This window comes from Rhipicephalus sanguineus, chromosome 3 (assembly GCF_013339695.2).
Source record: "Rhipicephalus sanguineus isolate Rsan-2018 chromosome 3, BIME_Rsan_1.4, whole genome shotgun sequence".
Lineage (NCBI taxonomy): Eukaryota > Metazoa > Arthropoda > Arachnida > Ixodida > Ixodidae > Rhipicephalus > Rhipicephalus sanguineus.
In genome coordinates this window covers 45,339,620-45,483,798 of record NC_051178.1, presented here as the reverse complement: position 1 = coordinate 45,483,798, position 144,179 = coordinate 45,339,620, and the positions used below count along the sequence as shown (strand labels likewise).

At 47.7% G+C, this 144,179-nt stretch overlaps 2 protein-coding genes across 3 annotated transcripts in view; one reads left to right on the top strand and one right to left on the bottom strand.

Annotated features, from left to right (window-relative positions):
- LOC119386604 (small ubiquitin-related modifier-like) overlaps window positions 1-10,002 on the bottom strand; it is a 16,559-nt gene extending 6,557 nt beyond the window's left edge. The window contains exons 1-2 of the mRNA XM_037653888.2: window positions 9,777-10,002; window positions 9,640-9,696 (exon numbers count right to left, since the gene is read on the bottom strand). Coding sequence (XP_037509816.1) covers window positions 9,640-9,696; window positions 9,777-9,794 — 75 coding nt within the window. The 5' untranslated portion in view covers window positions 9,795-10,002. The remainder of the gene's footprint in view (window positions 1-9,639; window positions 9,697-9,776) is intronic.
- Window positions 10,003-43,373: 33,371 nt separating this feature from the next.
- On the top strand, window positions 43,374-141,772 carry LOC119386601 (transcriptional regulatory protein AlgP). 2 transcript variants are annotated; one of them, XM_037653886.2, is made up of 6 exons: window positions 43,374-43,939; window positions 111,437-111,927; window positions 123,759-123,883; window positions 131,254-131,309; window positions 140,216-140,283; window positions 141,634-141,772. In XM_037653886.2, exons 1-6 carry the CDS (start codon window positions 43,544-43,546, stop codon window positions 141,755-141,757), a joined length of 1,260 nt encoding a protein of 419 aa, XP_037509814.2. In that variant the 5' UTR covers window positions 43,374-43,543; the 3' UTR covers window positions 141,758-141,772. The 2 variants fall into 2 exon arrangements, with proteins under 2 accessions (XP_037509814.2, XP_037509815.2); XM_037653887.2 differs by lacking the exon at window positions 43,374-43,939 and adding an exon at window positions 111,013-111,224.
- Window positions 141,773-144,179: the final 2,407 nt, after the last annotated feature.

The following is a 144,179-nucleotide window of genomic DNA, read 5'->3' as shown; positions in this document are numbered from 1 at the left end:
CGGACAACGCAGGGCTGGACGGTCTCCTGAAGCTCCTTTCGGTCGAACTGGAGAGTTTGGAAAAAAGCGACTATAAGGATAGCAGCGGACGAGACAGCGGGGCTCAACATGTGGCGACCCAGCCAGCCCGTAGTCGGCCTTGGAAGCAGCCTACGTCATCTGTTGTCCATACGAAATCGACTCGTGATTATCAGCACTACAACGAGATGTGTGCGTTCTGTTCATCCAAGCAGCACTCCACGGAAGCGTGTCCTACCGACATGTCCCTGACGCAAAAGAAGCAAGTGCTGTCGAGTGACAAAAGGTGCTTCCGATGTACCATGAAAGGCCACAGGGCACGCGACTGCAAGCGGAGGATCTCGTGTTCGAAGTGCAAAGGCCGACATGCCTCGAGTATGTGTGACCCAAACAGGATTCCACAGGACTCGCACCAAGCCGCCCGGAATGACGGTGCAAGTGCAACAGTTTGCTCATCACTAGGGAGACAACGGCGAATCAGCGATGGATACAATGCGTGCGTCTTCCTCCAAACGTTCCGAGCCTGGGCGGGAAGCGATCACAACTGCCGCTACGTGCGAGGTGTATTCGACGGTGGCAGTCAGCGTACCTTTGTCACCGAGGAGTTGTCACGACACTTGGGCTTAAAATGCCTCGGATCCATAAACATGGCTCTCAACACCTTCGCCAGTGCCTCAAACCAAGCGGCTGAAAATCGACGAATAGTGGAGCTTCGCTTACGAAGTCAGTTTTCTGACATGGAGGTTTAGCTAAGTGCCATTGAGATTCCGCACATCTGCCAAGACATCGACGAAACAAGAATGGAAGTCTCATTCGTCGCTTCTTTTAAGAAATTGGGAAGGGACGTAGCCGATGAACTCGCACACGCATCAGTGATCACACAAAGTGGAATCAGCGTGCTGATAGCCTCCGATCAAATGTGGAGAGTTCTGACCAGTGAAGTCCTACGGTGTGAGGACAATGATTCACTGATTGCCATGAACTCCAAGCTTGGTTGGACGTTTCAAAGACGCACTACCTTCTTGACATCACAGTGTGCCACAGTGAGAATGATGGTTTGCGCCTTGAAGACTCAAGTAGTCTAGTCAGATGAGTTTCTACGGACGTTCTGGGAACTGGAACACCTTGGCATATCCGACTCAGTTGAAAGACCTAATGAAGTCAGCAAGGTCATGCAACAGTTCGAAAGCGCCATAACATACTGCGACGGAAGGTATGAAGTGGCGCTACCTTGGAAGGAGGGATGCGAGCTTTCCGACAACAAGCAAGTTGCTGTGACAAGGCTCCATAAGCTGCTTACTCGTCTAGCGAAGCAAAAGGGATTATTACTGACATACGACGACACCATACGCGAGTACGTGCGAGCGGGACACGCCGAAATTGTTGATGACGTTCCTCCGGAGCCAGACAAGTTGTACTACATGCCACACAAGGAAGTCATCAGAGAGCAGGCGTTGACTACAAAAGTACGGGTGGTTTTCGACGCATCATCTCATGACAAGGGATGCAAGTCTCTCAATGAGTGCCTTGAAAAGGGAGACAACCTCTACCAAGACCTTGGGAAGATACTTCTGCGTTTCAGGACACATCCTATAGCGGTAATCGCTGACATAGAGAAAGCATTCCTACAAATATCCATACGGAAAGAAGACAGACGCTTTTCAGTTCCTGTGGTTTGCCGAAGGTGACTTAATGGGTAGTCAGCTCCAAGAATGGAGGATGACTCGTGTACCCTTTGGAGCTACATGCAGCCCATTCCTCCTCATGGCGACCATCCTTCACCATGTGAGGAGAACGCAAGGTGTCAAAGAGAAAACGTCAACAAGACTGGCCGAGTCCTTTTACGTAGATGACCTGGTTACGGGCGCCGACACGGAAGACGAAGCTGAAGAATTTTGTCGTGCAGCGCAACAAATCATGAAAGCAGCGGGAATGGTCCTACGCAAATGGACCACAAACTCACCTAACCTAATGGTTGCACTGGAACGACAGAAGGAGTCTGCCAGTCAAGAACTGGTAGTGCTTCATGAGCAATCTGTTAAAGTTCTTGGCGTTGCTTGGAATCTCGTTAAAGGGACCGACAACTGATTTTTCTCGACCCAGTTTCTTACGGCGCGACAGGAAGCTTACCCTTCGTAGCGTTTGTAGCTGCAGTGGTTTATGCTAAAAGCACGTAGTTATTTTATAAGCAGTATTTTTCTATCTGAAAGGCTCCAAACACGCATGAAGGCTTGCTCCAGCAACGCTGAGAATTGATAGCGATGCCGCTAGCCCTTGTGAAAACTGTCGTTGTTCTGCTTTCGCAGGAGTTACTGTAACTATGCTTAACCACCTTTATTTCGAGCTTGGAAACCATTTTTGAAAATAGCAAGCTGTTACAATCAGATAATGTGGCTTTATACACCTTCTCGGTATTTGTACAGCGTTATGTGCGCCTGCGCCCAAGGTTGCCTGCGCCTGTGACATAGATGGCTTGTCCCGGCATGTGATCATTACGCCAAGCGAAGGCAGCGCCACTTTGCTGCATACAACTAACGCAGGCTTATATGTACATTTTTATGGAGTAATACCTTTTAATATAAAGAAATGAACAATATTTCAGTACTAACAGAAAAGTCATCGAACGCATACACCAACCAATGGTCACGTGACCGCCTTCATCGGACCGTTTATTATTTTGCCGACAGAGGCGCCAAAGGTCACTTTTCGCGACCTTCTATGAAGAAATAAAAATACAAATCCACCTCTCACGAGATAAACAGGGTTGGTTTGAGTCAATGCGACGGACAATCTTTCCATCAGTGCAGTCATCTCATTTCGTGTTCTGGGCAGTTGTCGGTCCCTTTAAGGACGAGTTCAGTTTCTCGGTCGACCGACTGCTAGACTTTATGAAAGAGAAACTTGACACTAAACGGTTCGTCTTACAGGCGACGTCGAGAATATTTGACCCACTCGGAATGGTTGGACCGTACACCATTGCCATACAGATACTATTCCAAAAACTGTGGACTCGTGGAATAAGCTGGGATGACCAACTACCTGATGACCTGCGAGACGAATGGCAAAACCTAGTACGACAGCTTCCACAACTGCAGGAAATATCGATTCCTCGCTATCTGGGCGGAAGGAGGAAGTTTCCAAGTGAAATGCATCTGCATGTCTTCTGCGACGTCAGCCCAGCAGCGTACGGAGCCGTAATATACGCCGTTACTACCATGACCGAATGACCCATCTTGCTGATCTCCAAGGCACGTGTGGCTCCCATTAAGAAAACGACGCTACCATTAAGAAACGGTGCACTGGTTGGCGTGGCTCCCATTAAGTGCAAACGTGGCTCCCATTAAGAAACGGTGCACTGGTTGGCGCTAGACTGCTGACATACGTGAGCAGTGCACTAAATGACATTCATATTGAGTACACTATGTGGACCGACTCCACGATTGTACTGTCATGGATACGAAGAGACTGCACGAGGTGGAAGCAATTCGTTGCTAATCGTATCACGGACATCAAGTACAGAACAGAACCATCCCGATGGAGATATTGCCCAGGATTGGAGAATCCGTCTGATTTACTAACGAGAGGTGTGACGTTAGACAAAGTTAGATCCAGCTCAGTGTGGTGGCATGGTCCTGACTGGCTGCACGGTTCAGTGGAGAAGTGGCCTCTCCAACCTATCATTTCACCGGACATGGATGAAGCTGCCAGAAGCGAGATAGCAGCTGTTCAAGTAGTGACGGCAACGGAGAGACTTATTCCAATTATAAATATAAACATTGAGCGTTTCAGCAAGCTTCAGCACTTGCTGCGAATCACAGCTTGGGTGTTTCGATTTACAGACCGCTGCCGACACAAAACAGAAGAAACTAGCCACCTGACTGCGACAGAAGTCCTGCGGGCCGAGCACTACTGGGTTAAACACGTCCAAAACCAAGAATTTCATGCAGAAGTGAACTGCCTAACACGCGGTCGGACACTGGAACACACGTCCTGCATTGCTAACCTTCGCCCGTTTATAGATGCTGACAAATTCTCAGAATCGGTGGACGCTTGTCGCTCCTGAAGTCACCGCTAACAGTCAAGCATCCAATACTTCTGCCAGCAAAGCATCATTACTCCGGTCTGGTTGTCATCAGAGCACATCAGCAAGTCCTACACAATGGTGTACGAGAGACGCTCACCCAGCTCAGAGAGCACTACTGGATTTGTCGCGGATGTGTCTTGGCGAAAAAAGTTATACGCAGTTGCAACGTGTGCAAACGACTCGCCGCCAGACCAGGAAGTGCTCCAACAGCGCCTTTGCCAAGTCACCGGATAGAGCCAACAAACCCTTTCGAGGTTGTTGGTGTAGACTTCGCAGGCCCGCTCTTAGCACGCACGCAAGACGGCGACGCAAAGTGCTACGTAGCACTTTTCACCTGTGCTGTTTCGCGAGCAATTCACCTTGAGCTCGTCTCTAACATGACAGCTGAAACATTCATATTATGCTTGCGACGGTTTGTCAGCTGGAGGGGACTGCCCCGCGTTATCTATTCGGACAACGCGAGGACCTTTCAAAAGACGTCAGCGGATTTAAAGCGCCTATGCCACATCTTCAAAGAAGAGGACGTCGCAAACCATCTCACCGTCAACGGCATTCTCTGGAAGTTTATAGTGCCCAATGCACCATGGTGGGGTGGATGGTGGGAGCGACTGATAAGATCGGTGAAGACTTCGCTGCGTAAGATTCTCGGCAGAGCCTGTCTCAACTTTGAAGAAATTATGACAGTGCTGACAGAAGTCGAAGCAGTAATCAACTCTAGGCCTCTAACCTTTGTCGAGACAGATGAAGCGGAACCGTGCACTTTGGCTCCAGCCAATCTACTGCTTGGACGTCGACTAACTGCTATGCCATATGACGCGGTCAACGTTGACGCCAACTCGAGACGATCGGATGTCATTTGTCGACATGCCTACAGAAGGCTTCTAACCGAGCATTTTTGGAAGCGATGGCGGAAAGAATATTTGCTGCAGCTCAGGTCTGCACATTTCGCAGGCAATCAACGAGCCACGGACTTAAAAGGAAGGTGACATCGTTATCGTACATTCCGAGGCGTCACCTAGACAACTATGGAAACTTGCAAGAATCCTTCAGGTTTTTAGAAGTTCAGATGGGCATGTCCGTTCGTGCAAGGTTAAACAGCAAGGAGGTCTGATTGTGACAAGGCCCATACAAAAGCTATACCCGCTGGAACTCTGTAATTAACTTCATTTGCACGGCCGGGAATGTTTCCATCGCACCAACCAGCGAGCCGACAGAACAGGACAAAGAAGTACCAGTGAGCACGAGAGAAAACGGGGACATAGAACTACTAGCAGGGTCTTAATGGCCTCACTCAGTGTCAAATAAAGCCCTCTATCGAGTTTCTTCAACGGCTTCTTGACGCCATATCCCAAACAGACACGGCCAACAGGTGGGGAAAGCCTTGCTCTGCTAATGAGTGCACACCAATGATGCAGTGGGTGATGTGTGGCAAAGTCACGACGACTCTGCTCTGCGACGAGAGAAGGAAGGGGAAGCCGAGCGAAAAACCAAATGTTTGTTCTATTTTCTGCAGCTTTATTATTACAATCAACCTATTCGCAAGAATTCTTGGGGCAGGATGCCCCACACCCTACAAGTATGCAGTTATCTCTTCATCACAAATTTTGTGCCTCGAGGTGTTTAAGGGGCCTTTAAAATTGTACCTAACAGAGGGGTGTTCAAAGAGTTGCACAAGCAGCCGGTAACATATACAAGGCCTCTGGCCACTTCATCATAGTCTACTTCGTCCTACTGGCTCCGATCCCTCCACAGTCTTGTGACATTACTCCACAGTAAGTGTGCGGCCTTGTCTCAGATCTAGTGCGGTAGCAGTGGTGGTCGGTCACTGACAACTAGTTCAATTTCAGGGAGGGAAAGAATTCTGAAAAATTTGAGATCACCACAGTCAGATGGTGGGAATTTCCAGTGGCGCACTTGTAATTCTGGAAAACTTGTTTCCTCGCTTAATAGACCTCCACGCATTCTCTGAACAAGAGCCAACACTTTTTCAGCCAGGTTACAGATGACAACACATGAGCCTTGAACAAAGGCAGGTCTGCTTACTCATTCATTCACTTTCCACAAGTTTGAGGCTACATAACTGAGAGGAACAGTATTGGCTACAGCAATGAAATTCTAGGAACTGACATGCATGAAAGCAGCATTGTAATAGAAGAGGAAATCTATTGAAATTGCCAGTTACTGACAAGAAATCAAAGCATAGATTGGCACAATACTTGATATGGATTTAGACAATAATGACATTATGGGGAAGAAATACCTCGATCAACGAGAAAATTAACCATAATTTTGAGCCTGTGCACTGCGCCACTAGTGGCATTCACAGGCTGTCACACGAGAAAGTTTACCGACACTTGCTGCAGAGTCAAAGTGCCTCAGTAGCCTAAAATGTAAATGAAGTGAAAAGTAGAGCAACTGCTAACTTTAAATCATTTCTTTTATTTTATTGAGAACGTTATGTAATGCACTATTATGTGCTGCACTTCAGATTCAAATTCATATACTAAATGAAACACGGAGTACAAGACGCACATAAAAGGAAAAAAAAGACTGAGCATGGGGCATTGCGGAATGTGAAACACAGTGCTACGCAAGTTAAACGTATATAAGCTGCACCTAATGCCATGCACGTACATAGTATGTGTACCACTAACAGCAACAATGGCAGCAAAAGCAAAGTGAACGATTATTACGCTACGCATGTAATTCCTGTTCAGGGGCATTCTGAAGCCCATGCACTCGGCTAGGCAAGAGCCAGCAATTACGGGGACAAATAAAGTTGTTCATCCATTCACCCAAGAGGCCGAGCAAAAGTGCCAATGTCGCCAAGACGCTAAGTTCATTTTAAAAGACCGTTTGCGGAGAAGTTCAACAGCTTTGCTGGCCAATTGTGACGGCTGGGAGGAGTGCCAATCAATTCTTTCTTTAGCAAAGGTTGCCTAAAATATGAGGTAACCGCCAATCCCGAACACAGATCTGGTAAAAGTACTCTCGGTGGTATTGATACCAGTAATACCAATTGCAGTTCCAATGAAAAATGGCAGTTCTAAGTAACAGTTCCCATAACAGCATGCACAAGATGCTGCCATTTAAATGCTGTTCTAAAATACGTGCGATTTATACACCCTTGTGTCACCCCAAACTGGCTCAGAAAGGCATTGTCCTTCTTTCAAATTCACAAGACTTGTTGCTTTCTTGCCCTGCTTTATTTCCACTCTGAATGAACCGTGACGAGAAGATGCCGAGAAGATGCATTGCATGTTTAATTACTTTGCAAGTTTTTCTTTCGCATTACACCTATCCAGCGAGATTGATGGACCAGGTTGGCGGTCTTGGAAACGGGGAGGTCTATCCTCTCATGCCTCGAGCTCTCTGCACTGCTCAACCACGCAACACATTCGACTCTAAGCCTACCGCATGTCATCCTGAGCAACATCGCTGTACTTTCTCTACCCTGAAACATGCACCCAGTGCACCACAAGCAGCCAAGGGAGGCCTACGAGATACAGCGTCTCACCGGATGAGTAGCCACGACAGCCACTGTAATTGTCAATAACAAACATTAAAATAGCATATCGATCTTGCAAAACAATCCCCTAGAAGCCGAGGAAGCTGCTGCAGCCTCACTCAAACCGAGGTGAAAGCCATTATTACTTACTCTCAACAGGCCTGCGCAGCTTCGCTAGCGGCAGAATCCATACCAACAAACTGAACAATCACGCAAGAACCTCCAATGAGGCCGTGATCACCTGGGTGCCAGCATTCCTGGCAACGAGACCTCCAATCTCGTGGCTTATCCGACGCACCAAGCAGAGTCCATGAATCCTCTAGTCCCATACCACGACACTACACAGCATTATGCTTACCCGCCGAACATACCCTCCAGCACACAAGTCACTACCTAGAGAGCAGGAGAGATTACTCTGGGCTCTGCAAATCAACATATAGATGGCTTGCACTGACGTCACCGCAACAGCCACGTTGGAGCACCAACATGGTGGTACGCAAACTTTGTGATGCCACCTTAGTACATCGCATGCTGGCTCCTCCTTTATTCATGCACAGAGGCCCAATAATGTTCCAGCGACGTCGTTATCACACTGAAGCAGGTTAATCGCTGCGCGATTACACTGCGTTGACGCCATCTAAGCCGCAGTGTCCATGACATCACATGCAAGCTATCAATTCCCACACATAACCAGAAGTTACTCAATTTTCTCCACAATGCTGCCTCTGCAGAGAACCCGGGTCCCTCCAATGCATGGTAGGAGGCTGCCGTAAAACCCGCCAACCCTCACCACACCAGCGAGCTTTGGCCCGCTCCAACCTCAGCCAAGTCTGGTTGCAAGGGCCTAGGACACCTCTCCTTAACTACCATGTAATTCTCTCTCTCTGACATCACAGCAATATTAGATGCAGAACGAAATTCATGGCTGGGGATACTAACTATCCAGGGCTGCCATTAATAACAAATTTGCCCAACACTGAACTAGCACACGTGCCTACACTGCCTCCTGAAGAACCGGACAACATGCTGCAAGCAAACAATGTACTTCGGCAGTACACTCTAGGCGAGGTGCTCAAGGATGCCGATACTGCATGTTCACACAGCTGATCCTACATGACTGATGTCTCCTAAAGACAGCACATTGGGTTCATTATTAATACGCCTTAGGCAAATGTTTATAATATATGTAACATGTTCTGTTGCCCAAGGGGCAAACAATCCCATGACAGCACATCCCCCAGCATGACTTAGTTCTACCTTATTTACAGTCATGCGAATATCAGCTGTACCAGTACTTTATCAGTTTGTCACAATAAACGTACATTCCTATTTCCGCACTTTTTAAGTTTTGAGCTTTATTTATTCCTAAAGCTATTCATTAACGCATGCAACTGGCTTCCCGACGTTGCTGCATCATCCTCATAGATAAGTACATTCACACTACAACACCAGCACGAATTTATTAATCGAGCAGTTTGCCACGCCTGCACTTCGTTTTGCCGCATTGGTTTCTTAACGTCGTCATTCACTGAGGCGCTGTGCAGAGCTAACGACATTCGGGAATAATAAGACAGCGCATGCACCCTCTTGGATTCGAACTTTTCTCCCGCCCTTGCGCGATCACAGCCCTGTCAACGCCAAGCCGTTGGCCTGTTGGCGCCGAGACAGAAAGAGCATCGCGAAATCGGATTCAACCGCGCGACATCCGCGACGAACTATGCGAGTGGTCTTTCTTTTCTTTGGGGAGGCTAAAGGGCTTTCAACGCTTACGGTGGGGCAGAACTGATTAGAAAATCGAGAACGAATCAACGATGTGCCGTGGACTACCCGGGCAACGGCTACGTTCGAGGTTTTCAAAATAACTGCGCCGTCAGACGGCCGGCACACAAGTGTCCCACGGCCGCTTTTATGACTAACCAACCACGAGGCTCGACATCGAGCGCGGCTCGTTTTGCGCGCGGAGAGTCATTCAACGCGCAGTTAGGCTTACGGGTCAGCTTGCCCAGCACGAAGTTTTAAAGCTACTCACCTGGCCTACCACCTTCAATTTGATGTACTCGCAGTCGGCGCCCTCGGGCTTGGGGTCCTAGCAAATAGAAGTATGGCGGGCTTTAGAACCGCGACAACTTTCGCCACATTCGCAGCCGTGTTTTAATTCTATCTCACCTGATTGGCATCGGACATGGTGCTTAAAACTTGCAGCGCTGTTGCAGAGGTCCAAACAACGCAACTGTACGGCGAACCGTCGAGTTAAGCCAACCGGATACACTCCAAACGGCCGCCGCCGAGAACGCGCACAACACACACTGCGGATGCCGTCTTTGCCGCTGCCTCCCGCACGGTGCTGCCCCCGTGCTCGTGGTGGCGAATGGCGTGCAAGCTTCGGTGGCTTGGTGTGACGTCACAAAACTCTGGTCACGACACATTGACGTTCTCAAGTGCGCAACATTCGTTTCACGCCAGGAAACTGTACACTTCTTGGCTTTACTTTGAAGTCGCTTCGATGACACGCAATTTTATTCCTTCGTTTCCTGTATCACAAACACTCACATAGATCTGGGGAAGTGAAGAGGGGGAAGAGGGAGAGAGAGAGAAAGACGGAAGGAAGGAAGGAAGGTTGGAAGACAGAGAGAGAGAAAGAAAGATAGAGAAGAAAGAGAGAGAGAGAGCTTGCTAGCTCTCTGCTTCTTTCTCTCTAGCGAGAAAGAGAGAGAAAGCTTTCTTTCTTTCTTCCTTTCTTTCTCTCTAGAGAGAAAGAAGCAGAGAGAGAGAGAGAAAGGGTGGAAGGAAGAAAGGAGGGTTTCTTTCATTAAGAAAGAAAGAACGAAAGAAAGTCCCTCTTTCTCTCTCTCTCTCTTTAAGAAAGAAAGAAAGAAGGAAAGCAAGAAAGGAAGAAAGTTCTTTCTTTCTTTCTTGAGAAAAAGATGGGGGAGAGGAGAGGGGGAGGGGAGAGAGAAAAAAGAAAGAGAGAAAGAAACAGGAGAGACAAAAAAGAAGAAAGAAAGAAAAGAAAGAAAGACTTCGCTTCGCTTCCTTCTCTCTTCGCGTGCTATATATATATATATATATATCTATATATATATATATATATATATATATATATATATATATATATATATTAAAAGTGAAGGGAAATGTCTGCCTTGGTGGTACAATGGTTCGAACCGCGGCAGCAGGGCGGCGCCAGTGGGGGGTTTGGGGGGTCCAGCCCCCCCCCTGCCCCCCCCCCCCCCGGCTGTCAAAATACAATGCGAGCCTCTCTGCCCCCCTGAACCCAGTCGCGGGTGCCCCCCCAGTAAAAAAATCCTGGCGCCGCCCCTGCGCGGCAGGCGGGTCGCACTTTGATGGAAGCACGAAATGTTAGAGGCCCGTGTGCTGTGTCAGTGCGCGTTGAAGAGAACACCCGATGGTTGGAATTTCTCTGAACTCTTCACTACAGCGCGCCTCATGATTATGTCGTGGTTTTCGCACGTGAACCCCTAGTCATTACGGCAGACCTGTGGTGCGATCTTGTACGCGTTACAAAATAAACACGGAGGCGTGGCATTACATCCAGCCGCACGCGAATGGCCCATTTGAACCACGACAGACGTCACGGCTCTGCATTGACCAATCGCGTGCGGTCACGGGCGGTCACGTGCGGCTGGATGTACTGCCACGCCTTCGTGTTTATTTTGTAACGCGTACAAGATCGCACCACTGTTGTGCTCGAGGTTGGCCGTGTGTCGTAGGTAGATAATCATGAACCGGCACGCGCTCTCTATTCATCGCATTCCTCCTCTTGCTCATCTGCTTCACTCCCAGAACACGTGCGCCGATTTGTCCGGCGTGGGATGCAATAACTCTGATGGACGAGAGAACGCGCAAAAAAGTGTGGGTGGCGACGCCACCTTGGAGTTTTCGCACTATTCACCATGACGTCACATGTTTTGACGGCGCCTACTAGGGACTACGTAGTTCCTAATAGGTAAAAATGACGCACATTGTCATCTGAGGGGACCATGGACTTAACGCACCAAGTTTGGGGTAATTTTGTTCAACAAATGGCGCCAAAAAACGATAAAAGACTTTGAAATTCGTGACGTCACGAGAGGAGATTTCGGCGCGAAATTTAAAAACGAAACTTTGAACTTGATTTTCTCCTGTATTAATAAACCTATGATGGCGAAATTAACGATATTAGAATTCTCAGAGCACAATTTATCGATCTAAACCAATTCATTGTTTCTCTTTAGTGTCCCCTTAAGGCTTCTTGTAATAGACGCAAGCATACTTTACGAGGTTGCTGCCGGTGATGGAGGTGCGCTCCTTTCGATTGATGATTGTCAGTTTAGAAAATGCCTTCTGAACGTTGAAAATGCCTTTTTAAAGTCGGAGCTTATCGGATAAATCCGAATTGTCAGAAATTTTACCGGCGAGTGTTTATCGGATTGTTTCGGATTTATCCGAAAACACGGGGCCATAGTAAGGGGGTGAGAAAGGGATGTGAGGCGGAGGGGAAATCGAGTGCAGTGAGAGAGAGAGAGAAGTACATAGAAAGAAATGGGGAAAGAGGGAAAACGAGAGAGAGAGAGAGTGAAGGAAACACAGCGAAATAAATAGACAGAAATAGATGGAAAGGAACAGACACAAAAACATAGAAAAAAAATAAAGCAAGCATACCTAAGGATATAGACTATCACAGTACAGTAGGAAGGGGTGGGAAATGGAGAGCGAGCCCTGCTGTGATACAGCCTTGCCCGGTTTAGTGCAAGCTGCGCTAATTTTATTACATCATATCGGGAAAGTTCAGTGGGCAACGGAAAAGCGGGTACACGTACAAGAAAGCAATGTAATAATAATTGTTGGGATTTTACGTCCCAAATCTACGATATCATTATAAGCGACGCCGTTGTGAGAAAGCAGCGCCGAAGGCAAGACTATAGGTGGAGCGACGGTGCGCGGAAGTTGCAGGAATATTTGATGCTCCTTGAGGCGCCTGCCTTGGTAATAAAGTTAGTTCGTATGTATTCGAGTGCCTTAATTGCGTTTCGGGCGGATGGCAGAGCGCTACCTCTACTATGGCCCATATACCGGTTACTGATATTACTGCTTTTTAAAGGCGAAGCACCCTATATAGGTCTCGGCGTGCATCGTCGTCTGCTCTCGCCACCGCCTCGGCGCTCGTCGTGTGGCGAGAGAGAGCGAATGGCGCGCGTTGACTATGAAAACGCTCTTTCTGCGATGAACGCTGAACATATAGTAACATATACTCTGTTCCAGAAGTTCCGTGCAGCACTGTGGAAGGGTCGTGTAGCCTTGGCTCTGCTGCACGGAACTTCTGGAACAGAGTCTGGAACAGAGTACTCTGTTCCAGAAGTTCCGTGCAGCATTGTGGAAGGATCGTGTAGAACTTCTGGAACAGAGTATAGTAGGGCTGAACTACCAGCTCGCAAGTAACGAGAATGCGCCCTCGCCCGCGAGAGGCAACGCCGACGCAGGCAGCGTCTGCTAGCGAGTTTCTTGATTGAAAAAAATAGACTGCTTGCGCTGCACAACCGTTCGCGGGTCACCCCGTATATATAGGCACAGGAACTTGACCTCCCTGTCTTTCCGTTTTTCTCCTCCTCCTCCTCCTCCTCCTCCTCCTCTTGACCTGCAATGTAGTGCCGGTGGGAGATTTCTCTTCTGCGTAGTTGAACGCTAAAAAGCAGTCTGCGGCTCTCTGTTTCTAATCTTTCTTCTTTCTCGGTGATTAGCGGTGATTCTGCTCTGGGAAACATCTTCGCACACTGCATGCTTCTCCCCTCCACATGTTTCACGTTAGCGGAGCTGTTCTTTAGGGCCCGGGCTGTCGTATGCTGTCGTCATCTCATGTAGCTTGGCGTAACGCTGGCAAAACCACGTATAGCGTAGCCATATCTGTAGCATATTGAGCACGCGCTCGCGCCAAGGAGAAGTCTTCTTCTTCTTGTTCTTCGAGCGCCTTGATGATAATGTCAAGTGCGGAGCACTTTAGGGGTTCGGGCTGTCGTATGCTGTCGACGTCGCTTGGCGTAACGCAGGCAAAAACACGTATAAAGATTAAAAAAAGGAAACAGGCGAGAAATAGAAAGATAGCGAAAGAAATGGGGAAAATGGGAAGGAAAATAAAAATAAATAGAAATAAAGAGAGGAAAAGGACAGAAAAAAAACTGAGAAAAAGAAAGAAAGAGGGGAGGAGAGAAAGAGAAAACCGAAGAGAAACAAAGGAGGCTGCCCAGCTCCGCACTTCCTACAGGCTTGGCACCACTGGTGCGAAGATGCCTTAATTTCTTTCTTTGTTCTCGCTCTTTCTGTCTCTGTTTCTTGCACCTGTTTTTTGTACGTGCTAATTTCTATTCCTTTCCATTTCTTCCTTTCTCTATCTGTCTATTTCTTTCTTTCTCCTTCTATCTTTATTTTTCTTTTTACCCTTTCTTCATCCTTCTGTCTGGCGCTCTGTTATTTATTCCATCTTTCTTTCGTGTCTGTTTCTCTCTCTCTCTCTTTGTTTCTCTTTATTTTTCTCTTTCTGTCCTGCTCTCTCTTTTTTTCGTACATGTTCCTTTCTCTCTTTTGCTATGTCTTTCTTTGTGTTTCTATCTTTTTATGTCTTTATTCCCTTTATTTCTCTCTATTTTTCTTTCTCTTCTTCTCTCTCCCTCTATTTTTCTCGTCTTTCTATATCATTCTCACTCTCTCTCTCTCTCACGCGTTTCTCGTGCTCCACTCCGCCGAGCAGAGTTTTCTTAACGCCTCGCACCTGCTGTGCTCGGTGGTGGGGCCTGCCCAATTCCCGTGGCGCGTGCCCACCTGTGGTCTTCTGCGGACGCCAAAGTTTTGACGGCCGGCTTCAACAGCTTCACTGCTAAAACAGCCAAATGTTTCGCGCACAGACGTTGCTTTCCTCGCGGAACGGTCCAAGTGTCCACCGAGAAGCGAAGCCAGGCTAGCCAATGAGAAGGCGATGCAAACGGGTCCCGATTACGCTTTCGTGTTCTATTCTTGAAGCCGAAGCTCAAGCGTCCTCGAAGTTTTTCATCAAATAATATCACATTTTCATCTACTTCAAGAAAGTTGTGCCTTAAGAAATAGCACGGTTATTTGAGTTTTTTTTTTATAAGCACTATGCGTAGACGTTTGCATTGGCGCAAATCGCGGGGGGGGGGGGGTCAGGGGGGTCCTTGCCCCCTTGTGTTTCGGCTGGAAGGGGCACCCCTTGCAAGTGTCCCCCCTTGAGATTTATCTTTCAAACATCATATATTTGAATTACTTGACGGTTAAGCATGGCGCATTCAACTTTTTTTAATGGCTGTATATCGTTTAGTGTGTAGCTGCGTTCAACACCCCTCAGCTGTGTGAGGATTTTGAAATCGCAACAGCCGCTCGACCGGTTAAAAGAAGACGGAATAGAACAATACAATTACGCGAGCTGGGACCCCACGCTCGTTTTTTTAAATTTTATTTCAAGGCAAGATTTTAATTCTAAGTAAAAGTACAAGCCATACTTATAAAAACGAAATGGCCGGCACGGCAAAGTGTGTGTTCCCCCTTGTGGTTTTTGTGGATTTACGCCACCGGACGTTTGGGGATATGTTAATTATTTGTGGCTCTATGGGCCCCACCATAGAGCACTGTTGATGTATATAGCGGAAACCGGCCTCTATCTGTATATTTAACTATGTATGCCGTTGGGCAAACTCTCGAAAGAAAAAAAAAATTGTAGTCAACGAGAAAGCCGTTATGCAGTAAAAGGGGTTGCTGTTGTTGTTTCGAATGCATGGGTGATATTTATGGACAAAAATACGTCGCCAGTTTTCATGAGCCCGTTTAACCCGACGTCGCTGGTTTCCTTGAAGTAACGACTCAACGAATAAAGAGCATTACGTATGTTTGCAGTAGCATATTAATGATGAAAAGCAGTAAACAAACTTTCTAGATGTTTGGTGGAGCGTCGCTTGCTCTCGCACACTACATAGTTCTCATGCAGAAGGCTGCGGCTCATTACACGTAATTTCAGCGCTATGACGAGGAAGCATTTCGGAGCTATGATGAGAAAAATTATCTTCACTGAAGACAAACCTGAGTGTCGACTTATGTCAGCTATAAGAGGTTCGCACCCACATTATGCATACACATTACTTAAAAAAAAAAAAATTCTTTAACAGGCCTCCGAACGAGGATTTCATTTTTTCCGCTGCATTTAGGACTGAGTCTGCGCGATGAAGACAGCGGTGATCTATACAGTTTCGATACACTCCAAAATTTTGATGAAACGCTCATAGAGGTCTCCGTCAAGCGTCCAGAGGCGACACATGATCTCTTTAGTTCTCGCGACAAAAAAAAAAACAAAAAAACTGTGATAACTTGGCTTCTTCGCTAACACAAAGCCAATCAACATCGACTTCGTCACCAAGGCCTCTCTAATTAGAATTAAAGTTTACTGATCCAGAAGGCTGTACAATTTCTTCATTAGAGGAAAAAAAAGAAAGCCGCCGTCAACGACCTTTCAATGAATGACACTTTTGTTTTGTGGGCTTGCAACGACAAAAGCACGTGAAATTCTGTTGGCGACCAACCCAAGGGGCAAAGCGGCGTCGGTATTTCTTTATGCGCATTCTGCAAAAGGCAGCAGCGCACGTCACAATAGCCGTCACAAAAGCCACCAGAGTAGTCTGGCCCAACGCCTGGCCTCCAGGGGCGTAGCCAAGGGGGGGGGGGGGGTTGGGGGGGTTCAAACCCCCCCCCCCGAAATTTTTCAGTTTTGCTTGCGTATATAGGCATGTACACATACAAAACGCAAGCACGAACACACAAAGTATGGTTGAACCCCCCCCCCCCCCCCCCCCCGAAAAAAATTTCTGGCTACGCCCCTGCTGGCCTCCCTCCGTTCGCCTCGTCCGTGTGAGCGGGGGACTTTCGTGGGGAATTCTCCCCGCCAGCTGACGTCACTAAGCTCCGCCTTTATTCCCTGTGGATTTGTCTAGAAGGTGTTGCAGGGACACGCGCACCCTGCACCCGCCGCGGTTACTCTGACGTCACGGCTCGCGCTGGCGTGCAGGGCTGCAGCCCGCCGTACGCTGACAGTCCTCGAAAAATACAGTGAACAGTTGAAAACTATCTGAAATAAGTTCTGTTTATCGGAACAGTCGCGCCTTCCATGTAGATTTTCGATGCAGTCGTCGCTTTTTCGAATTTTTATTCGGTAATCTAAATCTAAGCACACGGGGCCTCTAGCCTTTCGCCTCCATCAAAATGCGGCCGGTATTAGAGAAAGCAATTATATATTCTATAATATCTATATTTATATATATATAATATATATATATATATATATATATATATATATATGTATATTATATATATATATATATATATATATAATATATATATATATATATAACTCTATGTCCGACGGCACCCGGGCGTCGTCTACCTGCTACTGGTCGCTTGCGTTACATTGTCATGTGCCGCCCAAAAAGTTTTTTGCCGGTGTGGTTTGCCCTAAGGAATCAAAGCGCGTGTAGAGCATCCTAGTGCCAATCGTTCATATTATGTATATTTTGCATCAGACGCTTTTCAGACGACAATGAAAGGAAGAAACTGACACACTTCAAAAGCAGACGATCTGCAGTCGTAGCCAGGCTCGTGTCCGAAAATCACACATGGTCAGGGGCGTAGCCAAAGGGGGGGGTTGGGGGGGTTCAACCCCCCCCCCCCCGAAATTTTTTGAATTTTGCTTGCGTATATAGGCACACACATACAAACGCACGCACGAACATACATAAAGTATGGTTGCACCCCCCCCCGCCCCCGAAAAAAATTTCTGGCTACGCCCCTGCACATGGTGTAGCTTGGTGATCGATGCACAAGTTCTTCGATATAACAAAAGACGACATTCGTGCTAGCATATTAGTATGAGCCATTAAAAATTGCCGACCAATGCGATGCAGAAATACTGCGCGGGGAAAGAAAACGTACATTTCCGGAGCACGTTTGGGCAGACGTGAGCAGACGGAACAGCAGAACAACGTCTGCCGCTCGCTTCGAGCATTGAGGATCAATTCTTCGTAAGTAAGCCAGTTACTGTGCTGCTGCTCTACGATGTGAGCAGGGTGTCGGAACGAAATGTGTTTCGCTCCAGTTTTAGTTTCTCTCCATCGCAAAAAGTTCCATACCGTTTCTGGTCCGGAACGAAAACAAAACTATTCCGTAACGGTTCGTAACAGTTTCTTTTTTGTATGCAAAAATTAGACGTTAGGGTAATCATAAAAAACATTTGATTTGTGATATAGTTACTTGGCCTCCTCTTAAGAAAGTGGGTCAGCGCCGTGTGTGTCTCTTCATCCTTCGTCTTTTGTTTAAGTAAGTGCTGCTTTATATTTTTACCATGGAACCTCACCAACTCGCCCAACTTGCGTGTCATCTTCTGGGTAAAACACGTTCTTCCCCACATTCTCCAGAGGAGCGGAAGTAACTGTACCACGAATTCCTAACAACTAGCACAAACCAGTATACCCTTCAAAGTCATAGTATTTATTTTCTCAAATGTCAATTATGATTTTTTTTAGCGGGCTCAATGCTTTGTGTCAAGGGAGTGAGCATGATCTCAGAAGCAGCACGTCACTGAGTGCACTCTTTGATGTGCGAGACCGCTGTTAGAAAGAAAATCGCCATGCCTGAGCAGAACACGCAGCACAGTCACAGTGAAAGCTGGAAGAGCGGCCTTTCTAGAGCCCATTGTAGACTGTCTTGGGGCAACTAATACAAGTGCATACGCAAGGTACCCACTACGCCATAAATCACCATAATTTTTCTGAAGTAGCGAAGCAGCCACTATGCCATTTTTCTTCATTCTTCGGAGAATCGTGGTACCTGCTACATATCTGTAAGGCATTATGTGCACTTTGTGCTGTGATTGATGACGATGAATTATGGCTGAGTCCTTTGTAACGGGTTGGAAGCATTCAACGACCGACTCGTTGCTCAATTCGCATTGTGTGACGCCAGGTTGTTATTTTACTCTTCTGCCACACTATATTACATGTGTTAACAGGATTCCTTGCCTGCCATAAGCAAATATAAGGGCACACGATGGATGATGGATGAATAAACTTTATTTCGGTCCCTCGGAACGCGCCCTAGCACGTTGCGGGCCGCTCCCACGTCGGAACACGATAATGCGTAGAAAACATCAGTTGGGTGTGTCCAGATAAGATCGAACACGAGGTCCCGGTTACCATTCCCGATTTTGATGAAACTTGCTGTAGACCTAGGCATTACACCCAGAACAACGGTTTCGAAGTTAGTTTTGCGAAAAAAAATTTTGTTCGCCTGAAAAAAAAATATACAAATTTCGGCCACAAAAAACATTTTTCCGACAATTTCGCGATTTCTGAATTTTGAGCGCGCCTAGGGAAAAACGGTGCACTTCTCGATCACAATATTTATTTCCCTCAAAGAACAAGTTAAATACAATCTTATGAGTGTATTATTTTCCTTGCTTATCGAAGCACTTTTCAAGAAAAAAAATCACAAACTTGGCAAATCGCACAAAATACCTGTATTTGAGGAATTTATTGCTGCAAACAAGTTAACGTGAGGATAATAAAAATCAGTACATATTGACGCAACCTACATTCAAAGTACCCGCGCCGGACGTTTCCTACAACATTTCTAGTTGTCCACGGAAAGAGAAAGAGGATTACCGGTGGATGCCATGGGCTCTGACAACACAGGCGCGTGCGAACGGACGGGACTCGAGAAGAAGAAGAGGTGTGAGACTCTGGTAGAAAAACGGTGTTCTATATAGAGACATTCTCGTTGTAACTACTTGTTTGCAGGGCACAAGTTCGCCTGAATTAAAAGTGTTTTCTTAAACTGTGCGTGACAAATCTGGTGGAGGTGCTGGGTATGAACCCAAGCTCTTCTGAAGTTGGAGGAAGCAACCCGGAGCCAAGGAGACTCGGATCCATCGAGCTGACTCCTGTTCACCAGCGCAGCAGTCGTCGCCTACGTGGTGAGGACCCCGAGTTTTCTCCTTTGGATTCTACAAGAACAGCAGCAGCTGTTCACGGAGACGCTACCGAGATGGCTTCTCAGCCGATGCCAGCGCAGATTGTAGTGGATCCGCCGATGACGCCCGAACCTTTCCACGGTGACGCGTACGAAGACGCAGAGGACGCAGAGACGCAGAGGCGCGTCGCGAGGGTCAACGGCTGGGATGAGGAACGCAAGCTGCGACGTGTTTACTTCGCGTTGGAAGATTCCGCCAGAACGTGGTTCGAAAATCACGAGACAGCCATCTTGTCCTGGGATGACTTGCTACGTACCCAAGTACCCAAGCTGCTTGCTACGTACCCAAGTACAGATCGCAGGGAGAGAGCCGAAGCCGCTCTCCAAGCAAGAAACCAGCGGAATAATGAAAGTGTGGCCATGTATGTAGAGGACATGTCCCGTCTTTTCCACCGAGCAGATCCCAACATGAGCGAGGACAAAAAGCTTCGTCATCTGATGAGAGGCGTGAGTAAAGTTTTGGGTCCTTTACCCGCGATCGGATGATCGCGATTCAGCCAGAGGCTGATAACCAGGCTTGTGAAGGTTCGTCACCGAGGTGCCCCGTCAGCGACGGTCGTGGTGGCGATTTGCAGGCAGAGGCTCGGAGATGATGGAGAATTAAAGCAGTTTATATACAGATGGTTACAAAAACAACATATTTACAGCATATTTACAAAGTCAGAGCGTCTACGTTGGACATAGCCCACACCTCGGGAGACCCGAGTACTGCCTCGCAGTAACACCGCCTTGCTCAGACTGACCTACTTTCCCCGGTCGGCCTCTTTTCCTCCTTCTCAGCATGCCTTTCCTCAATGCGGCCACGTGGTCCCGCCAACTCTGGCGCGCCAGTTCCTAGAACCCATGCGGCCGCACCCGCAGAGGGAAAAGCGCTCCACCGAAGGGATGACGTTACACAGTGTTCCAAATGAGGTCACCTCCCGAGTTGTTTTCGCGGCTGCACGCACTCGGGGGAAGGGGGGGGGGGGTGCTTTCAAGAAACGACGCCGGCACGCCGCAACCAGCCACCGACTGCCTTCCCTCGGCGACAACTTGCTCCCGGTGACAGATGTCTGTAAACCCCACGCCGTCCCTCTGTTTGCGTGGGGCACGGTGCCGGCAAACTGGCGCCAACGGCCCTCCCCAAGCTCTCTGTTTTTTCCCGAACCTTACACGCCCCCCTTAAGCTTCACATAAGAGGCCGACGCGTCTTATGGGAACAACAATGAAACAAAAAAAAGGTTTGGGAAACCTTAAGTCCTCCGTACTCGGCTAAGGGTTAATGGCCCTTCGCAACGCTAAACATGTATGCACCACGACACTTGCGTCAACACGCTCTCGATTTCCCACAAGAAAAAAAAAGGAACACGGCAACAATATCTAACGTTGCGTTACGCGGCAATAAACACAGTGGGCCAGGGTCTCCAGTTACAGGGGAGACCCGGCGAAGGTAAACAAGAAAACAAATAACGTTCATGTACGTCCGTCCACTGCGCACACACACTTCCACCTCGCATGTTGTGGGTGACACGGTTTCAGAGGCGTGCAAAACGCGTGCACAAAATGTCAACCGCGGCACGGAGTTCACAGACTTAGTTCCGTAGTGCTGGTGCACAAAGGGGAGCATTCCCCCCTCCCGCCAACTGCCCGGCACTGTAACTCGGATACCGACACGCATTTGGCACGCGCAACACCGCACCCTCGTTGACATGGGCGCTGCCCTTTCTGTGATGTGCAGAACGTTCTAGCCCTGGAGCGCCAGCGACTACCGCGTTATCTTTGCCCCGTCGGCGTCGCCAACGGTGTCTGCCGCGGACCCTACCCGGTCCCTTCCGCTTAGGGAACATTTTTCCGGAGCACTGATCGTCGAACGCCAACACGGCCTCGCTCACTCGAACCCTCGACGGCTTCGCCCGCATATCAGGCTGCGGTGCGTGCGCGGTCTGTTGTCTAACTCTATCCGCCTCCTTGAGCAACTTCCACGCATCCTCGGACAACAAACAGTCAGTGCGTGCCCTTAGTTTGTCCGTCAGCGCGCACAACACCGGCACTGCTGCCTTACCGTCCGCGAAGATTACTGGGCCACGCGCGAGCGCCAGCGGCAGCATTGTCAGCCTTGCACGTACCTCTTCCCCGAACGCGGAGATCAGTGTAATTGACCCGTGCGGCTGCACAAGCTCCGGCGGGACTACGCTTTCCCGGACGACCGTGACGTCAGTGCCCGTGTCAAGAATGGCGCGAACCCCAACGTCTCCGCAACATAATCCGATGGGCTCGCGTTCATGCCCTCCTGCAACTATCGCCGTCGCCGATACGCGTGCGGACAAACCTATCCTCTCCTGAGAGCCAGACGCCGCGGCGTCGCGATTTTCCGCTCGCGGGCAATCCGCCTTCAAGTGTCCATGCTCACCGCATAGGAAGCAACCCCGCGCCTTTGTGGGCTCCCGCGCTAGTGGTTTCGCCCGATCCTTTGGGCCCGTGGTCATTGTATCAATGATTTTGCGTTCCGACCTTTCACACCACTGTTTTCGCCTTCCGCTTCCTCGAATGTTACGACTAACGCCGCAATTTCGTGGGCCTTGCGCCAGCTCCCTCCCTCTTGGAGCGTTACATATTTTAAGGCGGCCTCCGACAAGCTGTCTTTCATCTGGTCCGCGGTAAAAAGGTCGACGAGCTCCTCAAAGGTACTCACGCCTCTCGCCTCCACATAACAACGCAAGTAGCTCTGCAGCCTGGTCGCGAACGCGCGCCACCCTTCTGCCGCTCGCTTCCTCGCCCCATGGAACCGGCGGAGGTATTCTCCTGCGGAAAGCTTCATTTCCTCGAGTACCGCGCCTTTCAGTACCTCGTAGTCCCTATGCTGTGGTGGTGCCAAGCGCGTCGACAAAAATGGGATTTTTTCCGCGACCAATGGAAAAATAATCTGGCCCCACCAAGCTTTTGGTACTTCGTACCCTTCCAGCGCGCTCTCGGCAGCCTCAAACCATACCGGGACCTCGGCTTCCGTCGGGAACTTTGGCAGCACGCTGCTAATCAATTTTGAAAAATGTCGCATTTCACCGTGGTTCTCCTGCCCTCCGTTACCGCGCGGGGTCGGCCCGGAGCCACGTTGTTCTCTTGCAATTTCCAGTTCTAACTCTCTCAATCTGATTTTCATTTTGAGAACTTCTACTTCTGAATGGCTCTCTGGCTCCTCCTGACCGGTGGCCTCGTTTCCGACCTCCTCGTTGTCGCTAGCGTCGCCCATACCGCTGGTCGTGCGTCTGTCTGGATTTAGATAGGCGAACCGTGTTTCCATTTACACCCCTACCTAGCCTAATCCGAACACAGTGCACAGGCCCAGGCGGAAGAAGAAGAGCACTCACCCGTCGAGACGACCGCTGCGTAGCTCCTGTCCTCCCCTCCGCGCTGGTTTTGCTGTAGCCTTCCGCTTCGATCCGCCGGCGCCCAGTGGACGACTTGAAGAAGCAGGCCAGCCGACTCCCACGGCTGTCTCCTGGCGTCCTTAGGACCCTGGTCCTCGTGCTGCACTGCTTTGCTGAGGCCGCTGCTTTCTCTCCGCCCACGCCGAGTGCTCGACACGGAATCTTCACCCGCTGCCGAAGCGTTGCCTCCCCTTCACAGCCTGTTGAATCCCTTCGCCGTCTCGAGATGCTTGAAGAGATCCCACCGCTGCCACCAGTAAAGTTTTGGGTCCTTTACCCGCGATCGGATGATCGCGATTCAGCCAGAGGCTGATAACCAGGCTTGTGAAGGTTCGTCACCGAGGTGCCCCGTCAGCGACGGTCGTGGTGGCGATTTGCAGGCAGAGGCTCGGAGATGATGGAGAATTAAAGCAGTTTATATACAGATGGTTACAAAAACAACATATTTACAGCATATTTACAAAGTCAGAGCGTCTACGTTGGACATAGCCCACACCTCGGGAGACCCGAGTACTGCCTCGCAGTAACACCGCCTTGCTCAGACTGACCTACTTTCCCCGGTCGGCCTCTTTTCCTCCTTCTCAGCATGCCTTTCCTCAATGCGGCCACGTGGTCCCGCCAACTCTGGCGCGCCAGTTCCTAGAACCCATGCGGCCGCACCCGCAGAGGGAAAAGCGCTCCACCGAAGGGATGACGTTACACAGTGTTCCAAATGAGGTCACCTCCCGAGTTGTTTTCGCGGCTGCACGCACTCGGGGGAAGGGGGGGGGGGTGCTTTCAAGAAACGACGCCGGCACGCCGCAACCAGCCACCGACTGCCTTCCCTCGGCGACAACTTGCTCCCGGTGACAGATGTCTGTAAACCCCACGCCGTCCCTCTGTTTGCGTGGGGCACGGTGCCGGCAAACTGGCGCCAACGGCCCTCCCCAAGCTCTCTGTTTTTTCCCGAACCTTACAGGCGTGAAACAGGAACTCTTTGCCGGTTTGGTTCGGAGCCCACCGTCCACCGTTGCTGAGTTTCGTTCTGAGGCGGCCACAATGGAAAGAACACTTCAACAACGAGCGAGGATGTACAATCGGGATCTGAGCATTGCCTCCGTAGACGCAGTGCCGACTGTATTCGGAAACAGCGTGGAGTTCTTACGTGAACTGGTGCGATCTGTAGTGCGAGAGGAGCTCCAGAGGCAGCGGTTCGACCATCGCGCTCCAGCTGTATCGTCACTGGCCGACGTGGTGCGCGAGGAAGTCAGACTGGCGGTTCGAGATCCCCAGCCCATTCGGGAACCTCAGCACTATGCCCAGCCAGAAGCGCCACCACAGCGACCGCAGAGAGTCTCATACGCCGACGCACTACTGCAAGGACCTCCGGTGCGTATGGACGTCGCAGCCACTTCTGTGTACAGCACTACGCCTCCGAACACGCTCCCGCCACCCGATAGGAGACCAAGGAAGACTGATATATGGCGCACTCCTGACAGAGTACCTCTTTGCTACCACTGCGGAGAGGCGGGTCACCTCTATCGAATGTGCCAATATCGCCAAGCAGGGCTTCGTGGTTTCGCGGCAAATGCACCTCGTCCTCGGAACGGTGAGCGTCCCTTCGAAATAGAACAGTATTTGTCAACTCGTCAAAGCCAGCATGACCTTCAGCAACATCAGCCTCGTTCCACATTGCCTTTGAGATATCGGTCGCCGAGCCCCCGTCGGTCATCCGTCTCTCCCACTCCAAGGCGCCGTTCACAAAGCCCGCGTCGGGAAAACTAGAGTCAGCGACCTCTGGATGTAAGGCCGCTGCCGACGCTAAAACAGAAGAACCTCCATCGCTGACTCCGAACGACGACGACGGACTAAAAAGCCGCTACAGTAACTGTGATGTCGCTTCCGACTTGGGTGTATTTGTTGACGGCTACGAAGTGAATGCACTAGTGGATACAGGTGCAGATTACTCAGGTAATCAGTAGCGAGCTTGCCAGAACACTGAACAAGGTACTAACTCCTTGGAATAGACCGCAAGTTCGCACCGCAGGGGGACACCTCATCGACCCGAAGGGAATGTGCACTGCTAGAATCGGCATAAGAGGTTTCACATACGTCGCAAGTTTCATTGTACTTCCTGAATGCTCTAGAGACTTGATCATTGGTATGGACTTCCTGCAGGCTAACGGCGCTGTGATTAACTTGCCGGAAGCATGCGTCTCATTCTCAACAAGGCACGCCATCGCAACGTACAACACCGAAGAAAAAGTCAACGACCTCTGTATCGCGGAACGACGAACGTGGTGATACCTCCAAGGTCCAGCATAGCTGTCACAGTAAGGAGCAATGCGTTCAGTGACTATAAAGGGCTTGCAGACAGCAATGCCGGACTCATAGTCGAAAAAGGTATCTGCATGGCGAGAGGCCTTGTCGAGCTTAGTGGCGGATGTGCTAACGTTTTGCTCACCAACTTTGGGAATGAAGTACGACACCTTGCGAAAGGAACCGTCATTGCGAGCATCCATGACTACACCCACGTTACGGACCTCAGCACTTCCGAGGACTCAACACCTGGTTTCCAAGATGTGGATTCTGTCCTCGGATCCATTGACATCGAGCCAGGACTACTACCAAGCCAGAGGGAACAGATAGAGAAACTTGTAAGAGAATTCGCCGCATTGCTTTTCTATGTCATCTAAGGTCCGACGTACGCCTGTACCAAACCATCGTATCATTGTGGACGAATCAGTCAGGCCTATACACCAGCACCCTTACAGGGTGTCACAAAAAGAGAGAGAAGCCATCGGGAATCAAGTCAGGGAAATGCTCAGAGACGACGTAATTCAGCCATCGGCGAGTCCATGGGCGTCGCCTGTGGTGCTTGTAAAGAAAAAAAGACCAGTCCTTGCGCTTCTGTATAGATTACCGAAGGCTGAACTCCGTCACTAAGCGCGATGTTTATCCACTTCCGAGAATTGACGACACTTTGGATAGGCTACGAGATGCGAAGTTCTTTTCCTCCCTAGACCTAAAAAGTGGCTACTGGCAGATAGAAGTGGACGAACGAGATCGCGAGAAGACGGCATTCGTGACACCTGACGGGCTATATGAATTCAAGGTGCTTCCATTCGGCCTTTGTTCAGCTCCCGCAACGTTCCAGCGGATGATGGACAATGTGCTGTCCGGACTGAAGTGGCAGTCCTGTCTCGTTTATCTTGATGATGTTGTGGTTTTTTTCTGCTACGTTCGATCAGCATATGGAACGACTGCGAGCTGTGCTGAAAGCTATCAGTTCAGCAGATCTGACGATAAAGCCACAGAAATGTCATTTCGGCTTCCACGAGCTCCTTTTCCTCGGAACATGTCATTAGTGCTGAAGGCATTCGCCGGATCCTGAGAAGACAGCCGCAGTAGAAAAATTTCCAAAACCAACGGACAAAAAGGCAGTTAGACGGTTCCTGGGCCTCTGCGCTTATTACAGACGCTTTGTTCAAAATTTCTCGAAGATTGCGGAACCACTAACGCGGCTGACGAAGGAAGAAACCCCTTTCATTTGGCAGAAGGAACAAGAGGATGCCTTCCATGAACTGCGACAGCGTCTTCAGAGTCATCCAGTTCTTGCACATTTTGATGAGGAAGCTGAAACGGATATTCACACAGACGCAAGCAACTTGGGTCTCGGGGCCGTCCTCATTCAATGGCAGGAAGGAGTAGAACGGGTCATTGCATACGCTAGTCGCACACTATCGAAGGCTGAGATAAACTACTCGACGACAGAAAAAGAATGTCTAGCGGTAGTGTGGGCCATCAGTAAATTTCGGCCATACTTATATGGCAGACCTTTTCGAGCCATTAGCGACCACCATTCACTGTGTTGGCTGGCGAATCTCAAAGACCCGTCTGGACGTCTAGCCAGATGGAGCCTACGGCTGCAAGAGTATGATATCACGGTCGTATACAAGTCCGGGCACAAGCACAGTGATGCTGACTGTTTGTCGCGCGCACCGATTGAGTCTAGTGGCCCTACTTCCACGGAAAACGAACAAGACTTCCCTTTTTTGGGAGCTGTGACTTCGTCGCAGATGGCAAAACATCAGCAATCTGACCCTGAGTTAGTTATGCTAATGAAATACTTAGAGGGACAACCTGTTGATGTTCCACGTGTTTTTTCCCGTGGCTTGTCATCATTTGTCATCAGAAATGACGTCTTGTACAAACGAAACTTTGAGCACAATACAGAGACATTCCTGCTTGTCGTCCCTTCAGTGTTACGACCCGAGATCTTGGAAGCGTACCACGATGACCCATCAGCAGGACACTTAGGAGTGACCAGAACATTAGCACGCATTCGCACGAAATATTACTGGCCGAAATTGCTGAATTCTGTTGCAGCACTATGTAAGAACTTGCGGGATTGCCAAAGGCGTAAAACACCACCGCTGAAACCAGCTGGTCTCCTCCAACCTATAGAGCCACCTGAAGCCCCATTTGCACAAGTGGGAATGGACTTACTCGGCCCATTTCCTACGTCGACGTCAGGGAAGCGATGGATCATCGTCGCAACGGACTATTTAACTCGATATGCCGAGACAGCGTCTCTTGTGAGGGGAACTGCTGCTGAAGTAGCCGAATTCTTCGTGACGAACATCGTACTGCGGCATGGCGCTCCTACAGTGCTGATAACAGACCGAGGAACCGCATTCACGGCTGATTTGACAAACTCCATTATGAGATGGACGCACACCAGTCACAGAAAAACAACAGCGTATCATCCCCAAGCAAATGGACTGACCGAACGGCTCAACAGAACGTTGACTGATATGTTGTCGATGTACGTGGACATAGAGCATCGAACTTGGGATAAATATTACCGTATGCAACGTTTGCGTACAATACCGCTGTACAGGAGACGACTCGCATGACACCGTTTCAACTTGTTTTTGGCAGAACTGTTACCACGCCCCTAGATGCAATGCTGCCTGTTGATCAAATTCTGACAACGACCAAAATACCAGTGACTTCACGCAAAGAGCCGAAGAAGCAAGACAGCTTGCGCGACATCGCATCCAGCAGCAACAAGAAGCCGACGCCCGTCGTTATAATTTACGACGAAGAGACGTCAGTATGCTCCTGGAGACAAAGTATGGGTGTGGACTCCAGTACGTGTACGTGGGCTCTCCGAAAAACTACTCAGACGTTATTTTGGCCCCTATAAAGTACTTCGCCAGCTTGGTTCCTCTCAACTACGAAGTTGTCCCAGAAGAGCAAGTAGCATCATCGAGGCGGCGGCATCGCACCGAAATTGTGCATGTCGTCCGAATGAAGCCGTACTACGACAGACAGTGATCAATCAGACACCACTGCTGGACGATGTCTACTTTCGTCAACAGCATCATGAATGCTACCCTGGAAACTACCTCACAGCAAGCATCGGGACGATGCATTCTGAGAAAGGGGGTAATGACGCAACCTACATTCAAAGTACCCGCGCCGGACGTTTCCTACAACATTTCTAGTTGTCCACGGAAAGAGAAAGAGGATTACCGGTGGATGCCATGGGCTCTGACAACACAGGCACGTGCGAACGGACGGGACTCGAGAAGAAGAAGAGGTGTGAGACTCTGGTAGAAAAACGGTGTTCTATATAGAGACATTCTCGTTGTAACTACTTGTTTGCAGGGCACAAGTTCGGCTGAATTAAAAGTGTTTTCTTAAACTGTGCGTGACAATATTTACTTTGATACCTTAGCTCTCTTTTAAAATTATTTTCGTGGTTTTATCACGCTCTATTTTACTCGATAATTGGGCTGAAACATAAGTGATTTACCAAAAACGCCGAATTTTGAAAACAGTTTTCTCAAAAAGGCCATTTTTAATTTTTTTAAAAATCCCTCTGATTGAAGTCAAGGACGCCATCTATCATTGTGCATAAAAAAAATGTCGCATTATTTTGGTTGCTAACAAGTTATAATGCGTCAAATGTGACCAAGTCAGCCTAGCGGCCGCGTCGTTCGTTATGTGCTGAAACTCGGATATAAGTTGTTCAAATACTTGTACGTGACATAATCACAAATAAGTAGCTCCACACCAACAAATGCGCAGCCAGGTGTCATGGTTCAGCAAGCTTTGTCTTGCGATCAGCTGCTTGACAAACCCGCAGTAGCGGCCGCTCGATGCTGCGGGCGCTCACATTACATGAGTGCCGCTTCGACTGCGGATGAGCTCCTCTTGCGCGCCAAACTACGCTCAGAGGACGAAAGAGAGAAGGAATGCATCACTGTGAAATATAAAGGCTGTTAAGCGCCAACAAATGTCATAATATGCAACGAAAGCTCTGCCGGCAATTTCTTCTGATAAACATTACATCCTGAATTCTGTAAGTTAATTATCAGGTGTCTTAGTCTAGAAGCTGCCGTGTGAAAAGTCAGCTTTTGCTGTTTTTTTAAAATAAACTGAGGTAAGTCCCAGAGGTAATGGAATACAATTTCTCGTCCTGAATTTTGCACAGCGGCATTGGCACAAAAAGGCTTCGGGCCCACTCATTTCGCCAATTTAATTTAAGTAAACAACAACATTCCTTCTTGGCTACCTTCTTGAGCTCATCAAGATCACAATTATTAAAAAAATTCTCGCCTATAATTTATGCTGCTTACATTATATGCGCTTAGTACACCTCCTCGTCACGGGCAGCCGAAGTGGCGACGGAGACGTAAACCGCTCAGCCGCCAGCTGGTACTCATCTTTTCGAAGTGCTTCAGCTTGTATTGAGAGAAGCGTCTTAAAAGGTATATTGCTACGGTATAAGCCGGGTCATGGTGTGAGCCACGAGAGGGAGAAGAAGAGGTCAGCTGGTTCGACCTATGGACGACTGGAATAACTCTAAATGAAGCAGCGGACACATTGGCGGCAGCATCAATTCAGGGCCGGGTCCTGAAGGTTTTAAGGCCCTCCTCCTAAAATACTATCGCACGATTTCGATATTTTTGTATTCGAGAGGAACACACAAAATATTCTGTTCTAAACGGGGCAGACTTTCAGCACCTTAGGTTTCCGTGGCATAGCTCATGGTGTGGCACAAGGCAATTAGAAGTCACCTGAACTAAATTGCGATGCAGAATCCCCTCTTTAAATTTTTATTTACACAGGCTTGGTTTTGTTCCTTCCCTTCAATGTTGTTATTGTTCGCAAGCAGAAACCATAGAGCATTTTTTCACAGAATGTCGCAGATATCAACATCTAAGGCAAAGACTCCTCGAACCTCCTTTCCGACAACTTGGGCTTGAGCTTTCCGTAACGGCATTACTCTCCCTGGGGGCGTCGACGCTGGGTCGTTGCAACAGGGACCTATGTGAGGCGGTATTTAACTATATAAAAGAATAAAAAAGACTGCCATGCTAATATTTCTAGTACATACTTATTTTATTTATTTCATTTATCGATTATTTATTTAATTCTTTTATTTACCTCATTCTTTCTCTCCCTTTTTTTCTTTCTCTTTAGCATTCAATTCGGAAAATGTAAACACAAATAATATTTTCGCTTACCTACAGGTTATCTCTTTAGAGTTATCCTTCTTTTTTCTCCACTCACACATCCTACTGCCGCACGAGTCGTGGCCGATCCCCCGTGGTTGTGCCATTCCTCTATAGGAACAACCAACCAACCAACGCCATCACGACCTATCATTGCCTGACATCCTCTGCAAATAATTCATTCGCACCTTACACCGAATGCAGTAGCGGTTTTACTGGCCTAAAATGCGAATATGTGTGAAGCGAATACGCCTTGAGCTGCGACAAGTGCCAGCGTCACAAGCGGCCCACAAGCGCTCCACACGGCCTTCTTCATCCTGTAGCGCCGCCCACTACGCCTTTCGAGCAAGTCGGTATCGACCTGCTAGGACCGTTTCAGTAATCTTCGAACAACAACCGCTGGGTCATAGTGCGTGTGTCGATCCGCTGCGATACCATCCTCCACAGCAGAGTCCTTCGCTTCCTTCCTGTTACGCTCCGTTGTTCTTCGCCATGGACCGCCTCGTGTAATCATTAGTGACCGTGGTCGCCAATTCGTCGCCAACACTGCGGAAGAATTGCTTCGACTTTGTACATCGCAGTTCCGCCACTCAACGCCTTAAAATCCCCAGCAAAACGGGCTTGTCGAACGTACAAACCACACGCTTACTAATATGCTGGCTATGTATGTATCATCCAATCACAAGAACTGGGATGATATCTTGCCATTTAATAACCTATATGCTTATAATACAGCGAAGCAAGAAACCACAGACTTCACTCCTTTCTGCCTGATCTACGCTCGATCTCCGCGCAGCTGCCTCGATACAGTACTCTCATTTGAGCTTCATACGGACGACTCAGTTGCCCAAACATTGTGCCGTGACGAAGAAGCCCGCCAAATTGCTCGCCTGCGCACACTGGCATCGCAAGACCGATCCAAGCAGCGGTATGATCGACGCCGCGACGCCGTTTCATTCGACAAGGATGACTTGTGTGGTTGTGGACCCCCCAACGCAAACGTGATTTAGGCCAGAAATTTCTATCGCTGTATGCTGGCCCATTCGTTGTCGTAGATCGCTTGAGTGACTTGATCCTGCGTGGTGGCAAGCTTGACGTCTGCTGGTCGTCGGTCTAGTCGGACCCAGCTGGCGCATGTTGCTCGCCTCAAGCAGCTGGTTCCATCCCGCACTTCGCCAGTGATTCTGACTCGCCCGCCGGGCTTCGTCTGTGAACCGGGGAGTGTTACGGTATAAGACACGGGAGAAGGAAAGAAGAGGCCAGCTGGTTCGACCTATGGAGGCCATCACCACCTATCATTGCCTGACCTCAATCGAACAGTAACAATATGTTTGACAATATGTTCTACCAGAAGCCCCCTTTCGTCACGACTGTTTCTTAAGGGACATATTCTCATTTAATGCTTCAAGGGACCGGCTAAACAAGCGCGCGCCGTCATTCTAATGCGGCTGCAGCGAGCCAGTGGAGGCTTCAATGTGCCGTGCGCACCGCGCCGGCCAGGGGAGGGGAGCAATCCGAGGAGAACTGAGGAGGAAAACGCGCGCGTGGTGGAGAGTGTCGCCACTTTCAAGATATCAAGGGGTTTACGTGGATGGATGCCATGAGCGTCACCTTTATAACGGGGCGGTGACAAGTGTGCCACCAGGCTCGACAAAAAAAGAAGGAAAAATATTTTTTCTCTTTCCCTTCTTTTTTTTTAATGTTGACCTAATGTCTCTACTTCAATTAAATCTATCTGATTACAGAGAAAAAAGACGTAAATTCTCAGCCATATTACTGCCCATTACGGCAGAATGCCCTTATTTTTTCCAATATTTATTTTCTTCCTTTCTCCCTACTTTTCTGCCACCAATACTCTATCCGTCTCTTACTATTTCTATCGCAGATGTGTTCAGCTTTGCATTGTTGTCCCTAAAACCCAAGTCTCCATGCAGGCTCGTGCCCAAACGTACAACTGGGTGGATATCTTCACATTAAATCAGAACATGCTCCGCCGTTTCCTTATCTTCCCCGCAGCATGCGCATTGTTCTCCTTCTTTACTTAATCTCGCTTTATAACTACGCGTTCTAAGGCAACCCGACCTCGCTTCAAACAGTAATGCGCTTCCCTTCAAATTATCGTAAAATGCCTTCCTTCTTATTTCGTTTTTGCCCTTTCGGCGGTTACTCAGAACCGTTTTTTTTATCGCTGCCATCCAGTAAATCCTCTCCGCCTCTCTGACTTTTACTTACCGCTCTTTGTTAACATATTGCTTACACTAGCAGCCGTATATTTACTAGTGGGCCTGCTAAATCTTTTTCTCCACTGTGTGTCCACGCTCTTCCTATACAAATAACGGAACACCTTCTCTTGCCCATCTACTCTCCTTCATATTCCTTAGCCTTTCCTCGAACCTTATTTTGCTCTGAGCCTCCCTCGCCTCAAAACCTGCCCATCCCATATCGCCCTTTACAGCCTCATTTGTCGTCTTCCCGTGAGCACCCAACGCGAGGCGTCCCACAGTCTTTTGATTTATATCTATTCCCGATTGCACCTCCGCCCTCATTCACACCACTGAGTTCCCAAAAGTAAGCCCCGGAACCATCACACCTTTCCTCAGACCTCGAAGCACCTCGTACCTATTGTATCCCCACAACGCTCTGTGCTTCATTATTGCAGCATTCCTCTTTCCTTTTGCTGCCGAGGGTTTTTCCTGTGCTTCCATGTACCTGTCACCCTCATTTATCCATACTCCGAGGTACTTGTATTCGCTTACCCTCGGTATTTCTTGGCCCTGTATTGACACCGCCTGATCACAAGGATCATTGAATACCATCAATCCACATTTTGTTACACTAAATCCTAGTCCTAGAGCTTCCCCTTCCCTTCCGCATATATCCGCCAGCTGCTGTATATCCTCTCGACTGTCAGCAAGTAAGACAACATCGTCAGCATAAAATAATCCTGGAAGCTTCTGCTCAATCATCACGCCGCCCTGTTTGTGTGACAGATTAAAACCAATGTTCCAACCTTCTAGCGCTTTTTCCATACTCACCATGTACAGCATGAATAACAGCGGGGACAAAGGACATCCCTGTCTCAGCCCCTTGCTAATCTCAACGCTGTCCTTGCTACTTATTCCTTCCCATTCTATACAAACTGTATTTTCTCGGCATATTTCCCTCAAAAGCTGTATACGGTCGTCCCCTATGCCCACTTCTTTCAATATATCCCACCAGAAGCGTAGCCAGTAATTTTTTCGGGGGGGGGGGGGGGTTCACACCATTATTTTTGTATTTTCGTGTGTGCGTTTGTATGTGTGCGTGTATATATGCACATGCATCTACAATATGTCGTTGCATTGTGATAGACTTCCTACCTAGCGCCTTTATGTGGCTCCAGAATATCCTAGGCGCGGCCTCCTTTTTTTTCGTGAATCTCTGTCACCCAGCGTTCACTCTCACATTTAATTTTTGCCTCCACCAATTTCTATACAATGGATTTTTTCTCTAAATATATTTCCCATATTTTGTCAACTTCGCCCTGCGGCCCTTTCTTCTTTTTTGCCCTTCTATGCTCCCGTGATGCTTCACGTCGCTTCTCGATCGCTTCCAGAATTTCCTTGTCGCACCAACTTTATTGCTTCCTCTTTCCTTTCCCTATCTCTTTCGTCATTAGATGTAACAGCTCACTATACTCCCAGTCCTTGCCTTGCCTACTTTTCCCTCGATTCTTGCGGCTATATATATTATTTGTTTGCCAATTAAATACGAGGTGCCAGACTTTGATTCCACGCTCCTATTTCCAATTTCATATCCCATTCGTAATGTTATTCGTTTATGATCGCTACCCAAGTTTTTAATACCTTCCTCGTCTATTCTCATTTCTCTCAGTTTGTGATAAATTCCTTCAGTCATCAGACAATAATCAATACTTGACTGTTTGTTTCCGACTTCCCACGTGATCTGGCCGACACATTTAGGCCCCCTGTTAACTATCTCCAGACTATGTTGCTCGCAGAGATCTAGTACTAACTTCCCATTGGTGTCTGAATATCCGTCAAGGTCATGTATGCGGGCATTCATATCCTCTAAAATGATGATTTCCGCCCCATTACCAAATTCCTTAATATCCGCACTCGTGCAGTCCACACTCCCCTGATTCTTTTCTCTGCATTTATTCCCCGTTCACAAGTAGGCTACCCCTCGCCACGTTTTATTTCCACCTACTGTGCCCAAAACCCAGAGGTGCTCTGAACGTCTGTATCACTCTAACCCATTTGTCGCCGCGGTGAATTAGCATTCCTTCACCACCACCTTTCCTTTCTGATATGATCCTGTTGCACCCTTCCCAAACGTAATTGTCAATATGTGGTGGCTCTTCTAAGTCTCTAAGGTGTGTTTCTGTAACCGCATAAACGCCTATCTGTTTTTTGTTTAACTGCTCCTCAATGTCTAACCATTTTGCCTTTTTTCTGCCACCCTGCATGTTTACGTAACTAATTGCAACACGCGCCTTCTCCCTTTTTCTTTTACCTCTTTTCTGGTTTTTCGCAATTCTGTCAAAGAGCCCTCCTGGTTGTTTTCCCTGTTACTAGCTACCCCGGACTCCGAAGGGCCCGCGTGCCCCCCCCCCCCCCCCCCCAAAAAAAAAAAAAAAGATCTACTGCGTTTCCTGCCAGTCGCCAGCCCACGTCATGACCAAGCCTCTTATCGAAGTGAATTATGTCTCTTTGGAAACCACCCCACCTGTTCACCTCCCTGTTTTTATCCGCTATATCGAAACCCATCTGTCGACTAGTTCGCCATATCTCTTTGTTTGCGTTGACAACCGCCCTTTGCAAGTTGCCGTTGCGCACTGGTACTTCCGGTACTGTGCATACTACAATTTGCACCTGGGGGGACACGTCGCGCATGTCATCGACCCCTTTCACCAAGGTAGTCGTTAGTCCTGATGATAAGACGTCATTTAGACCTCCCGCAATTACCACGAGGGGGCGTCTATGAGCTTTAGCTGCAAGTTTTTCACTCGCTTGCCTCATGACTAACCCCAGCGTATGTCCTGGGAACGTCCCTATCGAAACTCTCTTATCGCCTTTCACCCTCTCCTTGATTGCCTCTGCGCATCGGACTAAATTTGAGTCACCGGCGATAATGACCTGCTCAGACATTCCTTCTGAAACCTGCACCTGGTTGCTGACTAGGTGACTAGCGTGAGTCGCGGCTGCCGCTTTGTCCCCTCCCTCCCTCAACACTACTTCCCGGAAGTTGGGCCCTATGACCACTGTATCTACCTTTGTCATGCCTGATGTTCCCTTCGCCTCTCCCCCATGGGGGGTCGTCGCCATAATGCTTCCGCCGTCACCTGCGTCTTCTTTGTTCACTTTGACGGCATTCGATAGGCCCTTTTTTAAGTGGTTCAAAGTAAAGTCCCTAGATTTTTCCCTGTTCTTTCTTAAGTACCGACAACCATTGAAGCGCCGTCGACGAATCTCATTGGCTAACGCTCGTTTTCGGTAGCCATGTTCTTCCTAACGCTTTTCCAGCACCTGGTGAAACGCGATCCCCCATTCACAAATGGCAGGGGGTTGACGGGAGGAGAAAGGCCGCCGCATTAGCATATTGTCCGCTGAAAGATGAGTGGCTAATGTACTTAGACGCGCATGCCTTTGTAAATCTTCAAAGTTAGGAAGAAAATGGCGTCGGACGCCAGCTGCGCGTGAGAGAGGGCCAGGAAAGGAGGCAGTTGTCGGTACTTAAGTAAAAAGGACAAATCTAGGGACTTTAGTTCAAAGGAAAGGAAAAAGGCACCTAATTTCTGCAGCCCAATAGGGAGCACGGCGCAGTGCCTATAGGAGGGGGGACGAGGGAAAAACAGAAAAAGAAAAGAGAAAAAAGAAGGGATAGAGTTAGGTGTAGCACACACCCGCACGACACGCAAGCGATGCAGTGAAGCCGCAGCAGTCCGTTGCTGCAGGCAATGTTTGCGAGAGTTCCAGGCGGGCGTCTCGAAGTAAGAGGGCGGTTAACCTGAGCCTTTCTCCCATGGCCTTCGTTTTCTCGCGCTCTGTCGCCAACGCATTCTCCAGCTCAGCGATTCTCGTTATGAGCCCACTCTGGACAGCCATCATGTTTTCCATTTGATTGCCTCTGCGAGGGATTCTTGGTCAGCTGCCAGCTCGCAAAAAGATCACGTGCTACGTGACGCCAAAAGGCAGAAAAAGAGTGTTCCACACTGGGCGCCATGGCTGCGATCGGCGCTGACTCCTAGGTTTAAATGCACATATATACTCCATAAAGCGGACGGGGGGATGACCGCCGCCGTAATTATCAGACGCGTTCGGACGTTTGACGTTTAGTCAAAAAGCCACTGAAGCGTTGACCAAGAACTTCGTTCCTGCAAAAGTAAACCTGAGCAGGGTAAAAACAAAAGCTGTTTCTTTGTGTAAAGAGCTGAAACTTTCAGGGTTGTGTAAGTCTATCATGGACAGTAAGCTTTTGTCATTGTCCGTATTTTTCAGTGTTAAAACGTGCCTTTTAGAAGTATAGCTGCTGAGCAGAGTACTTGGCAGCAGCAGCAAAGTCAGTTTTTGTTAAAAAACTTCAACGTTCTAGTTACTGATGATCCCTATATTGTAAAAAATTCCAAAGAAGTGACAACGTTTATGGCTTCTCTTGATTCCTGCAAGTCTGCCTTTTCGATAGACGGAGATGACTTGTTCTCCGTTTCCCACGATGCCCTTTTACCAGGGGCGTAGGCAGAAATTTTTTTCGGGGGGGGGGGGGGGGGGCACCTCCTTGATCTGTAGTGGGGACGAGCAGGCAGATGTCGTCGAGTGCCATTTTCTGCTCTGTATGCTATGGCAAAAAAAAATCTCGGGGGGGGGGGGGGGGCACGGGCCCAGGTGTGCCCTAACGTGGCTACGCCCCTGCCGTTTACCTGCCGTGCGCTGTTGTATAAAAAATAACGGAGACGTTGCTTTCCAGAATTCTACCGGTATCTCGGTCGATGGCTTTGTGATCTTACTAGAGTACTACCTATCTTCAACTTACGTTGCTTCTGACAACGAGATATCTATCCAGCGAAAGGGAATTTGTATTGGTTCGTGTGTTGCCCCAGAACTCTGCAATCTTTTTTTAGCTGCCAGTGACCGTGTCTTGAATTACCTATTGGACAGCGAAAAAGTTCTACGAGTTTTTAGATATGTAGACGGCTTTCTCATGATTTTAAACACTAATAGACGAATACTAGTGCTGTTGGGGATATTTTAAACCTGTTCAGACGATGTGGAAAGGGCTTACCCTTCACCCATGAACTTCCTAATAATGACACCTTGCAATTTTTAGATATTAATATTGTCACCTTAATACTAACAGTACAGAACCTCTGTCTATCGGAAAACCAAGGACGTCGAGCTGAACCGATCGCACGAAGCATGACTTTCTCGTCTTTTCCACTTCCTTGTCCTTTTGTCTGTTTCGCAGTGGCACATACAGAGGAATAGCGCAATCTCATCCCATGCACGTGGCATTACCCACCTTAAAAAAAAACATCGTCCCGATGCTCAATAGTGATTAGAACAGAAACTAGTCGCACACGCACACACACAAAATTGATGCAGCAGTGTCGAGGTGTCCCAACGGTCATCCAAGTAGAGTGGACGAATAGTCAACGGGGGTAGTGCGGCTTCATCCTCGATACATGCACAATGTCTGCCTGCTGTAAACGACGTGATCGCCGAGCCGTGCCTTCAGGCAGGACTTTGTAGTTGACGTCGTTGAGGCGACGTAGAACTCTATAGACCGAAGTAACGGTGAAGTAACTTTTCCGAGCGGCCTCTTTGGCGAATGGGAATCCACAGCCACACTTGATCACCGGGCTGGTAAATAACCTCGCGATGACGAGAGTTGTACCTCTGCGAGTCGATGCGTTGCTGGTTTTGGATTCGCTCGAGTGCAAGCTTGCGAGCTGCGTGTGCGAGTCGGATAAAGTCGTTCGCATCGGTGCTAATGCCACACCTGTCGGGTAAGAACATGGCATCCAGCGTCGTAATTGCGTCTCGGCCATGAAGCAACCGGAAAGGGGTGAATCCCGTAGTCTCTTGAACCGCAGTATTGTAAGCGAACGTAATGTATGGCAGAACGTCATACCAGTTTTTGTGGTCTTGGTCAACGTACATAGATAGCATGTCAGCGACCGTCTTGTTTAATCTCTCCTCAAGACCGTTTGTTTGCGGATGGTATGCGGTAGTTTTGCGATGAGCGGTTCCGCTAAGCCTCATGACGTCTTGCATCGTTTGAGCTGTAAAAGCTTCACGTAGAAAACAGCGCTACGAGACGGGACAAAGAAAGGGCACAAACACGGCGCTGACTATCAACCAAATGTGCTTTTATTCCCCAGTGCCCTTTCTTTGTCCCGTCTCGTAGCGCTGTTTTCTATACGTGAAGTCATGCACCAACCAGCCCAAATCCGTACCCTACTGCTGTAAAAGCTGTTCTACGGTCAGTGATGACAACTGCTGGCGCTCCATGCGGAGGACGATGTTGTTCATGAAAAATTACGCAATCTCATTGGCCGTGCCTCGTTGCTGGCCCGTATCCAGGGGGGAAGGGCTCCCCCCCCCCCCAAACAAACAAACAAAAAAAAATCCTGGCTACGAGCCTGCCTCGTTGTAGGGCTTTTGTTTCGCAGTATTTTTTCAAATAGTCAGTAGCGACTACAATCCAGCGGTTGCCGTCATGAGACTTCGGGAAGGGCCCGAGCAAGTCCATGCCGGTTTGTTGAAGCGCCTGTGCTATGGCGGTGCAACAGGCTTCAGGAAACCAGCTGGACGCATAGGTGGGGCTTTACGACGCTGGCAATCGTTACACGTTATTACGTAATGCTTGACATCCTGGGTGAGCTTTGGCCAATAGTAGTGTTGACGAATCCGGGCTAGGGTACGTGCAAATCCCAAGTGGCCGGACGAAGGCTCATCGTGGCAGGCAGATAAAATGTCGGCACGCAGCGCTGATGGAACGACGAGCAGGTGTTCAGTCGCATAAGGTTTTAAGTTCTTTTTGTAGAGGATGTTGTGACGGGAGACAGAATGACACTGAACGTGCGAAATCCCAGACAACACAATAACAACCTCAGGACATCCTCAGTATGCCACCTTGAGGACATTAAGATGCCCTCAGAACGTCCTGTTATAGTACTAGAATGGCACTAATCCAGTCCTGTTGTCCGTACTCATAACACCTGAGGGCGTTGTCAAAACAGCACTTCAGGACTTTTTTAGTATGTTTTCAGAACAACCATTGTGCAGCCGGTTCGGTACCGTAGGCTGTCATATTTTGTATTACTACATATGATTTACTTCTTTTCAAGGTATTTACATACGTTAAAGGAAAAACACCTCTGTGAGGTCTTGTGTATGTATTCTGCGTCAAGAAACAGAGAGGTGACGAGTGCTTGACTATGAAAAAAAAAAAAAAAACAAAGCTTGTTGACTGAAATTCATTTATTTAAACAGTAATTAGTCCCGACTGTTATGAGGACCGCTTTCTCAGGCATCCGAGTCCAAGTAGTCAGAGACAGTGTCTGAAAAAAAAAAAAGCAATAGTAAGGCATTCAGCACAAATTTGCAAAGATGTTTTCCTGTACCGGGCTACTCCTGCAAGAAAAAAGACGTCAAATAAAGGCAGTTACGATTTTAATGAACGGATTAATACATGCAAAAGGAACCAGATGCTGTCCCGTGTGGAACAATGCTACATTTCATGACAGTCTCATGTGATGTCACCGCAGCATGCGACGACTGCGACTCAATGGCCCATGTTTGTAAACTTCCTCGGAAGTCTGGCACAATGTCCTCGTCACCACGTGTATCGTGCACAGTGCACTCATTAGTGTTAGAGTCTCCGCTCTGACAGCCCACCAGTGTACTCGACACGGGCATCGAGTTAACTTGCCCGAGGTCGGGCCATGTGTCAGACGCAGACGTCGATTCCCCGTTATTCACGTTGGGACTCTCCGAAGCACAATTCACCGCGATTTGTTCGCCTGGTGCCGATCCATTCATGGGAGCATCAGTCAGAGCGTTGAGTAACGTGAAGCGCCCATCAACATGGCGATTTGACCTTCCGTCGACGTCTGCGATTTGCACTTTCAGACATCTCACGTTTGTTAACTGTACACTACACTGTACTGTACACACAAACAACAAAGATGCGGTTTGCAATCACCTTCATTGCAAGATCCCATCTTGACAGTCAGTTGACTTGGAATGGCTTGGCTGGTTTGGCTACTTGACTATCCAGAACGGCAACGCATGGTCAATGGTTGCCAGCTGCTAGTTCTTTTAAGAACATACTATTTTAAATGAACATTTCGCAATATCAGCTTCGATACCCAAGATGATTAATTACTTGTGTTTCAGAAAGCGAAACATGTAATTTGAAGCTTTTCAACCAAAAGAGAAGCTGTTGGTACGCGTGAGCGACGCAGAGACGAGGCGTGTTGTTGAGAGTCTCGGTACCAACTGGGTTTTTTTCTCGGCGAACTGGTTTTCCCTCTCTCCCTCTCCGCGCCTCCTTCGTGCCTTTGTTACGGCGCAGAGGGAGGAAAGGGAATGTCGTTCTCCCTCACGCTGGCAGCGCCACGGCTGCACCGCGGCGCATTTAGAGTTCACCACAGTACTCCCCCCCTAGTGAGAGCACGAGCGAAATGAAACGCGGCTACAGGTTGAGGCGATTTGGCGCACCTGTCCGTCTTCCACTGCGTGTGTGATATTTTTCAGTCACTGGGGCGTCCGTCGCTGGTGTGGGATGTGGCGCTGTTCGGAAGGATTCAGGTGGAAAGGCGGAGGTTGCTGTCGTGGCCTGGTTGGTCTCCATGTGTGCCGGCTTAACTCTGTCCAATGACACCACTTCCTGGCGGCCATGCCTTTCGATGGTCATCGTTTTTCTCCCGTGGCGGAGAACTCTGAAGGGTCACCAATTGTTGGTACGCGTGAGCGACGCAGAGACGAGGCGTGTTGTTGAGAGCCTCGGTACCAACTGGGTTTTTTTTCTCGGCGAACCGCGCCTCCTTCGTGCCTTTGTTACGGCGCAGAGGGAGGAAAGGGAATGTCGTTCTCCCTCACGCTGGCAGCGCCACGGCTGCACCGCGGCGCATTTAGAGTTCACCACAAAGCAACGAGGCAAAAATATGCAATGACTGTGTGAAACAAACGTGCTGAGAAAATTTTCACATATGATATGCACCTACTTAGTGTGTGAACGGACGCGAAGAATCATATGTATAAGCGCTCAGTGCATGCATTGCATTTGTCATCCCCAAAAGGTCCCTGGAAGAACCTTTTCAGGACAACTTGTTAGCGCGCTTTCGTATTGCTTTTGTCATTCCCAAAAGGTATCTGGAAGAACCTTTTCAGGACAACTTGTTGTCCTCAGAAAGCACTCGCAAAGACGTTTCCGGGTCAAACCAGCTCGTGTCGTACTCAATACGTACGAAGGACATCGAGAAATGTGCGAGGACGATTGTACCATTTGAGGACGACCTCGGGATGTCGAGTGTTGTCTGGGATGGCATTATACCAGGCTCGTGATCTAAAGGAATGGAAATTGACTGGTAACCTACTGAGACCACGGTGAACCTTCACTGATTCACGATGAGGTAGCTCGATGCTCAGGTGCCTCGTGAAACAGTATGTGCCAAGGAGCTTATTCGAACAGGGTGGTAATTATACCTGTGGTGTGCACTGTCTCGGGGAATTGCATTCAGCTCTACGACAATGCTTGCACTGACGTCACTGAAAGCGCCCTGTTGGAGCACCAGCATGGGTGGACGCGACGTTTGCGATGTCACATTAATGTTTTCAAAACATCACATGCATGTTCGTTCAATATTCACGCACAGAGACGTTGCTGCCGCGTCGTTTTCACATAGACGCAACTTATTTGTCATCAAAGCCGCCATCGTGGAGCAGGGGCGGGGCCAGTGGGGGTTTGGGGGGGCTCCAGCCCCCCCAAAATTTTCCGCTTGCCCCCCCTGTGCCCCCCAAGAGCAAGCATAGTCAAAATTACAATGCGTATGTTTCCCAGCCTCTCTGCTCCCCCTGAAGGAACCCACTTTCGTGGGTGCCCCCCCCCCAGTAAAAAAAATCCCTGGCGCACGCCCCTGTCGTGGAGTCCCAGTTCCTTTCAGACGCTGCATCATGACGCACGTGCAGGCCATATATATGTTTGTTGTGTTTTGCTGACGCCACCCAACCGAATCATCGCGATTAAACTTTGTTTAGAAAATTGCGGAGTCTAATATCGCTGCGCAATACTACTGGTAAAGAGATAAAGCTCAGCGCTTATGAAATGGGTGTGCTCAGAACTACATTGACATGCCCTAAGGGGGGGGGGTCTCCTTAAAAATGGAGAGAGCCCCCCCCCCCTCTCCTGACATAAGCACTGCTTGCCTGACGCAAGAAGCGTCCCGTGGTGCCTGGACAAATGGTTACAAGCGTCGATCTCGAACCAGAAACACATACGTTGGCATGCAACGTGCAAAAGCATGGCCTTCGAGAGCGGCGTAACTAAGGCAGAAGAGGATGTGGCGCAAACAGCAAACTTTCTTCTTTCTTGGTATTGCACATTCTCTTAATTACGAGCTTTATGCATTCACAACGATGACAAAACATTCAAAACGCTAGGTTTTTTTTTTTATTTCGTTTCGGTACCAGAGAGCCGCCGCACCGACGAGAGTACGGCTTTGGCTTTGGCTTCGGCACAAAAACAAACTGGCTCGCGCACCCTCCTCTTCCTCCTCACTACTGTCGCCCCCGCTTGGCAGGTTACGCTTCTCTTCTACTGCTGTGGCTTGACGCGCTGTGTGGTGATATGTGCTCGGCGACTTTCACTGTGACCGGTGAGTGATCACGGTGTGCGGCTGTAGTGACCAGTGATCCGAGCGAGTGTAAAGAACAGCCGACCGATGATAATAGATTTCCGTAACCGCTCAATGAAATCGGAGCCGCCTGGCAGCGGGCGCCAGCCGAGTGGTCCCATGCCAGGGGCCTGCGATATGTCCAAGAGTTTACGGAATGGCACAGACAGAGGCAATCCGCTGCTTCGACAAGTGAGTCTCGCCGCCGCCGCGGCATTCCACGACCACATCTCGTGCGCAAAGTCGGCCGCCGAACTGCTCGAGCCCATGCCGTGCGACACGGACCACTTGTACGCTCACTGTGGCGACGACGCTCCCGACGACAGCGAGCAAGACAGGCTGCGAGCCATCGTCGTGCTGCACACGGATTTAATACAGCACCAGGAAGAGGTGATCGCCGAACGCGAGAGGCAGATCGACGAGCTGCGCATTCAGCGAGACGAGGTGAGAGCTTTTCGTGTGTCGTCGCTCACGGCCACTACCACGTAGACTCCGTGCGTGCGTGCGATGCGTGCGCCTCGCAGCAACGGCCGTACACTTGCTCGTGGCGCACGTTTATTTTGACCGATAACCAGTGTTCGTGGTTTTCTGTCCCACCTGTACCCGGGTTCTCGGCTACGGGCTTTCGAGTCTGTTCGGGCCGCGGAAGCGACGGTTGTGTTTTTGTGTGGACGCTAGCGCCACCTGTCGAGGGCGGCCCGAGTCAGGCGTGACGCCTCGGATAACCTCCGCCCCGTAACTGCGCGACTGCGCGCATTTGGGCCAGCGGGCATTCTCAGCTGGTGCCTCGTAGGCCATTCTGCGAGATTGCTGCTAAATCACCAAAGCCGATCATCAGTCGGCCACGTTGTACCCAGCGCCTCGGAATCGGCGAGTAACGCGGCGACAACGGCTCGTCGCAACGTTGCACGCAGTCGTGCTTGCGTGCCCGTGTGCCCGTGTGCCCGTGTCGATTTTCCGAAGTAGTACCTTCGGTGTCGGAAAAGACACTTCGTTATGTCGATTCATTGTGCGCGATTTGCCGACCCGACAGGTGGACGGAAATATTACTTCGAACATGAATTTTCTGAACGGAATCCGCTACAATTACGTCGCGAGGCTGCGAACAGCTGAAGGAAAGCTCCCTCTGTGACGTTCTCCGCAGATCGTGGGGCTTCGGAAAAGCTGGTTCCAGCTGCTGCCCGCTTTCGTCTCGCGTCCCTCACGTAAGATCGCTGTGTCGACCGCACTCTTAAATACGAGATATGATTACGAGGTGCGCCATAGTGGGGACTCCTTATTAATTTAGATCACCCGGGGCTCTTTAACGTGAACCTAAATCGTTACTGTTTTTGCGTTGCGCTCCCACCGATGTCGAGCCGCCGAAGCCGGGAATCGAACCCGCGTCCTACAGCGAATTAGCGGCTCCCGTTTCGTTCTTTCGTGCGCATTAGTTGTCCCAACATTGCTCCGCATTTTATTATTAGATAATGAGGGAGAGCCAGCCAAAAGAAAAGCAATCTGGTCGGTATCCTGCTGCGACTTGCAGGTGTTTTAGCGTGCTTATAGAATTGGTCGTTCAATTTCTATTGTTTACGCTGTGCGCGGAATGAACAGTGCGGAAGGCTGCGTCGGCAGCTGAGAGATCTACTCCCGGTTACAAAAAGGAAAAAAAAAAGGCAATAAACGTAACAATAACTCTCGCCAGTCAAGCCGGCAGGTCAAACACCACAACGATTTCACCGACGACCAACCGTCGTGTGTTTGTTCCACAGCTGAGAAGCAGCGCGAGATGGATTCCGACTCGAAGCACAGTGCGTGAACTCCGGGCTATCAAGCCCTTCATTGCGTTGTCGTTTCGCTTCTTTGCGACATTTGAGGAACACTAAGGATAAAAAAGAATTTGAGCCATATTTGTAGTTGACCGTTAAAAAAAGAGCCGCCCGTAAACATGCCTTGAGCTCGGAATAGCAAGTGCCGTAATATGGGCGCGAAGTAGGAAGCCTTGGTGTTCATTTTCCTGCTTAACAGCGATCTCATCACCGGTGCAGTGACTCTCGGAGAATAGCTTGGGATTCTAAACTGACCCCGCTAATCAAGTGAACTTGCTGCGAAGCGATGCAGTCTCATAGAAGCTGAAAGAGTATGCTAGGAGCATGTGCGCTTCAACATTGCCCTAGAAGTTTGTGCGCGCAGCCCCACGTGGCACGCGAAAAGCCGTTCCTCCTCCATTTGAATGCCCGCGGGGGTGCGGCGAATAAGATAACTTAATGAGAAAACCATCGTGACTATGAGAAAGCTGGACCCTCTCTTTGAAAAAAAAAAAAAAAAAGAAAACCTGCTCGCGGGGGTGAAAACATATATAGAGGCAAAGCGCACCCGAGTTACTACATCATTGCGCGAAATACACCACCGAGTGTTGCTTTGTGCGCTATGCACCTTTCTGCCGCGATTGGGCGAATCCGAAGACGCGGTAGCTGCGCTAACTTCTCAGACAATTCTTTTGGTTTGTCCGCAGCGTTTACGCCTTGGCGGGTTACACGTTGGCGACGACACAGACACACAGAGCTAATATTGCCCCGTTGCGCTTTCCTGAACTGCTGGCATGAAGCATTGCCAGTTAGATAATCATCAACTCGCACTACTTTCATTATTTCCTTTTGACCGGAACACTGATACGTCCGAAAATTTTTGCGAAGAAAGATATTGTAGTTGGACAAAAATGCCACAAGCTGCTACGAGCATGCACAGTAGCACCACTGCAGAGGCACACCACTACTTGCACACAGCAGTAGCTGTAATGAGTAGTGGCGTATTTCACCACTGGTTGGCTGCAACGGGCTTTCTGCCCACAGCTACGAGGAGTGCCCTACGTTTTGCGATACCGCGAGAGCCCATTGTTGTGGCGTGACTCATAGGTGACCGGTCCTCTGGTACCCGTGTGCCCAAGTGTACAAAGTGTGTGGTGTCGTGACTCATCCGATCCCGCGGAACCAACCCTTTGTGCGTGTAGACCCCTTCCCCCGCCTCGAAAAGGAAGGTGTCGTGTATTCACTATGACCCACCGGCCACAACGTTACTCGTCGTGGTTTCCGTTGTTTCGCCCCTTCATAGTAGGGCGAAGTAAATAAGGGAAAAAAAGCCCGCCTTTGGGAATCGATCTCGTGACTTGCGAGATGCGGTAACCAGTGGGCTATGCGTGCGGGGATACCACGTCTTGGGATTTATCCCTAGATCTAGGGTTTCTTTAGCCAAGTTAGGGATTTGACGTCTTTGTGGCAAACTGCGGGGCGCGTTCGTAGTGGTTTCCAAGGGCATAGGCGTACCTACCGGGGGGGGGGGGGGGGGGCAAGGGGGGCGCCAGCCCCCCCGCTGAGAAATGTTGGGGGGGGGGGGGCGGAGCCGCCCCCCTCTTTCGACAGCGGTTATTGTCGGCTGCAGACTGGGAAACTAACAAGTCAGGCAATTACTTGAACGCAGCAATAACGTAATAAAATTTGTCCTACGATTCTGCGGTGACGACTGTCCTCCGTGTGGTCATGACACGCACTGTAGACTGCCTGCGGTGCGGGCTGCCTATTCCACGCGTGCGCCTCTTGCGGTCGAGCATTGGCAGAGGAGGCTATCGCTCAGCAGGGGGGCTCTATAACATTACAGCAAGTCTGTCATGATTTCAGTTTGTCCTGCCTGAATTTTAAGTAATCCGCGACGCAATATGGGCGGGACCAGTCAACGTATTTCTAGCCCGATCAAACGATATCCTTTTCAACAAATGCAGTTTCTTTCAAAAACGAATAGCGTCGCACCTGCTCCATATTCAGCTGCTGTGAGTTGATGAGTGTGCAGAAGTGTCCATATTTAGTTGTGCATAGCCAGACAACTAAAATGATTCCCACTTTCAGGGGCGTGCCGAAAATTTTTTTCGGGGGGGGGTTCACCATACTTTATGTTGTTCGTGCGTGTGTTTTATGTGTGCGTGCCTATATACGCAAGCAAATTGAAAGATTCGGGGGGGGGTTTGAGACCCCCCCAACCCCCCCTTGGCTACGCCCCTGCCCACTTAGTCTCCGATTAGCCTGCTTCACTCGCCTTATCATATTCGTAGCCTGCGGCTTGTAACAAAGTGGACTCGAGTACATTGAGAAGCCCAGCTTTCAAGTTTGCCCCGTTACTTGATCTATCTCACCAGGGAGGTGATCAACGTCCACAGTTTTCTGGACTAAGAAGGCTGCCTACCCGCAAGGATTGTGTCTGTTACAAATAATGTTTTATTTCTCTCTCTACCTCTTTGTCAGCAGCCGCTGCCAATGTGATTGGCGGGCAGCCTTCTTAAATTGCGTTCAGAAAGAGACACTGTCTGGCTATTCCGAAAAAACATGAGTTATTGTTTAGCAGCAGCACAGTAATTTACTGCTTATTGTGCACAGTTCATTTTAACGCCGCGAGTTTTCGCAGACCTGTGTCGTCGCGTACGATTGGAGGCGATTTTTGAGGCACATTGAAAAATTTTGACGAATAGCAAAGGACCAATGTCAAACAATACGCCGTATTGAAAATAGTTAATGTTATTATTTTTTACGCAGTCATGCGTGCGTGGTAATTACGCGGTGGATCACATACGCGTCATTTGTTTCGTTGTTTTACGAGCAGGTGCTGTGAGCATGACCCTGAAAATTTCGACCGCTAACCAACCTATACGGAAGGAAATAACGCGGGGTAGTTTTAACGTTATAATCGCCCACATTTTTTCCAACGAAAAATTTGAGCTTGCACAGTTTTACGTAGCCTATTACTTGGAGGAACCGGAGGGGAGGAGTAAAGGGCCACCTTCACCGCTTTTCCGTCAACCCCCACCCAAGCTGGGAAAAGTACGAGGGCAAGGAACGACACCTAGTATATAAAATCGTATCATTTATAATGTTTAATTACTATACACAACCACCTCAATGTGGTTGCTTAAGTATTAATCGACTGAACTTAGTCTTCTTAAGACATTATATTAAAGGGAGCTAACAGTAAAGAAATTGGCACTCGGCTTATCCTGAAGACTTTGCGAAGTACCTTGCTTTGTCAGCCACATGTTTTGTTTAGTAAGTGAGAAACTTAAGGGTACTAGAGTCATAGCAGGGTGATTCCACGTAAGATCGAACAAACGATGGCTGGTCGACCTCTTAAATTTGTTTCAAAATTTTATATATTATTGCCTGATGAGTGGAAAGAAGAGATCCGCAATTTGTTTTTGCCGCCAAAAATTTTTTCGAAGCACAGGAAATCAATGACGAAGAGGTGGAGTGGAGCGGCTCATCCGCTCTGCTGTTTGGCCAACTTTCGTTATGAATTGCACAAAATATATTAAAGTTAGGTAGCTGAAATTTATTTAACTAAATATATGCATGTTTTTGCTTCTGCTCAGGTATTTTTAGTTTTTATGTGGTGGTGTAGATGTTTTTATAAAAAACCTCAAAATTGGCCCACGAAAACGTTATTTTCTTTACTTTGGAGGTCTTATCTCAAAAAAGCCTTTTAGGAGAGCGACAAAAATTGCGCATTGCGTTCTTCGCATGCTTATCTACCACACTGCCGAATCTTATATTTATATAGCTTTCAGTAAAGAGATATGATCGGGCTAATTTCAAGAAAACACCGAACAATGGAAACTTCTGACGACAATTAAAAAAAGAACCTATATTTCTTAAACTTTGTTCACTTATTCTCCTCCACATCAGCTTTCACAATCATTGAAAACATGTTGCATAATATTGTTGCACTAATAGTTACGGCCCCTCCAATGAGACCCTCAGGCAAGGAGTGGCAATTCCGACTTCTTGCCCAGCAAGTGTATAAAATGCAGGCAGGATTGAATTTCTCTTTATTAAAAGGCCAGCAGTACCAAAAAAAGTGTCGCCAACACTGAAGACGTTAATTTTGAAATTATTTGGTCGCTGCAGCGGCCACGAGCGCGGGGCTCCCGAGCAGGCGCGCGCGCACCCGAGATGCTCGTTGTAAGAGACGGCGCAGATAGAGCTCGTTTTCGCGTCCTCAGACCGATTGAGTTCGAAATAGCAACACCTCTCAGGTGATTTGAACGCACGTGCACCGGTAGTCGCAGTGATCTGGTTAACGACGTCGATTTCTTTTTCAGGCGGCATAAGAATGTCATCGTTAAACTGTGCGTTCCGTGAAGATTTCACTGCAGTGGTAGCAAAAGCACGCGTAGCGCAAGTAGTCCGTCTCACTGACAGTCACTGATCTTTCGGGCGTTAAGCGTTCCTTCAAAACATTTATGTGTAGGTCGTTAACTCTGCGAAATTTTGGCTTCTTTGCAATAGTTAAAGGAGTACTGATACGATTTTGAGACATCGTTTATGTTTAAAGTGGCGCTAATTAAAATATATACGATGCATTCCCAGGCACCACAATAGTCGTTTTAGGTTTCTCGACACTAGTATTTTCATTTACACTCTTAAAAAAAAGGTAGTAATACTTGCTAACTTTGGGGTTGTAACGGCTTGTCACATATGTTACAACCCTGTTAGTAAGTGCAGCTAGTAACGGCAAGGGTGGTAACTGCTACTACCGCTGACGTTTACTAACAGCAATTAGTAACTGTTACTACCCTAGCCGTTACTAACCATAGGTAGTAAAATAAAGGTTGTAAAAAAAAAGGTTGTAACTGATACTAACGCGTTCATTTTGCCACATTATTAACAGTGATCAAATTCATAATGCCATCACTACGAAACGACCTTCGGCTAATCTTGCGTGGAGTGGTCATGAACTAGAGAAATGCACAGACGCAACAACAAGTTCACTACGCGACAGTAACTTACTAAGCGACTCCCGGGTATTTATAGCCCCTACATTGGAGATGTACGACTGGTTACCGGGTGAGCACCTGTGTTTCACGATGAATTCTAAAAAAAATGTGACCCTAAAGTAACCCTACCCTACTACCGTATTATGTGCGCTTGGGGACGTAGCACAAGACTTTTAAATCAACCGTATTAAGAGAAACAATATATCAGTCTAGTTGCTATAAAACTGCCGCAAAAAAGCGAATATGTACAGCGGCCGAGACAAGTACTAAGCCCACTAACATAGCCGCAGTGCATTACAGTGAATTAATGTGCTAGTACATAGGCAGTAGAAAGCTAATATAATCATTTCAGGATTTCACGTGCCAACACCACAATATGATTATAAGACGCGCCGTATAGTGAGGGACTCCAGATTAATTTTAACCACCTGTGGTTCTTTCACATCCGCCTGTCATGCTAGCTTGTTGGAATTTATATTGTGTACTAAAACGCATATAGCACTTGCTTGCAGTTCATTAACCTTTGCTCCTCCGTTTTCAGAATAGGAGAATGATGCTTAGAAATCGCGGTTGCGTAATTTTAAAAAGAAAATTTATATTTTTTCTTGATCCATGGTCATTTTCTTCACCAGTTTTCGATTTAAAATGATGTGTCGAGACGATTCCAGTTATAAATTAACACAATAGGTATTAACTACAATTTTAGATTAAGTATACTTAACCGCCAGGTAGGAAAAAGGTAGTAACGGTCCATGAAAGTTAGTAACACTGCAGTTACTACCTATTTGCTTTCAGTTACTAACGTAGTAGTAAACGGGTAGGAAAAAGTTAGCAACGGTTGCAGGTAGTAACTGTTTACTAACGTACGTAGTAAACAGGTAGCAAAAGGTTAGTAACGGTCCAAGAAAGTTAGTAACCGCTGCAGTTACTACCTATTTGCTTGCAGTTACAACCTTTTTACTAACTTTTTTTTTTAAGAGTGTAGAGCAACAATCCGAAATTTTTAAAAATTCGTGTCAGTACTCCTTTAAGCTTCTTGTGCTTCGAAAGGTAGTCTCCACAATACACTCATTCAGAGCTATACTTTCTCGCCATGAGACGCACAGGAGGAGTAGAGTAAGAGCAAAGCACAAGAACTATCCGCGCCGAATGAAGTGTGAACAGCGCACTGAACGCGCGGCCAGTTCAGGCCGTCTGCTGCCGACATCTAAAATAGGCAGGCACATCCGGCTACCGTTAGTTTTTGCTTTTCTTTTCTTTGACATTCCATATTTTGCTTTGCCACTGGAGCACCACGTTCATGCTTTTCACTGATCGCAACTGGCGCGTCGCAGTTTCTCTGGCAGCAGCGTGCGTGAAGCGAGCGCTCATAGCTCCCATATAGAGTTTTCATCTTGCCTCCATCTCTGCCTTGTTATCAGCGCCTAGCTGCGATGCGAACAGAGGGCGGATAGAATAGCGAAGTTCCAGTGCACGTGCGTTCAGATCACCGAGAGGTGTTGCTATCTCGAACTCAATCGGTCTGAGGACGCGAAAACGAGCTCTCACTGCGCCGTCTCTTACAACGAGCATCTCGGGTGCGCGCGCGCCTGCTCGGTAGCCCCGTGCTCGTGGCCGCTGCAGTGGCCAAATAATTTCAAAATTAACCTCTTCAGTGCCGGCGACACCTTTTTCGGTACCTGCTGCCCTTTTAATAAAAAAGAAATTCAATCCTGCCTGCATTTTATACACTTGCTGGGCAAGAAGTCGGAATTGCCAATCCTTGCCTAAGGGTCTCATTGGAGGGGCCGTAACTATTAGTGCAACGACATTATGCAACATGTTTTCAATGATTGTGAAAGCTGATGTGGAAGAGAATAAGTGGACAAAGTTTAAGATATATAAAAAATGTTTTTTTTAATTGTCGTCAGAAGTTTCCATTGTTCGACGTTTTCTTGAACTTAGCCCGATCATATCTCTTTACTTAAACGTTATATAAATATAAGATTCGGCAGTTTGGTAGATAAGCACGCGAAGAACGTAATGCGGAATTTTTGTCGCTCTGCTACAAGGCATTTTTGAGATAAAGACCTTCAAAGTAAAGAAAATAACGTTTCCTGGGTTAATTTTGAGGTTTTTTTATAAAAACATCTACACTACGCATAAAAACTAAAAATACCTGAGCAGAAGCAAACACATGCATATATTTAGTTGAAGAAGTTTCAGCTACCTAACTTTAATATATTTTGTGCAATTCGTAACGAAAGTTGGCCAAAACAGCAGAGCGGATGAGCGCTCCACTCCACCTCTTCGTCATTATTGATTTCCTGTGCATCGAAAAAATTTTTGGCGGCAAAACAAATTGCGGATCTCTTCTTTCCACTCATCAGGCAATAATATACAAAATTTTGAAATAAATTTAAGAGGTCGACCAGCCATTGTTTGTTCGATCCTACGTGGTATCACCTAGCAGGTTCTTTATACTCATCGTATCTGCAACGCCAAACTGAGACTGGAAAGTTTGCTGATGGAATGCTCAGATGATCAGGTTAAATTTGGGTGTACTTTTTAAACTTCACGGTAATATTTCCAAAATGTTATTAAACACTGCTGTGTTGTCGCGGTATAGGGCGGCCTAGCCTGCACAATCTGTTTGTGCAGATTCTTCCCTGATCTAAACCCCTAACAGTTTTGCAAAGCAAGTCATGTGATCAGCTCTATGAATATAAAAAATGGCCTGAAGTCAAAGATTTATATATATATATATATATATATATATATATATATATATATATATATATATAGATATATATATATATATTATATAATATATATATAATTTGAGCGACGCCAGCCACCACCCCCCCCCCCCACCCCCACTCGCGAACGAGTTGGTCGCCACTGTCCAAGGGCACCCTGAACAGTATTCTGATTCCCACTACTTCTCCTGTTGTTGTCAATCGCCGGGACGAGCCACGCAGCAGAATAAAAACATGGCTGATCCCTCTGTCATAGGAATCGGTATAACACAAAAGTGAAGCGTGTCTTCACAGACGTAGTTGAGCGTTTGTTGCGCATTCTTTCGCCCCAAGGGCGAAGGAATGAATGCTACAGCAACAAGCTGTAATGTCACGCGAAGAACGGCAAGCAGCTCGAAACTTGCAACGCGCTGCTCAAGCAGGAAGGACGCACGGAACGAACATACACAGGATGACAGCGAACTAACTGTCACACTTGAAACTTATTTCTGCGTGAGCACCGCGCTCCTTTCGCAAAAGCGGCCACTGCAGTGAGCCAAGTGACCTTCTTGTTCTCAAAGCGAGACGTACAAACCACCGCGATCACAAGATAAGCGCACGCACAAGCGACCACGCGCTGTAGACGCGGGCGCTCGTCGCAACGGCGACGACCTTTGGAAGCGCGCTCTACGAGCCCTTCGCGCCAGTGATAACGAAAACACGCTGTAGCACAGATCTCTGAGTACAGCCACCGGCAAATAGTGTATATAAATAGCTTGCCGTTAGCATTGCGAAGAACGTGGCGTCCGTGGCCGAATCGTTTCGCGCTGCGGAGCGAGGGGTCGTAAATTCGATTCCCGGTGACGGAACTTCTGGTTTTTTTTTCTTTGCGCACTGTTAGTCTTTATATTTTACAACGTCATATGCTTGACGCAAATACGTCAGTGCAGCCCTGGTGGAACCGGGCATAAAACACTTTCGTGTTAAAAATATGGATTCCATTTGCCTCGAATTAGCTTTTGACGCTGTTTGCAAATATCTGTAAGTTGGCTTTCCTGCAAGAACACGAAAGCTCTCATTTACAGAATGCCTTTCTCGTCGCATTCCAGCGAAGGCTTCTCACAATTTACTGCGGAAGCCCTGCGGTGTACGAAAAAAACAAAGTTTGTTCTGCTGGTGTGTTGTCGCGGCTGTTTGACTTGAAAATATATTTGCCCGTGCAGGTGCAGTTACATTTTCGCAAATAGCTACGGGCGGCCGAAGAAAGAAAGCCAATGTACTATCGCTTCGCTCACTGTCATTAGCCTTCCAGTGAATGTGTGAACGTCCGTAGTCATGGCCTAACGTGTCGCGCTGCTGAGCTCGAGAAGGCGGGTTCGACTTCCGGCCACGGCAGCCTTATAAGTCAATCCGCAGAAAAGCGGACGGCACGTGTTCCCACCCCACAGAAGCTTTGCGGTTTATCAAGAGGTAGCATTCGTGCAAGGAATTAGGAATTCCTTTGCGACGTGAACCACCGTAACCATTTGCTTTTTCTTCAACTGGCTGGCAGCGGCGGTGCCTCCTTTGCCCCCTGTCGGCAGACCCGAGAGTTCGCGTAGTGCTACACGGAGGCACCCTTTCAGCGCCAGCGCCGAACTCCGTTAAACTCCATACATGTAAAGCTCCGTTAGGGAGCTCGACGGAGATGGAGTTGTGGCCATGTGACACTGCAACTTTACGAGGTTCGCACAGAAGCCGCAAGGGCTCAATTAGGCGCTGCTGCGCCTACGTATGCATTGGGTTCTTACCCAGTGTATAGAAATATCGAACATAGAAAACAGGCCCTTATACGTAGCTTATCTAGATATCACCGGGGCGTATGACAACGTTAATCAGGAAATTTTGTGGGATATATTGAAGGAAAGTGGGCTAGGTGACGACTGTGTACAGCTTTTGAGAGAAATATACCGAGAAAATACAGTGTGTATAGAATGGGAAGGAATAAGTAGCAAGGACAGCGTTGAAATTAGCAAGGGGCTGAGACAGGGATGTCCTTTGTCCCCGCTGTTATTCATGCTGTACATGGTGAGGATGGAAAAAGCGCTAGAAGGTAGCAACATTGGATTTAATTTGTCACACAAACAGGTCGGCACGATGGTTGAGCAGAAGCTTCCAGGTCTATTTTATGCTGATGATATTGTCTTATTTACGGACAGTCAAGATGATATACAGCGACTGGCAGATATATGCGGAAGGGAGTGTGAGGCTCTAGGACTAGGATTTAGTGCAACAAAATGTGGATTGCTGGTATTCAATGATCACGGAGACCATACGGTCTTAATACAGGGCCAAAGAATACCGAGGGTAAGCGAGTACAAGTACCTCGGAGTATGGGTAAATGAGGGGGATAGATATACGGAGGTACAAGAGAAAGCATCGGTAGCAAAGGGAAAGAGGAATGCTGCAATTATGAAGCACAGAGCTTTATGGGATACAATAGGTACGAGGTGCTTCGAGGGCTGTGGAAGGGTGTGATGGTCCCGGGGCTTACATTTGGGAACTCAGTAGTGTGCATGAAGTCAGAGGTACAATCAGGAATGGATGTAAATCAAGGACGGTGGGCCGCCTCGCGTTGGGCGCTCACGGGAAGACGACAAATGAGGCTGTAAAGGGTGATATGGGATGGACAGCTTTGAAGGGAGGGAAACTCAGAGCAAAATGAGATTCGAAGAGAGGCTGAGGAAAATGAAGAACAGTAGATGGGCAGAGCAGGTTTTCAGGTATTGTATAGAAAAAAGCGTTGACACGCAGTGGAGAAAAGAACTAGGAGGCTCACCAGTAATATACGGCTAGCAGTGCGGGCGATATGGCAACAAGGAGCATTAAGCGGAAGGTCAGAGAGGCGGAGAGGACTTATTGGATGGCAGCGATGGAAAAGAAGCCGGCTCTGAGTAACTACCGAAAGGGAAAAAACGAAATAAGGAGGGAAAGGTTTTATGATAATTCAAGGGGAAGCGCTTTACTGTTTGAAGCAAGGTCGGGCTGCCTTAGAACGCGTAGTTATAAAGCGAGATTCAGTAACGAAGAAGAACAATGTACATGCTGCGGGGGAACTAAGGAAACGATGGAACATGTACTGATTGAATGTGGCGATATTCACCCAGGTATACGTGTGGGCACGAGTCTACATGAAGCCTTGGTTTTAGGGACAACAATGGAAAGCTGCACACGTCCGCGATAGAAATAAGTAAGAGACGGTTAGAGTATTGGTGGCAGAAAAGTAGAGATAAAGAACAAAAATAAATAATGGGGGAAAAATAAGGTCATTCTGCCTTAAGAGGCAGAGAGATGGACCGTGAATTTATATTTTTTTGGTATAATAACATAGATTTAATCAATGTAGATAAGGTATTAGGCCAACATGAAACAAGGAAGCTTTTTTTTTTTCTTTTTTTTTTCTTCGAGCCTGGTGGCAGACATGTCACCGCCCCGTTTTAAAGGGGACGCTCATAGCATCCATCCATCCATGCAGGCAAGATTTCGCGTCTGATCGCGCTGAAAACATTATCGACCGTACGTATGACTACAAAAACTACGACTTATTCAAATCGAAATTTGAAAGATTGTTTTGGCTTTTATTACAGAAACGTGTACCTGCAAGCACATTGTCAGTAAAGTTGACAGGCGTGCTGGCAACAGTGTACGTTTCTTTTGGTGCGCGTTCTCTCTGCGTGCGCTCATTTTCAAACACACTGCAAGTTGCCATCGATTTCTTTGAAATTGCGCTACCACCTAGATCACGTTCCAATGTCGGATGAGCACACGTCTCACGTTCAGTCCACGGAGCCCTTGCCGCGGATGGGTCCCACAACAGATCGCATGTGCTGCCGGCACGACTGCCGGGGTGGGTGACGAAGGAACAAGGCGCGTCACTCACTGCTATGACTTTTGCTAACGTTGAACTAGAATAAAGAGCACCGCAATAAGAGCGGAACGAGATGCACAGGCGTAAGCACAACGGTGCGCACGGACTCGGAGACATTTATTCGAAATGGCGGCATGGCGGTTTTTCGCGAAGCATGATGCGAAGAGTATGTACTGTCGCGCTCAGTATGAGCTACATCACGGGAGCGCGTGGCCGAGCGCTCTGCAATGTGGCACAGTGGCGCCGATCATGGAATATTTTCGAGTTATCGGGAGAGGGCTTGGCTGTCCTAAAGTCCCTAGATTTTGCCCTCTTCTGAAAATCGAGGGACTTTAGGCTGTCCCTGCGAGCGCGCATCGCCTCCACTTGCTTTCACCCTCACCCTAGTTTTGCCGTGCGGTGATATCAGCTTCGGAAATGACAACTACCATGGTGCAAGCAAGCAAGTGGGGGCGATGCGCGCTCGCACGACCAGCCAAACTCTCTCCCGATAACTCGAAAATATGCCACGTTCGGCGCCACTGTACAACCTTGCTGAGCGCTCGGCCACGCGCTACCGTGATGTAGCTCATTCTGAGCGCGATAGTACACTTATGCCCCTGTCACACGGGCACCCGTGAACTCCGTTTAACTCGATCGTCTTTTCCTCGAGGGAGATGGGGTTCATGTCACACGGTCACCATTTCGCTGAGGAAGTTAAATGGAGCTTTTGGTGGAGGGAGTTCGGTAATGACCATTTCGGCTCGATGGAGTACTCTCGTTCCCAGCCAGCTACTGCTACGCTGAAAACCGCACTAGCAAAATCGTCCTAATGAGCTCAATTATAATTTTGCTCTTTTTTGCGTAGCATTTCACGCCCCGTAGTGTAAGTTTTAGTTGTATTGTTTCGGACATCAGCGCTTGTACTCTCCACACCAACGCCTCGCCAAGCCGCCGCTGTGAAGCGTCGCGCCATATTTGTTTCTGCACGTGTGAGGCGCACGCACAAGCACTGTGACAGCAATGGTGATTCCGAGCACTTCATCAACACGCAAAAACACGTTTTGCTGCTTTAAAGGCGACTACACAGGCAAAAATTGGACGTTTCGACGAGCGCAGCAGCGCTGTTTCTGCCCCATGCGGCAACCGTTGAAAGCTTGCACCGAGCCGTGTAGCACAGCCACAACTCCATTCTGGTTAAGCTCCATTAAGGAGTTCAATGCGGAACGGAGATAAACGGAGTTCGGTGGTGGCCGTGTGACATTAGCATTGCGCACATTTTTTTCATTAAGCGCACGTTATAAATGGATTATAAAGTAAAATAACTTGTAACGTTGATAAAGTTCATTGCTGTGTTGACTGCAGCCGTTTCGTATTCGCAGTTTTTTCAGTAACTACAGATTACTGGGGACGAGAGCACTCCATTCCGCCGCTGAGGGAGAACTCCGTTTGTGAAACGCTCCGTTTAACTTCCTTGGCATAAGGGAGACCGTGTGACAAGGACCGCATCTCCGTTGACGTAACGACGAGGGAGTTAAACGGAGTGCCCGCGTGACCCCGTGAGTTTTCCTTCCGATTCCCTACACAGGCTGTACCATTCTCACTCGCCTAAGCGAGCGAGTGTAATATATCCCACACTGTTTAACGTTATCATATAAAGGCACGTTTTCTTTTCTAGAGACTACTTACACGATATATCTGCACGGCCGTGGCGGCAGTTTTCAAGTTGTTTACGGCGTACGCGCGAAACCGAAATGCGGGTAAGGCCTTCCTTCGTCGGCAAGAGTTTGTCTTGGGGGTGCCCCGCGGTGGGGAAAGAGGGGGGGGGGAGGGGAGGGAAGGGGAAGGCTAGTGTAGCTTGGGAGGGGGCAAATGTTGTGGAGGGAGGGCGGGGTTGCTCATCAAACCTCACCAAACGCGAAAATTGACCGTGAGCGGCGTCTTTAAGATTTGGCGAGACCTGGCGACACACACAGAAAAAAAACGTAATAAAGGTCGGTCAAAAGTCGCGTGATACTCAAGTGAACGTGTCTGCCGTCGGCATAGAAAAGTCGCACGAATTCGATGTAACATGACGCCAACAATGACGCCTCATATCACCAGAATTTGTGACGTCATCGCACTTCGTCGTCGCTTGGTCAAAGGCGGGCCCTTTCACTGAGGCTGTGAAAAACCGTGTGAGGTGCATAAATAATAATAATTGTTGGGGTTTAACGTCCCAAAACCACGATGTGATTATGAAGGACGCCGTAGTGGAGGCTCCGGAAATTTCGACCACTTGGGGTTCTTTAACGTGCACCTAAATTTATTTGTACGAAGTGCAGAAATGCCTCCTACGCTGGAGGGAGTGCAAAACCATGTTAGGTGCAGGAAGCTTTCGAAATTAGGGGGAGAGGATCAGCACATCGACTGAGAAGAGAATAATAATATAATAATAATTCTGGTGTTTAACCCTTTGCGGTCCGTTGTCGGGCAGCGCCCGACAACGCAACACGGCCGTAGCGGTCCGCTGTCGGGCCCCGCCCGACAAGGGTGTTCGTGGTTTAAATTTTGCTGTTTTCTCACCGCGAGTCGCGCGCATTTTTTGTATACATGAAGGGCCATCTCTTGAGGAATAAGTGAGCTTTGTTTGTTGAGGTTTTACTTTTTTGACACTAGGGTGCAGCACTATGATCAGCACAGGGCCTAGAGCGTACCCACTCGCGGGCGCGGTTCGCTGAGAAGCATGGCCACGTTTTCACCGCGTGCGTTTTACGGCGGTGCTTTTAGCGAAAGCGAGGATGACTTTAGTGAGGAAGAGAATTACGTGCCTCCACCAGACAGTGATGACAGTGATTCGACAGAAGTGAGTGACGAAGACGACGACGGCGGCGGTGGAAACCTGCAGTAATAACCCTGGCCTGCACACAGGGGAATGCTTTGAGCGGTATCATACGTTGCCCAAATATCACTAAAAGAGTTGCCTGCAGAATGCAGGAGCAAAAATAAATATCCTGTGCGTTTCTCTTCCACAGCTTGTGTTTTTATTCGCGGCGCCAGAAACTGGCGAAATAGTTTCGGAGCGCTACACTCTAAGCCGAAACTGGGCAAAATTGGACTAACGGCAGTCGTTAAACCAAAGGATCAACGGTTCGTCCAACAGGGTGTAAATGCGAGACAGTGCGTGTCGTGCGCAAACGCCCGGCAAGAAGGGGACCAACGGGGGGTGTAACTGCGCGCCGATCGCCTGCTGCCGCCCTGCACTTCCCAGGCCTGTCGGCTAGCACGATCACGAGTTATATGGCTTACACGCCAGAGTGAAAGCGAAGCACTATTACAACGAATAGAAGCAGTTATGAGAATCAAGTTCAACTCGCGCCGGCGCACACAGCGAGCGAGAGCGCTCACCCACGTTTCTTCTCTACGAGCTGCCGGACCCAAACAAGTGCTAGCCTTCGAGCCCGGACACCGCGGATAACTCGCTTCAATGTACCGAATTGGGAAGAACTACGAAGAACACTGCAGCCAGCGCTAACAAAAGTAAGCTGTTCGTCAGAGATTGTATTCCCGCAGAGTCAGCGGCTACAACTACGAAGCGATACGAAGTAGGCTTCGCTACGTCGTCGGCACCAAGCCGGCCGGCGGCCGGTGAGAGTTCGTTGCCGGTGCAGGTGAAAGAAACGTTGCGTAGAGTTTGTTTCACGGAGAATGATGTCTTCTGGAATAAAGTGCAGTTCAATATGTGTCTTTCTCTCCATGCGACAACTGTTGTCAAACATCTAGCGTGAAGGCCAGCGCCGATACGAATCAACGTGCGGCCGGCGGTGTACAGCGAGCGACTTACGAGCACGGTGAAAGAACCGTGCCTGCGCGCCGTCTCGTCGTTGTAGGTATACATACATCTACATCACTCTGTAAGACGCCGCCGACAGCGGACATCTATTTTTCGTTTGTATGTAAAATAACGACAACGAAAATTGCACAGGAGACGCATGTTGTGATCGCCAGCGGTCGTTTAAATCATAGCCGTGCTCCTCGTAAAGGCCTAGTGACGTTGTCGGCAAGAAGCCGGCATTGGCGGTACGCCTCACTGCTTCGCCGGCGTTCCTGCATAAGTGCCGCTTCTATGTTTGTGTGTGAATTAGTGCATTTTACGGACTTGTGCACCAGCATTGCTAACGCTGGTTCGGCCGACACGATAGAGTACCAGCTGATAATTCGAATTCGCTGACTGAAAGGAGGGTTAAACGTCCGGCGGGTTCACATTAAAAGATCGGTGTGTTGCGGTGCTACCATTGAGCCCACGAAAGTTTACACTTACGCTGCGAATGTTTATTGTTTTATTACTTCGAACAGAAGTCTGCCACCAGCACCACATGGGAGGTCAAGATACTGTGCCTATATATAAACCGATGGTTGGTTTTCAGCTGTGTAGCGCGGGCGGTAGGTATGTGTGGTGTTTAGATTGCAATGGTTGTGTGTGGTTGTATGTCTGTGCACTGTGTCTGTGTGGTGTATGTCTGTGCCGCAAATAATGCATCATTCAATGCTGATTCAGTTGGAAATAACAAGAATTACGCCGACATAGCGAAGAATCGCCATCTTTTTTTTTTTTTCTCGGTTAGTCCCGACGGCTCAACTGTTAGACCCTCGGGAGCATCCTACGAGGACCAACATTTAAACCAACTGGAGTAAGTGCTAGAGAGTAAAAGTTGAACCCTTGTAGTTACTCCCGCAGTTGGTCCAAAAATGGTTCAAAATCTGTGGCAGCCCATTTAGACCCCTGAAGGACCAATGACATACCCCATTTTAGTCCTTTTTGGCTTAGAGTGTAGAGCCGGAAAGTGGGTAAAGGTTTTGGACCGCAAAGGGTTAAGGGGACCCTGAAACGGTTTTGACGATTTTGTACGAACACATTGAGCCGGTAGAGCAAGTCCTAAGGATCATTTACAGACCGATTTAAGCTCTGTGCGTAAACTGTGTAATTTATTACAAGGCTTTAAAGCTGCGAATCGCCACCGATCACAGCGGCTCAGCCCAACGCGTTTTCAAACCGCCCACTTCCAGTGCGCGTCGTGTTGGAAGCGCGAATGTCACGCAGGCGGCTGATATGATTGGATATGTCCAGTACACGTCAGCGAACCTCCTGTGGGCAGCGAGCGTCGTCAGGCGTCGTCTGCCTGTGTTACAACGTACTCCGTGTTGACGTGAGCTGAGCGACAGTGTTTATCTCGAGGTTTCTTTTCTTGGACATAATTAATTGCCCTAGCCGTGTTGTGTACCACATTCTAAAGCTGCGACATCGTGCAATGTGTGTTAAGCATCTGGCGAGCGGAATCCCTTCAGCTCGTCGCTGCAATGAGCGTCGCGCTCTCGCTATCCATTCAACGCCACGATCCACGTTTTTGTGGCTGTAACTTCACCCCTGAAGACACAACCACATTGCCCGAGTTTACGCTTATCGGTGATCGTTCTCGAATGATTTTTGTTTGTCCGCATGCTTTTGCAGATTGTCGCCGTACAGGAGAATAAAATAAGATCTGCTGGTAGTGTGGCGGCACCTGTCGGATCAGATATCAACCACTCCGCAAGCGTCGTCTTTGTTGGGCCTCCGAGATTGCGCGCAACCCCTCGGCGCACAATATCTTATGGCGTATTCGGGTGGGCGATTTTGAGCGCTCTAGAGCGCTCTGAAAAGTGGTCGCGCGTTCGGTTGGCAAAATCCGAGCGCTCGAACTACCTTCGGGTGGTTCTTTCGGAGCGTCAGCCTCCGACTCGGAGCGCTCCCGACCGCTCTGACTTCGAAGTGAGAGCGTTGTGCGATCTGGCCGGGAGGGGCACTAGACACCGCGTTTACCGGCAGGTGACAGGGTGACAGCACGAGCGCGCATTTCAGAAGGGGAGAACATCAGACGCGTAATACTTTGTACACGTGTGTTGTATTGTGTTCGTGGCGTTTTTGAGCGTTTGTGTGGTGAGTTCACATGTACCAAGCCATAACTGCACCATGTCGAAACGGAGGCGGCTAGTGAAGGCGGACGAAACGTAAATGGTGTTACAGCAGCTCGCAGACGAATGCCTTCACATCGATGACGCCGAGCAACTTAATAGCGTATGGTAACGCATTATATGCGAGTACAAAGCTTAATCGTGTTGGCAAAAACAAACGAGCTCTATGCCGAGCTCGCGTGTGATCGTGAACGGCGTAGGAGACTGCCGGCGTCCGCCATGCTAGGCCTACCGCTCGGAATCGTGAGTGACGGCGAGCTATTGCGATGTGCTTGTCGTTCGCGAAGGCGTACTTGTAGTGATTATTTTCTTATATAACGAAGCGTGGCTGTGCAAAGTTGTTTGTTTTGTGCTTTATTACGAAGATACAAAGTCCTCCAAGTGTGCATGCCGAGGCGCCCTAGGTGGGCGGAGCCGCTGATTGCTCGTTCGCCCCGTGTGTGCTGAATCGCCGTACGCCGCACGCCGGATCGGAGGCAAAAACGTACCATCTGTCTCGTCCTTAAACCAGCAGCTCGGACGATGACGCCAGCTCGGATGGTTGACCGCATTTGTCGATGTTTACCCGGCGGCTTCCCGCGCTGGTTGCACGGTGGCGCTACAGGCGCGCTGCTCCGAGATCGTCGATACAGTTGGTTGGTACGCTACCTCTCGCGCTCCGATTGCGGGCTGCCTCCGCATCTGCCGACTCCGAGCCAGAGGATCGGAGCGACCAACCGAATACACCATTAGGCCATGGCTGGGCGAAGCTCAAACCGTCGAGTGCGCTCATGAGAGCGCTGCGATCGCCGGCGATGTCAGGATGTCTGTGAGTTGAGGGTAGAGTGTACTAGATAGGGGTAGTGGGACGAGGGCGAGCTCTCCGGTGAGGCCATTTGCATCGATGACGGAAGATGGCGCCACTGCGACTTTCACCTGGGCGCCGCGAGTGTGCTGGGCTGGCCGCCTACGAACCTATTCGTGCACCCCCGCTCTTATCCAGTTTTTAGAGTAAATCCGCGTACTTTATCAACAAATGAGTCGGCCAAAACTGTTTATTGCATTTGAAAACAAGCAGGAACATTTTATTCACAACAGGATACATCGGCAGCAAACGTGCGTGAGCGAGTTGAAGGCTCATGAATTTGCGCACACTTTTTAAGTAGTCCTGCTCAGTTTAATGTGCTTGGCTCTGTGACGCTGAGTGCTGTTAGCACTGTTGAGGCCTTTAACCAAAAGGTGCAGGCGCGTAAGAACATTAAAAAAAAAGGGCGAAGCTTGCACTAAGCCACGCAAGGCTGGAAACAGCGAAAATGGGCGCCCGTCCTGTGTACTTCCCTTCGTCAGTGTTTTTTCACGCAGTCCTGCTGTGTGTTCAAGACTGCTACATGTGTTCAAGTAGTGGGATTTACCCAATTTCTGTGGCACATACGCGTTTATGATTTGTTGGGCTAGCTGTTGCCTTCGTAATTTTTAGACCAGTGGTGAGTATAGTGGGATTTACCCAATTTCTGTGGCACATACCCATTTTTTGTTATGATAGTTTTTCTGGCAGGCCGAACACACAAATTACGGCTAGCTTAAACAGCTCCGCTGTTAAAAGAAACAACTTTGAGACTATCCTCACTGCCCACGATGTTGCAAGGAAGAATGTTCTTGCTTGCAAGGGCCACAACATCGCATATGCTGTTTCTTTGAAGCCTGTTGACGCTAGAACATTCTGTGAATAGGTCCTCAACTGTAGAGATGGAAGTGTGAAGCTCCTTTGATGGATATAGAAGACCGCCCCGGTCACACTGTTCTGTGAACCCTGACGGCCGAGCCGATTCTCCGCTGCCTCACTTGGATTTAGATGAAGATCCCTGCATGATGAACAGTCACACTTCAAAACAAATTTCGTGGCTACATAACCCGCCATGTAGCAGACCAGCCGTGAGTCACTCTTTTCCACAACTAAATACAAGTGGTGCGCCTGCAAGGAGCTGAGGTTAAAACCAAACATTTCTGTGCTTCATCCAACTTGCCTTGCATGAGCAGCTCATCGATTTTCTTAGGTGACGCCTAAGAATATACTTTGCTTCAGACTTTGTACTTTGTCCCTCAATATATATTTTGCTTCAAAATGAAGTTCGCAGATAGCGTCAGTCGCTTTTGTCTGCACTGCGGAGATTCCACTCCCTCACTCGACGACGCTCGATGTCGTCAGGCACACCAAACAGACAGTTTAGGGACATTTTTCAGGGGTTCCGGAAAAAACGTCCCCGGAAGATACGTCCCCTGAATAAACGTCCCCGGAAGATACGTCCCCTGAATAAACGTCCCCGGAAAAATGTCCCTGGAAAAAATGTCCCCATTTGCGTTGTCGGAAAAAACGTCCCCAGACGGGACCATCGAACGTTGCGCCTTCCAGTCGCCAATTCTTCATTTCTCAACGCAAGAAAACAAGAGATATGCGCGAAGATTGCAGTTTACTGAAATAATACAGGCGCCATAATGACATATCAACTTCAGCCACCCGTCATTAAAGGGACACTAAAGGCAAACAATTTATGTCAGAGTGAAAGCTCAATGTATGACAACTTCTAAAACGGCAATATTATCGACAGCAGTGCCCTACTTGTCGAGAAATTAAGGTAAATGTATCACATGATGAGCGCCACGAGTGGGACATTTTCGAAGTGATCCCGATGACGTATGAGGGTCTGCCTACAATAAATCACTAGTAATCAAACTAGCAGCAATAAAAAAGGAACCTTCCGTGCATCAAAAGACGTAATAAAATGCTGTTTGTTCGTTTCCGTTTGATTCATGAAAAAAAGAAAGAACCTCTGTGGCGTTGCCATGGGGAACAATCATGCGCAGGCCTGGAACAGAAGGCTGGGAAGCATGGCCCAGTCTCGAGTCGGTGCACCCCCAAAGAAGAGGAGCAAATCAGCGGTCATGGCCATGCAGCAGCGTGTTCATAACCTATGTGAGGACTATACTGCCGGGAAGACGAAAGCTGATTTCCTGACCGCTATCGGGCATACGATTCGGTTTTAATTTCACTTTTTTTCGAGCAAAATGTGGTCGAAAATTTGAGAAGTGTCGAATAAAGAATGCAGTGTTTTGTTAAGTGAGTTTGCACAAGATTGGTTTTTCGGTTAATTTTTCACTTGGGGACTTTTTCCTAGAGAGCAATGCCAGAGGGGACGTTTATTCCGGGGACGTTTATTCCAAGGACGTATCTTCCGGGGACGTATATTCCGGGGACGTTTTTTCCTACACCCATTTTTCACACGACCGTATCCTGTCTTGCAACCAGGTGGAAAACAGTAATTTCTGTGACGTGGTTTGCTCATCTTGCGAGACTTTCACGCAAAAAACAGCACGCGAGGGCGATAATGCCAAAAAGTTCTGTAGAACATGTCGAGGCGTGCCAAACATTCCAACTGACCGCGCCCGGCATGCGCGTCGCCAGTGCCAGGTGAAAGGCACAGCAACGCCGCCACGCGGCTGGTTAGAATTTTTGTACTTTGAGGCTCACTGCGCGCCATTGCTGCCGGCTCTCCCTCGCCCCACTACCCCTAGTACACTCTAGTTGAGGGTGCAATGCAGTGGCACGGCCGCTGGATGCGCTTTTTCATCCAGCGGCCGTGGCAGTGGTGAGGAGGAGGGTATAGATATAAATTCCGTAGCGGCCTAGGTACACAGTGCGTCGCTTAATTTCTGGTGCGAATGATTTGGGGATGCTCCTGCCTAAACTTCAAAAAACCGTTTCAGGGTCCCTTTAACGTCCCAAAACCACGATATGATTATGAGAGACGCCGTAGTGGAGGACTCCGGAAATTTCGACCACCTGGGGTTCTTTAACGCGTGCACCTAAATCTAAGTAGACGGGCCTCAGACATTTTCGCCTCCATCGAAAATGCAGCCGCCGCGGCCGGGATTCGATCCCGCGACCTTCGGGTCAGCAGTCGAGCGCCATAACCACTAGACCACCGTGGCGGGGCGACTGAGAAGAGAAAGAAAATGGCTGTCGCCTTCGAGTCGTCTGAGCCGATTGCATAAGGGACCCTGTGAGTTTCTTTATGCTGACGATATTGTCTTATTTGCGGACAGCCGAGACGATATGCAGCGGCTGGTTGATATATGCGGAAGCGAAGGTGAAGCTCTAGGACTAGATTTGGGGTAACCATGCAAATGTGGACTGATTGTATACAATGATCCCAGTGATCAGGCGGTGTCAACAGAGGACCAGAAATGCCGATGGTAAGAGAATATAAGTGGCTCTGAGTACGGGTAAATGAGGGTGATAGATATAAGGAGATCCTGCAAAACGCCGCGGCAACGAAGGCAAAGAGGAGTGCTGCAGTTATGAAGCGCAGAGTGTTACGGGGATGCATAGGTGCTTCGAGGTTTGTGGAAATGTTTAAAGGGCCAGTAAACAGGCCCAGACTTTTCTTTTTCACCTCCCAAACAAGCTCGCTCATTCGTTCAGAAGGCAGAGATGACCACATTTTGCGAATATTACAGCGCTGCCCGCCATGCGGAAGCCCGTTGAAAAAAAGAAAAACGTTAGGTCTGCGCGTAAGCTATAGGAGCGGCCTTTCTAGAGACTGTTGTTAACTCTCTTCGAGCGACTACTGCAAGTACAGTTGAGGGGCACCCACTACGCCATTAATCATCGTAATTTCGCAAAGTAGGCAAGTACCCATTATTCATCATTCTGCGGAGAAGCGAAGTATACCCACTGCCCCTGTCACACGGCAAATCTAAAGTCGTTTACTATGAATGGCATTAGGTGAACTTAATGTCATTTTACCTGCCTGCTGTGACACGACGGAAACAAATATAATTTTAAAATTATGACCATGACCATGGCCCTCCTGAGCCGTGACTTTGGGAGAAATAAAAATCTATTAAAACTTGCATCTGACAGGCGTGTATCCTCGAAAACAATTTTCTATCACTAAAAAGCTGCTCCGAGAATATAAACGCAGCCGTTTTACACAACTTGCCGCAGCTGCACGACACAAACGAAGTCGAGCCAAGAACCAAGCGAAGACCAACATGGCCGACAATATGACCGGGCGTGGGTACAGCAAGGAGGTTAATTTTTTAAAACCTCCTTGGGTACAGTGAACTGAAGCGTGGGAGCACGACTGACACTGGCTGCAGAAATGAGAAGGCGGCAGCTGATTCGTGTAGTCACCACCTTGATCACCAAAACACGTGCAACGAACGATCAAAGCCCGCGATACAGGCAACAACAAAAGAGCACAAATGAAACATGGCCGGAGTCCAGCCGCTGTAGTTGAGAGTAGCTTTCGTTTAGAAACTTTCGCGCGTGCTGTTAGGTCATCGAACCAGTAGTAAGTTAATCTAGTAAAGAATAAGTTATAAATGACAAAAGTTACGTATACATAAGTCAACAGTCGTATCCCTAAAAGGTCCCTGGCGTCGAGACTACGCATCCGCTCCGAGTCGAATGCGAATGTGTTTCGGGAACTCATTCGACAGAAAATGTCGTTTTCATCGAATGGCATTAGTTTCCCCGTGTGACAGCAGACAAATGGCATTACAAACGAATGACATTAGCTGTAAGTGACATTAGATTTGCCGTGTGACAGGGGTGACAAGGCATGATGCTGTTGCTGATGACGATGAAGAATTATGGTGCAGCCCTTTGTAATGGGTGGGAAGCTTTGAATTACCCAATCGTTACGCAGTTCGTATTGTGTAACGCCTGCGGTTATTGTACTCTTCTACCATGCATCCTTCAATTAACGCGATTCCTTGCCGTACATGACGCGGTCTTTTGGCGCAGGAGTTTCAAAGCACCGGCGTGTCTCTGTCACTCAGGGTGCCTGGGTTCAAGTCCCTCTCGAACCCTGTTTTCTTTTTTCCCTCGTTGTGCGCGATAGCTGACAACCACGCCGCCGAAATCGGCTCTTGTGATCTCGTAACGTCTCTCGCTGTAAAGCAGTTCCCGCGCTCTTCGCCTGACCAGTCCTCTTCTCCAGCGATGTGAAGTAACGTTGCGTAGCACTGTCCTCGTCGATTGGTCCTCCGCACTACGATAATGCGCCTTGGCCCTTTCGGTGATGCGGTTTTGGCCATGCATTTGTCGCGCCTGTCACGTATTTATTTCGTCCACGGCTCCTTGATGGCAACGCCCGAGGTGCCGCCTGCCAAATCGCCCGAAACCGGCGTGAAAAGCCTAGTTTTCCGCGCCACAGCAGTGGCGCCACTGCTATGGGCCAGGAGCACGCGGGTGGGAGCGTTCCTTTGGCTGGATCCGCATGCTTCGCCTTTACAATTTATTCTGTTTCCAAAACATCAAATAAAATCTCAACGCTACCTGCTAGTATATGAATACCCAGGGGGTCGGTTTGGGCCACTACATGGGCTCACACGAGCCCGAACGGCGCACCTTTGCGAGCTGCTTTCGAGCCATGTGGTTTCGAGCCAAGGGTATTGGCGTGTTCTTTATCGAGCGGCAGTACTGCCTGTGCAGCGGGCGCTTTTGCAGGAAGCTGTCAATTGCTAGGATCAAGGAGTGCTCATGTAGGCAAAATTTAGGGTGGCAACAACTCCGGCAGAACCGCCATGATGTGTCGGAGCACGTAGACGCGCGCTGTGGCAGACTCCTTGAGTATAATGTCTGAGTTGGTTGTTTCTATTAAAGCTTATTATTTCTGCAGTTTCACGTGCATGTCTACGATCATGTTTGCACGTCACCTTAAAGGGGTCATCATGAAGCACCCCTTGGGCTTGTTGAAAAAACACAACCTGCGGAAAGCTGACACGGCTATAAACTGCTCTGCAAAATATTACAGTCGTGCGCGCCGCGTAAAGGCCACAAGCGGAGCGCGAAGTTGCCGTTTCCTCAGGCGCCCTCTTTTCAAACAGAGGCCGGTACTCACTCTCGTCGGTGGGCGGGGCGTCTGCGCGTTGACGTCGCGGAGACATAGCATACTTATTGGCCGATAGCCGGATGAGATGCGCTTCTTGCCACGGGGTGCCGCCACTTGCCCGCGCCGCACTCCTCAGTCTGCTAACTTTACAGGGTAGCCGCACTCGCGCATGCGAATCACAGCGGGAGAGCGATCGCGTTTCATGACGCGCGCTGACGTAACTTCTTACCCCCGTGCCATCCCTCCCTGTCTAGCTTCCAGTGCGCTCGTCGGCACGAGAAAAGAGAGAAAGCGCTGAGAGCGTGCGCCAAACTAGAGCACTGCACGGGCTCGGGCCTACCCGGAAACCCGAACCCGGCCCGTCCCGTGGGCCGGGCCGGGCCGGGTAAAGTAGCTTTCACGGCGGGCCCGGGCCGGGCTCGGGCCTGAAGCTCCGGGCTTAGGGCCGGGCCCGGGTTTGAGGTGGCGGGCTCGGGTCGGGCCGGGCTTGGACTTTGCTGGGTTCTTAAATGGACACTATGGTGAAGCGCTGAATCGTTTTAGACTGATAAAGTGTACTCTAAGAACTCGAATGTCATTTATTTCGTCATCATAACTTTATTATCAGACGAGAAAATGAAGGTCAAAATTCCATTTTTTAAAATTTCGCGCCGAAACTCCGAGCATGACGTCACGGACTTCAAACTGTATTGGTCGTACTTGGGGGATATTGGGCTCTACAAAATTTCCTCACACTTGGTATGTTAAGTCTACGGCCCCCTCAGAGGTCAATGTACTTCATTTTTAGTGATTAGGAACTACGTAGGCCTCATTAGACGCCGTCAGGATCTATGATGTCACGGCGTCATCTGCGCGAAAATCAAGGGGACGTCGGCACCCGCATTTGTCTTTTTGCGCGTTTTCTCACTTACCAAGAGTCTTGTCCCGGCGAGCGTGGTGATTTAGAAATTGCAAAATAAAATTTACTCATAATAGAAAAATTGTTTTTCTTTCTTGTGCCCCTTCAAGGTCACTCCACATACGTTGTGCATACATATATGTTTCACATTTTCTCTCGAAAAAACGTTTTTTTTTTATGTGGGGCAAGCTATTTCGAGAAGTTTTATTAGGGACAAGTACCGAACTTGTTTTGCTTCTTGCATATGGGGCTACTTGATTTAGCTTAAACGGGTGAGCAGATATACCAGGCGCTTATATAGTTAAAATGTCGTTATTCTGTGTTTTATTTGCATTCGTTATCATTTTATATCCAAAATGCTAACAGGTGGAAGGGCTAGGTCGTGTCAGATGTCAGCTAACGTTGCCATTTAAAAGAAGAGCTTTCCGATATATCACATATGGATCGTTTCTGAAGGATATTTGGCGGCAGGATTCCAACATATCAATGCCTGTCTTGAACATGATTAAAACCTGGACGCCGATTTTGAAATATAGAGTTTTGTTTCACGGTTAGGTATCAACACATGGTAGCCGCAGGGGATGCCTCACGACAGCAAAGCTTTAGACCTCTCATGCCTTTAAAAACGTACTTATCAAGAAAATGAAGAAACGGGACGAAGACAGCCATGTGCGGGCCGCGTGCCTCTAGGGAGAGGCCAACGCCTCCTCTAGCAAGATGCCTGCCGCGTGAGCCAAAAACCTCCTGCCCGACCCTTTCCCTCCTTCACCGTTTCTAATGAATGCAGTAGCTGGCGATCCTTGCGGTGGCCGCTTGCAACACACATTTGGGCATGCGCACATTACCTCCCTCGACGCCACACCACGCCAGCCCCATTGAAAATAATAGGAGAGAACGTGGCGCCATCACTCGGCAATCGACCACAACTCAAGGCAGGACGGCTGCTATGGGATAGCCAGCGACGCCGCAGGTATTTTTCTAGAGGAGGCGTTGGAGAGGCCCACGGGCCGCGCGTTTGGGTCGCCTGCGCTATACAGGTATAGTGTGAGAGCTACATGGTACTGCCGCAACACCGTTGGAATGTGCAGGAATAGCATAGGTTCAAACAGCATAAGGCGTGGGGCAAAATATATTTACTTGACGAAATATCACGCTTGAAAAAACGCAATTACGGATTTTCTGCCGGGTGATGTCCCTTTAGCTCGAAACATATGCATCCAATGAGTAAGCGCCGAGAAGCTTATTCAAGCCTTTATTACCAAACTGTAACGAACAACAAAAATAGCTCGAAATCGTTTCGTCCATCTCCTGCCAATCCTATACCCGCGTATTCCAGTGATTACTTTCTACCAGTACAACAACGTTAGGAAGGCATAGAGCATTGTGATATAGAAAAAAATTACACCATTTCCCGCTAAAGGAGACCATGAGGTGATGCGAAGCCGGAGCACTTGCACGATCGCGTTCCGTTGGCGTTCTTTGGGCATGCTACCGACCTCGCGTCGTGGAACGCGAAGAGGAACGCTACGCGCGTCTTGTCTTCCCTCTAGCCTGGCCGTTAGTTCTCACAGGACGAGCGGGGATCGCGGTCAGCAGGCATGCGAGAGGGGGTCAGCGTAGGAGAGGAGAGAGAGGGGGAGGGGACGCGCATGCGCTGGTGCTCATCACGGCGTTGCGCAGGAGAGAATTTCGTCATGTCTAGCCCGCGTTTCAGAGGAAGAGTGGAAAGGGGAAGGGGAGAGGGGAAGTGGGGAGGGGAGAGGGAGTGGAGTGGGTGAGTGGAGAGGGTATGCGCATGCGCAGTAAGGGTGGTCACGCCGCACACCACCACCACCACCGCCGGATTGAACTCCGCCATAAGATACTTCGCATCTAAAAAGAGCGCGGTGTAAGCCGTGCATAACATACACTGCTGAAAACCACCAAGAGAAGCCCTCAAAGAGGAGCTTTATAGGTGATACTGAATAGCGGCACAACGTTCAGAAACGATAGAAATGAAAGGATAAGGTGCACAGCTACGTTCATTCTGCAGAGGTCCACAAAGACATCCTAAATTTGCTCCTGTGATGAAAGTTAAGAACAACGACTGCCGACACCTTCACAATTCGCAAGGCAGATGTGCACCCCTGCGGCAAGCGCATGCAGTGCGAGAAACTTTAGCGTGGCAGGATATGTGATGCAACGGTGCATGGCGTGCTTAAAGCCGGAATTCTAGATAATTTGATTTTTTGCAGAATACCCCTTGAGGAAATAAGTTATAAAATATGCGACAAAAGATTTATGGACTGCAGTGATGCAGTCCATAAATCTTTTGTCCATAAATCTAGCAGCAGTGGTGTGATATATGAAAAGAATTCTACCACAAATGCTTTTTTCGTCCTTTCGGCTGCCTATACGTATTCCTAAAAAAAAACACGTGGTGCACATGGTTCGCTATAATTTTTATCCAGGTTAGTGTATTTACAACAAGGTAATAAACTTGTCTTTCTTCTTCTATCTTGCTGTGGCAAGTGTGTGTTTAGGTAACCATCACTCATCTTCATTGCCTGTCAGTAGAGGTGTCCCGCAAGGAAGTGTATTAGGGCCCCTTCTTTTCAATGTTTTTATAAATGATATTGTTAATATCAACAAGTCGGTAAAATTTATAATATATGCTGATGATGCCACGGTCTTGTTTTCCGGCGCAGATACAGATAGGTTGATAGAAAGTTGTAATCGTTTCTTTTGCAATATTACATCATGGTCATTATCAAATAAACTTAAAATTAACCCTAAGAAAACGAAGGTAATAATATTTAGAGCTAGAAATAAAATTCTGAACATTAAACAAGATATTATTTGTGCAGACCAAAAAATAGATATTGTAGAAGAACATAAAATTCTCGGTGTAACATTTTCATCTCATCTAAGTTGGGACTCTCACGTAAGTCATTTATGCAAGAAACTTTCTTTTACAGCGGGAGCTCTGTCGCGTTGTCGAGAAATTCTCCCTACACAAATAAAAGTCAGCATATATCAAGCACTGTTTCAATCACATATAAATTACTGCAGTCTGGTTTGGCTTACTACAACTCAACGTAACATCAACAGAATATTGCTTTTGCAGAAGAAAGCTGTCCGTCACATTGCCAACACTGGTTATTTATCACCGACATCGACATATTTTCGCAAGTACAGTATAATTAAAATCCAATATATGTACGAGTTCCGCATCCTGCGATCATTTTACATATGTTCTTCTTCATTTAAACAATTTATCGAGTTAACTGCTGCACTGCAACGCAACAGTCATGCTATCAATACTCGTAATGTAGGAGGATGGCTCATACCGCGCTTTCGCACTGACTATAAACTGCAGTCATTGAAATATAACCTCCCATGTATTCTTAATAAGCATAAACATTTACATAAACCTGCGCTAAATACCTTACGTGAAATATTTCTGAATTACTAATGTATTCATACATTTCAATTATTTCTTAATGTTGTACTACATTTCACTGTATATTGTTGTATATGATTAGCTACCATGTTTTTCTGTTATTATATTGTGTTGATATTATTGTTTCGTGTAGTTTACTGCCAGAATTACAGGTGTACTATTGCTGTTTTTTTTTCCTTGTACTTGTAGTATTATAATTTCTTTTCTGTAAATAAATTTGAGTATTCTGTTAGTGTTGTTTGTTGTTAGAGATGTGTTTATTCAAAAATCATTCCCTGTTACGCTTACACGGGTATTGTTATATGCTTTGTTTTTGTAAATATTTTTTTGTACAATGTGTGATATATCTTGTAAATTTGGTGCAAATATTTTCACCGGTCACTTGTTGCCATGTCATTGGTCTTCTGGGCCCTAGTCAAGCTGTTTCATTACAGCTTTTAGCCCAGGAGACCATCCAGAATGTAATGTTTTCGTTTTATTCTGGAAAATAAAGAGAATGAATGAATGAATGAATGAATGCTGAAGACAGGTGTTACATATCCAGAAGCCGGGTGCACGATTGCATTTGTCGTTGGCGCATGTTTTAAGTTTTAATAAAGAGCGCAATAAAAACAAATTGAAGACAGCGTTCTGTTCTCTGTCTCCTCTGTTTTTATTGCACTTCCTATCGAAACTGAACTCATGCTACAAATCACTTTCCTTGCTGCAATATCTGCTACAAAATGCTCTTGATGATCTCCATTGCATTTGCAAAAAAAAAAAAGAAAACTAAACAAAAATAAACAGTTATAGTATACCATTGCCGCGCAAACATTCATTGTACCCAGTATGTCCACTCAACTGTTTCCACCGTGAGCCCCTTTTCACACGAAATTACCGTAGGTTAAAGTAAAATTGTTAGCCAAACATTCGCCATCAAAGCGTAGATATTTGCTACTTAACACTTTGTTGTAGATTCTGTGTTTTGGCAACACCACCTATATTACTGGATCGGGCCTCTGTCGGGCCCGATCTGCCGTCGGGCCGGGCCGGGCCGGGTAGGCGAAATTTTTTCTCGGGTTCGGGCCGGGCCCGGGTCGCGCATTGAAACGCCGGCCGGGCTCGGGCGGGTAAACTTGAACGAGTTCCTGGCCCGGGCCGGGCCCGGGCCGAAAATCACGGCCTGTGCAGTGCTCTACGCCAAACCCCGTAACTCCGCTGATTCTTGACGGATTCGAGAAATTTTTGCGGCAATCGATTCGGGAGGCAGTAAACTCCGATACTAAGGTCATTAGATCGTTACTTGGAAAAGTGGTTCATGACCCCTTTAAGAAGAGGCGGCGTTCGCGTCAACGAGTTCGACCAAATGTGGCGCGCACCTGGGCAAAGGGTGTCACCACCCTCCCGGGCACCGACATGGAGGCACCCTCATTCGGAAGGACTTTAATTCAGATGTCGCGTCATATCGTGGCTTCGTACGGGTTTTCTCAGGACCTTAGCTGTTGCTTCGTCATTACATGGCCTAGCTCACAGCAACGTTACTAGAACCCGCATTTCTCAGCTCCCCATGGACTCTTCGAAGTGGACGCGAGAACTGTAGCGTCGCTGCAGTGCCATTTTGCTTCATGCCTCCCGCAGTGCTGCGGTAGGCATGAAGCTGTGACGACAGCATGAAGCTGTGACGACAGCGGTGACGGCAACAGTGCTGCTACTGCAGCACTGTTGCCGTCACAGCTGTCGTTGCAGCCGTAAGATTCGCCATTCTTGAGTTACGTCAACTGCTATAAAAGGCAAAATTTTCGCAAGCCTTTCTCCATAAACGCCAAAATATAATCGAATTCAACCTCTAGTAATGGTGCCAATTTCACAACTTTGGCTGTCCGCTCAAACGCATATTCACATGCCGTCAAGCTGTGTGTTAAGCCGCCGTGGCGGTAGAGTGCTCGGCTGCTGACCTGAAGGTCATGGGTTCCCGCCGCGGCGGTCACATTTTCTACGGAATCAAAAATGCTAGGCGCCCGTGTACGTAAATATGCACCCTCAAAGCAGCGCGAAAAGGCGTACACTAAGGATGCTTTGAGGATGCATTTGTACCAACGAGCCCAACTTTCTATCCTGTTACGCAAATTTGGGTGCACGTTAAAGAACCCTATAGGTGGTCAAAATTTCCGGAGCCCTCCACTACGGTGAGTCTCATAGTCGTATCGCGGTTTTGGTACTAGATTCCTTCTTCAGGGGAAGCGACGACGGAGATGTCGAGCGTAGCGTTGTGTCTGCATTGCTGAACTCGAACGGCAAAATTGCTGAACTTGTTGTGCCACAGTACAACGAACTCTGTGTGTCGTGCACCGACGTTAACTTCACTCACAGAGCGATGCAAGGCGAATGGAATGGACCTATTCGCAGAATTGCAGAATCATCATCAGCTGCGTCCGTCTCACACTTCTGTTAACACGTTTTTAAACACACCTGATGACGCTCATAACGTTGTTTATTCCGTGAAAGCTGGGCTACCCTGCACACGACATAGAGAAGTGAGCTTCTCCACTCGAGGCCTGTTTTTGCGGAGAAGCCTCAGTCACGAGCAAGCACACGCAGACGCAGCTGGCGAGGAATGAACGTTTATACTTCGGTGTAGGCCAAATACGTAGCTTAAGGTGGGAAAGAGAGAACAGAAATGGCCTTAGCTATCGACAGAAACAAGGAGGAGTGAGACATTCAAGTGTCACATGCGCTGTTTGCAACAACTGCTACCATCCTTGAGTATTCTGTTCCTTCATTTGTGAGGAGGACGTCGGTTTATGTCATAGGCTAAAACCTGAAACGATTTGTAGGTTGCCGTTAAAGGGACCGACAACCAATTTTTATGGTGCCCATTTACTTTAGCGCAACGGAAAGCTTACCGGTGAGAGTGTCTAATCACGGAACGGTAACGTGGAAAACGCCGTGAAACATTTGTAATCAGAATTTTTCAATCTGCTGCGGATATGAAGTAAACACAAGTGACAATCCATGCTGCAAACAGTGAGCGCGAGAGCCGTTCGTGTTCGAGCGCGACGGTTTGCTGCGCATGCGTGCACTCCGCGCGCATGCGCCGCGGCTCGACATGTTCCACTGGCTACCGCGAAGACAGCGCAGCTTCTCACCGTGCAACTCCTTTTACCTCGTAGGCAGCTCAGAACTGAGCGGGGGTAGATAATAATATACATACTCTAATTTTCAGGACTTATGATGGCGCGTATGATGGCATCAAACTACGTGACTACGTACAGAAAAAAGTGATCGACTCCATGATCCATCTTCAAGGCTCTTCCGCTAGGCTGTGCGACATACCGATTTTTGTTACTTTTATGCACGAATAAAAAATGTAAACCCTACTCACAACGCGGAAAGGATGCTGGAATCTGTCACAGTATTTCGCGGTCTTTTCATTTTTACCAAGGATCTAATCACACGTTGTGACCAGTTGTCGGTCCCTTAAAGCTTCCAGGGGGCAATGCTCGAAATAAAAGAATACTGTTCTCAGATCCCACGTAACGTGAGGATCAATGCTGATGCGAATCACTTGCCGCACATCACGTGCGTGGAAGTGTTTTATTGCATTGGCTGTTATTTAGAATTGCGGGTCTAAGAGCGCGATCTTTTACAGCGTGATTATGACGTCAGCCTTCTCAACGCCGTGTCTGGTGAAACCCGTCGCGCCCTCTCGAGGGCTACTCAACATCGCAATGAGCGGCAAGCGCGTGGCGCTCAACTTGACGACGCATCACCTGCTGCGTACGAGAGATCGAATGTGGGAGAGAACGCGTGACGTCGCTTCTCGAGCGCCTGTCTACAGCTGGCCTTCAGGCGGCGAGCCGTGGGAGCGACTGAGACTGCGTGGAACCGTAAGTGTCTCGATATGAGAGAAAGAGAGAAAAAAAAAGGAGACCGCTAAGTACATATAAAAGAAAACGATGTATTGTTGTTATCCAGAGAAAGAAATAATTCCCAGATGCGCGTTGTGTCGTGAATGGTGCGAAGGCGACGACACTTAAAAGACTCAAAGCACCGGCACTTGAAAGTGCATGCTGTGTTGTCGACAGAAGCCATCGCAACATTACTAATTGACTTAAAAAAATGATTGTTGAAGCAGGCGAGTGTGTCATTATCAGCGACCTATACCTCAGGGCCTCTACGCAGTGATGAACTGTCTCGGAATGCGCTTTGTTCGAAGTGGAACCTCGTGTGTGCACCTCTCTTTATGCCTGCCGTCGTCTCATAACCTTGTGGTCTGTGGTTACTGAAGATGCTTACTTCGGTAATTTATAAAGTAGCGCGGTGCGGCGTCCGAGGGGGGTGGAGGAAGGGAAGAACACGCTGCAGCCTTCCTCCTCGACCGTCCTCCCAATGGGTTGTAGAAATAAGCGTCTTTGTTTTAGTGCGGTCGGGCGAGTACCGATGCGACCGACTTCAAGCGGCACTGGGAATCGAACCCAGTACCTTCCGTATCGTAGGTACACGCTGTACCACTTGACCACGCTGAGGAGGCAACTGAGTGCACCAGCGATTACAGGGAAGAGGAGAAGGACATCTTTGATGCAGCCTAACGACGGACACGCACATGAGACACAGCGGACTTGCGCCGAACGGCACAAGTTTACGAGAAAGAAATGTCTCTTCACAAGAGGGCCATACACGCATAGGCGTATGTACCGGGGAGGGGGGGGGGCAAGGAGGGCTCTAGACCCCCCCACTTTCGACAGTGGTTATTGTCGGCTACAGACTGGAAAACTATTAAGTCAGACAAAGTTTTACTTGACGCAGCAATAACGTAATTATGTAATAAAATTTGTCCAACAATACTGCTGTGACGACTGTCCTCCGTGCGTCTTGACCACGCACTGTATAGGCTAGCTGCGGTGCGGGCTGCCTATTCCACGCTTGCGCGCCTTGCGCGAGCATTGCAGAGGAGGCTATCGCTCAGCAGGGGCTCTATAACAATATAACATTAGCAATCTGTCATGACTTCATTTTGTTCTGCCTGGCCTGAAATTTAAGTAATCGGCGACGGAAATATGGGCGGGAACCACTAAACTTTTTATAGCCCGATCAAACGCTCTCCTTGTTCAGGAAATTCAGTTTCTTTCTTTCAAAACGAATAGCATCGCCACTACTCCATATTCAAGCTGCTGTGAGTTGATGAGTGTGCAGAAGTGTACAGTCTTTTAGTTCTACCTAGCCAGGACAGCTAAAATAGATTCCCACTTTAGTCTCCGATTAGCCTGCTTCACTTTGCTTATTATATGGTAGCCTGCAGCGATGGCGGCGGCTTGTGACAAGGCAGTGGACTCGAGCACATTGAGAAGCCCATCTTTCAAGTTTGCCCCGTAACTTGATCTACTTCACCAGGGAGATGATCAGCGTCGACGGTTTTCTGGACTAAGAAGGCTGCCCACCTGCAAAGGATTGTGTCTGTTCCTAATTATGTTTATTTCTCTCTCTACCTTTCTGTCAGCAACGATGAGTTCACGGAGAAGTTGTACACGCGCGAAAAGAGCTCAACATCGTTATACTACAACTGAAAGTATCTATTATACACATATGAATCCATCTCTCCCGCTGCTATAAGCAGCCGCTGCCGATGTGATTGGCGGGCAGCCTTCTTAAATTACGTTCAGAAAGAGACACTGTCTGGCTATAAAAAAAGTTATTGTTCAGCACAGTAATGTGCTGCTTAATGTGCATACATCATTTTAACGCCGTGAGTTTTTCGCATACTTCTGAAGTCGCGTAACAAGAAGGCGATATTATGGCACATTGAAAATTTTTGACGAATAGCGAAGAACCCAATGATAAACAATGAGCCGTATTGAAAATAGGTCATTATTGTTTTTTACGCAGTCATGCGTAAGTGGTAATTACGCGGCGGATCACTTACGCGTCATGTTGTTGCGTCGTTTTACAAGCAGGTGCTGTGAGCATGACCCAGAAAATTTCGACCAATCTTAACAGCTAACGACCTATACGGAAGGAAACAATGCGGGGTAATGTAACGTTATAATCGCACATTTTCTCAGGGAAAACTTGAGCTTACACAGTTTACGTAGGCTATTTACTTGGAGGAACCGAAGGGGAGGAGTAAAGGGCCACTTCACCGCTTTCCCGTCCACCCGCCCCCCCCCCCCCCCCCCACCCAAGCTGGGAAAAGTAGGAGGGCAAGGAACGACACCTAGCATATAAATTCGTAGTCATTTACAATCTTATAACCATACACATCTTGCTCAATGTGGTTTCCTTAAGTTTTAATAAACTGAAATTGGTGTTCTTTGTAAGAAAGATATTATATTAGAGGGCTACACTCACAGCGGCAAGAGAGTGCTAGCAACTCTCTTTGCGAGAGTAAACGCTTGTCCCATATTTCACTCCCTTTTCAGGAGTGCTGGGAACTCTCTGCTGCATAGAGTAGGCACACTCTCTCGACAGAGTTCTGGTACTCTGGCTGAACGAGAGTGAACAAGCTCCTTCGCCAGAGTAAAGTCACGCTTTTGAAATGGAGTACATAGACTCTCGGCTGGAATTGCGCTACTCCCTCGCAGAGTTTTACAATGCTGGTTGGGCTAGAGTGCATTGAACTCCCTCCAAGAGTAGAATCACTCTTGCTGCTAGGACTAACGTTTAAAAAAAGGAAAAAAAAAAAGAAATCCTTCGTACGTTTTCTACAACGTAACAGTGAATCTGGCTGAAATGCCTTAAGCTTACCTCACACATACACAGAACTCACATCCGCACACTCATTCATACACAACACAGCAACACTGAACATATGCACTACTGGCGCTGGCACACAACCATCCACCCGGTAACCGGTATATATATCCATGATGTCTGGCCCCCCTTCCAGTGCCAGTGGCAACAGCTCTGCTGTGCGTATTTACACAGCAAAATATACATGGAACACGTGTAAATATTAATGATATATTGGGATGCTGTTGGCACATCGACCTTTTACTATAAAACAAGCATAATATTCAACACTGTTTTCATTCGTAAATTCCTAATATCAGCTGGGACTCTATGATATCGGCTCAATGCCGTAAAGCCGCTCATGCCCAAATCTGAGAGTTGTAGTCACGCGCTTACAAATACACTTGCGGCGATCTTTTACCAGGGCTGGCTGATGAATACTTTACGACGTTACGATCTGGCGTCCGCTCGGACATGCGGTGCCGCGGCAGGCGCGGCACGTACGCCAGAAAAGCAACGCCGGTCAGCACCACAATGCAAGCGCATCTCTGGCGATTCTAGCACTTTCGCTCAACCTCGGTTGCATTTTAATGCATTGAAAGCTTTCGACGATAAAATGCGCATTCTTCAACCTTCGTCAGCCACTTGCGCCGAGATCGGTCGCACTCAATATGACCCGTACGACTCCCAGCGAAGGTAGGCCTAGCGCACCTGCCGAGTCCGTGTGTACATGCTGTCGGCGCTTCTGGGTTTAAGGATACGCAATTCCGACGTGTAAAAATGAGTGTACAGTAGAGCTTTAGTATCGATTAACCTGAATGAACCATTTTTTCTTGCGTATGGTGTTCGTACAAGAAGCGATGGGCATCGTTACGACGCCGCTTTCAGCAAACGCACCCCGGCAGCCACCGAAAGCCGCCGGGCGCACTCGCCGGCACTTCGCAGACACAGACTTGTCAATTAGTACGCCTTGTTGAACTACATGATGCATACTTTCTTGCACGTTCAATTTGGTGCTTGGCGATCGGTTATGTATGTAGTTGCACCTATCGATTCAGATGCAAATCAGTACACTGACACGGGCGTTGTGCGGGTGTATCGTCGATAGCGCGAGAAAATACAGGTTATTGAATGTCATTCGTGGTCGTCAGCTGTTTTATGTGTCATGAAGACGCGAATTTTATCTGAAAAGGAAGATCGCGTCTATCTTCAGTATGCGACCCGTAAAGATGAAGTCGAGCGGTGAGCTCTGTCTTGGCTAGTCTTTTTACGGCAAGAGTGCTGCGTTGGGGCGTGGCGTAGTGGTAGAGACCTTGGCTTGAGAATCTTATGGTGGCAGGTTCGATTCCTGCTGCCGGACGTTTTCTTTTTTTTTCTCACGACTCTACTTTTTTTGCAATAATGCTTTAGTGTTTACCTTATTCCAGTGGCAATTAGTTTGTGTCGTAAACTAAGTTGGCGATGCGTTAGAAGTTGCCGATGTTCGAGGCTTCGAAGCATGCCTCTGTTGGCGTTTCAGAAACCAAAGTTTTACGATCACAAACACTTTCTTTTGTTATTACTGAAAGCTATCCTATTAACTTGCACAATAAAGTGACATCTGTGGCGTCTACGCTCGGATGATTATGGTTAAGAGACAGTTATATATCGCTGTGCGGCGTGGCCAGAAGCTAGCGCTAGTTTGTACTCCGTCTGCTTAGGAGGGAGTTCCCGACCCTGTTCACGCTACGTCGGGGCGGGAGTTCTGTGGATTGGGAACTCTATCTGAGTAGCAGAGAGTTCGCGGTCTCTTTACACTCTTATAACGAAAGCCAAGTCCTCTGCCCTCAATGTGGTTTCCCTTACGGCTTTAATAAACTGAAACTTGTCGCTTCTTTGTAAGAAAGTACTCCTCTATCTAGAGGGCTATAACAGTAAAGAAATTGGCACTCGGCTTATCCTGAAGACTTCTGCGAAGTACCTTGCTTTGTCAGCCACATGTTTTGTTTATTAAGTGAGAATTTAAGGTACTGCAGTCCGTAGCAGGTTCTTCATACTCATTGTATCTACAACGCCAAACTTAAACTGGGAAGTTTGCTGATGCAATGCTCAGATGATTAGGTTAAATTTGGGTGTACTTTTTAAACTTCACGGTAATATTTCCAAAATGTTATTAAACACTGCTGTGTTGTAGCGGTATAGGGCGGCGCAGCCTGCACAATCTGTTTGTGCAGATTCTTCCTGAATTTAAAACAAACAGTTTTAGTAAAGCAATTGATGCTACCATAGCGCAAACTTCACAGACGAGGGACGAAAGAACACCACACACACAAGCGCTTGTGTGTGGTGTTCTTTCGTCCCTCGTCTGTGAAGCTTCCGCTATGGTAGCATCAATGGATTACCAACTAGCCCAAACATGCAAATTGCTAAAAAAGCAAGTCATCTGAACTGAAGTCATATATATATATATATATATATATATATATATATATATATATATATATATATATATATATATATATATATATATATATATATATATATATATATATGTGTGTGTGTGTGTGTGTGTGTATATATATATATATATAGATAGATAGATAGATAGATAGATAGATAGATAGATAGATAGATAATATACGGCGGACAGAGTGAGCGACGCCAGCCCCCCTCACTCGCGAACGACTTGGTACGCCACTGCATCCACGTTTCATGAGTTACACTCATAGGTCGGTAAAAAACGTGGAGCTCACTCAGATTCACTTATGAAATATATTTTTCCCTTAGAGCTCACTCGGACTCAGACTCGGCAAAATTTTCCCCAACTGGACTGACTCGGACTCAGATTCACTAAAATTGTTTTCAGCCGGGCTCACTCAGACTCAAACTCACCAAAATATTACTCACTCGGACTCACTCGGACTCACTCAGACTGAGACTCACGGCTCTATCTGAATCTGAGTGAGTCGACACATGAGTCCGTCAGCACATAATTTGCTTTTTCAACCATGGAGTCAGCGCCAATATCTCGCATTAATGGTGCTCTACTTGGCGCCTTTTAATCTCGTACCTTCAAATATAAGTTATCAGTGGTTGCACTCCAGTAAGGACATTTTTATTGAAATTTTTATTGAGATTACCCGCACGAGATATTTTTATCAAGAACTGTGAAAGACCTTGCGGGGGAAGTCATCTGCCCCCCCCCCCCCCCTTGTGTAACTCACGCCTCTGATCAATAAATATTGAGCTGGCGTATGAACACTATAGGCTTTGAAGTATGTGTGAGTCGACGGAAGTATAAACGTGAGCCGACATAAGGATGATATTAATGCTCAAGTTGTTTAGATAGAACCATAGGTCGGCAGAAATCTGCGGAGCTCACTCAGACTCACTCAAGAAATATATTTTGCGCTTAGGGCTGACTCAGACTCAAACTCACCAAAATATTACCCGGACTCAGGCCCGTAGCAAGGAATTTTTTTCGGGGGGGGGGGGGGGGGCACTTGCTGAAAACCTTGACTATGGGTCATTCCACGCCAAACGTCCCAGACATTGCGCTCGACCCTCTCCAATTGTATTGTAAAAAATTGTGGACGTTCATATCAGTGCACTATTTGCCCTCGGAAAGTATTTTTTGGAAAAAAAAAATTTCTTGTCTGTTACAGTGATTTGAATTTGGCCGTAGTGGGTGAAACATAGGTTGCGAAAAAATACTCTAAAAAATACAATACTTTCTGGAACGCCTTAAATATCTGCTGTTTACTTGAAAAGGAATGGCACTATCTTATTATCGCCCATTGACGACCACTACTTTGTCTCACAATGTGCTTTGTGGTGAAGCAATGCTGCAGTTCTGCGCCCATTTTGATTATTTTTTTAAAATTCTACGAATAATACAGACAAAATAAAACTATATCACATGGCTGGATAGTAGACAGTAAGCGTGTCAAAAAAGTATTGAAGTCGATGACCGAGTAGTTTCGAAGTGGAGGGGGCGCAAACATTGAAAAATGTGTGAAATGCTCCACGTTCAGGCACATGTAGAGTGGTGATGCAGTCCAAGTAAAAATGCACGCTTGGTCTCGTTGGGAAGAGTAAACAAAGGAGATTTATTTGTGAAAGTTTAATCGGAGTGTTTTTTGTTTTTGGCGAGAAACAAAAATTTAAGACCACTCTGCTCTCTTCCTGTCTCTTAAGGTTACACCTATCATTTTCCTTTCCATCGCTCGCTGCGTCGTCCTCAATTTTGTAATACACAGCAAAGGAGATTATACGTGTTACGCGTCCACAACGCCGACATGTTTTGTGCCAGGCTGCACAAGCGGCAACGGGCAAATGACCGCGGCAACGGGACAAATGACCGCGGCACTCTTGGGCTCAGCATGATCAGGAGGAATAAAATGCTGCCAGACAAATCGCAAGTTAATGAACGAATGCACTGCAGAACTGCTGCTTGCTGGGACAGTCCTTCGTACTAAACTTGAGAAAACCCGCGAAAACAGACGCAAACATTGAGTTAGAACACATTTAATAATAATACCTGGGGTTTAACGTCCCAAAACCACGATGTGATTATGAGGGACCCCGTAGTGGAGGGCTCCGGAAATTTCGACCATCTGGGGTTCTTCAACGTGCACCTAAATCTAAGTACACGGGCCTCAAACATTCTCGCCTCCTTCGAAAATGCAGCCGCCGCGGCCGGGATTCGATCCCGCGACCTTCGGGTCAGTAGTCGAGTGCCGTAACCATTAGACCACCGTGGCGGGGCTAGAGCAAATTTGACGTTTAACCCTGTTTTTCTTTCTAATTTTCTGAGAGCATGGTGCATTTTTTGGCTGTTTTGGTTGTTTGAGGTGGGTGTGGTTTTCAAGTATGTCAGTTGTAAGTCCAGTGTGGTGTTGTGATTGCTTCCTTTGTGTGTGCGTTTCTTTTTCGCTCGTTTTCTCAAGTATCACTAATGAGAAATTCATGTACGCCAGGATCGAAGTGGCTCGTTTTTCCTAAAAATCTTCAAAGGTCGGTGTGTAATTATTGTAACTACTGAAGTAACCCGCAAGCATTTCATTTAAAGCCGTGATTTATGCGCATTTTTTTGTCGTGCACTATTGTGCTCTATAAATGTACCACTTTTCACTTTCATTAATTGAATTTTTATGATAGTTTTCGGTTAATTCCGAAGCACCGAGTTCGGGAAAGCTGATTTATTGAAGCAGGGACTTGGGTAGAAGTTAATTTCAGGGGCGAAGGGGGAGGGGGTGTAGAAATAAGAAACACATCCCCTGGCTACGCCACTGATTTGCAGTCAAGATACATGTGAATAATAATTGCGGGAAATGCTTATTCATCGGTTTATGGGGTTTAGCGTCCCAATGCTACTCAGGCTCTATGAGAGACGCCGTAGTGGAGGGCTGCGGATAATGTTATTCGACAACCGGGGGTTGCTTATAACGGGCAGCGGAGTAGCAAAGTACACGGGCGCCTAACATTTTGCCTCGGTCGAAAAGGCCGTGACCAGGACCGAACCTGCGTCTTTCGGGTCAGCAGCCGAACAGCTTTAACCACCAGGAGCTTAGCCAGAATGTTTTTCTTTCTTTTTTTTAGGGAGGAGGGGGGGGGGAGGTTCAATCATACTTTATGTGTGCATTCGTGCGTGTGTATATGCACAAGCAAAACTGAAAAATTTCAAGGGTCTGAACCCTCCCCCCCCCCCTTCCCCGCCCCCGGCTACGCCAGTGTTAACCACTGTTATCGCGGCGACTGATTAGAGGAAAATGTGAAAAGCTGTAGGCCATAACGAGGAACGCGCTTTACGATGCAGTTAAACGTACTGTGACAAGAAAAACAAAACAAAATTAGGTGAAAGGGTGTCGTCTCAAAACAGTAAAAATCCAATTAAGCTGGTACATAACATTTTAATGTTTCATACTTTAAAGAGAATAAAATTGTTCAAAAAGTAAAATCAGTAAGTGCGCAAAAATTCAAAAGCATGTTTTGGATTAAATTATACGCAGAACTCGGCACTTAAGAGCGAATTATGTCGTGTGAGCTCAAGGCAGAATCGTGCATGTTAAGGCCATTTTCGATCTCAGCTAGTCGCGGCCGGTCTCAACGTAGTTCATATCGAGCGCGACTGGCTCCTTTCGCAACTTGCACGAGTGATCGAGTCAGTCATGGCCGAAATATCTGATCCTGGTCACGCTTTATCGCGATCAAAATTTCATCGAGTGACACATCAATAACTCTCTGTATCGCGTGCTTGCGAGACTGAAATTCTACAAGCGCGCCCTACAATTACGGTTGCGACTACGTTTCTTTATATTGATATGAATAACGACAACGTACAGCGGCGTTTCCCGATATTCTTGCCGTTCCTTGGGCACTTCACATATAAGCAGCAATCCGTATTTCAATAAAGCCTGTAATTGGGCAAGGCGAAGGCTGTCAAAGGAGGGACAGCACGAAGGGATTCTCTCGCGAGCCTCCGACGAAACCATGCAGTGACCTGTTTGTTTCCAAATACCTACGAGAATATTTAGACTCTTCTGGTGGCCAGGCTAAAAATGTTTCTGAAATCAGCTCTACTGGTGTTTCAATATTGCACTTAGCCACTGAGCAACGCTAATGTCTTATAGCATGACAATGGCAGCAGCGACGGCGATGCTCACGGTGCCTACTGTCATTCGCGTAACACAGAACACGTGCAGAACCGGTCTCAGATATTGCTGCTGACAATCGTGCTATTTAACATGATTACCTTAACGAAAAAATACGTCGTTTTCGCAAGTCTGTTGATAAGCAATTCAATATTCGCGCGAACAATCGCAGCTGTCCGCCGCCTTCACTCGCGCTTCGCCGTCTGCTACGGTTGCGCGCCGCTTTCAGAGTACGGTGGAGGCGGGGAGTTTGGCAACTGAAACAAGTTTATAAACGTTGGTTCCATTTGCACGGGGTGGGCGTAATCAGAGCAAGTGGTGTGACAGCCATACGAGCGTCACTGAGTGGACGCTGAGCTTGGGCTAAGGTCATCATCGCGCGGAATCTTAGAGTTAACAAAAAGGTCACACCACGGCCGGGCTAGGAACGCGAAGGTAAACGCGACGCGCGTCGTGTTTCCCCTCTAGCCTGGCCGTGATTTCTCACAGGGTGAGCGGGGAACAAACAGCGCGTTTTCGGGGCTGATCTCGGAGGCCACGGTCATGAGGCAGTACTTCGCTTCACCGATCCCAGACGGCGACACAGCCCCCCGCGAACCAACGCCACTGTGAAAATGAGATGTGAGAGATATGTAGACGGATGCTATGAGCGTCCCCTTTAAAACGGGGCGGTGACATGTCTGCCACCAGGCTCGAAGAAAAAAAAAAAAGAAAAAAAAAGAAAAAGCTTCCTTGTTTCATGTTGGCCAAATACCTTATCTACATTGATTAAATCTATGTTATACCAAAAAATATAAATTCACGGTCCATCTCTCTGCCTCTTAAGGCAGAATGACCTTATTTTTCCCCCATTATTTATTTTTGTTCTTTATCTCTACTTTTCTGCCACCAATACTCTAACCGTCTCTTACTTATTTCTATCGCGGACGTGTTCAGCTTTCCATTGTTGTCCCTAAAACCCAAGGCTTCATGTAGACTCGTGCCCACACGTATACCTGGGTGAATATCGCCACATTCAATCAGTACATGTTCCATCGTTTCCTTAGTTCCCCCGCAGCATGTACATTGTTCTTCTTCGTTACTGAATCTCGCTTTATAACTACGCGTTCTCAGGCAGCCCGACCTTGCTTCAAACAGTAAAGCGCTTCCCCTTGAATTATCATAAAACCTTTCCCTCCTTATTTCGTTTTTTCCTTTTCGGTAGTTACTCAGAGCCGGCTTCTTTTCCATCGCTGCCATCCAATAAGTCCTCTCCGCCTCTCTGACCTTCCGCTTAATGCTCCTTGTTGCCATATCGCCCGCACTGCCAGCCGTATATTTACTGGTGAGCCTCCTAGTTCTTTTTCTCCACTGCGTGTCAACGCTTTTTCTATACAAATACCTGAAAACCTTCTCTGCCCATCTACTGTTCTTCATTTTCCTCAGCCTCTCTTCGAATCTCATTTTGCTCTGAGTTTCCCTCACTTCAAAGCCTGTCCATCCCATATCACCCTTTACAGCCTCATTTGTCGTCTTCCCGTGAGCGCCCAACGCGAGGCGGCCCACCGTCCTTTGATTTACATCCATTCCTGATTGTACCTCTGACTTCATGCACACTACTGAGTTCCCAAATGTAAGCCCCGGGACCATCACACCCTTCCACAGCCCTCGAAGCACCTCGTACCTATTGTATCCCATAAAGCTCTGTGCTTCATAATTGCAGCATTCCTCTTTCCCTTTGCTACCGATGCTTTCTCTTGTACCTCCGTATATCTATCCCCCTCATTTACCCATACTCCGAGGTACTTGTACTCGCTTACCCTCGGTATTCTTTGGCCCTGTATTAAGACCGTATGGTCTCCGTGATCATTGAATACCATCAATCCACATTTTGTTGCACTAAATCCTAGTCCTAGAGCCTCACACTCCCTTCCGCATATATCTGCCAGTCGCTGTATATCATCTTGACTGTCCGCAAATAAGACAATATCATCAGCATAAAATAGACCTGGAAGCTTCTGCTCAACCATCGCTCCGACCTGTTTGTGTGACAAATTAAATCCAATGTTGCTACCTCCTAGCGCTTTTTCCATCCTCACCATGTACAGCGTGAATAACATCGGAGAAAAAGGGCATCCTCTCTCAGCCCCTTGCTAATTTCAACGCTGTCCTTGCTACTTATTCCTTCCCATTCTATACAAACTGTATTTCCTCGGTATATTTCCCTCAAAAGCTGTACACAGTCGTCACCTATGCCCACTTCCTTCAATATATCCCACAAAATTTCCTGATTAACGTTGTCATACGCCCCGGTGATATCTAGATAAGCTACGTATAAGGGCCTGTTTTCTATTTTAGATACTTCTATACACTGGGTAAGAACAAACAGATTATCGTCTAACCGCCTGTCGATTCGAAATCCATTCTGAAGTTCTCCCAAAATATCATTTTGTTCTACCCACGCTTCTATTTTTAATTTTACTGCCTGCATCGCCAACCTGTATAGCACCGATGTAATTGTTAGCGGTCTATACGAGCGAATGTTATCCTTTTCTCCCTTGCCTTTATAGATTAAGTTCATTCTACTTTTTCTCCAACTGTCTGGTATTTCCCTCTCCTGTAAGCACTTTTCTACGGCTTTCAGCAGTGCTTCTTTAGTGTTATGTCCGAGTTCGTTAATGAGGCTGACGGGAACCCCATCTAAGCCCGGAGTAGTGCGCTTAGGAATTTTTCCTTCGGCCTTCTTCCAATTGAAATTCTCTAGTACTACATCTTCTTCGGTTGCACTCCTTTGCGTACTTTTACTCACCGGGGGAATCCCCTGGGGGACCTTTTTAAACGAATCGGCTGTTATCTTTCGGATGTAACCTAGCGCTTCATATCCTTCCAATTTATTTCCTCCTTCATCTACCATATGTTGTTGCATTGTGACAGACTTCCTACCCAGCGCTTTTAGGTGGCTCCAAAAAATCCTAGGCGCGGCCTTCTTCTTTTCGCGAATCTCTGTCATCCAGCGTTCACTTTCACCTTTCACTGCTATCTTATGCAAAATTGCTGCCATCTGTCGGAGGTTTGACGAAGCTACCGATTCGGCGCCATGTTGGAGGCTTGTGTCTGAATCGTACTGCTGTCGCTGCTATGACTTTTTGCTTGTATCTGATCTGATAGTAACCACTCGGGGCATAAAAATGTCAGACGAGTGTGTTAAGGACCTGTACACGTTACCGGTATTTCCTAGTCACTGTGTTGACAATTATTACGTGTGAAGAACTGCCGCACAGCGAGAACGAAGGCGCAAGTTTGTCACCGAGTCACATGTAGGCCTGCCGTCGTTGAGAATGAAGCTATGCGCTAGATTATCAACTTTTTTCTGCGTTTTCAGCGTAGCTAATAAAGCGTTGTTAGCTATCTGAATATCCTGCGAGTAGTGTAGGATGGTTGGGAAGAGGCCTTAGCGCGCGACACGACTAGGCACAATGATGACGGTAAGTAAGAAAGCGCTGTTGACCCATTTCAAGTAGGCGTGTGCGAATATTCGAAAGTTTCGAATATTCGTCGAATATTACATTCGAAATATTCGTATTCGATTCGAAAATCGTGTATTCGTAAAGTTTCGAGTATTCGATAACTTCGAATATTCGAAAATTTCGAATATGCGATTCGATTATCATGCATAAAATAAGTCGTCTTCCACATTTCTGCTGCGTTTGTATCGCTAAAGACGTTGCCGAGAGGAGCGATAAACATCGTAAGTACACGGAGGCACGATATCTGCCCGCAACAAGCGCCCCAATACGTATGATTTATTGCTGGTGCATCTCCAACGTGAAGCGCTATTCGCGATCATGTAACCGTACATTTTCAATATTATGCGGCCGTAACGTGCCGCACTACCACTCGTTCACTATGCGGGACCACTTCTGAAGAAAGATAGTGACCCACGTGACTGGTGGCGGACTGTAGGCACCTTCAGATACACCAGTCTGGCAAAGCTTTGCCCCATGTAACTCCCTATACCAGCCACTTCTGTTCCAAGCGAGCGTGCCTTTTCAGTGGCAGGGGGGGAGGGGGTTGTCTCTGTTACAAGGGAGCGCCTGCTGCCTGATCATGTGGAGTAACTCATATTTCTTCATGATAACAAGTAGTCATTACTTTCTTTGTGCCGTGATATTTGCTTGAGTTGTGATGTGCATTGTGCTAGCCTGGACATTGTGTTCTGGAGATAGCAGTGTATGTTGTGTTGCCAGTCAGGCTGTTACTGTTTGTTTTTTTTTTTTTCAAATAGCTACATGTAAATAAAATATCGTTACTGTGGAGGCATTTTTCCTTTGATATTCGATATTCGATTCGATATTCGAAGGTGGAAATTCGTATTCGATTCGTATTCGAAAAATTTGATATTCGCACACCCCTAATTTCAAGGCGTATTTCAGAAAGGGCAGCCTACGTCCTGATGTATTGTGCATCTAATTGTAAATAAAACGTCGTCCCCTTTTTTTTGGAAATAAAAGAAAATGTTTCGCTGATGTAGTCACCGACGTTAGTTATGTATAGAATTAATGTGAGATTAAAATGTAAAAAAATTGCGCATCTCACGCACGTGAAAAGTAAACATGAAAAGTGTTAGTTGCTCCAAGAAGCAGGTGCCGATGCAATATCCAGACTCCACAAAGGAAAACAAACTACAAACAACACGTTCCAGCACAATCGGTCTGTTAGCTGAGAATCGATGACGCGCGCGAGCTACCTAACATGTAATTTTTATCGGAATTTAATAAACGAAGTAATGACGTCAACAGCAGTGCAGGCGTGCGCGAGTAGCCGCGATGCAGGTTTGAAACTCGCACACGAAGGCGGTTTGTCTTTGCATGCAAGCGCACGGCGCGAAAACGGTCTCGGTCCGGCTTGACACGAAAGATTGTTCTCTGATGAGCGCCGATGCTCTCGCATACCGTATCTTCTAAGAACGGCGAACGTAAACCTGGCGTTAGTCGTAAGCAGGTACCGGAGCAACGGAACGATCTGCTGCTTTCGCCGGCCGCGAGGAAATCTAATAAGATGGGGGTTGGTTTCCTGCAAACCTTTCTTCAGCATCCCAATTTCCTCAATCTGAGCAACACGGCACACAAAAATATGTCGGCACTGCAGTCCTATCAGCCGCCACACGTCGACACGTACGCTCCGCGTGTGCGCACGCGGGGCGCGCTTAGCCTTCAACATGGTGGAAATGCACAAGGCGGCCGCTAGATGGCAGCAGATTTTGCGTAAGGTCTATAAGGCTTGTTTGTCGAGCTTCATGCATCAGCGTCGGTGGCGCAATGGTAGAGCGCTCAGCTCTACTGTCGCAGACCGAGAGGTCGTGGATTCGACTCCCGGGCATACGTCGGCAAAAAAATGTGGAGCTCACTCAGACTCACTCACCAAACATATCTTGCCCTTTGGGCTCACTCGGACTCAGACTCACCGAACTTTTCCTCGTCCGGACTCACTCGGACTCAGACACACCAAAATATAGTTTACTCGGATTCACGCAGACTCACGGCTCAGTTTGAGTCTGAGTGAGTCGACTCATGAGTCCTTAAGCCTATAAATATCTTTTTCTACCATAGTGTCAATGCTCTTAAACACCAATATCTCGCATAATCGGTGCTCTGCTTAGCACCTTTGATCTCGTACCTTCAAACAGGAATTATCAGAGTTTGCAATTTAATAAGGACATTTTTATTGAAAGAGATGATTCACACGAGATGTTTTTATCAATAACTTCCCGTGGAAAAGTTTGCGGGGGGGGAGGTCAAGGCACCTCCTTCCCCTCCTTCCGCAACTCACGCCTCTGATCAATCAATATAGAGCTGACGTATGAACGGTGGCGCGTTGAAGTATGTGGGAGTATACATGAGTATATAAACGTGAGCGATAGTAATGCTGAAGTTGAGTATATATAGGACCATAGGTCGGCAAAAAATGTGGAACTCACTCATGCAGTATATTTTGCCCTAAGGGCTCACTCAGACTCAAACTCACCGAAATTTTCCTCAACCGGACTCACTCAGACTCACCATAATTTTTCTCAACCGAACTCACTCGGACTCAGACTCACAAAAGCTTTACTCAACCGGACTCACTCACACTGAGGCTCACGTCTTGATATGAGTCTGAGAGAGTCTGAGTCATTCGACTCATTAGTGAGCTTGCCGACCTATGCTCCCAGGTCATCAAAATCAACGAAAGTTCGGACTTTTCTTTGTGATCTGTATTTTACTGACGTATATCCGTCAGTGAAGCCTTGGTGGACCACGGCATAAAACACTTTCGTGTTATAAAATCGGCCATCGCTTGGTCTCGTCTCACGTTGGGCTGAAAGCGCTGGTTTGTCTTCGTTATTCAGGTAGTTTGTTTGTTTCACGCTGCCAGGCGTAGAGTACCGAATCGGCAGAGCGGCGCCACATCAAGGCTCAACAGGCAAATAAATGTTCTCTCTCGTGGGCAAGTTCGAGCAAGACGCGACAGCGCTTTTTTTTTTTTTTTTTTCTCTCGTCACGGAATGCGTCTTAGCGAGCGTGTGTATAGCTGCATCTGCGGGCCGTCGACTTGCGGTGCGGCATAACAGTAGCTTTTTCAGGCGTGCTGCTCGCGCCCTGGATGGTAAAGCCAGCATTGAAAGTACCCACACATTATAGGGAGGAAGAGAACTGCAACACCAAGAATGACCATTTAGAAAGAGGCGAATATTGAGTCGGCATGGATCTTTAAAAACTCACAGGCTCCCTTATGCATTCGCCTCTAAGACGACTCGAAGGTGAAGGTCGTCTTTTTCTTCTCTATCTATGTATTGATCCTCCCTCCGAAAGCTTTCTGCATGCACCTGACATGGTTTTGCACGGTCTCCGGGATCGGAGGCATTGCAAGCTTTCTGCACCTCGCAAGGTTTTGCACAGCCTCCGTGATCGGCGCGCCGTTGACCAAGAGACGATGTCATGTGATGACGTCATCATATGACGTCACGTGATGTTACGTCATAGTGATGTCATAATGACGGCACAAATTTTGCCGATCTGTGACGTCATGACGTGACGATGATTTTTCGCATCACTCGTGTCGACGCCGGCGGTCAATTTTCGCGCTTGATGAGGCATAAGGCTTTCGCCGTAAAACGTACAGTGCTACAGAAACCCCGCAGCGCTTGTTTTGTGTCAAGGCAATGCTTAGTTTGAAATGAAATCATGGTACAGTGGTCTGCACATAGCGCAATTCAAACCTCCTTCCTTCGAGAACGGCCGTGTGACGTAGCATTCGCGATGCGCGCCCTGCCCGACACCCGGCGCTGCGGGGCGCAGCCCAGTGGCACAGCCCACCGAGAACGGAACTTGCATCCTTCTCGGCAGCAAGGCCAGGAACTGCTTTTTAACACGAAAGTGTTTTATGCCGGGGTCCACCAAGACTTTCATGACGTAGTTCCGTCACGGAAATACGCCAACAAAATGAACGCCATCAGATCGCGAAGAAAAAGAACTATCACTAAAAGTTCCGTTAACATGAGTCGAACACATGACCTCCCGTCCGCGACAATGGCTGGCGGGCGTTTAGCCCTCTAAGCTACCGCCAAACACATGGCAGAGGTTACATGAACGCGCCTTTTATCTTTCACACTTTCCTCCCTCAGTGGTGCAGGCCGAGGTTTTATTTTTATATTATTTTATTTTTTTTTCTATTTTTTTTCTTTCTTTTTCATACCTCACAATAAAGAAAGTGCTCTTTGATGGATGGATGGATGGATGCTGCATACCTGCCAAGTTTCCCGGATTACCCGGGAGACTCCCGGATTTTGAACGTTTCTCCCGGTTGTACGGGTCATAGGAAAATCTCCCGGAAATGGCTGTTGTTTGATGTCGTGACGCGAGGTGGGACGTTTCGCGTACAGATGCGCACGCAATTTAAAAATTGATCCTAAATGTGTTATAGGTTATATGAGCCGTTAATATTTCTTGATTATGCGTTTGTGTACACACAAATCTATCCCACAAGTTATCTCGCCTTCAAAATTTTGTGTCACTACTGCTTTAAGAGAGCCCAGCACTTAAAAGGGTATAGCCGTTACCGATGTCTGTCGAGCTAGCGCGTTCGCCAGCGCTCGCGACCGTCCCCTTCTCAACGGCACCCCTTATGGCCCCTTGCCCGACGAAATAACTGGTAAAGAAGCGACGACAGGCCTCGCACGCGGAGCGATGTTATCGCATGTGCCTACAGTGTTCTACTGTACATGTGCCCTTCGCGCGACGGTGACGGCCGGGTCGTTTCATCTCTGCTTCAACCGCGTGCGTCCCTAGCGCTAGGCGCTTTTACTTGCACGTGAAACAGACGATGCGTAAGCGATGTTAACGGTTTGGACTCTGTACAGATCAGCGGCGACCGCAAAATCCCGCAGTATCGCAGCAGTACCCCCCCCCCCCTCCCCCCGTTGAGTAGATCTCCCGGATTCCGTTTCTCCAAACTTGGCAGGTATGGATGCTGTGAGCGTCCCTTTTATAACGGGGCAGTGACATGTGTGCCACGAGGTTCGAAAAAACAAAACAAAAAAATCACAGCATATCCACGGAGTGAATGATGATGAGTGGGCGAAGCTGCGGAGGTTCATCGGTAAACCGTGAATCTTCCGTGAATTCTGCCCAGTACATCATCACCGACGTGAGATCGGGCGCGTTTATACTAAAGGTTCGATGAGAGTTATGACGACTTGCAGCGCACTTTAATTTTACATGTACGCTGTGAATTTTCATTGTTTAGAAAACCATTGCTTAGAAAACATCTGGCGTCTTTCGTTAAGCAGCTGGCGTCTTTTCGTTTTGCTTTAGAAACATCTGGCGTTCTTTCGTTTTGCTTTTACAAAACATCTGGCGTCTTTTGTTGGTTTATTTCATCAATCAACGGCGTTTTGAACAAAATTTTTATTGTTTAATCACGCACAGGAGAAATCTCACCAGGCACTACCTTGGAGGTAAAGAATGGCTGCTAATGGGAATGAGAGACAGAAGAAGTCGTCTTTTAGCTAACGCTGCGAATTTTTTATTGTTCAACAACGCACAGGAAAAATCTCCCACCGGCACCACCTTGCAGGTCAAAGCGTAAGACTGGTTACATACTACGCTACGAGGGACGAACGGGTGCCGCTATAAGGAGCTTCGCCCCTAAAACTTCGTTGCCGCCGCAATTAGCTCCGACAACGCGCCGTTGCTACGTACGACCGTCCCATTCGGCGCGTTTCCTATAGAAGTGTAGTTTCGTCAAGGCTTGAAGGTGGCGGTTCCACTACCACCATCTTGCCAATAGTTCGAAAAACGACAACAGACGACGCCACTCATCCATGTTTGCAGAAAGCGAGAAAATTGCGCGCGCAAGTATGGTCAGCGTCACCTCGCGCGTGTTTTATATGTTATATGTCGCGCTAGGTGACGGAAATCGGCCGACAAAAAGCAAGGAGCACAAACGCGGACGGCGTCTTTCACCTACAATCGGGGCCAACTGTTGGCGTCGTTTCAACCACATGACGATAAGTGCCCCAGTTTGTAAGGACAAACGCTCGCTTCCTATAGGCACCGTTCAGTCGAGTTTGCCAGTCTGACTGCAGCGCCAGAATACATAGCCTAGCGGATAAAAAAAGCAACCTTGAGACGGCCTCAATGAAATTGGAACGCGACGCGCGCGTTTCGCGCCCTGCATCTGTCGGCGGATTGTGGCCGGGATCCGTGGCCGGGATACATGGGGGACGCGAGCACGCGTCTATTTTCTGCGTGCCCCTAACGGTGAATGTCGAAGACTTTGAGACGGGGCAGTGTGAGCAACGCAGCTCCATCTGGTCAGTGTGCGGTGCCTATTGCAGCCCTTGAGAAAGGACAGCGCAGCGTCTAAATACAATCGCTTGAGAACAAAGGAAAAAAAAAACAAGCACACACACGCACACTGGTGCGTACAACAGCGTGCACTCACACACGCACACACGCACGCTCTCACCCGCACGCACGCGCTACGCTCTCACTAACGCACTCACTCACATAATATAATGTGCCTCAGTGAAATAGTATTGAACAAAACATGAATCAAACGCTTCGCAGCGTTTCAGTGGAATTGCACGGCCGCTACTAAAACAATCATTTTGGTTCATTTTAGCGACCGTGCCAGTGACATTTATAGCATCGCGCGAGCGCATGTCTGTTGTGTGTGTGGGAGGGGCGGGGGGGAAGGGGGGGGGGCGTGCTTTTGCTTATTACAATTGGAGGAGGAAAAAATGGACCGACAGATTTCAGCAAATTATATTTCGAGAATTATCTGCGAAATTTGATCCTCTCAAACTGCAATAAACGGTTACCAAAATAAAGTACATCTTGATGATCAGTTGAACCGTTGAACACATGACTACCACTAATTACCGGAGTTAGAACCTCCTAGAACACATGCTTCTGCCAGCGAGACGTCTGACAATGAATGCGTTTGCGTGAGGAAGAAGACAATGATTTTTCCATGTGAGGCATGATTTTTTTTCTCTTGGGAACAGTAATAAACCAAGATGGTTTGTGCGTTGGAGAGCAAGACACCCCGTTATTTTCGTCTCTTTGTTCTCATTTGTAACCTTTCGCGACGCTGTGCAGGCGCGTTCGTGGTCGTCTCGCACGAGCGTTTACAACGATGAAAGCCAGGCGCAAGACGCGCGTAGTCACACATACTGCTGACTGAACTTCTTGTATAGCTTCCACAGCGTTGCATATATTGTATGAAACTGAGTATAGGTATGTACATCGGCCAGCGTAGGCGTGCACACGAGGGGGCTGCCCCCCCCCCCCCCTTGGGAGGGAGAGAATACAACATTTATTGGTAGAAATAAGTCGCTATTGGGGGTGGGCCTCCTAGTCCGGAAGACCATTGGCTCTTGCCGCCGCCCGGGCACGACGGTCGACCAGGGCTTGTTGCTGCACTGGGTCCGAGCTGGACAGGGTCGCCTTGGGCGCTTACATGACCGGTCATGTACGCTTTTACAGAATCCAGTTTTTATTTATGCTTGTTCTATAAAAGCATGAATACACTTATTTGTTGTGGAAAGCTGTGGTTGTACTTTATTTTGACTTACAGGCACCATCGACAAGTTTTCCATTTAGGTTGCCGCAAAAGTTTTTCAACAAAATGTTCGTCAGTAGCATATGTATCGGCACTATTTTGTTCATGTGGCCACTCTCACGTGCGTCTAAGTCAGGTTATTCTTCGTTGACCAGACATTGCACTGTCCGCCTTGTACTTTGCTACGAACTAGTTGTTATCCGATCATTAGTAGTAGTTCTGGCTACGCAGCAAGCCGCTTTACGACAAAGTATATAGCAGTGCGCAACAGCGTTATCCCCCCCACTAGGTAGAGTAGTCCTCCTCAGTCGAACTGTTTCCTGACACCGTAGCCCTCATTAGTGGCAAAGACAGTGATCGTCTTATCCGAAGTGAGTGCGTCTTTTCACAAAGCACAATATAACTTTTCCAGGGTCCCGTACATTGAATATTCTGCCACGTTGACCAGAACGTTCTGCATCTTCAACAAAGTCTCGCTTCTGTCGCATCGTTGCAACTAGGACGTAATTACCTGATTGGGTACAACTTACCACTACTGGTCAGTGGAATTTGTCGGCACAGTGCTCGACAGGCATACTTTGAAAATTCCGGCAATGACAAGCTTTCATACGTTCACCATCGTGTCCCCTTTGAAGCGGCGCTACATACGTATCATTCACACGGCATGTCAGCGTCCTTCCTTTCACAATTTCGAACCTCACAGGCACGAAAACACTCAAAGGAACGCGCAAAACACAAGCAGCTGAACCACAAAGAGATGCACATTACTAAAGACGTGCCGGGGAACACTGGTTCTAAGAACGCGTGACGAACGCGCAATCTTCCTGCATACCGAAACCATTTTCCGCTTGATGAGACCGCCCCACCTGCTGACGTGGGGCGACTGGAAAGGGTTTATCACTAAGCCCTCCTCCTTTTACGGTTGGTGTTTGTTACGCGCGGCGACTAGACTTAGCTAGTGAAGCAAACTATGAGGCCTGGAGATATAATTCATGCCTGTTCTACCCGTTTTATTATGTTTAATTGCGCCACTTTTGGCGAACGCTTGAACTCGCATAAAGCAACTTGATGTTTCATTTCATAGATGGAGCTACCACCAAAAAACGCCTGTGAGACCTATGATTCATTGAAAATATTTTGTTTGAAGCACTGAGTGGTCAAGTTAGTGAGCACAAGTAGATAAAAGACACAATATGCATCTACTAATGTGCAATACTCGTTGGCAATTAGCGTCTAAAAGAAAAAAAAAGCGAGTTTCTACGGGACTGGTCAGCAGGAAAATTACGTAAATTCACTGCTGTCTTGCAGGTTCCCTAATAAAGATAAAGGAATTTTCTCTTCATAGAATCATAGAAAGGGCCTTGCTTCTTCATTATGTAGAAGTTCACAGTAGCAGCTTGTATAGTTTTGTCGCTTCATCGGTAATGCGTGACCAAGTACAGCCATAAACTGCCGCATTGACACAATAATAATTCATCAAGTTTTCGTCAGAACACAAAGCAACTTCGCAAGGAAAATAAGTGTTATGTAGTCTACGTAGCCACTAAATATTATTGTTCTGCTTTGAAAAGTAAAAAAGATATTCTCACGAAAATTTTTAATATTTTGCCCATTTTTCATTGGAGCGTCAATAAATTACTAATTATTTTAAGGCTAATATCTCTTCATAGAAACCTTAAATAGCACTTCTTCTAAAGGCACGGTAAATTTGGTCTTGTTATGTTGAACAGTTTCGCCGTACTGGCCGTACAACGGAGGCTTGTACAACGAAAATGCCTTTTGTTGCTCCAACTATTTTCATTGCTATTAGGTAACGCTTCCGAACAGGCATTAACACCAGGTGTCATTAGAAAGCGGAGATCATAAGCTTTTTGAATTATTACAATTAATGTTTATTTGTCAAGCGCAGCGAGCATAGTGTGTTCGCAAACAATGCGTAAAATGCGGAGGGGGGTTCGCCGGAGTGGGACCGCCACCTTAACACACCGCGAGGTGGAGGCTTTAGCCCAAACCTCTCCCAGAGCATCCATCGATATCGAAGAATAGCTTTCCGACGCTCGCGTGGCAGTCGCGCCGCGTTCCCCGCTCGCCCTGTGAGAATTAACGGCCAGGCTAGAGGGGAAGACACGACGCTCGTCGCGTTTCTCTTCGCGTTTCACGACGCTTTGAAAGAGTGCGTATCGAGTATGAGTGTTACTTTGTGCTTGTCGATGCCATCATTGCGCGGGATTCACCCATATGCGGTGTCCAGGTATATCTTGATAACTTCAGCTACCGCAAGGGTTAAATCATGATCATGGGCGTTAGTCCTCGGTACGGAAATGTGCCGCTAGGCATCAACGTGTGTGCGTCCACATCAAGTGGTGCGATATCTGCCAAACAACAATAGACATTATACAAGCTCTCATATACCAATGCACTATAAACAATCAACTACTTCTATGACGACACGTCTCACTTTCGGGTTATACCGATTCCTATGATGGAGGGATCAGCCATCTTTTTTTTTATCACGTGACCTCAGAGTCGCTTGACAAGACGTGGTCACAATAAGACATAGCCAGTTAAAGGCGATCGCTTTAACCAATGACGTCATATGTGACGTCGCAACCAGGGGTCACCTGACCCCGAGTTGAGGTGCAAATGGACTCTCCCTTGTGAAGCGAGCTGTAGTGGTAGGGTGGCCTAGAACGAGTGGAACCACCCTAGTAGTTGTGCCACTCATGCCGAACATGCGACTGAAACGAACATGAGACGTGTTTCACAGAAGAAGAGAAGGTCTCTGTTGTTTTTCAGTTATGTTTATGTGTCATGTGTTGCATATGCGACATGACAGCCAACAGGAACGCCTCGGTGAAGTGGAACCTGAAGGCAATATCTTGTTCAATGCAGAACCCGGCCATGGGGTTAACCGTATGTCGCGAAGCATTAGTATGGTATGGTATGATGAACTTTATTCAGGTCCTGAAGATCAACCCTAGGTTGACGCAGGCGGCTCTGTCGGCAGGATTTTGTCTTGGGGGGTGCAAACCCGTATTGCGTCGCGGCTGCGGTAGGGCTTGAAGGGGGGGAGGAGGCAAGTGACCCGCCCCCCTGCTTATGTCGCGAAGTGCATCAGTGAATGCTGGTATACGAAAGAGAACTCGCGGCCATATCGCGGCCGTGGTTAGAAAATTTCGTTAAGTCAGTCGCGATTCTGTTCCCCCAAGACGTTTCTTTTTAGGGGCGAAGCTCCTTAAGGCGGCACCCGTTCGTCCCCGTCGTAGTGCGTAACCAGTCTTAACGCTAGTACCAGATCTTGACCTCCAATGTGGTGCCGGTGGGAGATTTCTCCTGTGCGTTGTTGAACAATAAAAAATTCGCAGCGTGCGCGTTAACTAAAAGCCGACTTCTTTTTTCTCTCGTTCCCCATTAGCAGCCATTGGCATGTTCCAGTAGGAAACGTTAGTAGAAGTAGAAGTGTAAATGTTAGCTAAAAGCCGACTTCTTCTGTCTCTCATTCCCATTAGCAGCCATTGTTTACCTCCAAGGTAGTGCCTGGTGAGATTTCTCCTGTGCGTGATTAAACAATAAAAATTCACAGCGTACATGTAAAATTAAAGTGAGCTGCAAGTCGCCATGACTCTCATCGACCCTTTAGTATAAACCGGCCCGATCTCACGTCGTTGATGATGTACTGGGCGTGAAGCTGCGCGACGCCGCCGCCAAGATCCTGCCGTACGAGAGCTTCGCCCCACTCATCATCATTCACCCCGTGGATATGCTGTGGAATTTTTTCCTATGGGTGGCGCCGTGCTCGTGTTTCTCAGCCGTAGGCAGGCAGGCGAACGCGGCGCCGGCAGCGCCACCGGGTGCCTCTTTCAGCGCGCGACAAAAAAAAGAAAGTCAAGATCACTGTCTGAGGCGAAGGAAAGAAGTATATATGATGTACAATATTAAGTTATACCTATTTGTTTTCAAGCAAAATAAGGCTACCTGCGAAAGTTTTTTGCTTCTGTACCAAAGCCTGAACCACGTCGCTCTTGGGTGGCGCTGGCGGTCATACTTTCACGACTTTCAGAGTGAAATCAAAAATATAATTCCTTTTTTATCGGACAAAAAAGCATGCTCGTTGCCGCCAGTGTGACAAACAATCTTCTCATTTTCACCACAATAAAAAAAGACTTTCCGAGTGGTAGACAGTCCTTATAAAGGAGCATAATGCTGCATGCATGGCCCCATGGCCCGCCAAGCAGGCGATAAAGCATGCTTGCAAGCGGTCACTTCGGGCCGAGGCGGTTTGAGCTTGCTAGGCATAAAAGACGTAACATCGTCCACAAATACCTTAACATACGCGCATGGTTCACTAAACACCGGGGCCACTCCTTTCAACTTCGCTAGTCAACCATCACCTGTAAGGGTGGTGATTTTTATGATTTCTGCAACACGGAAGGTCATGACATCCCCACGCCGGCCTGACTAAAGGGAGGGCGGGACGCGCACTTTCGTGCGCGTGCTAGTTGGTTTGCCTACATGACGGCCAAGCAGTGCCTTCTGTGTGCACATCTTGTGAACGGATCATGCAGAAGCTAGGTCGGAGCCTTCACGCGTGCGTTCTTCGGCTGTCCCGCTGGACAGCGCAAGAAGAACGCGTTGTTCTCGCTCTTTCACAAACATAGGAGGCGGGCGCGCTGCACGAAATTATGATCGGCAGTGCGCGAACCACATTGGGACACACGGCACTGAATTCGCCGGGGATCGACCAAAGGTTGTGTCCCACATTTAAGCAATTTCGTTTCATATTCCCATTCCTGAATATCTTCATACATGCACATTACCTTTAAACATGCGTTCACTAATCTTTCCATGTGGGCAAGATGCGATAAAGTGAGCGGTGTCCTGTTTCATCACAGAGGGGCGCCCTAAATTAACACAATGTATTAATCGAACACGCCGTAAGTCGAATGAAGACTTATTAGTATGTTTGTTTCCATTGGAGGCATTGCGTATTTCCGCAGTGAACATTAGCGCATTTGTTGGAGAGATACGCGTGTAGAGATACGCGTGTACTCGAAATACTTAAATGTGCGTCGTTGAGCCACGCCGAGCAGTGACGTTTAATTTCTGCGAAACTGAGCCTCCCGAAATTTGGCAATTAGAATAGAAGAAAACGTTTTACTTAGTTTGTCATTAATAATTTATATCGATTATTTCAAAATTTATCGGCCAGTCACCCGGTGTGGGTGTGAGCCATAGTTGTAGGATATCATGGTCATCATAATTAATCAACCTGTGCTCCAGTTTGATCGGCTAGAACGTTTGCTGTATGTTGTGCTGACTATTGCATAGGAAGGAATCCAGCGATTGCATCTTTAGGAATCTCAGGTTCCGGAATCACCGCCATCCCAATGATAATGCAAGAATTATCGCTGAAGCAGCAGCAATAATCGCGGAAGGCAACTCGGTCACTAAGCCGCCAGTTGCATTAACAGACAAAGAACTGGCGTTCTTGAAATCGCACATGCGCTATCGCCCGTCTGAGGACGATGGTTTCGCTTCGTTTCGTTTTCAGTACGGTGCACGCTGATGTTGGCGATCGTGTTTTTGCTTTGGCGTTCATATATCTGGTAACTAAAGTCGGTTGCAGCCTAAGAATTAGGGCTGTGCAAATAGTTAATTTTTGAACTCAATCGAATAGGGATGTCACCGAGTCGATTACGAATACGAATCAAATACTATTCGAATAGCTTTTTAATAGTAAGGCAGCCATTTTCAAAGCAGCCCAAGAACGGTATTGATTTTCGAAACAGGCCAAGAATTCCACAACATTTTATTTTAAACAAGCGCTCACAAGCTTTATAACAAAGGAACATACTATTACATTTAACCGACAAATAACCACAATTATGTAAATTGAGGCAAGCTCGTATATACAGCAGCAACTAGAGGCTTAGAAATATTTTGTAAATGCAGGTTGAAATACAGCAGTGACTATACAGTATTCAAAGTGGCACTTTGTTGACAGTTCTTAAATAACCTGATATATAAATATTACACAGTATTCATCAGTGAACATCACCATGAATGTCATGATGAAGATAGTGGATTGATGACTCTGTCACTTCGGCGACACTGGAGTTTTAAGCCTTCATCCTGTAATCAAGATAGGGTCGACAGTCCCGTAAAATCTTGTACGGCATGCATCTTGGTGATTCGATGATTAAAAGAAGAAACGTTACCCGAGCTCTCTGTTACAACGTTTCGTTCCTTTGAGACTTTATCATCGTTGATTATTATCCGAAAAATATTCGGCATTTCTAATGTTCGATTCGAGTTATCGAATCGAATAGAGCGCTAATCGAAGTTTCGTGCTAAAAAATAAATCTAAGCTCCGTCCACAGCCGTCCCACGAAGACTTTTGTTATTTATTTGCATCCTTTTTAAAAATTTTCGCTCACAACCGCCGACCCAGAGAAAATTTGAGCAGGTGCCCACTACAACATACCTCTCAAGGAGGTGGAAAAATTTCACTCGCTCATTCCCGCGGCGTGAAAGAGTGCACGTGTATTTGAGGTCGGTGGTTTTGCTGTACAGACACATGTTCGTGCCGCTGGTTTTCGGTCAACAAATTTCAGCAAAAATTACGACACCACTGGTCGGGAAAACGCAGTATTTTAAGTAGGGAAGGACGAACTTTTATAAAAATGTGCGTGGTATTTACGTCAGCAGCGAAAAATTATTACAACGGAGACAACTTAGCGCGAGTCTCTTGCACTGATGAATGGCAGGACGCAGTTCTGGGAGCTGTACTTACTCTCTGGTTGTCATTTATGCATGTTTCCTCGAAATGAGACGTCATTGGGAAACCGGTCGGTTCCTTAATGGGCCATGACACCCAGTTTTGGATCATAATCTGTCACGTGACTATTCCTTGTGCGTTCACAAACAAGCTGGCCAAATGTTAGCGCATTTGGTGGAGCACTTAAAGGAATACTGACACGATTTTGAGACATCGCAAAAGGGACATTTTTTGCTTCGTTGGTATGCAGTGTCAACGCTGTCCACACACTGGAGTCGGAGAACACGTATAAAATATTTTAATTTGACTTTGAAGTTTTCGTCTCTGAGCATCTGCAAGCCAGCCCCACTGCAAGGACATTATCCCGACGAGTCAAGTCAGTCCCCCCGAGTTTGCGAGTTCTGCGTCCTGCATGCAGCCTGAATCGTAGAAATCACTGTCAGGGTCACTGAACGACAATTCACTCATCGTTGCTTATGTGCACTATGAACAGATGACAGATTTGCCGCTAGTACGTCGCGAGTTTCTGTATCCCCGTGACGTCACATTGCTATGAAACGTCACTGAGAAGCCGCCCCCTCGATATCGAAACCGAAAGTTTCTTTTTAAGGTAGCGGTAATTAAAATATATACGATGTATTTCCAGGCACCACAGTACTCGTTTTAGGTTTCTTGACACCAGTATTCTTACTTAGAGCAACAATCCGAAAATTCGTGTCAGTACTCCTTCAATATATAATTTGAATATTTTTATTAACGCAAGAGCGGCCCGAGAGTCGGGCAACACCGGCGCACTCGCGAGCCGTGACGCAGATAGCCTCTTGCTTAGCTAGCGTCTGCATACCTGCCAACGATGTTGTTTCGTGGTCAGCTGCACGTGCAGTCGAGATATTTCAGCTTTCTTCAGCGTGACATTGAAAATGAGTGAAACTTTGGTATAAGATGACGGCGGCGCTCCATGCAGCACATGGCGTCACGCACGCCATGGCGAGATGGCCGTGGGCGGGGTTTGTAGCCGGCGACTTATAGAGGGCTCCTTTTGCACTGAAATTTTCTTTTACAGTTCATTTTTCATATGTGTACAGGCACATTAGACTATCTACTTGTATATTTCGCTGAAAACGGCAATTTGCTGGGTCACCGTGTCATGGCCCCCTTTAGCAACCTAGCGCAACCCACCGCGGGGGGTCGGCCATGAAACGGGCGGTACTTTGTTTTTGAAATGAAATTGTTTTGTATTCTAAATATCTTTAGAAATAGATAGCTGACGAAATGACTCATTGGTATAATCAAGGAAAAAAGAAATAATAATAACAAACCAATGTGGCTGAGATAAGCTTAACATTCAATTTGTTTTGTCTCGCGTAAGAAATCACCTACGGCATCGCAAACGTTCCTGTGGCTAAAGCCCAGTTCGGTAGCACCAAGGAAAGGAACCACGGGAAATGATTCAAGCCCATCCTTCGGAGGGGTTCGTGTAGAAGTCTTTTTCATTGATGTGTAAACCTTCGGCATATTAAAGAAGAAACGATGCACAGAATGAGATTCACTCTCACTGCTATAAAGTCATAAAGGTGACTGCACCAGACCAGACCTGTGTAGGTAAAAGTCTAGTTGGGGGACTCGGCATCGTAGTGTGGTAATTGATATTTCTGCCCTTGTAGTGGAGCACCATCAATTCTTCCGAGGATAATTAAAATGTAGGAAACGCAGATGCTGACAAAGGAGATTTAGCGAAGCTATCCAGCGTGCATAGGCGGAGAGTTTTCATTTTACCAGAGGGGGCGGGGGCGCGACTTGCTCTTCCACATTTTTCTCTCACTATCCCTAAATATATATATATATATATATATATATATATATATATATATATATATATATATATATATATATATATATATATATATATATATATATATATATATATATATATATATATATATATATTATATAAGAGAGAGAGAGAGAGGAGTCCAACTTCCAAAGTAAAGAATTTAATGTAACTTTAGTCTCTTAGGTGCCCGCGATATCATAATGAAGATCTGTAAGTGGGAGACCTTAGATTTATTTTTCAATTTACACAAACACATAGATCCATCTCGTAACTCTTGGCTCAAAGCGAAAAAGGTCACGTAGGCTGCTACTCGTTGACTGCGTCGTGTAAAATCGATTCACGCAATGCGTGGGGTTTATTAATAGGCCTTACTTTGTTAAAACATGCGCCTCGCAGGAGAGAGTAGGCCAATGCTATTACGGGAAGTTTTAATTATGGCAGTCAATTCAATTCAATTCAAGATGGCCGAAAGTAATTCTGAGATTTTTCTACCACTACACCTTGTGCGAAGCTGCGGTTACTAATCTTTCTGCCAAAGGTTGTTTTCTGGACGAGTGATGGAGTGGCTCATTGGTGACCGAACTTTTAGTAAAACCCTTTACAGATAAATCAAAACTGCGTACCATCTTTTCTCGGCACTTTTATAAGCAGGCATGTCGAAGGGTACCAATATGTATGCAACCAAGAAATTACCCGTTTTTTATTGGCGAGTAAGTTTGTGCGAAAGCGTTCACTGACTGACTGTGTCGGGATTGCTTTGTATTCTCAGTATCACTTTTGCGTTCTCAAAACCGTTCACTATGGGCCGTTCAAATCCTTTCCTGCGTTGAGCGGCATCGCCGTTGGCGTCGGCGGCGTAACCGATAGCGCGAACGAGGACGAAAGAGAGCGAACGCGGAGTCTGTCGATATGACGAGATACTGGCCTCTAACCTCGCTTTCTTCCTCTGTTGCGCGCGCTGGCCCCTCGGTCTGAGCTCGTGCGCATGCAGGGCTGGCACGTGCACTGCGGCTGGCTTCGCTTGTCGTAACGGGGCTGTGGGCGTTTCACTTGGTTCGCGACAGCTGCAATGCACAGAGTATATAGTGTGCGTAGCACTCGAGTGCTGGCAGTTTCTGTGGCAATATGTAACGAATGTTACATTGCTACAACTGCGGATAGTCAAAACTTCAAACACAGCTGGCGTTGCCCGAACACGAGGCTGCGATCAGCGAATTAGGCAGTATCGTAATCGCCGGTGAACACAGCATATTCTGCACGTAAAAATCCGTTTGAGGGGCATTTTTCCACTGAATGTTTGACTTGTCACTGGCCCATGAGCCGAACTTTAAATCGCTGAAGTGAAAAAGAAGCGGGCATAAACAGCCTCCTGTGAAATAGGTGCCAGACAGGACGACCCGGGGACCTAAGCCAAGCTCTTAAAAAATATCCTGGGCCGGCGCCAGTGGGGGCTCTGCTCCCCCACGAGGCAGTCCGGGGGGGGGGGGGGGGGCAAGCCCCCCCCCCCCCCGTACTCTCTGCCTATGCCAGCGTGACAAACTTTTCGAATCGAGACAACGTCGGCAATATAGAAATCATGGGACCATCGTGGGATGCTACTGCTAGTGCATCCGTGTATTCATTGAGAAGGGTTAAAAACCTTTCTGACCTGGTACCAGACGTAAATGTCTTGAGATAACAGAATAAAATACGTCTAAGGTATTTGACAAATTAGGTGCAGTTAATAATGAACATTCAGGCAGATAGTCTGTGAGAATGACTGCGGCTGAAATAGATAGGCGTAATTTCGCAAAGCTACGACAATTGCAAGTAATTCCGGTTGAAAGTGCTCGACTGCTGACCCGAAGGTCGCGAGATCGAATCCCGGCCGTGGCGGCCGCATTTTCGATGGAGGCGGATGTGCTTGACGCCCGTGTACTTAGGTTTAGGTGCGCGTTAAAGAACCCCGGGTGGTCGAAATTTCCGGAGCCCTCCACCACGGTGTCTCTCATAATCATATCGTGGTTTTGGGACGTTAAACCCTAGCAGTTATAAATCCCGCTTGAAAGATAGGCGTAAAGTCACATAAGCGAATCTGCGATTCTCACTCCTGCCTATTCACACAAACTGAAGCATCAGTCGCTATCACTGTGTTTGTTTCTAAATTTGACAAACGACGTCTTCCATAATGCCATTTAAGTATCTATTGGGCAAATGTTTGCAATTCTTGTGAAATATGCGGCGTGTTTTTTTTTTTTTTTATAGAGCCAAGTCCACTTTAACTGAAACTGACAAATTTTTGCTACTGGTCGGGCCTGCTCCAACAATTTTTTGCCACTGTGTTCATGTCTCCACTATACCTTAAGTCTATATTGCGGCTGAAATCTATATTCCCCACTATCGTCGGTATTCAGAAGCAAAATTCGGATTTGACTCTTATAGTTTGGAACATTTCATTTGGGCTTGAATTAGCTCGCGAAAGAAGTCTAAATCGCCGCGAATGAACGATATAGCAATATTTCGCGACAAAATTAACACCATCCTTGTGCTTGCATCGTTGCCATACTTTGTTTCATGGCAGTAGTGGCGATGACTACTCTTGGAAGAACGAGTGGTCCTTCCAGGCAAAAGGCGCTCTATTCTGGACAGTCGGCAGCGTTTTCTTGCCCTTGGCATCTATTGAATGCCTTCAGAATATGCTTCAGCTGTTCTTCTTTGCTCGTTTTATGCCGTGCCATTTCGGATCACTTCTTTTTCGAGGAATATATCGGTGCCCAGTGGCTTAATTTCAGTTGTCTTTAATTTCAAATATACCGTCTTAGAGCGAAAGAAGGACATTGTACTGTTGCGCAAAACTCGAAAAGAAACACTAAAAGGCAGAAAGAATTAGCAAAGTCGGCATCTTACTCTTTATATTCGAGCATTGCTCTACAACATCACGTCCTTCAGGAAGTGCCAACTCGCCCAAGAAAAAGTAATTGTGGAACGAAAGCAAGATAGGAAATCAACTGGGACGTTTTTGGTCCCGATTGTTGACGCAGCGCTGGCTTAATGAATCTGGCTTAGTTTGATTCAAACAGACGCTGGCTTTGGCTCATTTTTTATTCGAAACTGCCTTTTGGAGTCCGCGTTACAATGAGGCATTGCCCCATATCGATTACAATTGTTTTAAAAGTGAAAGTTACTTAGGCGCGCTTTAGACTCCCGTGAAATTTAGCCTAGTTTCGGTTTCTGGATTTGGCTCTTGAAAAAAAAAAAAGAAAAGAACGCCACATATATCGTCAAATTCTATTCTAATTGTTTGTACAGACCTGTTGGCTATTAGTACGTCATGGAGGTGCACTTGTATTGTTTGCAATTCTTGGGAAATATATTGTCAAATTCTACTCGTGACATCTTCAAAGTCATCACATTCATCAGGAGACCGTGAGCGGCATGAGAAGGCAGTGCTGAAGCGACTTTCTAGCCGTTTACACTGCTCGTCTTTGTCTGAGTTGTACGCAAGTTTACAATAATAATATTTGGAGTTTTACATGCCAAAACCACCATACGCTTATGAGGCACGCCATAAGTGAGGGATCCGGAAATTTCGACTATCTGTTGTTCTTTAACGTGCGCTGACATTGCACAGTACAAGGACCTTTACCGTTTCGCCTCCACCGGAATGCGACTGCCGCGGCCGGGATCGAACACGCGACCTTCGAATCAGCAGCCGAGCACCGTAACCGCTATGCACCGCCGCGGCGGACGAAAGTCTGCGACTGCGTGGTTTTGTTCGATGTGAGCAGTGCTGCGAAGAACGGCTGGCACACTGCACAAATTTCGCGATGAATTCTCGTCGCCAGGAGGAGTGGAGAGGGTGGCCACACGGTAGCACGCATGCGCCGTACGGAAGGGATGGTGGAACGGTCGTCATATCGAGCGCATCACGTACCACTATGCAGAGCGAGTCGCCATGCCGTCGCCGCGTTACTCCAGCCCGAGTACATGCACCAACGTGTACGCGACGTTGAACAGTACACGAAAGGCGCAGTTCTTGCGGCAACTTGTGCGTGCACGCCGCGAAAGGAAGCGAAGAAATGGCAGTAACGCGGCGGCTGCCATGTGCAAGGTACTGTGTTGTCCGTTGTCGCCTGTTTTTACAAATATTCTTTTAGACCCGCCCACAAGGGCTGCAGGTTCGACACCGTATAGACAGAGGTGCTTACCACTACACTTGACGCGGTTTTTTGGTAGTTCAGAAGTGAAGCTCGAGGTCCGAGCTTTTTTTCTTCTCCCGCCAAGCCATGCCGATGTGTGATCCGGTGCTTTTCTTTGTCGCAGCTGCAAGAGCGGTTGCGACGCCTGCAGGCGTGCGTCGCGCATGTCGCCTGCCAGACAGAAGATATGCTCGTGGACGCCCGGACACCCCTGCTGGCCACTGAGCTGCTGCGCCCCGAACCACACAGTGCTGTGCTGGCTTCGTCGTCCGAACTTTTCGACGAGGTCGCTCCTTGCGAAAGCCAAGAGGTGCCCGCAGTACCCGAAGAGGAACCCGCGGTCCAGGAGCGCCGCGGCCACTCTCCACTCGCGAAGGCTGCCGCTGAGCCCGCTGGCCGACCGGCAGCCGAGCCGACGCGGGGCGAGGACGCCGTCCAGAAGCAGCAGGCCGAGCCGGCACCACCCCCTCCTCCCCGAGGTCCCCCTCCGGCGGCCGAGGACGAGGAGCGCGCCCAGGAGGCGCCGGCCGAAGTCCCCGCAGCCCCCGTACAGTCTTCGTCGCAGGAGGCCGCCGCCCCACCCGAGCCCTCCGCCAGGAAGGCCGGCCGCAAGAGGTGAGCACCTAGGACTGAGGCACGCGTGTTATACATGAAAACCAGCGCGAAAACTACGAACCAGACTTGTCCATGTTACAGAAAATAAGTCACCGATTACACTTACAATTACTTCAAGGTATGTTGCCACCTTTTTAAAAATCTTTTTTAATTTTGACCCAAAAATTTTGCGTCTGCCTTGGGGAGGACAATTTAAAGGACACTTCAAGTGCGTTGAGTAAAAAAATTGTAGCTAATTATAACTACAAAAATTACCCGAAGTGCGCCCATCACGCCAAAAGCCATAACTACCAATAAAAACATACAAAAAGAAAATGGCTTCGCAGCGTTATAGCGGAATACATAGGCTGTGCAATGAACTAGAATCTTTGCGCTACCATCAATATTGGGTATATTACAGGCCAAAAACCAAAAATTGTGTCGCTTCAAGTGGTAGCATTTCAGTTGAAGTAATATGACACCAAAACTTGTTCATCATTTTCAATTATCCTAGTTCATTGCACAGAAGAATGTTTGAGCGAGAAGCATGGAAAGTATCATTAGAAAATGTTGATTTGTTCAAAAGGTATGAGATTTCGTGCAACAAATACAGACTGAGATTTAGGTTTTGAGAAAAAAAAATTAAATTTTCCAAACATGCTATTTCCAGCTAGTGGGTAGTCGCAAAAAAGACCATGACATTTGAACAGAACCAAATAGAGACGTAATTTATTGTGCACCACAATTCTGAATTTATATACATTTCTAAATTGCCAGAAATAAAAATTCACTTTTTTTGAAAATGCGGTTTTAAAGGGTGGCAACATACCTTAAAATTTAATTGATTACAGTGGTCAATTACAGCCCTTGAGAAGTAAATGAGCATTTACAGAAATGTAATCGATTACATTTGCGTTGCTTTCCGTCAAAATTTTATTGCCGTTACATAATAGAACTTTACTCAAACTACAGCGAACTACTGACTTGCGTGGTGCACGGTAAACCAGTTAACATCCTCAAGGTGGTTTTACCGTGTCTATAACTAACACCCTTACACCTTAGGAAAAAGGTGTTTTCACGGATCAGAACTCATACCGTGGAGTGTTGCCAGTGGCCTAAGTAAAACCGTGAAAAATAGCCTATCATTCAGGGAACATGCAATTACAGAGGACATCAGCCTGGAAGGTGCATGTATACGCGCCCAACCATACACCCTATGGACTGAGCGCTCGCGCTGCACAGCCTTACCCTTACAGTCTTACCCTTACCCTTACAGCCTTACCCTTTAGACAGTCTATAGACTGTCTAAATATGGGTTTAGATAGTCTATAGACTGTCTTTATCCATTTTTGTAAGGGTTACACCGACCATTTCTGGTGTGCTTGTAGATAGCCCTAAAAGGGACAGCTCTTTTAATCTAAACGCGCCTAATATCCAGCAACTTCTTAATCAGCGAGTCCCATTTATCACCTGGCACGCTGTCGTATGGGCCACAGGTGCTTCGATAACCCATAACACCTTCAGCTCCTAAAGGGTGTTTTAGGTAAAACATTACCCCTTAAAGACTATTTGGGGAAGGAAAGCACCCTTACATCCTCATTTTTGCATATTCTGGTTAGGAAAAAAGGTGTTTTGCTTGCTTGAAACCGCCTTAAGGGTGCAATGTGGTTTGCAGTGTAGAGAAGGGTGGAGGCTTGCGTGAACTCTGGAAGGCTTTTGTGGCTTCTCTGATATAGCGTTACACGTAGCTAACTTTTAACAGTTGTTTTATCTAGTTGTCGTCGCTTATTCTTCCTCGTTTCCTTGTTAACAGGTCAGCTGCTACACTGAAAACTCTCCCAATGCATGCGCTGGAGGGAAGGGCGGTATTATAACGTATAGGAGCACCTTGCGCACCAGCTCGTAGTTGCGCAGTGTTTCGGTGCTAGTGTCCATGTCCTCTATGAAGCGCCACGCTGCGCTGTTGCTGGCGCTCGGCGTCAGTCAACGACACAAATTAAGCGTGTAATCTGGATCGATTTTTCCGATGTCGCACCATGGAATGTGTCAATACGGTACTCAGGTAGAGGAGCGCCGAAAATGCTGTACGCAAAATTTTATTCGAACTGTACAATAAACGCCTTCCGCTCCGACCACAGCAAAGCGCGAGGGCGATATTCGGCGGCGGAAGTGACGTTCGGTACACGTGGTAGTGACGCTAGTGGCTGAGTGTTGTGATTCGCTAGAGACGCCAAGTCGTGTGTAACATTCTTATTGTCCAATCTGAGCCACTCTGTTGTGTGCCAAACACATAAAAGATTTAAAAGTGGGCGAGTTGGTATGAATCAGTGTTGCGGAGTTACCACTCCGGCATTGGAATGACTCCGGAATTATTCCACTTTTTTGCGACCCCGGACTAGAATGGAATGGGGGCTTGGAGGAATGGAATGGGAATGGAATTAAGCGCCTTTTGCACGGAATGGAATTGGAATGGAATTAGGTCTTTTTCCAAAAAATCGAGCACGTTTTCGTACGTGCGCTGTTTTTCAAACTTCAAACATTAGTAAGTCAGAGCCTAGAATTTCACAATAAAGCAGTATTTTCAAAATGGCAAGCACCGTACATTTATAAGCAATGCGCCTACCACAATTCTGTCCTTATATAGACTGTGTTGCTCCGAGGTTTCTCTATTCTTCGCGTAACCACGGCACTGTGCCGTTGGTATCCGTCGTGCGGAACTAGAGCTGTCTAGGAGCTCCAGACGCATGGCAAAACTGCTTATTCTTGAACACTACTTTTTTCAGCATAAAAATACGCTATGTCGTCATTTTAGCATTCACACATTTAAGCTTAAACAATGTTAATATCACCGTTCGGTCAAACTTGCTGACCATGCAAATGCTATAGGTAGCGGGAGAACTGCCCCTATGGGAATTAGTAGGGTGGTTATACTGCAGGAGATATTTCACCAAGCTACTATCACTTGACCTTGGTAACGTGTTTTGCGTACTTTTCCAGTTCTTAATGCATCTGATGACATCAGCTTGATGTTCATTCTTAACTCGATAAAACTACCAAAAGATGGCTTTCCTACGTTGAGGAATTACAGGAATGGAATTGAACTGCCCGGCCATTCCCGGAGGGGGAATGGGCTAAGTTTTTTCATTCGAAAGGAATGGATTTGTGGTAATTCCCCGGAATTGAATTGGAATGGAGGCGCCCATTCAGCAACTTTGGTATGAATTGATTTTGGGAAACTTCCAGCGCGCGGGTAACCAACTTGTTAAAGGGCCACAGTGGCGTAAAAGTTTTGGCGGTGCTTTCTCAATGCCCATGTCTGCCCATCACCAATGGTAAATTCCATTGGCGGATTCGGAGTGGCCGACGAACTATTCGCCGCGAGATCGGGCTACAGGTAGCAGCACCGTCGCCGCGCTAGTGTGGATAGGCGATTGTCGGCGCGTATACAAACGCACACAAGAGCGCTTCGTTGTGAGCGATTTGACCCGATTTCCGGCAAACAAAATGCGTTGACTGCAGCTTTCTGGTAATATGTGCGCTCTTCATTCCCGAATTAATGCACGAAGCGCGCCGAACGTTACTATTACTTGTGAGAGAAGCACATTCTGTCAACGAACAGGTTGCTCGCCTTCGGCAACAGTCGGCGTTTTCGCAACGGATGACGTTTTCTTGTTTTATTTGTACATGTTTAGCTTGTGTTCCACCTACTACGCACTGCTGTAGCGCGACTGAATTGAGTATTTACTTCTTGTTCATCTGGATATCCCCAACAAAAAGAAGGCCCGTATTCCTTCACGATGAGTTCGAATAGTAGTTTGTGCCCTGCGTGCTCAAATATTCATCCGCATTTCTTATTCAGTTCTCCATGAAATGTAGGACAGTTGATAGGTTTACTGAGGAAAGCTACGTAGCTGACAGCGCTTTAGCGCTACGGAGACGTTTAACACGCACACGCTTGTTTTTATTCAGTAACAGTACGCAAAGGTAACTGTACAGCACAGAAGTTTATTCGATTGATTACTTGCACGACAGTAATGGAACAAAGACCCGTTTATTTCACGGGACCAAAGTACGTTTTTTCATGCGAATAATGCCCGCTGCCTTCCGTTAATCTATGACAACGCAACACAAACGCTCAAAATAATCTAAAGAAAAAAGATGTGGCTTCGCATAAAATTACTACGACATGAATCTAAAGTACGCCGTTTTGGATTAATTTTGACCATCAGGGCTCTTTAACGCGTGCTTAAGTACACGGGTGTTTTTGTATAAATTTTGCCACACGTTAAAATTGCGCAAGGCAACTCAGTTTTGTGGTTTCCGTGTCATTACGTTTTCTGTTCTTTTTAGGGGACAATTTAAGTGCCCAAGTGTCAGACGTGACTTGACAGAAATATTTCTCTGTAGTGGGACCAGGACCGTACACAACTAAAGCTCGTCGCGTAACCTATAAACGACAGTGCCGAAGTTACACACCTAACCAAAACGCGGAAGTGCATGAGAGCCTTTTTTTTTACCACCGAGCCGCTAAAAGGCTATATTCACATGAGATTTAATACTTCTCATCTTCAGGACAACGCCAAGTGCACTTGGCAATGCGCTTGGACCACAGAGCGGCACCTACACTGATATGACTCTCGTGAACGGAGGGTACGACGACCACACACAGCACTCTCGACAAGTGCACTCACTGATCTTAAAGGGGCCCTGCAACACTTTTCGAGCATGCTCAAAAAGCGCTGCCGATCGGTAGTCGAGGCTCCCGAGAACACGCGAGCCAAATATTATAGCGATGTGCACGGCCCGGAATTTACAATAAATTCTCAAAGTCAGCTGAAAATCGCTCCCTCTTCTCTCGACAAATGATGTATTAGTCCGCAAAATATGACGCGATTGTCGGCAGTTCCACCATTGGCTGATGTTATAATCACGATAACACCCTCATTATTACTTTCGTTGTTAACTTTGAGTTCAATAAGTAGATAATATGTATGTTTATATTCTGTTATCGCGTTAAAAACACCGAACAAACATTAATATTAGCACTTCCGGTCTCACCGACAGCTCGTCTGCTCGTAGTTGTGTGGTTCCGTTTTCTTCGCCATGCGCAGTGCCGAAAACGTGAATATTTCTGTGCTTTTGACCATCGCCGGTTGCCGTTGAAAGTGGCAGCCGTTCGAGTGTTGCCTCGTCAGCTGGGAACTGCATCGTCGGCACGTTCTCACGACCGACCGAGGCAGCCGTGCAGCATGTCTCCGATAACAATGCTGGCGTCCGGTAATGGCGGCGCTTCGGGGTCGTCTGCCAGTGCCGTCTTACGAGGCGGTTTATCGGAGTATGGGCCGAAACCGATCTCGGCTGTCATTCGTTCCAAACGAGCGCGCAGGTTTGCTTCCATGGTTGGCAAAGCGATGAAAACACTACGGCGTTCGAGGTGCACACCCAACATTACCAAACCGACGCGCAGTTTTCAAGCACGCGCGATACACAGTGCTAACAGTGCGATCGACTCCGCTCGACGAGAACGACGCAAGCCGACCGGAAGTGGCGGCACAGACCACGTGGTTGCGCCCAGACGTCAGAGAGAAAAAAATGAAGAAAAAATTTCCGCCGGCGCTCTTGGGCGGAGCCTCGCTCGTCTGCGCTCCCTCCCTCGACTCGGTGCCTAGGTCTCCGCGCGCTCGCGCCGTTGAGTTGAGGGAGAAAGCTGCGGAACGTGATCTCTATAATTTGGTAACACCGCTTAGACTTGACGGATTCGAAAAATTTTTGCGGCATATGACTCGTGAAGAGTCATACGTCAATATTGAGACTATTCGAATATAACTAAGAAAGGTGTTGCAGGGCCCCTTTAATACAGTACATATACAGCCGGTCAAGGCCAAATGCTTCTTTACATCGTGTTAGGCATCCGTACGAGCGGTTAAAGTAGCACTAACGCAACGGGAACAAACCGCCTTTTGAGGACCTGCATGACGTACGCGCGCATGCAAACACAACGTGGCTAGCAGACGACGCATGGAGCAATCCACACTAGGCGCGGTTCAGCCAGAAGCCGCCAGGCGGCGACTCCGCTCGATCTCGTGGCCAATTAGCCGGAGCACTCCACTCCGTAGAGAGCATCCGAAGGAAATCTGCCAATGGAACACAAGTGCCCTCGCCAGAGCAAAACGGTAGGGGGCGCTAGCGCACATCTACTTCGCAAGCGCCCAGCATTCCTCGCGGTTCGCGCAGTTTTCGCCTTCACGGGCGCCAGCGGAGAGAACGGGCGTGGTCGGACAGCGCATTTCATCGCACAAGCGGTACGCCACGCTCTGCGCACGCGCGGGGAGCTTGCGACTTCCGGTCGAATTCGCCGCTTTTCGCGGAGTAGAGCTGCTCCGTGAAGTGGATCTAGCGCCGGAGCTGCTCCAGATGTGCCAATGAAACATACAGAGAGCACTCTCAATCCGCCAATGGAACAGGCTTGCTCCGAATGGAGCAGAAAAACTGCTACCGGAAGTGCTCCGAATCTGCCAGTGGAATTCACCACAAGATGGAAAAGGGGCGTTCGGAAGTCCCTTTGTGTGATTTCCTTGTTGGGGAAGTTGGTTTGGTGCTGCGACTTCCATAGTCAGGGGTGCAACATCTGCGCCAATTGCGCTATTTTGATATGCAATTCCTTATATTTGCGCGAAGCTGAGCCAAAACTGTGAAATTTGTTGAAATTGCGCCACGCTGCGCCAGAATGCCCGACCAGCTTCAAAATTGTCTGTTGCGCAAGTTTTAGCGAAAAATGGAAAGAAAAAACGAAATGGAAAGAAAACGAAAGAAAAGAAAAAAAGTCACTTTCACCGCAAGGACGAAGCAATGAATGCGATAGCAACAAATTGTAATGTTATACGAAGTGAGGCTGGCAGCAAACCCTTTTTCTATCCGATCTCGCGTAACTCTACAAAACGTTGGTGCAAGAGAATACGGCGTTTCCAGTGAAAGATGCTCTTTCTGCGCAGTGTCTTCGCATTGAGAGCGCAGCACGTAGCAGGATATACGAGCCGCCCGCTGATGGCTGCCGAGATAGCGCGTGCGCCAGCGATCGCGACCGCGCCCTTAGAACCAAAGTTCAAAAGCTGCTGCTCGAGCGACAGCCGTCCCCCTCTCGCGTCTTTTCATGCTCGTTCAAGACGGGCGGGGTGTTTCCTCTATGCTTCGACGGCAGGCCTCCCTAGCGGAGTGGTGTTACCGCATGCGCCCTCCGAGTGACGGAGACGGGCTGGCTCGTTTGATCTGTGCTTCAGCCGCGTTCGTCGCACGCACTCGCGCGCTTTTACCCACGGTAGAACATACTATGCACGGGAATATGTTATCAATTTGGACTTTATACGGGGGGTGACGGCAAAAACTCGTCGAGAGTGTCCATATAGTTGCTATCGCAATAAAAAAGGACAGTGCTTCTTAAGTTTCCTGATGCTTGTTTTATTGCGCGCTTCTTAAGCCACTTTTGCCGCAGTACACTGGTGTACTGCAGTACTAGCTGTCAGGGACGCAGCACATTTTGTTCCTTAATTACTCATTCGTGCACGCGCCGTGCTTTACGAGTACTTGTATGATCGCAGACGTCTAAAAAATTACTGGCAATCATTTGGAGCTGCTGTGTATGGCGTTTCTGCGGCCTTGAGAAACAAATAGACAAAAACTTAAGCGAGTTTTCTTTTTTCTCCACTCTCACTTGCTCCTGCTTTACGAATCTCCCGAATTTCGAGGTTGCCAGGTTCGCAGGTCCACATGAGCACTTGCAGTGCCTGTCGAATTATTTGACAGGTCCTGCAAATGCTAACGTGGACTTAGTCATTGTTCGCACTGTGGGGTGGCTCAACACACTGCTTTTATTGAAATAGCAGTGTTCACGTGCACTGTGCACGAGTTAGGTGATTCTTAATGGTTTGTACGTATTTTTGTTTTGCTTTTCTAAAAGTAAGCCTTCTTTGTTATACTGCTCCAAATTTGGATTTCTGTGCTCCAAAAGCAACTTTTTGCTGCTCCGAAAATTGCTCCAAATCTTATTTCGGCTGTTGCACCCCTGTATACTGACTGAACCTCCCCATCTGTTCATTCTTCTAAACCACTCTGCGCCAGTATGCAATTCGCGTCCTGCACCGCTCGTGATTGCCGGGAGGTTCGTAAAAGTGAGAGCTTAATTGTCGGTCAGAGCAGATAATCCCAGGCATCTCTGTCAGGGATGGCGCATCAGTTGTCGCTGCCTGTGCTAGTCTTGCTTCGCGGTGAGTGTAGTCAGCCACACGAAATTGGGGGGAGGGGGGGGGGGGGGTCGAAATGGACGCCCGTGCTGCCGAAACGACCTCGCAAAGCCGGAGATACTCGTGCTAGTTTTATCGTCGCACCGGTGGCATTTACAGCTGACAGCATTTGGGCTCGAGGTCGCAGGTTCGATGCCAGCCGCATTTCACGGCAAACAAATACGATAAAGCTCGCGGATACTTGCATGTACAGTCGCGCTCAATATGACTGGCAACACGGGAGCGCGTGGCCTCACTACTTCAAACATTGCGCATGACTTCAACTTGCCCTCATTTCGGCAACTAATTGCTGTTCTCTCACTTGGGGATGATACTAAATGAGAAAATATTGTTCAGTTGAGGAAATGCGGGTAAGTTGAAGCCATGCGCAATCTTCGAAATAGTGAGGCTACACGCTCCCGTGTTGGACGATTTGAAGGCTATCGAGCGCGATTTGAAGGCTATCGCGCGAGCGTCGACCGGCCTAGCGTCCCAGGAGCCTAGCGGCGCGTTTCGGAACAAATCACCCCTGCGACGACCCTTTCTCTCAATTTTAAGCTTAATTCCATTCGTTGCGATCAAGCGTATAGTTCAGTTGGCTCTTATCTCCGCGGATCGATAGCGAAATTCGTAGGAGAGATCTGCTCGTGCTTGGCGCTGCTCTATTTGAATGATTTGCTAAGCTGTGTAAAATATAACGTCACGTCGTCGTAAGAACCGAAATGAAAATGAACCTTCGTCATACGGGAGTACTCGCAGCTTATATAAGGAAGGGAAGCTTGCCCGATAACTCGCTGTCCTAAAATTCGGCACCTTGGCTCCGCGTTGTGGTCCTGCTTTCGCGATAACCTTCAAATCGTGCTAGACTGTACGTTGAAGAACTGGTGATCAAATTTCAAGTCTCTTTTCCACGCGTGAACGAAATAGTCGATCGCCTTTGTATATAATGCATTGCCATCAGCTAGTATTCCTTCATAACGTAAAGCGTGTGCAGTCGTGAGCACGCTTAGCGTAAACACGGTGCTGACGCCTACACTTGTACCAACGTGTGAGGGATGACGGTGAAGTGCACTTCCGGCAGCTTGCTTTTCCAGGCATGGGCGAAAATAATTTCGGTGCTGTGATCTACTGTGATGTTAGATATGACATAGCGTCCAATAATGATAGGGAGGAGTTTTCAGGCGCACTAGCTGAGATGCAGGCAACCCTCCTACCTTTTTGTTGACAAGGGTAAATGCTGTGAAGAATTTAACAAAGTAGCATTAAATAGGAATATATCAAAATACACAATTTTGTACTTTAGAAGCACTAAGCCCTGGTGTCCTGTATATAGAGCATGGTGCCATTGTTCTTATGTACTGATGGGGTGCTCAGGATACACTATTTTTGTGCTCTTGAGGTAAAGCAAAACAAAGTAAACCTTGACCGTTAAAAATAATTCAGGGCTGAAAGGGTTAGACTCGAGTGATGCTTCGACAGCGAGGTACGAGCGGAAGCTCGACGCTCTACCCGAGATACATTGTTTCCTGGTCCATTAGGGCAAAAAATAAGTAAATCCGTATTAGCTAAACATGGCCTCCGAGATTTCAAGTCGTACGAGGGAAGTCTCGTGCACTGCTCGAGCTCGGAAGCCCTATACGTTGCGACGCTTTGTCTGACACATGGCATCACAACAAAACTTGCCTATCACTTCAAGATCGTCACGTGACGCTCCCTTCCGCCTCCCTTTTTTCTGTTTTTGTCGTCCATGGCTCGAGAACATAGCGCTCCGCCATGCCAGAGTCATTCAATGCTTCTTATGGTCACGAAACTGCCGCGTCAGTTTGATATGGAGCCAGCGGCCGCCGCCAGAGGCGCTGTTATCGCTGGGGTTGTGTGTGGGACAGCCTTGGTGTTTTAGCTTTCTAAACCTCCGCAACGGTCGCTTTGCTTTCACGCTCTTACTTTTAGCACTCAGCATGCAGAAATACATTTTTGAACGTGTTTTATGTTTTAAAATGAGCACCCGGGAGGAAAAAACCCAGCATCGGACGCGTTATTCGAAGGTCGCAGGTTCGGTCCCTGCCGGCGGCAAGTTTTGTTTTCGTCCACTTTACTTTATTCGCATTTATATCCCAATTATTACGAATAACATCCCATATACTTTCGTTGGCATTACTGCCTGTTAGTTCTCATTAATATTGTGTCTAACAAAGAAAAACGAGCCCTTAAAAGTAATCTTTCCTTCAGCTGAAGACATGCAGCTCGCGGTGGTACCAGCTGAAAAACTACGAAAATTGGGGGATTAATGAAAGAATACCAAGACATAATTACGAACGCAAAAGCGGGGGACTTCTGAATGATTTTTGCCTCCTAGGTTCCTTTTAGATGTACAAATTCTCAACGCACTGGTGTTGTTGCATGTCGACCCCATCAAAATGCGGCCTCGCAAGCTCCTTTCGTCTCAACACTACGACACTACGATAGGTACAACTTTTTAACATTTCCGTCAAATTAAACACCGTGCACTCGCAGTAAAGTGCCAGCGGTGCCAGTTGTAGGCAAAAATACGAGCTGTTACACGACCATTCGTGTGGCTACGAAGCGGTATAAACAGGGCGTCGGCGATGCTCGGAGCTCTTCACAGGACGGCTCACGTGGTCTTTTGCATGGTGGTCGCATTGTCGATGAGGGAGATCGAGGTTTGCGCTTCGTTAGATGCGATGGAAGTCTTTCAGAAATCCCTGGAACTGCGTCAGCCTTCAGCGTTGGTTTGTCGCGTTTCAGGGACACGAAGTCGCCGTTGATGTTAGTCATGCGCAGTGACAATGTCCGAGGCGTCGAAATGGTTCGCACATACACGTGTATACTTCGACTCAAAGTTAAAATCGCCACTTTCCTGCCGCGGTATGGCCCGCTTCCCTTTCTCGCGCTGCTGCTTGTCTAATGGTAAAGAAAACGACACCTTTCTGGTTCCCTTGTAGCCGGAACGGCGCCCCGGCACGCAGCATCTGTTAGGCATCATATAGTCCTCAGACAACGTTTCCGCTAACTTAAACATATCATATCCAGCAGCTTGTCTCGCATTGCGCGAGTATTTCAATACGCGGACGGCGCAGACGATCGCCTCTGTGGCACAGCGGCGGCGCGTTGCGGCATTTTCGAGCAGCGTACGAAGCTCGCCCATAGCGTGACGGTGCAGTTTCGTGACCATAAAGAGAATTGAATGACTCTGGCCATGCTTACCGCCGTGGCTGATAAGGAGGCGCGTTGATCGTCGAAATTCGTTGCGCTTTTCGTATCACACCGCGGCTGAGAGCAGTTCACGTAAGTTGGCTCGAGATGAGTCAGCGGGAAAAGCGAAAGCGAAGGGGTATACCGTCCCTCTTATTGCTACCGGCGCGCTGTCTCGGAGCAGCGTCTCCGTCTTGGCCTTCGCAGTTGAGCGCCGTTGTCTTCTTGTCGGCTGGAGACGTCCGATGTGTGCGCGATGCCCAGCCGCGTTTCCCAGAGTCGGCTCGTTGTAGCTAGCGCCGTCGCAGGGTTCGTTGTCTGCAACCGAGATTCGAGTGCGCACTCACGTATGCCTTGACGCAGGTCCGCTGCTGCCCGAGACGATGCCGGCAGGCTGCTCTACAATCACCAGGCGTACGCAACCTGTGCCGCCCGCCCGCCCGCCGAGGAAGCCGCTGCCGCCGCCGCCGCCGCCGAGGCTATTGAGGGTGAGTATACGCAGCCATGCCGAATTTGGACACGTAACTTGACGACTGTCCACGTACGCATATTGGTCGGCAACTGTGCAATTACACCCGCTGTGCGGCAAGTCGTTGTACGCGCGGATTTTATTAGAGTTCGGGAGAGGGCCAGCGTAGTTGGGGCGGAAGTCACATGTTTTTTCCCAAGTGAGCACTGTGGCTGATCTGAGAGCCCGTGGTCAACGGTAGCAATCATGTACTTCACTCGGAGTATTTATGGTGCTTATGACGTGTTTCAAATATTACTTTTGTCATAGCAACCACGGAGCGAGCGAACGCGCTTCGCAGTACCGCCTTTGGCGCTTTGCGCATGCAGCGTGTAGCAGTGGCGTAGCCAGTGGGTGACACACTGGGCACGTGCCCCCCACCCCCCGAAAAAAATTTCTGCCTACGCCCCTGGCGCCCCTGGTATCCTTGTATGGGCTCTCTACGGGGAGGATATGCAGTAGAGCATTTCAGTTTGTACAGGCACTTCTTGCCGTTTGATTTTACGGGTTACCGGAGTTGTGGATGACTTGCTGCTGTACCCTTTCGTACTGGCGGGTGTAGTGACACCCTAGCCAGCCCTAGCATATAGATATAGGAGAGCTCGTGGCGACATCTGGTGGCATTTCGTCCAACTGCAATATCTTTCTCGTGGCTTTCACGATTAGCTCCGGCAACGGCGCTCATCGCGGAGGCCACGTCATTGCAAAAAAATTTGTCTTATCAGTGTTCTGGTCAGCAAAATAATGAAAATATTGAGTTAATGATTATCTAGCTGGCAGTGCGTTACACCAGCAGTAAAACGTGTAAGTTCCTGCAATATTAGCTTTGTGCATAGTTTCATACGATAAAGAACTAGAGGGCAATCTGGCGCTACGATCGTTCAACCACCAAGGGAATTGGATCGGATAGCGTCAGCTAGCGAACTGTACAAGTCTTCTTGTACAGTTCGTTTCGTTTCACGCGCAGCGGCTGTATCCTGCCGCAAATGCGCATGGTGTTCTCTGGCATGGGTGTTGGGATGCGGCGCAAAACACTCACGAGCTGTGCCTTTGTTGCTGAAAGTCGCTGAGGTGCGCTAGGTCTCTTGGTTTTCGGCTACGCGTTGTAGCTTGACAGTTTGTACTTGGCAGTTAATAGCAAAGGCGCCGTTTACGCACTGCTCCGCACAGATGTAGTGTCCCGAGCCAGTGCAGGGACCTGCATACTACATTTAAAGGGACACTAAAGAGCAAAACGATTTTTCTCATATTAGTAAAGCACTCTTTCACGATACCAAAAACACCACGCTTGCTGCGAGAACGTGCCTAGTAAGCGAGAAGACACGCAAAAACAAAATGTGGGTGGCGACGCCACCTTGAAGATTCCGCACCATTCGCCGTGACGTCACAGGTTTTGACGGCGCCTACTAGGGACTACGTAGTCCCTAATAGGTAAAAACGAAGTACATTGTCCTCTGAGGGGGCCATAGACTTAACATAGCAAGTTTGGGGTAGTTTTGTTGAGCCAAGGGTGCCAAAATACGATAAATACACTTTGAAGCCCGTGACGTCACGCGGGGAAAAATCGGCGCGAAATTTAAAAATGAAACTTTTGAACTTATTTTCTCCTCTATTGATAAACCGGCGAAACTAATGACATTAGAGTTCTGAGAGCACAATTTATCGATCTAAACAGATTCATTGTTTCTCTTTAGTGTCCCTTTAACGCTTTTTCTTTTTGTAGAGCGCGTTTCGCCAAGACGCGGTCAACTTTACTGCAGAGTGGACGCACCGTACTGCTGCTCTCACGATCGTTCTGATTCATGTCCTAAGCTTCGAAAGCAAAGTATTCACGTGTCCATTCGGCACCATTTTCGAGAGCCATATTCAAACAATCGACGCTGTAGGCTTATAGCGAGGGGCGATGGGTGCTTCTGGAATCTCGCAGGACATACATTGCGCGTTTTAGTTGTTTTCGATCCTCTGTAGATGGCACCACTTGACCTGGCGCCAGCTATGACACACGCTATCCGGTATTACGAATACTGGACGCCCGTATTGACTACTGGAACCATATCTGGCAACGACAGGGACGACATCCATACTTGTAGCGTGAAAAGCGCGGCGCGAAAAGCAAGCGGCTTGACGCGTCTCGCGCGAGAAGCAGACGACGAGGCGCGCCGATGTAGCCATGGCAACCATTCCTCCGTCGCTGATTGGCCACGTCGCTCTCCGGCTGCCGAAGAACGTCGCGAAAATGGGTCTCGGACCCATTCTACATGCGCAAGCAAAACCGCTTGCGCACGGCGGCCCGAAAATGGCAAGCGGCGTACGGCGAGCCGTTTTCCGCCAGCGTGAGCGGGCCAGAATTCCGGCTCCGAGCCGCAACCACAGTGCCAAAAAAAAAAAAGACCAAGAAAGATACGTGACCGATTGCTCGAGCCGGCTTTAGGCGAACACGCCCGTGCGCGCTTTTTGGCAGCGTTGGTGAGCAGACGGCAGCGGCGCTCCCGTTAGCGGACGCGTAATTTCTTCATTTCGTTTTTGGAGCGTGAGCTACAGTGGCCGAGGTGGAGCAGTTTCGCGTGGCAGTCCGAGAGCCGTACTGCGCACGCGCGAGGAGCAGTGACGTCACACGGTGCACAGCTGGCGCACCGGAGTCGCCGCGCGCCTCGCCGGTCTGCGCATTCCAGAGGAGTGACGTCATAGCCGCGGCAGACGCACTGGCGCCGGCGCGCGCCCAGCTGTGCGTCTCCGTTGCGCAGTGGCCGTCTGACGCTGCGCTGGAGCCGCTTGATAGTGCTTCTCATCTTGCGCGCATGCGCAGACGTACCGGTGGGGTATACATATAGCGGGGAGGAGGAGGAGGAAAAGAAAAACTGAAGGACAAGGAGGTTGGCCAGTTGTCAGACCGGCTGGCTGGCGTTTGCCAGTGTGGTATAGCCTGTGGTGTCGTCGTCAATAGGTTTTACTTCTGTTATTCGTTGCCTTTACCGAACACCACCGCGGGTTCGAGCACTGGGAGCTTCATGCAGGGCGCCGCGTCCTCGTTCGTCCCGCGCCCGTATACCGTCCGCACTGCTGCGCGCGAGAACTTGGCCCGTCGACCACGAAGGGATGGCGAGCCATCGCGCGCAACGAGGGAGACCCTAGGCGACACTCTCCAAATTAGTGATTTATTACTGGGATTTTAGTACAAAGGGATCAATAATTCGATACAGCCAATCGTACGTAACATAATTGCACATGGCACCAATTAGCTAATACACGTTACAAAACTATATCGATTAGTGGCCGCGAATGGCGCACCTGTAAAACAACCAAACAAAGAAACAGGTTTGGAGAGCTGACCTACCCTTCGGCCAGCGCTCCCGCGATCTCGCACCCCTAGAGCAGAAGAAACGGAATAGACATACGAACACTTGAAAGAAACATACAGCGCACGATCGCGAGGTGCTGCCACGGGACTTCGAGACCGCGGAGGGGAGCGCGCGCCCACAGAGGACTGAGCCCCGACAAGACGACGTAACCACCGGCCGGCGACGAAGAACAAAGAACAAAGGATCGCCGCCGGCCGGGGAGGCCAACACACATACGCACCCTCAGAGGTCCCCAAGTGGTCTCCCGAACCTCGTCGCGCGCCCCCCGCTTCTAGGGTGAGCGTGAGCCAGGTCCGAATCCCGCCAAAATTAGGCCAATGGGACACAGAGTTAGACTTTTGAGGGGCGGGGCAGCAGCGAAGTGACGGCGATTTATGACTAGCTGCCACCCGTCCGGTCGAGAGGAGAGAGAGACGAGAATTCTCCAAGGGAAGATGGCGTCAAGCCACTGGTGTGGACGCCTGAATCCCCACAAGCCATGGAGAAGGAGAGCGCAAATGCTTCTAAGCGACGCAGAAAAGCATAGAAGCTTGACAACCAGGAAAGCTAAGAATAATCAGCTAAACCTTAGCTAACGCTACGTATATCCTGGCATAGCCGAGCTGAGTCACTGCAAATTTATTTCTTTTTTCTTGAGTCAGTTTCTGCAAGCTTACGCAAGGAGTCTGCAGTGACAGAGCAAGAAACAAACATGCTCCACTTCCACGCTCTATGTGACTGCAGTGGAACGGGAGCAACACACGCCACTGGTTCCCTTGGCCATACTTTCCTACAATATTTACTAGAGGGAACTCTGGCGCTAGTGTCTATGGGAGCTGCAGCGCATGGCTCTTCAGCCAGCATGGGAATGATGGGTAGTATACGGATTTGTCTAAACTTCGTTCTTTCGGCTCAGTTTGGCTCTGCGTCACCTGCATCCGCTTTGTCGCAAAACGTCAGCAAAAGTCGGCAGTTCCACTTCCACTTTAACTTTTTTAGGCTCACCAATTCAAATCTGGTCATGAAGTTCACAACAGTCTATTCTTTTATCTGAATTGAACGCCAAAACACAGCAGTAAACAAAGCCACAAGTGCGTTTGAAGCCGTAAGCACGAAGATTAGGCAAATCAGTGTACTGCCCATCATTCCCATAGTGGCTGAATGATCGCAGTGCTAGTTTCCTCTAGGTAATTGTAGGAAACTCTATGCCCTTGGCAACCGAAATGGCACCAATTCCATTGTCTGCCGCCAGATGCCGCCAGCAGGATGTGGCTTTCCGGGATCATGACGTTATCCGGTTGCCTGAAATAGCGGAGTTGCACCTCCTAACCCCCGTATTCTCAAACAAGCCTAGACTTGAATTTTGTCCCTCACTTGACCGAGTTGAGCACAGCGCCGCTCCTCAACCAAAAATAATGCCACGCTTTGGAAGAGTCGCTGCAGATTATCACTGATACGCAGTGACTTGTTCTGCCGAGAGGTGGCAATGCCATTGACTTTCTCAAGCCAAGGTGGAGTGAAAGGACTTTCTAGAATACAAGGGTGAATCTTTCTTGTTCCATGCCCAGCATAACCAGCTCGGCTATTAAAAATATTTCATTGCAGTTGAGTTTGTCCGGGCCCCACTTCAATCTCACGGTCACGCAGACTTATTCAATAAATTTTGCACCACCAAGAATAAAGCACATTTTGACTGGAAATAACTTAATAGCTCTTTGTTTGAAACTCTGTAAACAAGTGGCATGAATCTCAAGAATGAAATCCATTTCAGCTAAATCCGAAGCCTGGGGAGCTATTCTCAGTGTGTTCATCTTGTGTCCAAACTAGAGTGCCAAATTCCCCTCTAATTCTTATAGTACTAAACTCTACTGTTTTTGTGCTTCGTTTAGGTTCTACATCAACATGTCACCGTGGGTGTGGGCATCATTTTTGTCTGGGGTGTGAGGGGGGGGGGTGACAAGTGCCCCTTTTGCACCCTTCTGCTGACACCCATGGGACTACCAGTGTTGCCCACCTTGTACACTTCTTCGGTACCCTGTATAACGTAAACGCTAAAAAGTGTACAGACAGATGTAATTTCTCTGGTAACTCTAGGAGGATGCATTTGCACTTTCTTATGTAAATCTGCGCCTCCTTCAACCCCCATCTCCAGCGCCCACCAGTGTCGTGATTTACACGATAGCATTAAAAAACTCGCTTCGCAGAAATTTTGGGTCGGTGTGGTTGGTTATGAGCAAACATTCGAGGTAGGTGCAAATAAAATGATAAAAATCTTGGCCCGAGTGGGAATCGAACCCAGGATTTCTGTGTGGCAAGCAGGTGTGCTACCTCAGAGCAATGCCAGTGCTTGCTGTTTAAAAAAGAAAAAAAAAGGAGTAGCACCAGGAGTCTTCTTAACGCACGTAATATTGCGCGACACAAGCGTAGGATCGTGCCAGGTGTCGGAACACTGCAATCGCGCTGACGAGTGGTTGGTTTAAAGGCCCAACAATTGCGAAGAGGCATCGTTATCAGCAAGAGCATCAACAAAGCGTGCAGCTGTGCAGGTGCGCACATTGACTTACGGACTTGTAGTGGGTATTTTGCCCACTACACTGCAACTGCCGGCTTTAAGTATTTCATTACTGATAATTGGCACTTTAAATATATTAACGATTGCATCTAGGAATTACACACTACAGAAGGTATTGGAAAAGTGCACCCACTACTTGGCCGATCCCCTGCATTTGTGTATGTATCATGCCTGGAGGACAACAGTAGCTGTACCTGCAGTAGGCATTCTTTGATAGTTTGAAATGGCCAATGTTATGCGTACAGAGGTTGCTTTCCTTGTGGCATGGTGGAGGTGTTCACCGAGAAGTGATTCTATGCTTCTGCCACACAATATTACATGCATTAAGGAGACTTCTCCCACTACATGACATTCATATAGTTTTTTTTTTTTTTTTTTTTTTGAAGCAGTTTCAAGCCATGGTGTGGCACTGTGGTAGAGCACCTGTTTGCCACGCAGAAGGCCTGGGTTTGATTCTCACTTCGATGAAAGACTTTTATTATTTATTTGCATCCTTTTCAATTTTTCGCTCGTGGACAACTGATTTTTCGCTCACAACTGATTTTTCGCCGACCCAGAGAAAATTTGCTTACTGGAAAATGCCGAGCAAGCGCCCCCCCTGAAGGATAATCCGACAGACTTGGAGGGGGGGGGGGGGGGCGCTTGCTCGGTCCCGGACCGAAATTCAAGATCGCAGCGGGAGAGCCACTGAAAATAAACAATGCCCATCCATGTTTATAATGAAATGCTTTATTTATTTACTGTTTCTATTCCCCCTTGTCACTTTCAAACCATTGAAGCAGCTACCGGTTTGACCAATATACGACCGGCCACATGACAACGGAATGTAATAAACAAGCTTAGATATGCATTCAGTGTACTCATTCTTGTGGTTCTTTTTACACACGCAATGCTCGTCCTGAAAAAAAAAAAGTGGCCGCAGGGGAGGAGGGGGGGGGGGGGGGGAGGCACTTGCTCAGTCACTGGCGCCTATTTCAGATCTCCCAAAAAAGGGAGTGGGCACTTGCTCGGGTGGGGGCGCTTGCTCGGTATTTTACGGCAGGTGCCCACTCAAAAAGGGAGTTTAGTGAACCAATGCATGCAATAGCTAGGGGCGCTTATAAACTAAATACTTATAAATTGTCCTTCATTGGAAGTACATTTTACTGGGTGTCTACTTATGTGCTGCTTTTGTTGAACGGGCTTGAAGAGAAGGCTAACACTGATGATTGTTGAGGACCCACAAGTGCCTTGAAGCTTCATTTACCAACACAACGTTTTTAGCAGAGTCTGCAGCAACTTGGCATTAATTTTGACACATTTGTCAATCATAAATCGAAACTGAAGGAGCGTATCAGCATTCCTTGCCTCTGTATTCGTCCATCATTCAACAGAGGACATGTTGCTTTTGCTGAGCAGACTACAAGAATTAACCTCACAATCACTTTGTTGTCGTTGCAGTGCCCACATGGAGGGTGAACCACATAGCGAGCCTCTACAGCATGGAGGGCACCGAAGTGAGTCATTTCATTACCTTTTCAGCAAATTGCACCTACTTTTGTTGGTAAATTCACTGTGGAATGTGTTGCAGCTGTTGTATGCTCCCTGTGTTGTTGTGTGAGGGCACTTTTGTAGAAAATCCATTCAAGCAAAGGTGAAGCCAAAACGTGTGATTAGATCCTAGTGGAAAGGGAGAGGCTGCAAATTATAGGGAATGAATTGACTATTCTTTTTGCGATTTGAATAGGATTTGCATTTTCAAAATGCGCTTAAAGGTCACAAGAATGGGTACGTCATGCTGCTTGATGGACAAGCCATGGTACTGCACAAAAGAGTTGTTCAGTTTGCTGTAAGTAGTCCGCTGCTGTTGTTTAGGCACACCAGAGCTCGTGCTTAAAGGGGTACTGACACAAAATTTCGCGGCCGAGATAGCCTGCTGGATCGATTCCCATGTACGTGCGTGTACCATCTGCAAAATATCGGCAGCGAATAAAGCTTGGAAGGTATTTTATATGAATTTTGAAGTTTGCGAGCGCGATCCAGCATTATAGGCCGCACCTAGTGCATTGACACCCTCGGAGGTGACCCGAGGTGACCCCCCTACTTCCCCTACGTAACCGTTGCAGCCGGTACAAGTTATGATGACGTCGTAGCCGCCATTTCTGTCTTGACGCGCTTCCCGACGAATCGCTCCTCGCCAGCGGGTCAAACCTGAAGTGATTCGCCACATCGAAAATTTCTTCCATCCCCGCCGCAAGAAAATCGTCGCCATCAGACGACGATGAGCCCGACGACGACAGACCGCGCGGAAATGCGTCACTGTTCTGTGTGCTCACGTGACTGAGCGTTTCACTCACTAGGTGGTGATAGTTGCACCACGCGGCTTGTCGCTTTTGGAGCTCTGTCAAACCGAAACTGAGGCTGTGTCGGTAATGAGGAGCTTATAATTACCTGTCGCGCGCTGCAGCAAGCGATGTGTTGTGTTATGACTAACAGGCCCCCAGCAACACATTGCAGCAAAAAAACGCGGGGCGAAAATTTTTGTGTCGGGACTCCTTTCAAATTATTCCATATCGGGCATCCCCACTTTATTGTATGTTTCTTACAAAGCAAAAAAGGAGGTAGTGCAGAAAAGCAGCACCTCCTTCGTGGCAACAAGGGCAACTGAAAGACCCTGTGAAGCCGCCGCGCTTGCACGTTGTATGTGCCCTTATACGCAAGCATACTGCAGCACCGCAACAACACAGACTTGATTGATAGGCCCTCACTTGTTTGCCAGTGTATAATCGCTATTGCGCTCATCTACCACTGTTCGGAGTATGTGTTGTGTGTCCGACTTTGTTGATGCTGCCCAAATAGAAAAATTCTGATAAAATAAATTTCATGCCATTTTTCCTGTAACCATCCCATGATTACGCACTGATCGGTAAGTCTTTCGCTGCACTGAAGAAAACAGATATCGTAAAAATTGGTTGCCAGTCCCTTTAAGATTGCACTGCTTCAGATGTGCAAGAGATGCTCTTACCAACATGTTTCTGGAGCTTCAGACAGACAGAATGGGCATGCATGGGGCACTTCTTGTGAAAGTGATGAGTGACCTGTCATTGTGCGGGTGGCGATGTGACAGTGATATCCTGATATAGAAAACCATTGCTCTGGTGGTCATGTTAGGCCCTCGGCACAGGCTGGACTAATCCCATCAGGCCTCCCATTAGCCCACACTGGAGGAATCAGACGCCTGGTTTTATTTATTTATTTTTTCAACATGTACAAGATGCCTGTGGCATTTCTAGAGCTAGTTGTAAACTCTCTTGGGGCTACTAATATAAGTACACTAGCAAGGTACCCACTATGCCTTAAATCATAATTTTTGTGAAGTTGGAAAGCACCCACAATGCCATTATTCGTCATTCTGCAGAGAAGTGAGGTAAAAGCTACACATCTGTAAGGCATTGTGTGAACTTTGTTGGTGCGACGGCTGATGACGAAGAATTATGGCTGAGCCCTCCGTAATGGTTTGGAAGATTTAAACGACTGACTAGTTACGTTATTCACATTGTGTGACGCCTAGTCATTTCACTCTGCCAACGCGCTATATAACATACATTAACATGAGAGAGAGAGAGAGGGAGGGGGGGAAAGAACTTTATTGGGACCTTGAGGAAATGGATCATGGGAGCCTATGGGCTTCCTTGGCAACCAAGAGAAGTGCATTTGCGAGGAACCCACTGTGCTATAAATAATAATTTTGATGAAGTAGGGAAGCAGCCACTACGCCATTTTTCGTCATTCTGCAGAGAACCGTGGTACCTACTAAACACCTGTAAGGCATTATGTGCACTTTGTTGATGCTAAGCCTGATTACGATGTAGAATTATGGCAGAGCCTTTTTGTAATGGGCTGGAAGCATTCAACAACCCACTCGTTGCACAATTCACATTGTGTGATGCCTGGTTACACAATTCGCATTGTGTGACGCTTGGTTATTTTACTCTTCTACCACGCTATACTTACATATGTTAATGTGGTTCCTTCTCGACATGAAGCCTGTATAGGATCTTTTTGTAAGGCAGTTTCAAGCACCGGCATGGTTCTGAGGTAGAATACTGGGCTCCCATGCAGAGGGCCCTGGTTCAAACCCCGTTCCAGCCTGGATATTTTTTTCTTATTTCGTTTTTCTTACTAGTACGTGTGATAGCGGTTGCGGACACCGCCGCCAAAAACTACCATTGTTTTGATCCCATAACAGCTTTCGCTGTAGAAGGTTGCTACTGGCTCTTGCTGGAAGTAATGCACAATGAGAACCAGCATAGCTCTTTTAGTATGACTTCCCAAGATTTGGCAGTGTCTGTTCCACATAAAAAAACATCCAACTCCATGGGCTTAGGCTTGCATCTTTACTATTAATGATGTAATGCTTATATAACTTGCTTATGGTGATTAAAGGGCTGTCACAAAGAAAACTGGGTAATTAACAGCTCTGCAACTAAGCCGAGATTTCTCCCCTAAATGCTTACAACGGATACTTCTTTGTAGTGAGCCTCCAAGTTGCACCAAGACTTAATATTTCTCGAAGCACTTGGAACTAGGTTAAACGACCAGACTATCTAGTGGACAACCTTTATGGGCACACCTTTTCGCTGACAGCACCGCATTGCACTGGTATCTCATTGCATGAGCGCAGAAAGGAGTATCTCTTATTAAAAACAAACTGAAAGGCAGTCCTCTTTGCTTTGCCTGCCATGTTTAGTCCGAAGGTGTGAGCAACTATTATATGTGAATGACGCGATCTTCATTTTAAACATTTTTTACAACAGAGCTGTTATGGTTGAGGTTTGCCAGTGTCACAGATAGAAAATGATCATCTCGAGCCGGCATGCGCTCAGTCACTGCTCAAGCACTCTGTACAGATGATTAACAAGAGAAGTCTAATCGGTGTTTGCCACCCATATGTTGTCTTGTTAATTTTTAGTGAACCAGTGTGGTACACTAACCACTACCATTGTGTACCAGTGAGTACCATAAAATCCTGAGCAAGTCCGCTCCTGCGATGAAAGGTAATCCGACAAGATTTGGAGGGGTGCCGTTGCTAGGTCGTGGATCAGAATTCAAGAAGGCGGTGAAAAAGCCACCAAGAATAAAGGATGCACACCCGTGCCTCTAATAAAATTCTTTATTGAGTACGCATGCATTCACTGTTTCTAAAACGGTGAAAATAGTGGGAGGGGAACGTGCAGGGCCGTACCCAGGAATTTTTTTCGGGGGGGTTTGCGTGTAGAACGGCTGCCATTTTTTAAGATTTATACTGGCTTATTTTCGTGAATAAAACAAGTACATCGCTTACTTGTAATAATTCGATGGTACTTTTCAATTATTTGTACCCAAATAAAGAAATTGGTATGTCAGCCTCAAATTCTGGTTAAAGCAAGAAATAAGTTTGGACAATAGCACCACCAAAGCCGGGGACACCGCGACCAACGGCTCCTGATGAAGTAACACAATGTAACCGCGGTACAAAAACGGTATGTATGTGTTACACGCTGCCACTCTAGCGTCGCCAGCGCGAAGTCGGCGACGGGAATGGCAGCAGGTTAGGTCATTCGGTACGTAAGCAGAGACAGTGAAGAGATCAGAGACGTGTGAGGGGAGGCGAACCAGAATGTGTAGGTGCCATGCCACTCACCTTCCTTGGGCATTGCCCAGTGGTAAAGGCGTCACTTTGCCCAGCGTTGACTGTAGAACAAAGGTCACTTGGAGTTGCACTGCGGCCACCATCATTTCCCGGCGGCGCATGGGTGTCCTGCTTGTGTTCGTTCTCAGGTGATTCATATAAACCGGTGCATTCTCCTGAGTCGCTACAGAAGTTCGGACGCGCTTGGCTTTCCACCAGTGCTGAGGAGGGCGAAGTTTTATCCTTCGAAGGAGGCGGTTCTTCTCCGTCCGCTTCATCGGTTCGAACTTTCTTGAAGTAAGATGCAAGACTCCTTTGCTTCGTTGTTGCAGAGTGTCTTTTCATTTTGCTGCCGCAATCCTGTGCACGCACACAGAAGTGGCCAGTGGCTCCAAAAAGACGTTTGCGACTGCTTCGACTGCCTGGCGTGAACGGCGGGCGATGTTTTCTTCCTCTCTTATCCACTTTACAGTGGCTAGAATGTAGAAGTGTGATGAACGCGCTGGCTCCCGCGTGGCGCATGTGTTTTCTGAACGCCGCTACAGCTGGTGTGCATGCAGGCCCATTATTGTACTCCAGCTGCAGCAAACTGGATTAACGCTACTTCAAGACCTTTTCACAGAAGACTCCATGGGCACTGCATACTCCCCTTAATATACGTGAACCCCCAAGAATGCACTGCCGAGACATTTGCACTCCCGTGGTACAGTCCAGAAAGGAGGTGTTGCTCCGTTCCTGGGAAAAAGTCACCTTTTCACAGACGGCTCCCTGGGCGCCTGCATAATTCTCTCTGGGCTGCGCTAATTAAATAGCCGTGACCCCCCAAAAATGCACTTTGTAGGCTGTGACGTCAGCCTCTGTACTCCCGCGCGCAGCCCAGCTTGGCGGCGTTTTTTCTCTCCCGTGAAAGTTGACCGCTGGTGCCGGATTGTGTGCCGGCTGTATCCTCGCTTTGTGCGCTTTGTAGGGAGGCGCATATACCTTCTGTGTACAGAAGAGGTAGATTTCCTTGCGTGTGTTTAAAGTTGTTCGAAGTTGCTCGGATATGCCAGTCTTTCAGTAGATGTCATCTTCGATGATTCGTTTCGGTGGCGAGGACTACAGTTTGAGAAAAGTTTACCCTGCAGCCTGCGTCCTCGGAATGCGCTGCTGAGTTTTTCCGCTTAGGGGTTTCGTTCCCTGGCAAATTTGCGCACGTCGTGTTGGTGTTGCCGTTGCTGTCGAACTGTTTACCTTCACAGAAGGAGACGCGCTTTTCGTAGGAACCCAAAGTCGACACGTGCGGTCCGCACAGACGGATAACTTCTCCAGCGGCAATGCACAAGGAAAGCACCTGGAATCAATAAAGGAGCTGCTACGGGGTGAAAGACGAAAAAAAAAAAGACTCGAAGGAACGCGAGGGCGAAGTGCAAAGCTGTACAAATAGGGCAGGTGCGGGGGAGGGAGCGCTGAGGTGTTCTGGTAAAAGGGTAGGTTTGAAGAAAGGAAGAAGAGGGAAGCAATGCCAGGAAAGTTGCAGTGTAACTTTGGCAGCTGGTGGTCGCTGTGAAGGTGTGTAAATATTTTAGTATCACCCGAAAAGTTAAAGCATCAGAAAAATTTCGGGGGGGGGGGGGTCAGAACCCCCTCAACCCCCCCCTAGTTACGGGCCTGGGAACGTGCTTGCTCCCTCATTGGCGCTTATTTCAAATCTCTCGAAAAAGAGAGTAGGGCACTTGCTCGGGGTTTTACGGTAGTGGGGTTTGCCCAATTTCTGTGGCGCATACGCGCTGTAGGAGTTTTACAGCGGAGGTGTTACGGTCAAGGTATGCATGTGTCGTAGATAGAAAGACAGAGCAAGCGAGAAACAGATGGAAAGAAAGGCAAGAAAGACCGAAAGGCGAAAGAGCGACTACAGAGCGAGAGAGAAAGAAAAGAAGAAATGGGAAGAAATACAAAGATTGAAAGACAGCGAAATAGACAGACATAGAGAGAGAGACAGAAAGACAGACTGAAACAAAAAAAGAAAAAAAGAGCGAGCATAGCCCTGTATAGTATAGTATAGCAAGGGGTGGGAAAGAGGCAGGTGAGAGGGTAAATGCCTAGCCAAGTCAGGACGAGCTAGGCGCCCACCAGCTCTGCCGTGACCCCGCCTTGCACGACTTGGTGCAAGCTGAGCAAACTTTTTTTTTTGTCTTCCTCATCTAGTTGCATTTCAGTCACAGCTCCTCCCACTACCACTCCTTGTTTGGACCACACTCACTTGTCTATTCATACACCGCACTTGTTTCCCCTTCAAGCCTCAGTCTATATGCACCACTCTTATCAGTCGTTCAAACACTAGATAATTGCACATTCAGACCACCAGGTGCGGAATCAACTCTGCAGTGGGATATCGGAGAAAAGTCACTCCTCAGTAATCTGTTCTGGTGAAATTTATAAAAATATTTTGCCCAGAAGCAGTACACGGCAGTGGCAGATTTTCCTGGCTTTCGCACTGGACACTGCTTGCTTTTTTTCTTGCATTAAATTTGAATTAATATTTAAGAAGTTCTCTTTTTGGTATTAGGATTGAGTATTTTTAATAAGTGTATATAAAAAATACACTTGAATGAATGAGCTGTTGACTAAAGTGAAGCTCCTCTGTAGTCATGGATTTATATTTGACCATTTGTTACCTAACCTGACCTATTCCCTAGTGATCTGGTTCCCGCTAGCAAACAGCTGCATGCTGCTTTTCTGATGAGATTTACTGGGAATATGTTCCTGCATGTGAGATTTCTAAACACGTTGAAGGCTTGTCTGACGAACAAAAAGCAGTGAGTTGCATTCTTGAAGACAACGACCTGTGTGCACAGAATTGACTTGTTCCGTTTCCTATGCAAAGTGGTTGAGCCTGCGAATGATGAAAGCAGTGAAACCATTTAGGAGATACTCGCATGCTTTATGAACTTCACCCTGCATCAGCACAACAGGTAATAACAGAAGGGATACCACACTGATCTGCAGTATAAAAGATAGCGAAATATCAAAATTATGAGGTGCGGCTCTCATAGTCCCACTTGAGTATGCTCAATACTGAGGACTTTTAGCAATTTTTCGCTCCTAGTTTCAGCAACTTGTCTTGTTTGCAACTCCTTGAATGACCATTGAATTATGTAAGGGGCTGAATCACACATATAATTATTGCTGTGTGCCAATATTGTAATGGTTAGTAATCTAAAGAAAGGTTAACAAACCGCAAGGTTGTTTGAACCCAGAAGATCGTTGTTTGGGCAGTTATATGCTTCTCTTGTTAAGAAGCTACTCAAGAAACACACCAGTGCTCTCCAGGGCATTTATTAGGGTTGTTTGCGTAGTTATGCGCTTCTCATGTTGAGAGGCTACTGAAGAAACACTCCAGTGCTCTCTGGGGCATTTATTAGAAACTTACAGCAAGCATGTATGCCAGTTCATCTGGTGAATGGAAGTTGTCTCACTGCCCTTTGTTTCCCGAATGCCGAAAGAAAGAAGTTAATTCAGTCATCTTTTGTCTAGTCTCTGAAATACTGTTCTTTAAATGGGAAGGTAGCACAGACAGGCCCGGATTCTGAAATATGCCTACTTGCCTTGCCCTGTGAACAAAAGCTAGTGTAGACTTCTGGCCACATGACTATGTTCAAGTAGAGGACACTTCGGTTTTTTTAACACGAAAGTGTTTTATGCCGGGGTCTACCAAGACTTCAGTGACAGAAACACGTCGAAAAAATGCACACGATCAGATGGCAAGGAAAAAAAGTTCCATCAACGCAAGTCGAACCCTAGACCTCTCGGTCCGCGACAACAGATGCCGGGCACGCTATCCACTGTGCCACGGTCGCGCACACTGGAGGCTTTACAATCGCGCCTCTTGTATCTCACACTTTCCCCTCGCAGTTCTCTTGGTCGGCGGAGTGGTGTCGCCGTCTGGGAGCGATAAAGTGAAGTAATGCATTATGACCCTGGCCTTCCTGATTAGCTCCTGCAACGAGCCGTTGCTACGTGTGTCTCCCACTCGGCGCGTTTCCAATAGAAGTGAAATTTCGTCAACGCCTTAACACACCGCGATGTCACGACCTTAGCCCAAGCCTTGACGTTGCTCATAGCACCCATCCATATTAACAATAGCCGTGCGACGGGCGCCTGCATCGTCTGGCTGCAACACCGTGTTCCCCGCTTACGCTCGCCCCAAGAAAAATCGCTGCCGGGCTAGAGCGTAGACATGACGTGAGTTGCGTTTCCCTCTAGTCCCGTCGTGGTGTTCAATAACTCTTTAACATGCCGCGGGATGCCGCATGCCCAAGTTCTGTGTCCAGTCAGCGACACTGTTCTGGCTGTCGCACCGCGTTCTCTGGTTACGCTCTTACCGTTAACTACTGCAGCTACCACAAAGGTTTGTTTAATCATTGATCATGGACGTTAGTCCTCGGGATGGAGGTGTGCCACCAAGCGTGGGTTTAACGTGGGTGCATCCACGTTAAACCGTGCTACAACTGCCAATCACCAATAGACATTTTGCAAGCTCGCTTATATCAATGTACAGTAAACATTCAACTACTTCTGTAAAGACACGTTTTACTTTCGTGTTATACCGATTCCCATGACGGAGGGATCAACCATATTTTTTTTTTGGAATGTTAGCAAAAAATTTCGTGCTTTCACTTGCATTGTTTTTTTTCCTGAAGTGACCCATGGCTTCATCATGCAAAAGTAAATTATGTTGAGTGTCGCTTTCTTTTTCCATTTTTTTTACAGAACCTCGACGACGAAGTCTTCCGCAAGCGGCATGCAAAGCTTGAGGCTAACGAAAAGAGGCGGAAGCGGTGAGTAGACATTTGCATTGCATTTTCTATGAGTGATGTCAGTGTGGTTGTGACTACGCTAATGCTGTTGTCTGTGCCACAAAATGGCACAGATAACAAATGATTGTCTTGACTTTGTGAAAGGACCAGTGAACAAGCCTTAATTTTTTGTTTTACACCTCACAAACTGAGCTCATTCGTTTGTGCAGAAGACCATGGCAAACACACTTTGCAAATATCGCAGCAAAGACAAGCGGTAAAACAACTTTATGGAGGCTCTGTGAGAATCTGCAATGAGCAGAAGTAGTCACAAGAGGGTTTTTCTATTGCCTGCAACATCCCTCATTGCAGCACTTGTAAAATCCTTGTGGCAGCTTGTTCACATCATACACTTTATCTTCGTGACAAATTTTGGTTCTTGGCATTGTTTACTGGCTGTTTAACAAGAATGTGCCATTACAAATGAATTTTGGTAATGCAGCACGTCATTTGGTCTTCTTTTTTTTATTATTGTCCAGCTGCTCAGTGGCATGGCCATCTTGAAAGGCAATGCCACCCAAGTTTGATGCCTTGACTTGTTTTGGTTAAGCAGATGCTTACTTTCTTTGAAAATGGAGAGCTAGTGCATTAGCATCATACATAGTTAAAATACTAAACAGGAATCTGGCACGAACATTTGCTCAGCTGTTAAAAGAATTTAGCACTGACAGGAACTATGTGGATTTGCTAAATTATCTTCTTTAGATGACCTGCTGAATTTTTGTGGTAACCTCCTGGACAAACACCCGCCACAGTGGTCTAGTGGTTATGGTGCTCGACTGTTGACCCAAAGTTCATGGGATCGAACTCCGGCTGATTTCGATGGAGGCGAAATACTAGAGGCCCGTGTACTTAAATTTAGGTGCACGTTAAAGGGCACCAGGTATTCGAAATTTCTGGAGTCCTCCACTATGATGTCCCTCATAATCATGTCGTGGTTTTGGGATGTAAAACCCCGACAGTTGTTCATTATTACCTTCGCGACAAACATTTCAGGTAGCAAATTTGTGGTATGACAAGTTACTTTCATTTAGCCAGTTATTCCTGTGTGGCACCTTAGAACAGATGGACGTACGATGGTCAGTGTTCTAAGCGCTGTGTAGCTTGAGAGAGCAGCCTATCAGAGAATGTCGCAATGTCATTAAGAGAAATGTTACTTACTAGCGTTGTGTGTTTGAGCAAGGAATGTTGCTGCAGTCAGTATTTTTACGTTGCAATTTGTTTGTGAAGGCAGTGACCACATTCTTGGTGGCTTGTGTGCACGCTAGCTCACTCATTCATTTTCAGTGGGGGAGGAGGGAACTGATGCGACTCACCTGGATGTGGTTGCAGGTGGGACTTGCAGTTGCTTCGAGAACAGCAACATACCGAGAGACTGCGACGAAGAATGGAGCGAAGTGTGGAGAAGCCTCCAAGCTGCCCACCAACATTCAGCGGAGACCTTAAAGCACAGTGAGTGTGGCCTCATGGGCGCCACTGTAATTTCGTGCAGGAGAAATTCAGCCGTAAATCTGGAGCTAGCTTGTGCCCCTGTTGTTGTGTACCGGCTATTGCTAAAACATGGGAATGACCAGTGCGCAAATTTAAGCTTTTGTCCATCTGGCTTCGAGCGATCTCAGAGTTTCTCTTACTAACTACGAAGCTCACTTTTAGTTTCAGATCTGTCCTCTTACTGTTAAATGCGGTGGTGAATATAGAAAGCCAGTACATATGCTTTTTACCTTGTCGAATCTAATGTGCCTCAGTGCAGCAATGCACGCGCTATACTTACAAATGTGGTGATCGATTTGTGCTCTTAAAGTTATAAGGTGAAAGGAAGTCTTCTTAGTGCACTCGTATCGGGTGATCCATTACTTTTTTCACTCAACTCAATATTTAGGCGCTAGTTCTGATGCTGACTGTTGGGCATAGGGTCATAAGTGTAATGGACACCTCACTAAAGCCTGAAGAGGGTGCCTGGGAGGAGTAATGTTACACCATGAAAATGTCATTTTGTTTGTTCCCTGTTTTCAGCCATTGCAAGTGAACTGCTTAAGACCTGTATGACATAGGTGTTACCCACGGTTAAAAAAATGTTCCGATTACGCTAATGCTTTGAGGTAACAACTTTAATTTGTAATGTGCTGTCATTGTAAAGTTATAAGACTAAGTAAAATGCAACTAGTGTTTCAATGTGGCATTTTCAAGTTCACCGGTATTTCTAACTGCTGCTCAATTCGGCATTAAGGGGGGACATGGCACTTGAAAAAATGTTTTTGATTTCTTGATCGATTTTGATGTAAGTGCCTGAGTTTATGTATATGTAGTGTGCTAATTTGAAATATGCAATTATTTTTCTAGTATCATGTGTAGTTTTTAAAATACAAAATATTTTATGTGCCTTTTGGGGAGCAAGATTATTTCTAAGCTGACTGCGTTACAAAGTAAATCAGCATATCACAATAATCTTCAATCAGAACTGTGTGCACTGCAACAACAATGAATGTTCTAAGCCAATTAGAACGAAAGTTATGGTATGTTGCAACATTCACGAGTGAAATTCCTAGCGTGAAATTGACTCACTGGCGAGTGTTCAACATACCATAACTTTTGTTCAAATGGGCTTAGAACATTCATTGTTGTTGCACTGCACACAGTTCCGATCGCAGATTATCGTGATATGCTGATTTACCTTGTAACGCAGTCAGCTTAGAAATAATCTTGCTCCCCAAGAGGCACATGAAATATTTTGTATTTTAAAAACTACACAATATACTAGAAAAATAATTGCATACTTGAAATCGGCACACAAATATACATAAAATTGCGAAGTTTCATCAAAATCGGTCAACAAACATTTTTAACAGCAGTGTCCCCCTTTAAAGGGAAGCTGAAGCACTTAAACAAAAACAAAAAAACTTTGGAGTGTGTAATCATAGTTTGATCCCTGCTGAATTCGAAAACCAATGTAAGAGTTCACTGAAGTGAACGCAAATAGCATTTCTTGGCAAAGGACAGCGGCTGCAGCCGCAGGGCTTCTTGAGATGCTGAGCAAACGCGGTGACATCATCTTCGGTGGGCCATGTCATCGGCAACATCAGCACTGTTAAAGCATGGCCTTCGCGATCAGTTCCACTAATGTGCACAGCCAAAACTAGTCACGGAGGCCACGGTTGAAGATACGACCGTGCTGCGTGGCTCCGCCAAAGCTACAGACGATGACGTAGTTCTGGTTAGTTCGTTACCGCACCTACACTTTCGGCGCTTTCACGTGGGCGGAGCAAGACTAACTTTTCTTTCGCGTATTTTAAAGCTCCTGCTGCCATAAAAGCGGAAAAAATTATGCCATCATCGACAATAATGTTGGCCCTTGTTAACAACAGTTTTACCGAATTCTGAAACCACTTCAGCTTCCCTTTAAAGCCTACTTTAGGAACTATGGCTGAACCTCCATATAACAAAGTAAACCTAAAATGTGGTTGATCATTGTAGTTGGTCAACCAAAAATGCGGGAGCCGACACAGTAGTTGTAAGAGAAGGCTTCAATGAGTAAATGACCACATAATACGTAAATCAAATTTTCCATTTCCTATGTACACAAATCCATAAATGTGGCAGCTGCAGCACTTTGTAAAGAGGTAATGGTTCAGCCTAATAGCCTAGGCGTAGCAGCTGTGACCAAAGCTCTTCAACGAAGTGCATGGTGGTTGGCAACAAGTCGCGGAAATCTTTTTATTGATACATTTGGATGTGTATGCCTGATCTGATGGCCGCAGTAGTGTGGTTTTCTGAGCACATACAGCTACCTCCAGGGCCTGAAAAATCTTCTGTCAACTATATTTGTGGAGATAAACTTTGGAATGTGACTTATTAGATGCGTACACCATGTGTTTTGGCCA

Excerpts from the sequence above, each read along its gene's own strand:
- LOC119386601 (XM_037653886.2), top strand. The coding sequence starts at position 43,544 with ATGATAATAGATTTCCGTAACCGCTCAATGAAATCGGAGCCGCCTGGC. Across the intron at positions 111,928-123,758 it reads AGGAAGGCCGGCCGCAAGAG|GTCCGCTGCTGCCCGAGACG; the intron begins GTGAGCACCTAG and ends GCCTTGACGCAG. Across the intron at positions 123,884-131,253 it reads CGCCGCCGAGGCTATTGAGG|TGCCCACATGGAGGGTGAAC; the intron begins GTGAGTATACGC and ends TTGTCGTTGCAG.